Raw genomic sequence first — 144,179 nt, 5'->3', positions numbered from 1 at the left:
CTGTTGCCTTGTAAGAAAACAATCCTCCTTTACTCACTTTCTTAAACCCAAAGATGGAGATTGAGTTGGGCAAGCCCTGTGTTGGTTCCTTTTTGTGAATATGGACTAAATAATGTTACTTCTCTAAACATCACTGTTGCTCATCTCCTTAATTGGGACTATTGGCCACACCTAGGGTTTGGGACTTCCTGGGGCTTTGTCCCAAATGTGTACATTGTGTCTTTCAAAATAGTATGTTGGTCAGTGGAAGTTGCATGGAATGGTTAATTTAGTGCTGTCCCAACAGGGAAAATCCTTCCAATTATGAAGGCATGTTACTACAGTACCTTCATTCTCAGATAATCCTTAGAATGGATTGTGGAGTCTTATTTCCAAATGACTTGGCAAAGCTAAAACTTCGGTTGTCAACCTAAAACTATGTTTGAAATGTTTTTATTTATCCAGACTCTGAAGTTTTTCTGAAGCGAAATGAGAGATGTGTTTGCTGTATCCTTTTGTTGAGTCTTGAAAGCTTCTAATATATGAAGTGTCAAATGAAAAGTTTAATTTGCTTGGAATGATGCCACGAAATAAGCCTTCCTGAATGTATTGTGTAATATCTTTCTCTTATAATTATTTTCTAAAATTTTATGGATTGTGTAGTATTAAAGGCAAATTTTAACCCAGCCATATTAATTTATTCAATGTTCCCTTAAACTCATACTTAATCTGATATAATTAAAAATACTTCATCTTCATAAAATAAGTTTTATACTGTTCCAAACTTTAAAAAAAAAATCCCAGTTTGGACCAATTACCTTTGAAATGTCTTACCTAATTATATACTTCTGTTGAAAATGAAGCTGAGGATAGGGATACAGGCTTGAAGTCTCAGGACTTGGGACATTAAAATGAGAGAATTAATGTAAGTTCCATGCTAGCCTGGGCTACATAGTGAGACCTTGTATCAAAAATAATCAAAGAAGATAGGAAAGAAGAAAGAGAGAGAGAGAGAGAGAGAGAGAGAGAGAGAGAGAGAGAGAGGAAGGAAGGAAGGAAGGAAGGAAGGAGGGAGGGAAAGAAGGAGGGAAGAAAGGAAGAGGGAAAAAGGATGGAAGGAGAAGTCTAGATGGGTCACCTCTTTGACAATATTTTCATGTGCATTTATGACACGTTTCTCACACTTCCCCAATTAGGTCTAATGTACATCATGAAAACAAAGAAGGCTAACTGACCTGCTGTGAATAGTATGATAGGTTAAGTACCTTTTGTAGGCTGTTCCAGGCAACCACTTAATATTTAAGATCTATGATCTATGCATCTTGTCTGACTTACCAAATGCAGGGCACAAGCGCCAATCGGAAATGCTGCAATTTACCAGGAGTAAAGTCACTTCCTGCAGTCAGTGTCAATGCTGCTGGTTGATTCTTTTAGCTGTCTGGAGGGCTCTTTCCCTCTAAGGTTGGCCACTTTTAACATTCATGAGAATTCTCCTGTCATTTTTATACATGTTAATAATCCAGAGGACATATCATGTGGTAACACAGTAATTTCAATGTCCTGTATTACGTGAAGTCTTCCACTCTCCCCTTCATTAGTTCTGGGGATTTAATGCAGACAGAAAATGTTATTGTACCTTCTCCACTGAATTTGTGGACTCTGGACTAAAAACACCAGTTCAATTTACTTCTCCAAGTTGAAACTCAATTAACCTTCATAAACCTCATTTTTCTCATCCAGATGTAGAGGTCGTGTCAGTCTCTAGTATTAAATATGGTAATGTATACAAAATGGTCGACCCATGTGAACACATGTTTCTGGAGCTACACCTTCCATTGAACTCTATGCAAAGCTCATCACCTCATTAGAACTTCCATGAGGTAGAGAGGATAAAATATTGAGAGTCCAGAAACAAATTGTTTGGGCCATCTTTATCCATCCTAATGGTCAGTTATTGATTATGTGCTAAGAGTAAGCTCACAACTTTGTTTGTGACCATTGGTAAATTGTTTGGAATGTACAAACAGAATCCTGGTTTCCATCAACCGTAAGAATAAGAATACCGTCAGATGATATCTGAGCTCTGTAGTTACTATACACTATTCTGTATTCTGCCTACCTAATGTTGCCACCAATATATCTGAAAAGTGTTTTAACTTACAGCTTTCTTATTTTGGTGTTATTGTTGTCCTTGGTATAAAATTTTGAGGAACTGTAATGACATTGGAACATGGAATTTGGGGTAACCCAGGAAAACAGATTCACATCTCCTTGAGGTAAGAGTTGTGTCTTTCTTTTGAAAGATATGGTGCCCACCACAGGATGACAAGAATGATCTATATTTCACCAAAAAAGCCACATGACCTGGAGCCAGGTACCAGCAGCATAGTTTCCATTGTGTCCATGTGACATTATCTCCTAGAGTGGATTTTGATGAGTGTTTGGGACCTCAGATCTCTTGTATTTTGTTCAGAAGATCATTTGCTGTTAACTCTAAGCTAATTGTTTAGAATTTCATTTATCTATATATTTATATATCTTCTGGGGTTTTGGTTTGCTTTATATTTGTTTTGGTTTCCATTCAGTTTGTTGGTTTGCTTTGAAAGCATCTTGGCTTCAGATCATTTTGTTGTCTGTGTTTTCTGATGTCCTTGTCTTCTGCTTGCTTTTAGTCCTCTGAAGACACAGAAGGTAGTTTCTGACCATTTGGTTTGTTAATTCTTTAGCAGTCTGTTTCTCTAAACATGCCTCCCCCCCATCTTATCTAAGGAAAGAAAATGTGTTTGGAGAAAAGCAAATACATATTTGTTATTCCAGCTGACTTTATGTTTGATAAATATGTTCATTCACTCAACATACAAACGTTAAGGCAAACCTGAGGAGCTGGAAAGATGGCTCAGTAGATAAGAGCACTTGTCATTGTTTTGGAGGACCCAGGTTCAAGTCCCAGCATCCACACAGGGGCTAACAATCATTGACAAACTCCAGTTCTAGGAAATCAAATACCATCTTCTGACCTCCCTGGGTACCAGAAGTGCATGGAATGTCCAGATAAATATTCAAGAAAAAGACTAGTACACATAAAATAAGAATAAATAAATCAAATAAAAATGTTTAGAAATCTAAATAAAGTTAATCTCTTTGCATTTCCCTCAGTGGGAAACATTTATTATCTCTGAACTGGTTTGATTTATCTGGTTAACTAAATATCCTAGGGGGGTGGGGGAGCAATATATTTACTAATCCTTTGAGACAATCCTCAACTAATTTTGAACATATTTTCAATTTCTCCCTAACTCCTTTCATAACCATCTTCTCACCTTCCTTTTTCTAGTATTCAAACTTGGAGCTTTCTTTTTATTTTATTTTTTTTATTTTTAACCTCCATCAAGTTCAGTTTGTACTGAACAACTAGTCTTGGGAATAAAGACTTCCCTCTTGTGTATGGTCACATAGCACAGGTATAGGGCGTGACTGCAGGCCTCAGAGCCTCAAGAGATCTCCATATTAATGAGATACCTAAAGGCCAGAGGGCGTAGCCAATTAAGCATTTCTTCCCAGACCCTCCTTGCAAAAACTATTTAACCTCAGGTCTGCCCTGTGGACACAGGGTACAGCTTTATCTACTTTCAACCATGACAATAAACCTTTTAAAACCATGGACCTCCTTTCATACTCGGGGCCCACCATGGGGACTATGGAGAAGGTCTTCAACTACCTAGTCGCCGCCTAATCTCCCACCAGAGGACTTCTCCACGGAGTCCTGCCATCTCAAGCAAGCTAGCTGAGCCAGCTGTGACCCAGCCAAGTGAGTCACCTCAACCAAGAGTCTCATCCACCCCACAGGATGCTGTAGGAACTTCTCTCCCTCGTCCCTCTCATATGCCCCACCCCTCAGTCCTTCTACGTTCTCCCAGTGGTGAGAACCTGGGTGCTCCTGCCAGCCGCCTCAGCCTGGAGACCACAGACCCAAGTGCTCTGCCCCTGCCAGACCTTAGACTGAGATCTCCCATGCCTAGAGCAGAGTTCTGCTACTACTCACAGCCCAATATCCGCCTGCCCCCCATCCCCCTGAAGCGAACTCAGTCAAATTTCTGCAATTCTCCTCCCTGAGCCACGGTTCCAGCCGCCTGGGGGACAGACACTGCGGGATCCACAAGTCAGCCCAACAGGACCCATGCCCATGTGAGCCACAGCCCCACACTATCCAATTCCCTGGATCTTACAGTCTTTCTTTTCCTGCATCTAAGACTATCCCTGAGCGTGACCAAAAGGATGTAATGTATATACATATACATATATATACATATACATATGTATATATATTTTAAAAATCATATATAAATAGTATATTTCAGTTACATTTTTGTATCACCTAAAATGATAAAGTTGGTCATTTATAAGCATTACTAATAGCTCTAAGAACTACATCTCACTTCACAAAGGTTAAAAATAAATAGAGAATTATTTCTTTTAAGTTAGAGGATATGCAGAGCTAAAGATAAATTGGGAGAACAACTCTATGACCTATCTTCCTCTGAACTTTTTTCATTTTCCCTTTTTAACCTCCTTACAGGACAAAATTCTATATCAAAGAAAAATTAGTTTTATGTCCTGTTTTAAGATTAAAAGGGAGGTTTAAAAAAAATAAATAACATACTATACTTAAATTTTCTTCCTAGAAAGAATAGTGTCTCTTGAGAAGTCTGTGTATCCACACAGGCGTGTCTTAATTTCACCTTAGGTTGTTCACTTGCTCTTACCCTTCATGCTTAAACCTGTATTAAAATATCCTTAGTATACTAGTGACTTCTACAAACCTTTTCAGTGCCGAAGCCATGAATTCAGATTTTGCCCAAATTGAGGTCCCTAAACTTCTGGGGAAACATTTAGACTACTGATGACCATTGGGCAACTCTGGCTTTATTTCTTCGGTGCTAACATTTTGGGGACTGGTGCTATAATCCACCTTAAAACATTGTTGGGATATTTGTCTGACTGCCGCTTGACTTCTTGGTTTATCTACCTTGCTAAGCATGGCAGGTGTCACCCTGGGTCCTTTTGTTTCTATTTTTTTGGGTCCAAAAACCATGTATTCTTTGATTAATGCCATTACCATTAAAGATAAAAATTCCTTAGACTCATCCATGCACTGTTTCTTAGATACAATTCAAGACTTTTCCAGGAGACATCATCTTAAGTGCAGATACCTGACATGCTCTAATCTACTTTCTTGCCTGTCAGAGAATGGCCCAAAGCACATGGGAAAACCATTTCCTAAAAGCAATACATTCTGAATCAAAACACACATGAGGAGCGCCTGCTTACTTGAGTTCTCTCAACCTAAAATCTTTTTGCTGCTGCTGTTGTTTTTTATTTTCTGTTTGTTTGTTTGTTTTTCCAATTCAGAACTTCTCTATGTTGCTCTGGCTGTCCTAGAACTGGCTCTATAGATCAGCCTAACCCCAAACACAGAGACCTACTTCTCTATGCTTCCTGAGTACTGAGATTAAAAGCTGGTGCCATCATTCCTGTTTTAACACAAAATCTTAAAAGCACTCCCTTCTTCAAGGCTTTACAGCTATGAGTAGAGAACATTTCATCAATGTTTTCCTCTGCATGGTAAGCTAACTAAACTTTCTCCTTGTGAGACTAAACAGCACCTTAATCCTAGATCCTCACTGATGTTTGAGAAAGAGGCTTCCTATATCTTTTAAGTCAAAATAAATAATTTAAATTCCATGTGGTCTCATTTTGGGAAAAGTTGAAAATAAACCAGCTGACACAGATATCTCTATCTTCTGGCCTTATACTGGACAATGTTAACTCTATCCAGAAAGACAAGAGAAATGACAGTGTTATTCATAAATGAGTGAATTATCTTTAGTATCAAGTTGTTTGAATTTCACTATATATTGTTCATTTGTTTGTTTGTTTGTTCATTCGTTGTTATTTGATGATACAGAGGGTCTAGGAATCCCTAGAGAAAAAATAGCCACCTAAACATTGTGATGACCAAATTCTAGATAAATACTAGGTAGGAGAGCTGGCAACACATTTCGATTTTCTCACAGAAGCTAGACACAGTAGTGTGTGCCTATAATCCTGGCACTTAGAGTGACTCATTTGAGGCCAGCCTGGACTGCACAGATTGACATTCATTGAAAAAAAAATTTTAAATGAGGTCTAGGGATTTAGTTCATTGTTAGAATCTTTACATAGTTAGTGCCAGGTCCTGGTTTTGACCCTCTGTATTGTCAAATCACAGCAATAAATGAACAAACAAACAAGTAAATAATAAACAATAAATAGTAAAATTAAAACAATTTAATAAAAGATAATTCACTCATTTATGAATAACACTATCATTTTTCTCTTCTTTCTGATTCAAGAGAATTCTGCCAGGGACCTTTCAGGGTATTTTTTTTTTTTCCATCCTGACTAGCTAGTAAAAAACCAAAGTAACCAGACTGATTCTTCTGATCCTCAATAGTGTGAATTTAACTGGTAGCAGAGAATAATGGCGCATAGATTCAGGGTTTAAAAAAATAAGGTTAAGATAACTGCATTACACAAAACAAGAAAAGTAAGTGCTTTAAGAAGTAATACTCTGAATATGGGCCATTTTTGTGATATTCCAGAAATGGAAGTAAGGTATTTTAACTATTTTCAAATGGCCTTTTTGTTTTAGAGTTTTCCTTACTGTGCATTCTGAAACTGGACCTTGTGGTTCACAGCCTTCTAAACAGTATCTAACACATGACTAAGTGCATTATAAATTATAGTAAGAAAACTCAGGGACATGCTCAGTTGAAGTGTAATTTGAACAATTCCTATTGATTGACTGACTGACTTTAAGTTTGTTCTCCCTTAAGTAGCAATCAATGATAAGTCCATTCAACCGGCCCTATAAAGCTACATTCAGGAAGTTACATGATCTATTTGAATTTTTGCTAGAATTTTTTTTTTAATATCAAATTCTTTTGGCAGAGAATTTATGTTGCTGCCTTTGTACATTTGCATTTCTTTCTTCAGGACAAGCCATTAGATCTGCAAGCATTGTGTATAAGATAGTATTTTTCCACAGTAACCGTTAGGCTGGACCATAAAGTAATGTTTCATAAACACCCATCTGAGTTACCAGACATTGTACTAGATTCTTCTAGGATCACTCACAGTATTTCATGAGTTTTATAGTATCCTCTGAATTTTTAAAAATGTTTATTTATTACTATTAGGTGTATGACAATAATGGATGAATGGGTAGGAAGAATAGCGTGTGAAGGTCAGAGGGCAGCTTTATAAAGCTGGTTTTTCCTTCCATGTTTATACATGGGCTTTCACCTGTAGCCATAATGTTTTATGTGGTGTGTAAAGATCATCCTTGTGCTAATCAAATGCTGATTTTTTTCTGCCCTCATATCTTCTTGTAATCCAGACATGGCATTATAGTGTTTACTCCAAATATCTCCTGTTTCAAGTTTTTGCACACAATGCTTACCATTTACTCTCCTCCTTGTCAATAAAAGCTGACTATCCAATGGCTAGGCAGAAGAGAAAATAGGGCAGAACTTCATCCAGCCAGGTTGTGGATGGGTGGTGGCAAGAAGTAAGGGATTCAGCCTCTAGGAGGAGGAGGAGGAGACAATATGGAAAAACATCTGAATCCCAGAGAACCTGACCAACACTTAAATGCAAGTATCTTGGAGATTTTGGTTGAGAGGTAGCCAGCTTACCTTAGAGAATTAAAATAGATCAATGACTGGCAGGATATTGACAGCAAAGCTTGATTGAGTAAATATAGTAATCTCAGTATCATTCATTTGGTAGCTAGCCATAGGTAGAGAAAAACTAGACAGTTTTTTAAAATTCCCTTTACACTCACCATTGAGCTCAGATGGCCAGGCCTGTGCAACAAGCCATTTCCCACTGAGCCAACTTACCAGCTGAATAATCCTTGAATTTACATAAACTGTAATACCAAGTTTTTAAACTTGAACAAAAATAGGGTAAACCTAAACATTTAGAAATTAAATTTTTCCTGAAGGCTTACTGCAGAAACTGTTAAAGATACATCTCTCATATATTAATGAAGAAAATAATTAAAAAAAAACAGAAAACAAGCCATGGGAATCATCCTGAAATTAAACAATTCATTCTGTTTAGACAGGCATAAACCCGGAAATATCTGAATTTATTTTTGTACTTAGAGAGAGTTTGTTTTGCTTTGTGCTTTGTTTTTGGTCTTAGGTACTATTCTATTGCTATGAAGAGACTCCATGACCATGGCTACTTATAGAAGAAAGCATTTAATTTGGGATTTACTTACAGTTTCAAAGGGTTAGGCTGTAATCATCAGAGCAGGGAGCATAGCAGCAGGTAGGCATGGCACAAGAACAGTAGATGAGAGCTTACATCCTCAAGATGCAGGCAGAGAGAGAAACTGGGGCTTTGAAAACCCCAAAGTCCACCCTTAGTAACACACCTCTTCCCAAGAACACCACACCTCCTAATCCTTCCTAAACAGTTTGCTAACTAAGAACCAAAATTCAAATATATGTCCCAGAGAAAGAATTCATATCAATGGATTAGGTATCCCATTTTTTATACCCTATACACGCTCATATCCTAATTTTTTCCCACAGAGAAGCAAAGTATCTTAATGTTTCCATTTTACAAATATTGAAAATACTCAATATTGAGGATTGCATTTCCCACTGAGATTCTAGAAGCCTCGGTTGGACAAATTAGGACTGCCATATTTAGCAATCATAAAATTATTGAGGCTGACTAAATCCGTACATTACTTGATCCTTATGAAATTTTCTCCCTTTCCCAAATAGACTGATGTTTTTAGTTCAATGTAATTAGAACTGAAGAAAATCCACAGAGGAAATGTGTTTTCTTCTTTCATTTAATCATGTTTATGTCATAGCAGTCTGGCTAAGTGAAAGGTACATATTTAAATCACTGCAGGGCCAGATGACCAAATTGAATAGTTTTGGTGTGTTCAGAGAATAACTGATTAAACCATGGAACCTTGAGAGTGGCAGATTGCACTACCCAGGATTTTCACATGGCAAGATCTTCTGATCAACAGCCAGAACGGCACAGGGGTAAAAGCAGAGAGCAAGAAAACCTTTATATCTTAAATCTTTCTTTGTTCAAAAGAATCTGCCAAACCTCAATGATAGAAATAACTATTACATTGCCCTTTGTTATGGTTTAATATAATATTTTATATGATTTGGTGGTGCATAGTTGCATAAAATATATTTGATGCCTAAAGTATAGAATTCAACATGAAGTTTCACAGCTTCTGTTTTGAATATTAATTTTAACTATAAATTAGTTTGTTTAGTTGTACAGATTTGGTGTCTAGAAAATAAGTTCATTTAGTTGTACAGATTTGGTATGTGGTGTATTATTTCTTTACAAGTTTATTTTTTAAAATGAAGTTTATTTAAAATAATATGTGTAAATAAATAAAGTGGTATTTAAGAATAAAATTACATTAAGAATTTATTGTTTCTAGCCCTGGAGAGATAGCTCAGCAGTTAAGACCACTGGCTGCTTTTTCCCAAGATCTGGGTTCAACTTCATGCACCCACATGGCATATCATAACTGTCTGTAATTCCAGCTCTAGGGAATCTGACAACCTCACATGAAAATACATGTAAAAAAAAATGTGCAAAGCACCAAGGCACATAAAATAAAAATAAATAAATAAATAAATAAGTTTTTTAAAGTGACTGTTTTCAGTTTTTTAAAGATAAACAGTCCCTCAAAAGGAGTGGAACAAAATATGTGTGATTTGATTTTAAAAGGGGGGGATGGGGGAAGACATACATCTGTCTGTTGTTTTCTGTGCACTTGCATGAAGGAGAAAAAAATTCTCCCTCTGTTACTTACATCTAACAATTGAGTCTTTTATTCATAACATTAAATAGACAATAAATTTACACTTATCTAAGAAAAACCAGGAATCAAGAAAGAAAGCTCATGTTAGGAGTGTGGTAGAGTGTTTGCCTAGCATTGTCTAGGGCCTTGTGGATTCAATCCTTAACCATGAGAAAAGAAAGAAGGAAGGACCAGGAAAAGAGCAAAATAGAATAGGAGAGAGGAGAGGTCGGGGGACAGGAAGAGGGGGCAAGGAAGAGGAGAGGAGTGCTGGGCAGGGGAGAGGACAAGAGAACAGAGCAGGGACTAGAGGGGAAAATGGGGCAGAAGAGGCAAAAAAAGACAAAGCAAGACAAGGGTTAACAGGAAATAGTAGTGACCAGGACAAATGGTCTCAGAATGACAGAAGAAAGCTGTGATGGTTTGTATATGCTCAGGTGTGGCTTTGTTGAAGTAGCTGTGCCTTTGTTGGAGTAGGTGTGTCACTGTGGGTGTGGGCTTTAAGACCCTCATTGTAGCTGCCTTCAAGTGACTCTTCCACTAGCCTTTAGATGAAGATGTAGAACTCTCAGCTCCACATGCATCATGCCTGCCTGGATGCTGCCATGTTTCTGCCTTGATGACAAGGAACTGAAGCTCTGAACCTATAAGCCAGCCCCAATTAAATGTTGTCCTTTATAAGACTTGTTTTAGTCATGGTGTCTGTTCACAGCAGTAAAACCCTAACTAAGACACAAGGCAGGGATGGAATTCTAATTTCAAATTCAGGAGTATGTTGCCCACGTGAACAAAACACAAAAAGTACTCAAGAAACTGCTATGAATGAAAAAAAAGATTATATATATATATATATATATATATATATATATATATAAACTTTTAAGAGAAATGGAGATTTATATCAGAAGATCCAAAAGCTTCTACAGACACATTACTTGTGAAGAAATGACTTCACAATTAGGTGCAAGTTAAAAAAGCTATGTGTAGTCACCAAGAAAATCAGACATGTTTTCAGTGTAAAGGCAGATAAATATGTGATAGCATGTAATGGCATGATCAGACACATGATGGGCTGTCTACTCATCTTTGTCTATTAAAACCATACTGTGGATCCTTCATATGTTTCTGTCTCTCCAGTCTTTAAGGTTGAACCCAGAACCTCATACATGATAAGCCATAGATATAGTTTGAAACAAAAGCAACAAAAGGAAGCAAGTGAAGCCATGACTTTAAGAAATAATAGACACATTTAAAGCTATGATTACAGGAAGCCCTGAGGTTAGACTCCGTGGCATGTGAGAAGAAAGCTTGTCAGAACTGGCAAATGAGCATGGAAAGATCCTATCACAAAGTTTCTAGAAATGAATGGGTTAACTTCAGCATATGGTTACTGGATGAACATGGTGCTGAAATAAAGGGTGAAGGTTTTACTGCTCATAAAGGAAATGAAAATGGGAAACTCATGGAAGAACAAAGATCTGGGTATGAAAATCTGGGGTCCAGTATCACCAGGATGAAGGATTCTGAGTAATACATCCTTTGTTAGGAAAAAAAGTCCACTTGGCCTTTATTTATGAAATATTGACCAACAACAAATTAGGAGGACATCACTGTCCACAGTTCTGTGACAAGCATAATACTGAATGTGTTGCTTGCAACTGTATTTTTACATAAAGTCTAGAATTTCAATTTGTAGTCAACTGTACTAGGATAGATTTTAAATAATATAAATTTGATGAAAGTAAATAGTGGTACAACTGAAAGATCCAAACAGGTATGGAGAGCATAGATGGGAGGTTATTTATTTTCCTGTCTTCATAACATAAAATAATTAATGACAATTTTGCTGAACAAGAACAACAACAACAAAAATAATGCTTAATAGTAATGCAATCAAAGTTGGGGGAAATACAGTAAAAAAAAAATAGAATTAGAATCAGTCAATTCATACGCTTCTCTTTAAAAAAAAATAAGCTATTTCAAATTGTAAATTGGGAATTTACAATTGCAAATTATTTTGAAGTTGTAAATTTGAAGCAGAGTCATGAACGTACTGTCGAACCCAGTTGCGATGCTAATAGCCCATAAAATCATTCTGCAAGAGCCTTTTTGGTTGCAGTTTATGAGAAGTAAACTAAAGATTTCAGATTTCTGGCTTCTTTGGCTAAGTGTTGGGGATTGGTTCTAATCCTTTGAATTAATTTGGCCCCCAAAATTGGGAATCTGAGGGTGCAAACCCTGAATGTCCTTGTCCCCAATTGGTTTTTGATAAATCAAAAAAGAGCCAACAGTCAGTGACTGGGCAGGTAAATGGAGGTGGAATATTTGGATTTGCCCAGGCTAGGAACTGGAGGAGAGGAAGGAAAGATCACTATGACAGGGAAGAAGACCAGACCTAAAGGCCTGGCAACATGTGAGAATCAGGGCAAGTGGTCACATGGACCACTTCCTCAATTGTGTTTGGGGTAGCAGAGGTGAAATATAAATATTAACGATGTTAACTCAGGAGTACCTGAGAGGGAGTGTTTGCTGACAGTGGGAAGGATTAAAACTGTCCAACCTCTGAGCTAGTCAAGGCGTACTAAAATTAACTGAAGTGTGTGTGTGTGTGTGTGTGTGTGTGTGTGTGTGTGTGTGTGTGTGTGAATCCAGAGGGCTCGAGCAGAGGAGGTGCTGGGAGGGTGACCCACCCAGGGAGCAAAGTGGTTTAGCTAATTACTGCAACAATGCAGGGCGGGGCTGGTCAAAGAGAAAAGATCCAATACACCAATGCTGTATTGTAACCCGGGAGTATCTGGAAGGAGCTGACAAGCAGCTCTGTGCTATCCTTTTGTCCTTGTGTCCTCCTCTCTCAGCCCTGCTTGGTTTCTGTGACCTACCCAGCTTCTGTGAGATTATATCTGATGATTTCCCACAGAGAGTTAAAGAGTTAAAAAGCAGAAGTTCTCCTTTGTGGTTCAAGGTTGATACCCCTGGGGAAAAGGGAGCAAGGGTGAAGGATGTGGTTTGAGAGATTATAATCTTTTTTTTTTTTTTTTACCTGTCTGTGCAGTTTAAACGGACACTTTATGTCAATATCTGAATGTCTAACTCCAGCCTAGCTCACACACTAAACTAGTACAAAAGGAGTAAAAATATGCTATGATAGATGAAGGGTCAAAATCAAGCAGAAAGGTGACTTCAAGGTGACAGTTCAGTACCAGAGCTTTATAGCTGTTACAAAATACTTATTAATATGAATTAAGTTTTAAACTTTTTCTTTAAAGAAAAGATCTGCTTCTGTAGCACAGGGTAGCCTCCCATTCTCCGTATAGCTCAGTTTGGCCTCATTCTCAAGATCCTCCTGACTCAAGCTCCCAAGTACGGAGATTCTAGCTGCATGCTATGATACTCATGCATAGGTTACAAGATTTTAATTGATTCCAATTGGATCTAATTACTGGGTTCTGGTTAGGTGCTCCTAAACTCTTAACAAGCCATCCTTCCGATCTTGTTTTCCCTTTCTCAGTAACCCGAAGCCACCTGAAGTAACCCGTTCTCTAGTAGAGGGAGCGACTGAGACGTGCCCAGAGAGGAAGGCAAATGTGAAGCCATTGACATCTGGGAAATTGCCCTTGTTACTCACCTTACCAAATGATTTTCAAACGTAATATACACAAAGGCTCATTCCATTCAGATCTCTCTCTTGGGCAATTTATTAGTAAGAACCCCCACAAACAGCACAGAGGCAATATGTGCTTAACCGCAAGCTGACTTCACTGAGAGGAAGACCCAGGAAGAGAAGAAGGTGGTGCTGCCAGGCTTGCAAGAGAATGATGCGTGCATCTGAGTGGAGATGTCTGGAGGCTGTCTGGAAAATGATGACTCCAGGTTACCTGAAGCACAATTTCAGTTGCAGCCTGAGCCTAATCTTCTGGGAAACCAGAGGGCAGATGGATCAGCTTGCTGTGAAGTCATCCTTATGGAGTCAAAGTGTATATGGGTCAGAATGCACAAGGAAGTGCTGGAGAGAAGACAACAGCAAGCTTTGGAGACAATGGGTGATTGGTGCAATAGTAGGGGAGTCACAAATTGGATTAAAGTTCATCTCTGACACTTCCTTTGAGAGGTGCGAAAACATTGAGAATAAAATTTTCAATTCCCCAGGAAGCATACTGGGCTCCTAAGAAAGAGCCACTGACAATGGGCCTTTATTAAATGACTTTAGGCCCTGACTTAGGGAGGATAAGTCTGGAGCTGAATCAGCTCCTGGGACACCTATCTGGAAGAGATATCAAGGCCAAAACTGAGATGGCTTCTAAAGATCTTCAAGGTCTCACCAAATATAATAGAACTAACATAATAACCAATCGAAGTGGTACTAATGTCCCTGCTTTACCCCTACCAACAATATTAGAAGTTACCTAACCCTTCTGGAAAATTCCCCTAGCCCTTCATAAAAAAGGTCCTGCAAGCCCCTTGAGGCATGACTGTTCTGACAAACGGTTGGCCTCTGCACCTTGGTAATTTCTGCAGAATAAATGCTCTTTGTCTGTCCATACTGTCTGAGTCTGGGTTTTTCCTTCAGATATTCTTGGACCCTAACACTTTAATTCCCAACAGAAGCAACAGTAAGTTAAACACAAAGAAAAACATCTGCTACAATCTCACTATTTTCTGTCCAGAAAGCTGAGAGAAAATGGATTCCTTTCTAATGAAGTGAAAGTGACCGTTTCTGTCCTACAGGTTAAACGTGACAGTTAGTTAGATCACATGCAACTTGCCTCTTTTTACAGATAGGAACAAATGAGTGTTTATGGGGTGTGGGGGTGGGGCCTCCATGATGGCTTTGATCATATTCCCCAATGTGTTACAGCTCCATTTTTCAAAAGGTAGTTTCTCAATTTCTTTGAAGCCAGTCCAGCAATCCCAGTGTTTCCCTGGTATGTAGTTCACCAAGGGACCAGTTTTTGGCTCAGGGTGTTGCAGGCTTTGCTGCAGGACTAAGGCTTTAGTTCCAGAGGTACCAGAGTTAGACATAAAACCGAAGCTTTGGCTCCAGTAATAGCCAGTGAGTGCAGCAGCACTTCACCTTTGACTCCAGAGACCACAGAGTTCCCAGGCAGAAGGGTTTGGACCACAGCTTTCCCACAGTACCAGAACTTTGACATCCACTGTTCCAGCAATACTCCCAATCACAGTTTTAACCCTAGGGCTCGAAGAGTTCACCTGGAATCAGGTCTTTGGATCTAGGAATCACAGAATCCACCATGGAATGAATCCTAGCTTTTATCCAAGCAGGCCCACAGTTCACCCGGAAACTAGAGGTTTCAGAGTTTACAGTAGAATGTAAGCTGTTACTCTCTGGCTTCCGAGTTCTGTCTAGCACAATGAATTGGACCCAACGGCTGTAAAATGCCCCCAGATGACTGGCTTTGATCTCAGGGATTCTAGAGTTTATTCTAGAAATGGTGTTTCCAACCATAAGTGGCAGAATTCCTACTGGACCAGACTCCAGTGGTCATAGAGTGATCAAGAGACAACATTTTCAGTGGTCCTAGAGTTTACTCCTTTGACCCCAGTGCTCCCTGGGCAATGAGACGTTTGGCTCCAATGTCCCCAAGTGTAGAGATCAGGCTATGTACCACTCTAAGTTATTCCATATTGTATTAAAAAACAAATGGTTTTCCAGGCTCTTCATTGCACTAGAAGATTCCATTTCACCAATAGCTTCTTTCTCCATTTTGAGGGAGAAGGATAACTTTAGCTCCTGGATGGCCCCAGAAGCTATATTATCTGTACTGTACCAACCTCCAACACAGGCTTATAATATAAATCACTTGTTCCTGGAATTACACCCTATAAGTTTACTGGGGGTGAATTGAAACTAATTGGACACCTGGGTGTATTAAAATCATATCAGTGAAACCAGGCCCAAGTGCTTATCATATGTACCAGAACAAAAGATAGGGTGTAACTTCAACACCTGGATCCCATAAAGTGATAGACACCCAACCCTGTGATGGTATGGTCTCAAACTAGTCTATCACCTGATAGTCTCGTGAATAAAGGGCCAAAAGCATCAGGCCCCTCGAGCCTCACTGTTCCTGGGACTTGGACTCAGCATAGTCGCCATTGTTGATGTGGCCTCCTGGACTCTCTGTCCTTCCACCTGTTTGGTCATCTGGACCTAGACCTAAAGCCAGTGTTTCCTGCCCTTGAACCTCAGTTTTGTCTTTCACCTTGCTGTTGGTTGGTTGGTCCAGTAGGAAATGGCCTCTTTTCAGTCCATTTCCGACACCTTTTAAATTCTGCTTCTGCCTCTTTAACTTGCATTCCTGTTGTAAACACCACAGAGATATCATTCCTATGTGTTGTGTGATATGGGAGTTAATGGTACTAATTATAATTAGAGGAAAAGGATAAGAGTGCCACAGCTGGATTATCAGGGTAAGAGGCGTTGTACCACAGATTACTGTCATTGAAAATCTTGGGCCTTGTGAATTTATTGTTATTTTTAAAATTCTGAAACTGTGCCAATACGCAAACATGTTCAACTGAAACAACGTTCACCATGGGAGCAGACTTTTGGCTCTAGTGGTTCCAAAGTTTGTTGCAGAGATGGAAACTTGGCTACAGAACTCTGGGCGTTTGCTGTAGAGCAAGGGTTCATTCTCAGCAGCTCCATAATATCACAGTGATCAAGACTTTGATCTCAGACGTTCCTGAATTCACCCCAGTATTAGGTTTTTAATCGCAACTGTCCCAATGCTAATAAGAGACTCAGCCTTTGACTCCAGGCGTCGAGAGTTCCCTGAAGAACTAACTGTTTTCAAGGCTGCAAGAATTCATCCAGAACTGGAATTTTGAAGCTGGAGAGTCCAGAGTTTGTCAGAGATGAGCTGCAAACAATCAACTGGACTTATCAAAAACAGTAACTTAAAAGCCTAAATTGCTAAAAGTAATAGCAGACACAGGGAGAATCCATTTTATAGAACATGGTTAGGAACAAGCTGAAGACAGAATTCCAATAGCAAAGAGACTAGACCCAGCCAAGAATCAACGAAGGAGATTACGTGAAATTAAAATCTGCACAGCAAAGGAAACTATCAGCAGAGCCTACAGGTAGACCACAGGATGGGAAAAATATTGACTATCTATATTTCACATAGGGGGCTGTTCTTCAAAACTTTAAAATACTGTAAAACATTAAATACAAAACTAAAGCAAGAGAGAGTTCAGAGTACCTGGGGTCCTGATGGAGGACCCAAGTTCGATTCCCAGAACCCATGCTGAGTAGTTCTCAACTGCCTATAATCCATCTCCAAAGGGGTCCAATACCTTTGACCTCCACAGGTACCAGCACTTGAATGCACATACCCATATACAAGTACACACACACCATTAAAAATAAAATAAATACGTACCTGTACATTCCTAAATACATTAATATAACCCATTGAGTCTGTATAATGAATTTGAAGAACAAGGAAAGACTATAAGGAAGGTTTAGACCAGTAAACAGAAGGGGGAAGTGACGTAACTATAATCTCAAGGCAAGAGAAATGATAAGAGAAACGATTTAGTTGGGCAGGGGTGGTGCATGACTTTAATCCCAGCATTTGGGAGGCAAAGGCAGGTAGATTCCTGAGTTCAAGGCTAGCTTGTTCTACAGAGTGAGTTCTAGGACAGCCAGGGCTACAATGAGAAACTCTTGTCTCAGTGGGGAAAAAAATAATTAAAAAAAAAAGAAAAGAAATCTGACCCCCCCAGCCAAAAAAAACACAAAACAAAACAAACAAACAAAACAAAGAAAACAAAACCCCACAGTGGTGGCGATTTACCATTGGTTGGATTACAAACAAGCACAGCCATTTTAAAAATCAAAATGGAGGTTTCTCAAAAAATTAAAAATAGAACTACAATATCAGGCTTCAGACCACTCCTGCACATATGTTCCAAAGACTCCATACCCTTCCACAGAGATACTTACACAGTCGTGTTTAGTGCTGCTCTATTCTTAAGAGCAATGGAATGGAGCCAGCCTATGTGGTACATAGCAAACGAATAGATCTGAGGAAATTGATAGATTTGGAAAGTGTAATGTTAAACTAGGTGACTCAGACATAAAAACATTAAAAACTTTTCTTTCTCATATGTGAATGATTACCTGCAGTGTATATGTACAAACATGCATACATGTGTACATACATACATACATACATACATTCATATGGGAGGAGAAAGAGGAAAAGACACCTGGAGAGAGGATGCAAGTGAGATTAAGGATAGCAACGAGTAAAGGAGATGAAGAAGAAAGAGAATCTACTGAAGTACACTTTTAAAATAGCTGTCCCCTGGGAGGCTCTACCAGAGCCTGACCAGTACAGATGCGGATGATTACAGCCAACCATCAGACTGAGCATGAGGACCCCAATGGAAGAGTTAGGGAAGGACTAAAGGAGCTCAAGAGGATTTCAACCCCATAGGAAGAACAATATCAGCTAACTGGACCACCCAGAGTTTTCAGAGACTAAACCACCAACCAAAGAGTATATATGTGCCAGTCCATGGCTCCCGATACATATGTAGGAGAGGATGGATTTATCTGGCATCAATGGAAGGGGAGGCCCTTGGTCCTGTGGAGGCTCTATGCCCCAGTGTAGGGGAATGCTAGGGCAGTGATGTGAGAGTGGGTGATGGGGAGCATCCTCATAAAAGCAGGAGTTATGGGGGATGGGATTGGGGATTTGCGGAGGGAAAACTGGGAAGGGGGATACCACTTGCAATTTAAATAAATAAAATAACCAATTAAAACATCATGATATCTAATATGTTGTATACTAAATTTTAAGATTGTTATAAGAAAGATACTTCACAATATTGTTTGTGCTCTAAATAAAACATCCCAGAGTGCATCCAGAATGCTTCAAATTGAAGGAAGGGTACTCAGAAACAACGTTTACCTGACCCTTTCCCAGTTCTTCCTACCAAGCCTTTTTCTTCTGCAAGCCATACAATCTAGTCTCTCTCTTCCCCCTCCCTAAGGTAGAGGCTATCAACTAGCTTGCTCTTTCCCTAAAGATACCCACAAACCTAGAAATAAGATTCTAACCTCTTCTGGGTTTTCTGTGGTAGGTGACTATAAGCAAGTCTTTGACCTACCTTATCTGGTAGTAGGTCACAGGACCCTCCTTCAAAGGGACCCTCTTCTTCATCTGGGAGGAAGGAACACAGTGAAATGAGGCCAGATATGACATGGTTAGATGAGGCTTGCTGTGACTCCTCTCCGTCTGTTAGCTTTAGAGCATATTCTTTTGTCCAATCATGTGGCTTCTATACAGACAGAAGTTCGTTTGTCATTGAACATGATAGCAAAAAAAAAAAAAAAAAAAAAAAAAAAAAAAAAAAAAAAAAAAAAAAAAAAAGTCAGTTTTCCTTGACTCATTGTAACTTTATTTCTGTAGTTTCTTGTGTCACATGTAAACTTTGACCAGAAACATTTGTTTAGCTGTTCTCCTGCTCTGTCTTGGTAAGCTTTTATTTCAAACCTGGATTGGTAGTTTATAAAAGCCAGGCAAACCCTCCCTTCCATAAAATGTACCTTTCTTAAAACCCAACACAATAAGCCACACAAACAAAATTTTTTATATCTAAAGATGCGGCACTCATTTGTTCCTTGGGATTCGATTTTCTAGTATTTAATTTTGTAACTGTGTTATGCTAATAGGACACTAAGTTATCTTTGTTTTCCAGAAACTACTTTTTGTTCTGTGTTCTTCTCTTGGCTTCCTGGATAGAGCTGACTACTTAAGCAGCCTGCTTGTACATCATCGTCAATATTCCCGAGGAAACCTTCATTATTGAAACCTATTAATTAAAATCCTAATAAGAATAATTTGATTTCACTGATTTTTTTTTCGTCCTATTTACAATCTAATGGGATTTTTCACTCTTGATGTTATTAACTGTCACTTACATTGTAATCTTCATTGAGTAGTCTTCTACTAAAAAGTCCATAACTTTTTTAGTTTTCATTTCTGTCCTTCTTTTTTCAGAAATTTTGAGTAGAGAAAATGATGGAGGGAGGAAATGAATTTCACTAAATTTTGATATCTTAATATTTGAAATATTTCAAAATATTCAGAAGTGATAGCCTTTATTCTACTTCATTTATATAGTTGTAATAAATAATGATCGACTGTCCTAAAGTCTCATGCTACATAGCAGAGAGGATCCAGTCGCCACAAAATACAGTCTCGTCTATCTTTATAGGACTTAGAAGTAACACAGGCAGCTATGGTACTTCTGGTAGAGGCTGATGCCCTAAGAAAAGTCACTCTTAAAAGTTACAAATCTCACAACAGGTTATTTGTAAAAACAAATCTGTGGCAGCTACAGGTACCTATGAACCCATTCTTGAAGAATTATAGAATACCAACCAACTATAGACAAGCAGATGCAGATGGCAGGGAACATCCACACATAGAATATGTAGACTACATTGAGGAGGAGGAGGAAGAGGAGGAGGAGGAGGAGGAGGAGGAGGAGGAGGAGGAAGAGGAGGAAGAGGAGGAAGAGGAGGAAGAGGAGGAAGAGGAGGAATGAAGATGTAGAAAGCTTCTAGAAAACAGTAAATATCATAGTCACAAGGATGACATATGTAAGTTGGAGCCAGAGTTAAAATGTAACCTTCTTTAGTTCAAATTTTAGCCAGTGATCTCTGAGGGTATCGCTGGAGAAATGAGAGAGAGAGAGACAGACAGAGAGAGAGAGAGAGAGAGAGAGAGAGAGAGAGAGAGAGAGAGAGAGAGAGAGACAGAGACAGAGACAGAGACAGAGACAGAGAGACAGAGAGAGACAGAGACACAGAGAGAGACAGAGAGAGACAGAGGGAGAAAGAGAGAAACATAGAGAGAGAGATCTTAAGAAAAAGATAAAAGGAAATGAGACCCAGACTGGACACAGAGTGGATGAGATATATAGAGAAAATTGTGCATGTCAAAGCAAAGGGAAAAAAAAATCAAAGATGACTCAGAGGCTGTGAGCCTGTTACCTGACGAAATGACCAATTCCTACCCAGCACAATGGGAGTCAAAAAGGAGTGTTTGGGAGCAATGTCAGCAAGCTCAATGTAACAATCCCAGAGGCTAAAGCTGGGAAGGAGGGAGTGTTTGAATAGGAAAGGAAGAAACTTGGTCAGACAGAGCTAAACACCACTGTAAACTAGCATTAGTCAGTGCATCCCACTGCCCCTAATCTAAAGAGCTAATGAGGAGAACGACCGGTCTGTCCAACCAGGTAGGTCAGAGGCTTCTTGTTTGCCTTTGTGATCAAAGTCACAGGAGAGAGTCTTTATGAGTCGTCTTTGGTTTTGGCAGTTAGCTCAGTCATGGAACAAAGCTGGAAATTAAAGTGGGTAACAACTCCAAAGTCCAAAAGGGCTCTAAATTACACATTTGGATTTTCTGAATTGACCATATTGCTCATAACTCCCTTATCTTCTGGAAAAACTCCTGTAAGTTCCTTTAAGGGTAAGGCTTTGTCTTACAAGTCCTCAGTCCTTAAAAGAATATATTATACTTTACTACTTAATACTTTAATATATATTAAATATAATATGATATATGAAAACACACACACACACACACAGTAGGTAAAGGAAGTTGGCCTACTTGTCAACAGTTCACCACCAAGGATTGGTTCTAATGTGTACTCCGGGGCCAGTTGAATACTAAACAGAGGTAGTCTTGCAATTAGAGTTAAACTATAGTGGCTCTTAGATTTAACAGTGAGTCAGCCTTCTGGTTGCTACCATAGCAACGTGCTTTGTGGATTCATTAAATATTATTCTCAATTTACAAAAAAAAAAAAAAATGTTATGGAGCCAGACAGGCTAAGTCACTTCTAGAAGATCCTAATGAGTCAGCAGGAAATGAAAGCCTGAAGCAACAGGCTTATTACACAGATACCTGTGTCTGTGACCTCACACTGGATGCTCTTCCTCCCTGAGCCTGGACTTCATTTCTTAGCTAATGAACTCTTAGCTAGTAAACACATACCTCTAAATGACAATGAATTGGAACAATTGCAATTTTTTTTTTTAAAAAAGAAAATAAGTAGAAAAAAATCAAAGTGACTTAATTTATTCAGAACTAAGTAGGACCTGGTTTTGTTTGCTTGTTTGTTTGTTTGTCTGATTTTTGTTAGTGGGAAGATTCAACATTTCTCTGTACTTTCACTTTCAAAATAAACTCAGACTGCAGCATGCATAAACATGAAACAAGTGTATTTACTCGTGTGTTATCTAGCGCCTTTGAAATGATTGTGTGGACTGTTATTTCCACCTATAAAACTGAATTAGACATTGATGTAAAGGTTCGCTTCGTGAATAGTAAGCATGAATAAATTGAACTACCGGTTTCTGGTTCCGGCCTCACAGAAGTCTTGAAACAGGGCACAGAAGAGTTAACCTGAAGCCCAGACAGTTTCCTGCTGATCTGGTAATGGGAGAGAGCAGCAGTTGAATGTCAATAGCTCCTGGTGAACTTGGGTAACCCAGCTGAGCCCTGAGCTTGCCAGAGCTGGAGGAGGTAATCAGCTTGACCCTTGTGACCTTCCTGGGGCTATGCTCTGTCTTGCCTGGAGAAGCCTCTTTGCATATGATTCCCACATGCTGCTCAGTTGAAACCCTTTAAGGAGAACTGAACCTGAGTCAGGCTCAAGATGAAACCTAATGTAAATTAGTCACTGCTGACTATAGATTACACAATACAGTAGGTGAAAAAAAAAAAAGGATGCAAACACATCCTGGAAACTGTAGAAAGATTTCCAGCAACTGCTATGACATCTGCCCTTAGAGATTTAGTAAAGTGTGGGTTATGAAAGAGTTCTGTGGACCCTTCCCTATGGAGTTCTATTCTACCCCTTCTGTTTACCTTTTTGATTTTGGTCATTTAATTCCCGTTTCTTGGTTTGCTTACATATCACTGCGTTGATGGCAAACCAAGAAGTTATTTATATATGTGATGTGCCATATGTAGATTAAGAGGCAATTTTTTTTGGTTTGTTGCTAAACAGCCATCCGTATTCATTTCAAAACCTGAAACTTGAACAGTCACTTCAACTCCTATCAGTCTCCATCGGTCTAAAAGTATTGTTAGTAAAACAATATTATTCATAAGCTGTGAAAAAGCATCCACATTCTTAACTGTGTCACTTAACCATGTAGACAACTGATTTGCATAATGAACATTAACTGTCATAGACTGCAAATTTATAAGTAACTTCTACAACAATTGACAGAATTCAAATCCTGAAGACTCTTATCTGTTACAAAAAAAGAGGTAGTTGGCTCAACCACATAGAGGCATTATTACAAGCTTTAACTCAAAGACACAGTACTCTATCAAGGTGCTAGAAGGTTGACTTTTTTTTTTGTTACCCCAAAGCAAATTCATCACAACATCCATTTACTAAACACAAATACTCCTTTAGTGCGAGTAATCCTTGATTGCAACTAATACATTCTCCTGGAAATTTTTACATTCTGTATTTACTTATTGGGAAAAAAAATATGGTGGTAATTTCTCCAGACAAGCTGCCTTCTTTAGTTCAGCGTCACCAGCACCATTGTTACTTTGTGGGCTAAAAGGCAAGGAGGTCACATCTTATGGTAGGTTAAGGGAGCAAAGAAGACTGAAAAGTTTGTGTGATCAAATACTGTAAAACATGCTGTACTTTGTTCTTGGAACAAGCATGCATGGTTGGATAATGCAGAAGAGATAAGCATCTTATTTTCGATTCTCTGTTAAGTTGAACATTGTACCCACAGTTTGGACTGAAGGAAAACAACCCAGTTATAAACCCTACAAGGAGCTAAGGGGTAACTGGGAGTCAAAATTACTTGAAGGATAGGGCACCTATATTTGATCACAACTGTTAAACGCGTAAAGTCTACCTGACAAGTCTACATCAGCCCAATGTGGCTGTTTCTGCCTCAAGTACCTTGCAACTGAAGGCTCAAACACCTCTGAACAAATACCTTAAGAGTCTGAATCCCAAAGTAGGCTGGATTCTCGAAACACATGCCACGTGCCCACGTAACTATCTGCTAAGATTCTGTCCTGTAGAGCACACTAATAAACTATATCTCCCTGGTTGATTTTTAAAAGCCCGTAAAGATCAGACCACAAGAAACCTGGTTATTTTAGTAAAGTCTAAATTTGTATGTAGACTTTTCTTCTTAGATGGCATCAGATGTTCGCATTGCCCCCAAAACACTCCTTTTTACAAAGATCTGTAGAATTCCACATAGGCAAATATAGAGACAAGCTGTGCCTTGTCTCACCAGACTGAACTGGGGCAGCCAAGAAGGACCCACTGCTTCGTTTGACCTTTCTGCTTGTTCTTTGGTTTCTAGCACCATCACCACCACCCACACTTTCCCAAAAGGAGAAGATCTTTATCAAAGGTTTCCCCATAAATCACCGCTTTGTGGAGCGGAGAAGTGTGCGTTACACCATAGCGAGATATAGTTATATGGTACTCTCCAAAATGTGTTCCTGTTACCTATGACCTGAAATAAATGAGGAAGTCTCAGAAATTGCTATGGTAATGAGTCTAAGCTAAACACACATACACACACAATTTTTTTTTTTTTTTTGTCTATTTCTACAGTCTTAGAGTCAAAATATAATTTTCACTGATTGGTTGCCTGGATATACCTGAGGTTTCACAATGATCTTGGGAAAGGGTGTGGTGTCTTAAACCTATAATCCTAGCAATTGGGAATTACACACTCAGTTTCAGGCAAACCTGGACTACAGAGTACAACTTTGCTAAAAAAAAAAAAAATAAAAAAGCAAATAAAACCTATTTCTTTTCTTTCCTTTCCTTTTTTTTTTTTTTTTTTTTTTTTTTGTATAAACTTCTCTTAGGATTTTTGAGATCCCCCTCCAAAATGATGGCCTTAACCCTAAATAAAAGCTTGAGTTGCATGGAAGAGAGTTATAGGACTGGTTGATGGTGAGCAAACGTGTTAGGCCGGTACAGCTTTAACATAAAGAATGTCTATATTGTGGACATTGGAAATTCTGTCTTAACAAGCAAGTCCACACACTTAAGGATATTGGAATAGAGTGAGTACTATAAGGGTCAGAAGGGCCATGGGTCTCTAACAGAACGTTATAGAAAAGAATTCTTACATTATAGATTTGCTGTAATTGAAGCTCTGGGTTCTATAGAGTGAGTATTAAGAGATTAATACTCAAATAAGGTGATGGCAAGATAGGTCTTTCAAACTGGATAAAATGGCTCCTCTGGTTACTGAAGTATTTGTAAAAATATTGATATCAAAAATGTTCTAGGTTTTTGTGGAGGAGAAACCCTTGTATTTTCAGATTCTAACTCAGAGGGAGGCTGAAGTCAATAAACAAGGAAGTCCATTCTGAAAGAGTGGTGTTTAGCGCTTTTGCAAGGTTTGGTGTCCTTACAACTTCAGAAGCTCTTAATTCCATTATTTCTCTTACGACTCCTGACCACAGAAAAAGGGAATGGGGTAAATACTGCTCCATTTCCAAGATGATGAAACTGAGACCTTGTTTAAGAATCCAACTGTAGTCAAGTTTTCAAAGCCCGTCACCAGAGGAGGCAAGACTTAGAGGTTTCTGGGTACCAAGAGCAAGGGTGGAAGGTTTGGTTCTGGTTTGCTTTGTCCTGTTCCCTTTATTCTTATGACAGGGTTCTCTGGGGTGTGCCATTTGCTCCATGGAACAACATCTCCCATGTAGAAGGCACTGGAAAGTGATAAAGGTTCTGTATCTCGTAGTTGTGCAGAAAAAGATTAGCATCGAATTATCTGAAGCTGTGGCTAAAATGGACAGCCTCCTTTTGTGCTTTAAGTATTTATAGTTTTGGGGTTCATTATTACTTTTGAAAATTGTTGTCTGAGAAATAGTAAGAATGATATCCCATATAGCAAATCTATGTTTTTATTTATGTGTGTGTATACATACACATATAAACACACACACACAAACACACATATGGGAGCTGAGTCTCACTATGTAGACTTGCCTGGCTTCAAACCCATAGAGATAACACTGCCCCTGCCCCTGCCCCTGCCCCTGCCCCTGCCCCTGCCCCTGCCCCTGCCCCTGCCCCTGCCCCTGCCCCTGCCCCTGCCCCTGCCCCTGCCCCTGCCCCTGCCCCTGCCCCTGCCCCTGCCCCTGCCCCTGCCCCTGCCCCTGCCCCTGCCCCTGCCCCTGCCCCTGCCCTTGCCTCTGCCTCAAGTACTAAGATTAAATGCATGCACCGTCACCACACCTGACTGCATGAGACAAATGTGTAGCAATAATAGGTGACACAAAGTTATTTAATCTCTTTGTTTTATAATTCGTGTATACAAACCTTAATCAAGGGCAAAATATTAAGAAGTATATTAAGGCGAATTGTGTTCAAATGTGGTATCCCTATGTACACTTTGCACACCCGGGAGAAAACCCAGACATTAATGCTGTGCTAAAATTTGACAGCATAACATCTGAGTTTGAAGAGGGATAGTGCTAAAATAGAGAGCATAGAACAACAATTAGTTCTGGTTCAATTACTCCATGGCAAATTATCTTCAGCCAATTATTATGAATAAATGTATAGAGCTCTTGCATTATTAATATATATGAGCTTCAAATTGTTCATGTAACTTTCTGTTCGTATTCTTTGTGTGAGAGCCATTCCGTTCAGCCCATGTCTTCTTACATCTGTCTTATGTCTAATGCTAAGTGAATTTTTTTCCTCTTTTTTATACTTTCAAACTATTTTGCTATAAAAATGTCCTTAATTTTTTTTGAAAATGGCTCCCCCCCCCCTTTTTACATAAGTGCTCCTGGAAAAGATAGCATCCCCGTCAAGTGTCATAATTCCTGAAACCCAGAGAAATTGATACAAGCTATGAATGAAGATTATGGGATTTTCTTTTATCTGAAAGCCCCAAGAATTTAATTGTTGAATCGACTGTTGCCACTTAGGATTCGACTTCATCTTGCAGGCTATATTTGGTTCTGAACTCTCTTTGCAGTAGCTCCTGACTGAGATCACGCTCACGTGGTGATGTCTCAGGACTCTCCACTGAGAGGTGCTAATTTCTATCCTCTTTTATTCCCTACAAGTAGAATTAAAGAGAGACTGTGCAACCAGCTGTTTTTTTTTTTTTCCTTTTACATTAACTTTCAGTACTTTGAATGTTCTTGAAAATGAAGATACTATATCATCATAGGCCAGGGAATGGTGCAGATTTAAAAGGCTAAATTTTACTCTCAGTTTTGTTATACCTTGTATTGATCACTGGAACCATACAAGATGCTAATGACACTGAAATTATTTGTGGGCATGCTTGCACATGCGTGTGTGTGTGTGTGTGTGTGTGTGTGTGTGTGTGTGTGTGTGTTAGGTTAGGGTAGGGTAGGGTTGACATTGAGTGTGTTTCTCCATCACTCTCTGCTTTACTTATTGAAGCACGTTCTGTCACTGAACTAGGAACTCACCAGATTTGCTAAAGTAGCAGCTACCCAATGTGCCTCAAAAGGCAGGAGTAAGAGGTTGGAAGAATAGAAATCTCATTTCTGGTTTCTGAGCTTTGGAACTGACAGTCAGGTTGCCAAGACTGCCCTGCTTTTTATGTGGATAGCAGGGACCTGAACTTGGGTCCTCACATTTGCCCGTGAAAGAGGTTTATTTACTGAGTCATCTCCTTAGCCCATGCAATTATTCTTCAAAGGATCGTAAGGGCTGTTACTATTAATATATTGGTGCTGTTGCATTTCAAAACAAAAGCAAGAAAGTCTTGGAATAATAGAGCTTATACCGAGGTCCAAGAAAGTGAGCTTTCCTTCACGCTGACATTTTGGTATGCCAAGAATCTTGTGAGTGACTGCCTTACTGTATCCTTTCTTCTTAGCCCAGTACAGAGCAAGACATGATGCCTAAATAATACAGGTTAGAGGCATAAAGAATGCACCAGTCCAGGTTTATTCAAAGAAAAATATCTACTTCTAAAATGGCCCCTTATTTCAACTCTGCTATTTCTAGAACATGAAAGGTCGATCTTTTAAAATCCGGATGGTGCCATCCCTGTAACTGATCACCTTCAGTAGCTTCCATTTTTCCAGAGCAATCACCTGAAATTCCATAGCAGGACATGGGAAGCTCTCTTCACCCTGCCTCAGAATCTCACCTTGTCCTCCTCTTCCACCTTCTGCCCTTGCCCCCAATCAAAGATACACACCCTAACTACACTTTATCTGTGTCCTGGTGTGTTTCTATCTGCTCTGTCATGTGTTTTTTTTATTCTTCATGTTCTTGGATAATGGATGCTTTTCTTTTAGTCCTAACCAATTGAAAGCTCAAACACTGTACAGAGTCCTTCAGGAGCTTTCTCTCTGCAGCCCTGCTCTCTCCCTATCTTTAAGGTTCTCAGAACCTTCTGGTAGTGTGGGTGGAGTTTGTATCTTCGGTTTACCTCAAAATACTCTGAAAACTGAGGTCTTTTTCATATTGAATTCTGCTACACTCAACATGGTAGTCCAGAGTACATAGTAGGGACATAAATGTCCTAGAGGAGAAAGGGAGAGAGTTGAGGAAATGAAGAAGAGAGGGAAGGAGAGAGGCAGGAACAAGGGGGAGAAATCAGAGATTGAACAGGTCATTACACTAGGCCAGAGCTTCGAATAAATTTCCTTTCTTTTATGAATCTTCAATTCAATTCTTTGGTCTCAGTGATTGAAGGAAGTGTGGTGAAGAGCAAACTTAGGATTTTTTTCTTCTTCCTCCATAACCAGATGAACAAGGGACAAGTCACCATTCAGACGGAAGACCTTTAAAGGGGGTGAGGGGAAATAGCACTGATATTTTTTTCCAATGTACTGAAAATATTATTTAAATTTTAAAGAATCAACTTTGCTATCTTGTAACTGGCTCTTAAGGCTTAATAGTAATAACTCTGATACCACTTCTGCTGAGTGCCGACTTGATTTAAGAAGCCAAAAAACGGCCACATTCTTGTTAAAAGTTGCCCTTTGAAATCTAAAACAGTGCAATTCCTCTCAGGTTCATTTTATTTCAATGCTGACATGGAAATGCAAACCAGAAATAACCAAATTCCTACTGTATAAAGCTTTGCTTAAATGCCAGGTAAAAGTTAATTATTTTGCAGCTTTATGTGTGTTTTTAGGTCATGAGATTAGTCTGCTTTACTTCCTCTTTCCTGGGGAGGGGTGGATGCTGGAGGTTCTTAACTGTTTATGGAGTTCACTCCTTTGCAAGCTTAGCAAAACCAAGGCCTTCAGTGTTGTCAGGTCCTAACCGAGGCAGGCGAAGATGCTTCAGATAGGATTTTGTTTGCAGATAGGTTTGAATATCTTGTCCTCTAATGGGGTAGGCCTGATGTGAGCTTCAGAAGAAAATGCAAAATTGCAAAATACTTTTTTGGTCTTTTTGCAAAGTGTGGAATCCAGGTCCCATCGCAGCCAGGGGTGGCTCATGGAGAATGAGGCTACATTAATGACAGCGACTGACTGTCGCTACATGGTTCCATTTGCTAGTCACACCTCCTTCTCCTTGCTTTGCAAATCTCCCAGATTATCAGAGAGCTTAACAAAATACACACCGGAATAAATAAGTAAACAAAGAGCCAGATGGTGGGGAGCTGGGAGCCCTGGCTTCAGCTGCTCACTTCTGCTCCCTTCCTTCGGTAGCACCCACCTCCCTGCCTTGGCTAGTCAAGCCGGTAGCCTTGTTTATCCTAATGCGGCCCTTCACCCCTTGCAACCTTTCCTCTTATAAACTCAGAGCCTAGCAGGCAGGAAACCCGACTATCAGCCTAATCAGGAAACCCAGTCCAAGGCCGTTAAGGCCAGGACCTTTCAATCCAAGGTTAGTTGGTCCAGAACAGTGAGCCTGTGGCAAAACTTTAAAGCCAGTTCCTGGATTCCCAGAAGGTCTGAGCGCTGACTACACTGCGCTACCACAGTAAAGACAAAGGGGTTGTCCCGGGACAGCCTCCACTTGTTTACCCAATGGGCTTGCAGCCATTCAGAGGCCTGCTCTGTTCTAAGTTTATTTTCCTGTTTATAAACTAAGCATTTCTTTCTGCCTCACCCTTTACCAAGCCTGCTTCCAGGATCATTTTCTTTCTTTGGTTTGAAAAAGCTTCTTTGGACACCTGAAAAATACAAGAAGATAAGACAATCAAGAGCCAGGTGTGGAATCAGTCATCCTTTTAGCAGTACGCAGCACGCGTCTTACTATAAACACCAGGAAGGAAGCCTATCAGCAGAGACTAATCCAAAAAACACACAAAAAAGGGGAGACTTTTAGCTTTAGAACAGCCTTCAGATATTCTCGTACATTTTGAATGAAAGAATTTGGAGGGACTATTAAGGTGCCGGGAACAAGACAAATCAATCAGTGATAGCCTCTCAACCCAAGTTCCCTGTTAACGTAGCCCAAACTTACAATGCTGAAAATAGACTGTTACATCTTCAAACACAGAGGGTAAGTAAAAATGTCACATAGGACGGAGACCCCCAAACCAATTTTCATGAGGGAGAATATAAAATGTATAAAACAAATATAAAAATCACAATTGCTAACTTACAGGGAGAATGTAGAGACAAGTAAGAAGGTAGAGAAGCTGCTGTTGTGTTTCTACAGTGAGCCACCAAACGAGTAAGAGGATTTTCAGTTGAAGATGCTGGTTTCGCTTATGTCAAGTTTTCATTTAACATATGTCTTTATATGAGAACAATGGGTTTATTCTAACAGTATTATCAAAGGTGCTGTCAGTTCAATGCTTCTTTTACTAATGTAATCAATATCTCGTGTTTATTTTTTTTTTCTTTTGTAGAAGCAAAGTCACTTTTTCTAATCTGTAAACTTTTAATCATTCTTCGTCCATTCTTCCTTGGCTAAATTCTTTCTAGGATAAATCCCAATATTTCGGACGTGAACCTGGAAGTAAGTATGTGCAGGCAGTACTCAGCCTTCAGAATGTCCACCTGGTTACCTGTTTAACTAGTGCTTTGGCCAATAAGGACCAGAGTCTGGCTCTGACTAGTGGTGTCACCCTGGGCAGAATGGCAGTAGCCAACCATACTGACCTCTGTGTGAGTGACCTGGCCATGAGCCCTGACCCATGAGTGGGGCTGGCACATTGCAGTCTACGCCCATTGCCTAATCCCTCTGACTGCAGCAAAACTGCAAAGGAAGGGATAGGATGACTCTTACCTCCAGAAGGGGTGTAGAAGGAAGAAGAAGGAAGATGGCCAAATACCCTGGGGTGAGAGAAGTCCCTGGCCTCTGTTGATCCCCATTGGGAGAGTCATGGTATTTCTGCTCAGATGGTTAATAAGATCACTGGAATCAGAAGCCAATGTTCAGCCTGTCAATTTCTCTAAGCAAAAATAATTTAAGGAGGAGGTAAGTCATCCTAGAAAAGAGATAAAGGGGTCTCTCAGAAGACTGAAAATAGAGAAGAAAATGCAATTCCACTGTATGGAAGGGATTTGTTTTGAAATCACACCTTCTTATCATATAACCTCCTCCTCCTTCTTCCCCCTCCTCCCCTCCCTCTCCTCTTCCCTCCCTCCTCCTCCCTTCTTCATCTTTCTCCTTCTTCTCCTCCTCCTCTTCCTTCTTCTTGTTTTAAATCAGATTGCCATTCTATGTAACATAACAGGACTATTCTGTAAATGAGCTAGAAAGAAAAAAAACCGAGTAGCTGTCTGGTTTCATAATTTACACGCACGTCTGCTTTATCTAATTCTCTCTCAGACATTTGGCTTTTGGCTCAATATGTTCTCTGCTAAGGATCCAATAATCAATTGCGTATAAAAGAAATCACATGAAGGTTTGTAACTCCGGACTAGGATAGGAAACTTTATGTTCAGGTTCTGAACAACCAAGAAACTGCAAATAATCAGAAGCTAAAATACCCTTAGCAAAATCATTTCTGGTCTTCAGCACAACCTTTGAGAACAGATATTTATGAAGAAAAAAAAAAGCAGCTACTGAGGGTTGAGTCAGTAAGCAAAGCAAACGAACCAACCAACAAACAAAAGTTGGGGTTGGGGTGAGAACAGTACTGTCCCCAGAAAGACATTTGAATAATTTCCAACAGTCCTGGACAAAGTGTTAGAATAGGGTGTCAGCCTAGCTCCTCATTCTACCAGTCACTGCGTGGAGACGTAGTTAGTAGACACAAATACAACAAGAAGATATATTCATTCACTTGTCTTTTTAAGCCTAAAGGCTAAAAAGAGAGGGAGCTTTTTATGTGAACAACCTGTCCTTAGCTTCATGCACACACACACACCACACACACCACACACACACACACACACACACACACCACACCACACACACACACACACACCACACACACACACACCACACACACACCACACACACACACACACACACACACACACCACACATTGATTGGAGGCTATGCTGCTCTGCACGTCCTTCAGAGACTCTCAGTGAGTGAAGAGCCCTTAGCAGCTGGTTGAGTCCAGGGCTGATTGACTCATTCTTTGTCCATCCATTTAGCAGACATTTGTTTAGAAATACAGTGCAAGAAAAAGGAAGGCAAAGACATTGGGCTTTGTCCTGGAGAAGCTTGTGGTCCAGTGATGGAGACAGCCATGACCACCCATGCTCCAGTTATGAATCTTGACTCATGAGTTGAATTGAATATGTAGTGAATGCCGTGTGGCTTTATTTTTTTAGAAAGAAAGAAAGAAAGAAAGAAAGAAAGAAAGAAAGAAAGAAAGAAAGAAAGAAAGAAAGAAAGAAAGAGGAAAGGAAAAAAAGAATGAATTTTTCTCTAAGGACTTGCTTCTCTGAGCATCTGGACATTCAGTGATAGATAGTTGTTCCTGAGATTTGCCTACCTGCATTGTGCCTTATTCATGCAGAAGTCCTAAGGTCTTACACAGCCTACAGCATGTAAGGAGACACCTCCAGTTCTCGGCTACAAAAGCTGTTCCTGAATGCTCATGGTTCAAGACTAGATGGTTACTTAATATCTGGAAGCCCCACTACCTCCATGACATATCCCAGACACTGACTCTTTAAGTAATCGGGAACCTGGTGTTCAAGGTCACCCTTAGATACCTAAGTAGCCAACTGCGTCTGCTTCTGCATCTTTGCAGGACTCTGACAGGGAGTAGAGAGTATCTCTGGATCTTAACATTCACAGCATTAACCCATGTCTACTCTTCCGATTGCCTCCATCTTTCCCTTTTTAAAAAATGTGTAAACATTGTGTGTAAGCTAACATAATGAGCTAATGTCATCCTTTTGGCAAACAGATGCATATTTGAATTATTGAATTATTCTGGCCATTGACCCTAAGAATGGGTGTCTTTAAGCCTGTCATGCCTTACACACTTACCTCACCTCAGGCAGACCCACTTTCAGAGTTTAGGGCCTCTGAGATAACTCAGCTGGTAAGGGTGTTTGACACCAAGCCTGATGACCTGAGTTCGGTTCCCAGAGTCCCCCATGGTGGAAGGAAGAAAACAACTGCTAGTATCATTATTTTTAGAAGCTTCACTTGCGCTGTTGGTAGGAGAAGTATATCAGGGGTGGGATACAGGAACACAAGGAGGAGAGTGCAAAGGTAGGCTCCTGACATTAGTGGCTTCTTGTTCCTTGGAGAAATTTGAAGTGAAATGGCAAGAAGACACAGGAGTAGGGATCTTTTTGTTTTGTTTTGTTTTACTTTTTTTTTAATTGGATATTTCTTTTTATTTACATTTCAATTGTTTTCCCCTTTCCCCGGCCTCCCCTTCAGAAACCGCCTACACCATCCCCCCTCTCCCTGCCTCCATGAGGGCGCCCACTCACTCACTCACTCACTCACTCCTATCTTCCTGCCCTGGAATTTCCCTACACTGAGGCATCGAGCACCCAAGGGTCTCTCTTCCCACTGACGGCCAACAAGGCCATCCTCTGCAACACGTATGGCTAGAGCCATGGGTCCCTCCAAACATACTCTTTGGTTGTTGGTCCAGTCTCCGGGAGCTCTGCGGGTTCTGGCCCTTGACACTGTTGCTCCCCCACGGTGCTGCAAACCCCTTCAGTTCCTTCAGTCCCTTCTCCAAGTCAGGAGTGGGGATTTAAACAGGATCATTAGTCAGGGAAGGACCCAGGGACTTTATCTAATACCCAAGCCAGCTACTGGTCAGCAGACATTCAGCCTGAAGCTTCTGCCATGCCAAAAGAGATACAGCTACTGTTTTCCTTTTCTCCACAGCTTAGTCATCTCCTCTTTCCTTGTAGATCTCTATTTTTCCTATAGCCTTAGATGACCACCAGCCCCCATTTCCACACGTTTTCAGAATTTAACTATTTGGCTTTGTTCGGTTGGTTGGTTGGTTGGTTGGTTGGTTGGTTGGTTGGTTGGTTTTGTTGTTGTTGTTTTGATTTTTTGTTCTTATGTTCATTTTGGCTTGTTTGAAACAGGGTCTCTCTACTTTCTGGCAATCCTGGAACTTGGTATGTATACCAGGCTGGCCTTGAACTCACAGAGATTCGCCTGCCTCTGCCTCTCAAGTCCTGGGGTTAACGGCATGTGCCAGCATACTTGGTTGCTAAGAGTTCTTGACTAACCAAATTGCCGGACAGAAGTTTGGATGTGGCCCTGTCGATGATAATGGCGCCTTCAGAACCAGTCAGAAGGGCAGGGGCTGTGACACTAACCAAATAGAATGGTTGTCTGGAATCTAGATGCAATGGCAGTTACGTTGTTTCAAGATGTCCTGAAGAAACTCGATAAAAATAAACATGAACCATCAGAAGAGGTAAAATGGTATGTGTATCTTCTAGAATTTTCTTTAACTAGCTACTACAAGCCAGGAAAAGTAAAATAAGAATTTATTCTAGCTCCATTCTGGAGGAGAAATAACTGAATGTGAATTGCCAGGGACCACACTTCCATGGAGACTTTGGGTCCATCTATCTTCTCTTTTTCCCTCTCTCTAAAGAGACACCATCAATACTTGTGCTGCTTGACCTTCATCTCTTGTCATAGGGAGTTCACCGTCTGTGTCTGTCTCTGTATCTCTTTCCTCTTTTAAGAGCCTAGTCAGATTAAATTAAGAGTCTACACAACTCCACTATGACCTCATTGCAAAATATTTCTTCATTCTGTCTGCAAAGACCCTTTTTTTCCAAGTAAGGTCACATTAACAGATACTAGAAGTTAAGGCTTAACATATCTTTTGAGGCAGCATGATTCAGTCTACATGTGGGGACACAGAAAGACCATGGGGCTCATATTTGCAGTTAAGCTGCCTCTCAAGAGTCAGATATGTTATTTTACAAACAGGGAAGCCCCCAAATTGCTGTGATTATCTGAGCTTCCCTTGATTCTAAAAATGAAATACACCTCAAGGCAAAAAAACTGAAGTAACTAATTGAAACTGTGTGTTCAGATCAAAACTGCAGTTTGAGGAACCCGGGGTTACATAACTAATAACCTAAGCCCTTCCTGGCCCTGGCTGCATTAGGAAGTTGCTTATGAAACAATGCGCTGGGTTTAAACAGTTTCTTCATTCGGGCAGAGGATAGCTTGTCTTGTGTAACTGGTGTTCCCCACCCCTCTCTTTAAAAAAAAAAAAAATGTGCTTTGATAAACATATTTGGAAGAAACAACATGAAGCATAAGAAAAATTGGAAACTTAATTCACTCTCCAAATCTCATCTTCCCCTGCAATAGTTTGAATTTTGAGGGCTGTAGCAATTATTAAAGGTCCTTGCTTTAGGTTAATTGCAAAATAAAGATCACCGCTAGAGATTTTCAATTCACCCTCTTGGTCTCCATCCCTCTCCATTACTTCTTGCCCGTAATTGTACTATAACTGATGCACGAGTCATAGTTACAACTTGACTCTGTCCTCAGAATATGTCACTTTGTAGGGCCATTTTGTACATTGATAACTGGCCAATTACCCTCATCTTTTTTATCTCTCAGCTCTACTGGCATCGGTGGATTGAGTATGCATGTGAGTAAGAAACATCTTTCTGGGCTTCCACACTGATTGGTCCTAGGAAATCCAAATTTTGACTTCTTTTCTATATCCTTGAGAGACAGAGAGCGAGAAAGGATTTAGGAGGATCTTCACAGGAGACAGACGAATTGGGACGAACGGGAGGAAAATAACCTAGAGGTTGAAAGCACCGAGCATGTTTGAACACAATAGGCTCAGTTCATTATTGCTTATCTTCATTAAGGATAGTATGGCAAACTGTGTTAGCTGAGTAATTTATACACAGAGGAAATCTGTTCCTCATCATAGTTCTGAAGGCTGGGCGATCAAACATCAAGGAAAGAGCATTACTATCTAATGAACGCTCTCGGATTGTTCCGTTGCTCTAATTCCATCGTAGAAAGAGTAATGGAAGCTGTTTGATGAGGGCACTAATCCCATTTGTGAGGTCAGATCACTCTTGTCTTAATGCGTTCACAATACCACATCTCTAAATACTGTCCTATTAGACGGAGGGTTCCGATGTAAGGATCTGGGGACAATGTAAGCATTCAATGACCCATACCTAACAGAGGTAACTACATGACTGCAAAAATCAGTATAGAGACATGTAAGATGTCACCCTGATATCACCCGTTCAGAACCACAACCTAATTGGCACTGGACTAAAAATGAGATTCCTGGTGCTAGGACACAGGGAATTGAATGCTATGACCCTCTGAATGTGTGAGGAAGGCTGTTCTATTTTGGATGTGTTGAGTTTGAGGTGACTTCAGGACAACTGAGTGAAGACTGCCTGGGAAGCATGAGGTCACTATCTCTGCTCTGGCATGTTTATAACGAAGACTCCCAAGGGCACAGACTGACGCTCTGTGTCCTTTGCTGAAGTCAGTTGTCCTGCCCACATTTACTGAAGCCACAGTGATTACTCGGTAAATTCCAGTTAAGATTTGTACACAGCACCTTTGAGGAAAGAGTCGACAAAGCCATCAGCATATCTCCTTAGTGAGAGATATTGAGAAAGTCACAGATTTAACATGTTTAATGTAGTAACTTCTAATTAGTATATTCATCTGAAATCAGTTTTTCACTGTGGGATGCAAAAACGGTGTCTGAATATCTATGAAATGGAAGGAGATTTCAGAAGTCTGCCCTTCCAGAGGTTTCAAGGACCCTCAGCAAAAGAAAAAAAAAATGGTCAGGAAAAAACCTTTAATCCATAAAATGGGTGAGGAGAAGTGGGGTGGAAGGTCAGATGCCAAAGGCAATCATGTGGTTTTGCTATGCCCCTGGTCGGTATGCTCATAAATAAAAAACTGTTTACAGGGGGAAAGTTGGGCTTGAGTCACACTATGCTCTTACAGCCAGAAGTCTCAATTTCTGACTTTAGTTGACAGGGGGAAAACGATGAATCGGTCAGAGGTAAAAGAGCAGCACGCCTCACTAACATGTGGCAGTGCCGTGCCTAAAACAGCTGCCTAACCCCAGAAAGGAAGGACACTGCCGAGGCTCTACCAGCCTCAGGGTGCAGGAGGGAGGAGGGATGCAACCCTGGTTTCCAGTTCTGACTGTGTAGGGAGCAGAAGTCCTGTTGCCGACCTTGAGGAAATCACTTGGCCGGATACGTGGTAGCAGTTTCATTTATATTTCTGGACTCCTTTTGCACATCATCTTGTCTTTTGATCGTCTCCCCTGCAGCCCTCATTGAACAATCACACTCCAGATATATAAAATACCTGCAGTTTTTTTTTTTTTTTTTTTTTTTTTTTTTCCTTTTGGATGGTGTGTCTTTTCCTACTGAGAGGCACTCCTTTTCTTGTAGCTAATAATGAAACTTACCAGTGTAGAGCGTGGCGCGCTTGTGTCAAGATGATAAGAGTTAACGGAGGGTCACTTTGAACATACTTTACGCTGCCTCCCAGGCACTGCTGATAAAGAAAAAGACAAAATTAACTTTTAATTTCCCATGGAAGCCACAGAGAGAAACAGAGCGATGGGGGCAGTGGGCGGGGGAAATCTCTTCAAACACACAATGGAGAATTGCATACTAAGCAACTCATCCTAATTGACCTATCAGATATAACCAAGCATGCTATGAGTTTAAACTTACAGATAGCGCTCCAGCGATGAGTACTGATAAATGTCCGTGATGCCTTTTTCATATCCAATATCAGTAAAACAGTTTTTCCTTCCTATATTTGGTGAATAAATAAACAATGGGATGTATGAAGTTTCCGTCTGCAATAGTTTTCCTTCTAAGCAATTCCCAATTATATACTTCTATATTACGTAACATAGTAAGTACCAACTTTACTGTTCTTTGAATGTACTAGCCACTATGTTTTCAAATTTTATTTTTGTAATTCTAGAGCATCATGAAAATATTAATAAAGAATCGGAGTCTTCACCTAATCAGGGCTCATAGGGGCTCACAGAGCAGAGAGTGACAGTCAGAGAGCCTGCTTAGGTCTGGGCTAAGCCCTCTGCAAATATATTATGGTTGTTAGGTTGGTGTTTTTGTGGGATGGCTAACAATGGGAGAAGGTGGGGCTATCTCTGACTCTTTTACTTGCTCTTGGGACCCTTTTTTTCCTACTGGGCTGCTTTCCCCAGCCCTGATACAAGGATTTATGCCTAGTCTGATTGTTATGCCCTGTTTGCTTGCTATCCCTGGCTGGCCCAGTCTTTTCTGAAGGGAAATGAAGGAGGAGTGGATCTGGGTAGTGATGGTGAGGGAGAGGACAGGGAGAAATGGAGACAGAAAAACTACAGTCAGGATGTATTCTATAAGAGAAGAATTAAACAACAACAGCAATAAACTGATTCTTCTTGCATCTAACTTATTCCATGAAAGTACATCAATAATTACATTGGGAAAGCATTAGCTCCATAAGCTAATAAAACACATGAATTATACATACTAACCAAGGACAGCAAATTCACTTTACTAAGCACCCCACCCATGAATGAGCTGTGACACTTATGGCCAAATGACTAGAACTCTCAGACTATATATTTGGAAAGCGTTTTCAAGTGTACATTTTCCTTGTGTGGACTTTTAATCTTAGTGTAGCAGACCCCAAGCTCCTCAAGTTTATCATTACAAGGAAGGCAAAATCTGGGCCTCAAAGAGTTTCAGTTCAGAAAGGAAGTTTAGAAAAATATACGAATCATCACTTTGTTCATTGACACATTTTTTTTCTTTATTTTACAGGTGTAAAGGATACAATACTATGCTTGGACGCAATTTGATTTCTACAATTATTATTAGTTTTGCAAAAACCAAGTCATCTGTGTTAACACATGATCTAAAAAAATTCCTACTTGAAAGTGACGTAGTATTCAAAACACATACACAAATATGTAGTATTGACTTTAGACTTGACAAGCTCAGAAGCTGGCAAGACTCTTAGCATCCTTCCAAAGTGAGTGTTTGAAAGCTATATAAACACTGTTTTACTAGAAAGGAATTTACAAAGAAAAACATTTGAAATACTATTAATCACCCACCGTGTGTGTGTGTGTGTGTGTGTGTGTGTGTGTGTGTGTGTATGTGTCTGTGTGTGTGTTTGTACTGAATATTCAGAGTTTCAGACTTCAAACTTCCAATTTGCATAAAGAATATTAGACTAAAATCCTGTGGTCCTGTACTTACCCTTAAATAAGACACCTGGAAGTAATATTAAAATGGGCAGAAAAAGCTGACCAGGGCCCTGAATGCCTCTAATCTCTGCCACTGGGTGAAAGGGGCAGGAGGACCAGAGATTTGAGGTTATTCTCAGCTACACAGCAAGTTTGAGGTCAACTCGGGCTAAATAAGACCTTGCTTCAGCAAAACAGACTAAAACAAAACACAACCAAAGGGGAAGGCACAAAGACACACACAAAAATAAAAGTATTTTCATTTAAGTTTTCTGAATCATAGAAAAATCATCTTCATAGTCACAGAAACTAACAGATAAACAATAAATGAATGTATTAAATGAACTACCAATACATGAGCTAACTGCTCTAGGTTGAATTGTATTATACCCAAAGTCAAAGTCTTTTTAGGTATGAATTTATTTGGAAATAAAAACCTTCAAAGGACAAGGAGTTAAAGAGAAGCCATCAGAGTAGGCCTTTATCTAACAGGGCTGGTGTCCATAACATGTATACAGGAATACACACACTAGACATGAGAAGATATTGAGAAAAAAAAAAAAAAACTGCTGCCAGCCAGGGCCAGTGCCTGGGACAAAACCCTTCCTCATGCTCTCAAAGAAATCAGGCACACTGACATTTCAATCTGGGACTTCTAGCCTTCAGATCTTCAAGACAGTGTTTTAAGCCATCTCGCTGGCTGCCATTTTGCATTTAAATAAATTACTCTGTCATAAACATACGTGAATCATAGTCTAGGTTCACATATACTGCCTTCATCTCTAGTTGAAGGTCTATGGTGCTCTGATTTGAAAATTATCTTTATATTACATATAAACATAATATATTTAATGAATAAGCTTTTATATTCCATATGGTATATTATACAATAATATCTCATGAATGCTTAACACACACACACACACTCACACACTTAAAGACATTCAAAGACAGAGGAAAAAGAAGAAATGACTTCCACAACGGTCATACAGTTTCAGTTTATGACATTAGTAAATTGAAGTGTCTATTTCCCTTCATCTTCTTCCTTTTCTAAAACCAATCAATTTTTAGACACGCAATTATATCTGTCTTAATTTAAGTGACACTGATGTCTCATGAATCTGAACCCTGAAAATGTGTCCTTTATTCCTTGTCCTATTTTCATGAATATTTGATTAACATTTATATTGGAGTTGCTTTCATGCCATTTATAGGAGAGATGTAGACATTTCCTCCCTCCGCTCTGCCTAAGGTCCCAATGACAAACCAAAGTCTACTCTTGAGAACCGCTGAATGTATTGGCTACCTGAGAGGTCTTCACCCAGGATGAATGATGACTACTCATGGCTGCATAGATTGAGTCTCTCTACTCTTATCTTCATAGCCCATAGTCTAGACCTTCACCAAACTCCAAGTTCATGTTTATTTGGGGCAGAATTGTATGCGACTGGTTGGGAGAGGTGGCTAGATACTCAGAAGAGGGTCCTCTGACTCATCCCATATTCTCCTTCCAAAGCCCAATTGCAGGTATTTTTCAATCAGGCCGAGCTAAACTACTAAAGATGATGGCTGTATGGCTCAGGGGATAGATCTGTACTGAGGTCACACTAAAAGCCTTTTCTTCGTTATTCTTAGAATTTTGTGATTTCCCAAAGTCCCTCCTAGTGTCAGAATTGCTACCACCAGTTCCTCATTTGCTCACCCACAGTGCCTCTTTTCGGCACTAAGGTTTTATTTGTGACCATCAATAAAAGAGACCTCAAACGCAAATCAGAGAGTAGAGTCTGAAAGAGCCCCTGAGAAGGAAGGAAAAGGTAAGTTCATGCATATGGCTTCAAGGAAGATTCTCCCCCACCCCCAAGAATCTGTTTATAACTATTTGACCTACAGTAGACAGAAAACTGGAAGATTCAGAAGTAAAGAAGGGCTGCACCCAGAAACCAATTCTCAGTTAATCAAGTGGTGCCCCTTCCTGCCTGAAGTGTTTCCAGTGCACAGACTCCTTCCTTCCCCCATCCATCTTCCTTGCTGCCTTCCATAGGCCACAAATGTTACTACAGAGATCTAACTTCAATGTGTTTTCTGCACTGTCTCTCCATCTCCTAAGTGGCTCCCTTTCATATACTAATATTTCACTATACATAAATCTCCCAAACGGCACTTGTAATATCTCTTAATTACTTGTTCATATATCTGTTTCCCACACTGGCTGTGAAAGTCATTTGTCACTGTAGTTTCGGTGCCTGGGCACAGACAAAGGCTGCCATGCAATAACCACATGATCACTGCTGCCCCACATGCTGAGGGCACATTTGAACTGAAAGTATTTATTTTACTCTTGTATCTATGGGGACATCTTAAGAAACCTTGGGGTGTTCACAGTCAGCTATGTGTAAAGAAACTAATGTACCGGTATAAGCATAATAGAACGGTTCATCCTTATATACAATCTCCAGTGGGCTTAGCTATAAACACACGCATGCAAATATGACAATTATAAATATCACAACACTTCACATCTCCACCAGCTGGAGGCTTTTCCTTTAATCTGAAAAAGCCATGGGGGAAGGGCACTTCCGATGTGATCTCTCAGGTGCTTTAATATCTGCTTTTACTTGGGCAAAGCTGGATGCAAAGCATCTTTTTTGCTATTTTGAGGGCAGGTTGAGCCTGGTGCTGCTTCTGTCACTGTGTCAGCGTCTCAGAGATAGCATGCTGTTTACACACAACAGTGCTGCCCTGCCTCTGATAGTTGATCCTATCAGACACGGTTATTTCCAGCTGTCTTCAGGAGCAGACAGCTGGCGTGTCCAAATTTGCCTGCTCTACCACTGGAGAGGGTACTGAATGAAGTCGAACTTGTAAGGATCATGGAATCCTGAGCAAATGCTTGGGAATTTGCAGCCTCATGAGGTCAGCTGCATGTATGTGCTAACTTGGAAGCAGGGCTCTTTCACCTTTCCATAGGTTTGCAAATTTATCCACTAGCCAGCTCCAGCCAGAATGAGAGAAGATGGTCCAAGACAGGTAGAAAGATGCTCACAGTATAGGCGAACGAATAGAAATGAAGGAAGCGCACCAATTTATAATCTGATGATAATATTTTGTGGGTAAATTCTTGAATAGGCAGAGATCAATAGCTAATGTAAGTGTGTAAAGTATAGATAGTGCAAACGATGAGTTTGAAGATGAAAACCATGAGGAACTGAAAACATCCAATAATTTAAGAAGGATGAAGGAGCAATGTCCTGTGCCGTGCTGGGTACTTATTTTTTAAGGTCAAGCTTGGGCAGGAAATTAACAACTTAGAAATGACGAGAAGATGAGAGCAATGGGGACGGCCGAGAGTGGCAGTGAGCCTTGGCCACACCATCAAAAGGAAACCTGATGACCAAACGCTCTAGAAAGCTTATTCAAAATTTGGTACTGATGATGAAAAAGAAAGATAAAGCTGCATGGCAGATAAATGCTTTAGGGACAGAAGTTCTTCAATCAGACCCTGAGTGCCAAGGACCAAAGAGAGACTGTTGTCCATTTCTTCTCTCATTCATGCACCAGAACAGCTTCTTTCTCATGCCATACTGGAGAATAAGTCCTTTGCAAAGAGATTGACAGGGTCTGAAGACATGACCTCATTTCCAATGAGATATCAGCAAGTCCTCAAGAATCCTGAATCTGCTGATTTAAATTGAATGCAGAAGCTTCAGTGTATTTACTTAACCTCTTCTACCTGGTTTTTCTCTATCTATCTATCTATCTATCTATCTATCTATCTATCTATCTATCTATCTATCTATCTACCCACCTATTCATCTATCTATCTACCTATCATCTATATATCATTTTTCATCCATTTGTCATCTATTATCTATCTTTCAATCTATCTTCAATCTATTGATCTATCTATCTATCTATCTATCTATCTATCTACCTACCTATCTATCTATCTATGCTCTCAAGTATTTCAGGATGGCTTGGGACTCTAGTGTAGACAAGAACGACCTTAAACTAAAGATCCTGAGTTTCTACTCCTTCTACCCTTCCTCCTGGATGTAAAGATCACAGGCACAGACAACAATTCTATTCATGTGTTCTAGAGACAGAATCACACAAGCTAAGTAAGCATTCTCCCAAAGGCACTGCCAGCCCTGTTGGCTCCTCCTCCATGAGGGGGTCTGCAGAATTGGTTTACATACCTGGCTTCTTACAGTGACTTTGATGCACTTTAATGCCTTCTGCTTTCAGTCTTGGAAACACAAAAATTTCACTTCTACAAAAGTTTTAAGTGGATCTTTGCGATGTGCAAAGAAAAAAATGTTTGGCCCAACAGAGAATGTCCATTACCCACAAGTCACTTTTCGCCAAGTAGAAAAAAACCAAAAAAACAAAAAAACAAAAAAACCAAACAAACAAAAAACAAACAAAAAAAAAAACAGGGCCCTTGAAACTTCAAAAGAGACATAATTCACTGTTTTTGTTTTGTTTTGTTGGTTTTTTTTTTTCCAGTTGAAAGAATTACATGCTATGGGTGGGGTAGGAATCATTATTTAAAAAACACTGAGCAAAGATGAAAGTCAAGAAACTCAAGTCTCAGTAAGAGTCCCTCTAGAGTTTTTATTTTTAAAATTATTTTTAAAAGATTTTTTTTTGTGGTAGTGGGTACTAAACCCAGGACAACATACATGTTATATAAGTAGTCTGCAACTCCTCCATGTTCACTGGCCATTTAAAAGTAGCCGAGTGGTAGTGGCGCACACCTTTAATCCCAGCACTTGGGAGGCAGAGGCAGGCGGATTTCTGAGTTCGAGGCCAGCCTGGTCTACAGAGTGAGTTCCAGGACAGCCCGGGCTATACAGAGAAACCCTGTCTCGAACCCCCCCCCCCCAAAAAAAAAAGATAAATTCAAACATCCCTGAATTTTCATAAAAATATCCAGTAAGGATAGAGGAGAGTTACTAGCAATTGCATTCAAAATAATTTCCCTGCCCTCTTTTATGTTTATTCCATTTAAGTTTACAAATTCAGGAATAATTGCAAATTAATGTATCACAAAGAGATCAAGCCCTTCAATTTTAACCAGTACATCCAATGGGTTCATAAGCTACAGAATTAGTCTTATTTGGTTATAAATGATTGCAGAACATTTTGAAATAACAGCCACACCATGTTAAGACGCCTGCCAACTGCAATGAAATATCTAACAAATAGATTCTTCTGCCTAAATTTGTTGAGAAAAATGTAGTTATTTTTAGAGAGTCTTGAGAAATTTCTTTCTCAGATACCAGTTTTCTAGCATTCTGAGAAACCTGGGTAAAGCAGCCTGGTTAAGGAAGTCACTATGGTGGGAGAGACTCCACAAGACCAGGCTTCCCTCATCCTTCCTTAGGTTTTCTTGGTCTCTGTGCTTTTCACACTAAGGCAAATGCTTCCCTTTAAGGAAATCTCCTCATCTGAAATGCGGAAGTATTTATCCCCTGATCAGTGACTTAAGCTCTATCAGGCTTTCCTACAGGAAAATATATAAATAGTAATTAGCACCAAGTGTTAGAAGCTATGCTGAGAGCCGAGACTCCTGATCTACAAAAGACCTCCTCCTCTGTGTGCCAACATCCCTCCCCGTTTTATAGGGGAAACACGGAAATGCAGTCTGCATCTCACTCAAGTTCACAAACATTTGAGTGTTGCAGTAAGCAGGATGGAAGCCCAGCTAATGGAGTCAGACAACAGAACCATGGGTATCCCTCAGCCTTAGCTGGCTTCTGAAAACCAGTAAAAGTCCCGAAGGATCCAGGAACCCCTGGTGCCAAGGTAGGGGAGACAAGCTTAGTATCAGGGGTTGCAATCAAGGTTATTGTGAAATGGGCTGTCACTTCTCTGCTTTATAATTTACTTCCTGTATCTAACATTGTAATCCACATGCCATATTTTTAGGAGACTTGATGACTGTTTAAGTGCTATTTCACTTGGGGAAACTAAAAATTGGAACTTTATTTGAAATAAAGATATATGGAAGGTACAACAGGAAAGTGGACAGGATGATTTTCTCCACATTTGAGGTTTGGAGGGCACACTACAGAAGACCTGAGGTCATTGTTGGTGTAGTAGTAGCAGCAGACATGTCAATGAGGCTTAGTATTGTTAATATTGTGTTAGTTTACATTTATATATGATTGTGTTGTACTCACATATTATAGGGTGAATTACATGTATGTTGTATAATCCTCAATATTTAAATATATGTCTCTAAAAACATTTAAAAAATCCATTCTTTCTTATAGTCTACAGTGATGTAATTTACTGAAGTCATACCTAAGGAGACAGTAAGAATATTAATATCACTAGATTGACAAGATGAATTCAAATTCCAGTAAACAAGTATGCTGAATACTTGATGATTTTCTTTGCAAAATAGTATCTCCTGGGCCTTTGTTTTTAATTTCATTTTAAGTTGCTCTGTTGAACTTCCATAAAATCCTCTCACATACTCTTTAAAATTAAACCTAATTTTAAAAAACTCAAAACCAAAAATGGGGCCCCTGAGATGACTCCGCAGGCAAGAGCTCTTTCTGTCAAGTGTGAGGTCCTGAGTTTAATGTCTGGGTCTGACATGGTGGAAAGCAAGAAGCTATTGCCACAGTTTGTCCTTTGACAACCCCACATGTAAGGACAATTTTTTTTCCCAGATGTGTCCTATGGAGACTGACTCCCCATACCCCCCACACCCTACCCACCTACACACACCTTGGTTTGCTCTTCCTAGTCTATGCTTCAAATGAATATCAGGGAATATCAGAGACACAGGAGATAATTGGTCTAACTGCCTCACATAACACATACCAAACACAAGTCTAAAAGGCTTGGACTTACAGCTTTGGATTAGCAGAAAAGAAAGCCTCATCAAACCCCCAGTTTTCCAGTAATCCCACAGGAGAAAAATCACCCTTGTTCTTCCAGAAGATTCCAGAACAGATGACTCCAGATCCTCTCCTCTGACACAAAAGCCAACAGGGCTAGTTCTCAAATTCCAATGTGCATCTGTAACAGCATGTTTTATGAACCGCATCTGCAGGTGAGTCCCATAGTCTAGTATGTGGACATGATGTCAGAGCTTTGCTGGGAATCTATCTCCCCTCCTTTATCTGATTAAGGCTGTGTGCAGAACTGGACTGACTGCCTAAACTCAGCTACTCAGTTTTCAGAGACATCATACAGTCTTCTTCCAGATCTCTTTTGTGTATTTGTTCGGTTGTTTTTTGAGACAGAGTCTCACTAGATAGCCCAGAGTAATCTCAAACATACCACACAGCTCAAGTCAGACTCAAATTCACGGCAATCCTTCTGTCTTGAACTGTGTCCTGGAATTCTGGTATGCACCACTGTGTCAGACTCCTAATCTGTCCTTAAATCTACTTTTCTTCTTGTCGTGGGGAAACCTGATGAGACTGCCAGTCAGGCTGTCCACACCTGAAGGGGAGCCCCGAGAAGACAACTTGACTACGGAAGTGGCTTAAAGGGTGTCTGAGCAACATAGGAAGAATGGGGCACTTGCTTAAAAGACATGCTGTCTTGATTGCATAACTGAGGGCTGTTCTCTGAGTTCATGGGAAGAGATGAATTCTCCTCCTGGGGAAAGGTCACTGAACACTAAGATATGTGGTCTAGGACCTTGGAGTTTATATACACTAGGATCAGAACTCCTCCAGCTCCTGTGTGCCAGCTTCCAGCTCATACATTGGCTATTTTTAACGGTAATCATCATCGGGGCTCCAAATCTGAATTGCCTTAGGAGGGGAATGGCTGCAGAATTCTGTAACAATAATCACCATTCCCATAGAGTAGGGCTCACCTTTGAGAAGCCATGGCTCAGCACACTCTGGTCTGCCTTCATTTCTTGTGGGGACTTAGTACTTGGTGATAGACAGGATTTCCTTTCATTGGGTTTGAGACACCAGCGACAAGACGAGAACAGTTGAGTAGAAGAATACATATGTCTTCCAGCAATTACCTGAAGTGAAAACAACTCATCTCTACTCCAGATCCCATTGTATGTTCATCTAGGCCAGAGGCACTCCCTAACTATGGCTATGTCAGTAAAACTATTATTCCCATAAGCCCATAGGATTTACACATCTTTCATAACCAGGAAAGGACAGGGTAGTACACTCTCCAAATGATCTTATTTTTTTTTCTCCCATGCCTCTTCTCAGATATTTCATGGGTCAGTGATGTCGTTTTCAAGAATGTATGGCCTCAGTTCTTTTTTGCCTAATTTTGGTCACTCCACTTGCTATATGTTTAATGGAGGTATTTACATATATATTTATGCATAAACATATATTTATACATAAATATATACATAAATATATATTTATGCATAAATATATATGTATAAATATATAAATATATGTGTATAAATATATATACATATAAATATATATATATTTACATTCCCAAAGACATCAATGAAGGTCTGGTCTTTTTTTGTGTGTGTCTTGTGTTTGTTTGTGACAGACTCTTTCCATGTGTCTCCAGCTGACCGGGAACTCAATATGTAGACCAGGCTGGCCTTGAACTCAGAGATCTGCTTGCCTCTGTCTCTGTCTCTGCCTCCCAAGTGCTCAATGTAAATTTTAAGCCAGAAGTAGAAAGCATTGAATCATAGGAATGAACCCAGGAACGTCTATGAGGAGAAGACAGCACACTGCTCTGGCATTCTGACTTCAAAAGTTGCTCTTATTTAGAGACCACAATGTAGATTTCTCTAGGCAATTGCTTTGCATTTGTCTTTCTATTTTACTTAACTCACTGCCTGGAAACCTATGTTGTGAATTCTTTGGTGTCTTTCTCAGTCTAGAACAAATCTCCATTGTCCAACCTTACTTTTTCTATCCTATCTATTTATCTGCTGGAAATGTTTACCAGCCTTTCCCAGTCAGCTCCACCTTCCTTTACCCACCACTGGCATCTCCCCAACAGAGATTTCTCCTGATATCCACCAGGGTCTTGCTTCACTCTCTCATCTGAGTGTTCTGGAAACACTTTTAAAAATTTTTTTACTTATTTATTATTTTTGGTTGGTTTCAACATAAGCAATTAATCATGCACATTTATGACCTGCAATCTCCAAGAACATTTCAGGATGTACTCAGTGGGAGAGGTCATGGACTAGTAGGCAAAATGCCAGTGCAGGCTTGGGAATACTGGATGCTTCAATATTCATGGCCCTCCTAACCACTGCCTGATTACCTCTTCATAAATATAAAGAGATGCTCTAGTTTAGGGGCAAGGCAGAAATTGGACAGGATCACAACAGGAGCTTCTGCCTTCTTGCCAATATTTCAATATTTGTAATATTTTCAATATTAGCAATATCTCAAATATCTTTGTTGTTTTGTAACCTATTCTAACCAACTTTATTATCTGCTGATATCTGTCCACACGCAGCTTAGAACAGACTACATCAGACCAAATGGTTCCAAGTGGGGTTTATTCAGGAGCTAGGGCAAAGATATGGGGCAGGGGGGGAGAAGAAGAGGAAGAAGATGGAAGAAAAGAACGAGGTCAGGTGGTTCTGCATGTTTTATATGGGTGGTGATGTAACCTCTCCCAGGTGAAGGTGGGAGGTAGCCAAGTGGATTCTGGGAATATATGGCGGTTGTCTTGGCTACGATGTGGGGGTCACCTAGATGTGATATCACTGGGTTCGTAGCCTAATACCAACATCTGCTATGAATTGAAAGTTGACTTAGACCAGAAATACTATTTGGCAGAAAAACCTTAGGGTTCATGGTCATAGCTAGAAATGTGGCTATAACTTGTTTGGTGGGATGAGTGGGGATAGCAGCTAAAACTTGAGGAATTTTATTACTGTGTTAACAGAAATGCAGAATGAGAGATAAAATACATTTATCATTCATTACAAATTTACATTCTAACGTTGTGACTCCAGCATAGACAACATGACTGCTTATGAAGTATGAAAACGTGATGCTTAATAATAACTCTACCAGTTATTTACAAGTGACAATAGCTTCCTCAGTAAGCGGTGCATAAGAAGAATTATATGAGTTCATATGGACCTTCAATTCAATAGCACAACCAACTAAAATTTAAGAATATATCAGATAATAACTGCTAATCAAATAATAAAAACTTGTGTCTGAATGGCCATGTTAGATATTTAGTGCATCCTTTGAAAGTCTTATCTTCCAAAAATGTGGGTTTTATTTCATAGTTTCTATACAGCTAAAGTTTCAGGATACAAAAGCATGTTGCAAATGCTGACATAGCAAATAGAGCTATAAGCTGTACCAAACTTCAGACAAGTGTATCCTGTGAGGCTGGCTCTGTTTTTAAAGCTAGCACTATGGGTCTGTTTACTTTGGCAGAATTCCACTGTCGTATTTTTTTCTGTGGTTGAACTATTATAGAGTAATTTCTACAATAGACTTTCCTCTACCCCAAGCATGTATGGTCCACCTTCTCTTTTAATCTTCTCCCTCTTTCTTGTCATATGTGTGTATGTATGTGTGTGCATGTATGTGTGTGTAGGCATGATCAAGCATGTCATCATGTATAAAGGTATGAAGACAACACGAGGGATTCCATTCTCTCCTTTCATTGAGTGGGAACAAAAGACCCATCTCATGTCATTGAGGGTAGTAGAGGCAAGTGTCCTTACCCACTGAGCCCTGGTTGTCTTTTTTTTTTTTTTCTTTCTGTTTTGGGTTTAGAATTGCTTCCTCCTATATTATAGTTGAAGCTATCTACTAAGACGTGTGACCAATTTTTAAGATGGATTTTATCTCTGAGCTTATCTGGCCATTTTGTAGTTCTAATATTGGGAAGAATAACCTGTTTTCATTTTCATTTGAAGACAAGAGCTAGGGAAAATATCTGTTTCTCTGAGAATTCCACTAGGGAAAATGACATTTTTTTTTTTCTGAACTCTTCCACAAAGAAATTACAATGTCTTCACCAAAAAGACTGAGATTTACAGTCAATTCTTAACTATCAAAAGATTTCCAAGAAAGCATAACTTTGAATAATATAGTAAAACCTATTTCGAAAAAAGCAATTCTTCCTTTCTGTCCATTCCAACCCAGCAACATAGGAGAACAGATACTCAGCTGTTCTCCTATGTAATCACAGCAATGTCCCAGGTGACACATTCAACCAGGATGATTGAGAGGATCTTTAAGGTGAGGTAATTGATGGATAAAGGTCTAGATTCAACAGAAGTGGTATTCCTTCTGTGCTGGTGTAACAATGCTACAGGCCACACAACTTATAATCAATTGAAGTTTATGTGGCTCACATAAACTTCTGTAGGGGTAGAGAATTCAAAATGGAAAAAACAAAAACCACCAACTGGCCCGGCCTTATTATTGTATCACCGCAGGACAGAAGGCACCAGAATGTGTATGAGGCAAGAGCAGGAGAGGGATAACTTCATCCTTTCATCAAGGACTCAGTCTTTCTAGCTGTCTCTCAAGATAACAGCTCTAATCCATTCATAGCATCTCTGCCTACAATCTCTCATTAAGGCTTTATCTTTGAAAACTGTTGAATTGGATTTTAAACGTCTAACACATGAACTTGGGGCATATGTTAAACCAGGAGTACGGAGTAAAATAAAGGCAGTTAGGGATGGTGAAATACCCGGCAGCTGGCTTTGCTACCTTTGCAGTTGAAAGGCAGGAGAAGGTAGGGTTAGTAAAGATTCCCATGTAGAAAGGGCTCCAATGAAAGGTGTGGGAGGGTGCATGCATCCACAGGGGTACCCTGATATCTCACAGCTTAGTAGAGCAGGAGCTGAAGGAATGAATACCCCAGATTCACTGTCCAACATGTTGGCTTTTCCTCTTGGAATTAGTAGAAACCAGAGGCACGCAGAAGAGGGAGAAAGCCTGTGATGTAGGACACCGGTTCCCTCCCTGAGGAAAGTACCCAAGAAGAGTAAAAGGAGCATTGCACAGATGAAGATCCTAGGGCACTGGCCTTTGTCTTCTTTTGGAGTAGGGCATAAGGAGGGGCAGAGAAAACTCCAACCTCTTAGTTCCTGTAGCTCTTCCATTAATTCCAAACTTTCGGTTTTAACAGAAGACTTGAAAATAAATCTAAAAAGGTTTTTCAAACTCCAATCTTTCTATTTTTCACTGATTGATTTCTTGAATGATCATTTTTTTCCCCATAGTTAAAATTCTGAAAAAGATTTGAGGATGCGGTGGAGTGCTTGCCTAACGTACACAGGTCTGAGTTCCAGTCACACCCAGTGCTATACACAACAGGTGAGGTAGCCCAGAACTATAGTCCCAGCCCTTGCAAGGTGTAGACAGAAAGCTCAAGAGTTCAATGTCATCCTAAACACATAGGAAGTTTAAGACTTGCCTGGGCTACATAAAACAATGTCTCATAAAACAACAACAACAAAAACAACAACAACAACAACAGCCTACAAGTTTTACAATGAATTAAAATGTTTTATAGTATGGAGGTATATTCAGTGGTACAGCCCTTTCCTGGAAGGTATATTTCTGTGATCAAAAATATAACTTTTAAAAATTAGAATATTAATGTACTCTATGGATATAATCTAGGTGTACCATATTAGAAAAAGATTTAACTTTTATATGATACTATATACAGTGTTAAAATGGAAAAAAAAATGCATGTTAAACTGGAAACAATGCATGTAATGTTTCCATTCTTTTTCTAGGTATGATGTTGGGGTAAATCTCTAACCCAAATAGGACCAATCAAAGAAAACACAATTCAGTAATTATGAACACAAACTGCATGCCTAAATTGGGCAGATTTACCACTACCCTATTTGATTCCCCATCTATGAGTTCCATTATAACCTGCGGTTTTTCACGCCACATCCTTCTCCTCCATTATTCTTCCACCTCTCTCTCCTCCCATTACCTCCTCTCCAGTCATCTCCTCCCCTTCCTCTGTTTCTCCCCTCCTCTTCCTTTCTTCTTCTCCCAGATCCACCTCCTCTTCTACTGCCCAATCACCAAGCTCCACTGTGAATACAATGTAGCAGAATAAGTATCCTGCTACAGTATGGCAGTGATATTTATCATCATTAAATAACATTGACAGACTCCTGAGGGGCTTCCCATGCGTGTTTATGTCTCTCTTGCATCTATGTCTTAGATTTACTGATTTCATTGAGACCATTAGTGCCTTTTAAGTAATAATCTTCTTTCCTTCATCTAAAGAACTATAAGAGTTTAAAAATAAGAACATTTAAGTTCAGAGAAGCTAATAAGTTACCTCGAGTTACTCAGACAATATACAGCAGTCAGGAGCTAGTCTGATACTTTACCCTTTTACACATGCAATTGCCTAATGAATGTGCATAAGCCATGATCATCTGCAAAAGGTTTTCGATGAGATCTGGTTAAAAAGCACCAAAGACATTCAATGTGCTATTGTCATCAGTATCAGCATGATTAAGTTGAAGAATATAAAGTCTCTACCTTGACCTACATTATGCAAGATACAGAAGAATAGGATCATTAGACAAATATAAAAATACTCTATGGGGGTGGTGTCCCACTAAACAATGGACAGAATTGCAATGCCAAGAGTCAAAAGCATGCCACTGCAGGTGGAGAGAACACAGTGAAGGAAAGCAGTGTGGTTGGAGTACACAGGGGTTTACAAGGATCAACAAGATATTTAATGAATGGAACACAGTGAGGTTCAGGGAGCCAGAGAAGAAAAGACTGGCAAGGTAAGTTGAGCCCTAGTGATTAATCTCCATAATTATACATGCAGTACATATTTTCAGAACTTGTTGACAAGAGAGCTCATCAAGTGTCATGATGAAATTAAAAACATTGTCTACTGGATTTCCCTGATCTAGCAGTCTCATAACTTCACAGAGGACAAAATGAAGTCAGTGCTACTGACTGGCCCAGTCCTGTTAATTCTGGTATATTTTCCACAATAGTGTCAGTGTGACCCCTTGAAGTTCACCTCTGCTTGGGTTACATTTTTTTTTTAAGCCCTTCAGTCACTATCTCAAAATCAGTATGTTGATCTCTCTAGGTCTGTCTCCCTCCTCAGGAATCCAGTCACAATAAACACTCTTTACACATTTAGCCTTGGCTGGACCTTCTTCCATCCTCTGCCCTGTCCCCATTCTTCTGTGAAATTACTCCCATAGTCTTCATCTACTCTGCCTGAGTGTCAGAGAGAGTCAATAAGTGAAAGAAAGAGCTGTATGGTGGCATGTTTCCTGGAGAAGATGTAGCTTGACAAATCATAGCACCAAGAGTTTTCCTGCATCTGTGTTCTGAGGTGCTGATCAGTATAAGCAGCCTAGACGTCACTGGCTCCTCTCTCCAACAAGTGAGACATTTACAGAGAAAAATTCCATATTCTTGGTCTGTCCATGGGCTTAGTCTGTCTGTAGTGGTATCACACAGCTATAGCCTCTCTGTTCTGTTTACAATAAGTATTTTCAGATGGTTTTGGTTCACCTTGTGGATTTCTTAAGGTTTTGAAAGGTGAACTCTCTATCCCCTTTCAGGAATCTTGCGTTTACCTCATAGATGTTAAGAGTACAGTCTTTATTCTTTAACTCCCAGGATTTAATAAAAATTGCCCTTGCCACTCCTCTTCAGAATCATAGCTACAGCTCTGTATTAATAACAATGTTGTAGTTTTTACTTAAAATTTTAATGTAGACAAGGGTGGCTTTGAACTTCTGATGGTCTTGCTTTCACCCTCCTGGTACTGAAATTGCAAATATAAACCTTCATATCCAAATATGTGGTAATGGATCAAACCCAGGGCTTTGCCTATCAAAGCACTCTATCAACTGAGCGGCATTCCCGTACTGAGAGTTGGTATTTCTTTCAATACTTTCTTCCATCCTGTTACTTTCAGAACCCACTGCTAAACTTTTTTTTTTTTGTTTTTGCCAGAGCCCATATCCATCTTTACTCACGCTTTTCAAACTGCATATTATAGATGATCATATTGTACATGCTATCCACTGCTACTCTCTGATCAAAGAAAAATATTGAGGTAACTAATTTCCCTGTTTCACTGTCTAAAGAGTAACTCAATTCTCTCCATCACTCTCACCTCTGGCTACCTCCTGCATTCAGAAAAGCTACCCAGAGGATCATGAGCTTAGCTCAGGAGAGCTAGTCCTCCCCCTCACCAGGAGCAGCACAATTGAGCAGGCCTTCATGGTGAAGAATAGATAAGCGAGTCCTAAGGTTGGGAGAGCGGGAGAGTTGGCCCAGCCCCTTGAACGCTATAGAGCACTTGGGAGAGTGGGACTAAACATTGACTGGGGCAGCACAGTGGAGTTGGCTTTGGAGACAAGGGGTATTGGTGAGCCAACCCCAAGAGTAGGATAGCTGGATAGCTGAGAGCCTGTGTGCTGACCAGATCAACTACCAAATAGGCCCAGATCCAGGGATCTTAGAATTGGCCTACCCTAAAATCTCTATCATCTGTGAGTAGTTAAGATGCAAAGCTGCAGGACCTTCATGATGGAAGGCAACAACAGGATAACTGGGAGGAGTCCCAGTGGGTATCCAATATTGATGGTGTCACAGAAGCCAGAGATCTTGAACCAGACCAATGACTCATTGCAATGAACATTGTTGCAAGTGAAGATGTGTGGAAAGAGGGATATACTGTGGAAAAAACTGTCATGTACTACAGCTTCCACTGAGAATTTCCTATGTTTTGTTGTTGTTGTTGTTGGTTTATTGTTGGTTTCTTTACTTGTTTGTGTGTTTTTTAATTTGGGGGAAGAGGTTACAAGGGTAAATGGCAGATATAACGGGACAGGGAGATGACCAGGATTGGGGAAAATGATATGGAACACACAAAGAATCAATAAAAGAAGTTTTAAAAGGAATAACTTAATTTAGTTAGCTAAGAAGAGAATTTTATATCATTTCTTTTCAAGATAATTTCCCAAATAATTAAAATCATATCTAAAAACAACAAATCCTCTCATGGTGTTTTGCTCTGGCATCCAACAAGTTAACTTGAACTTGAGGTCATCTTAATGGAGATCTAATCAGGAGAAACAAGCTGCAGATCCATGTTTCTCTTATGAACCAGGAAAGGGAGGGGTAGGGGAATCAGATGAATGACCAGCTACATACTTATGCAAATGAAGAGAATGTTTGCGCATTCAGGTATTCCCACTCACTTGGACCTTATTTTGCATAATTTCAATCACAAAATCTACTAATATCTGAGATTAGAGCTCAGCAAAGTTATGGCAACCAGTTGGAACACAGAGTTCATAAGGCAACTGGAGAACAGGTCACTACAGGGAGTAAGGGTTGTTTAAGAGGAGTGTTCTGTGACACAGATAAAGTTCTCTGAGTCCAGCTGTCGTCTTGTAGCATGAGGGTCATGTGAAAGCACAGGAAGGAGAGAGAAAGAGAGTCAAAGTCAAACAGACTTGTGTCAGAGACCTGACCTGGTTGCCATAACAACCTGTGAATTGTTCAGCAACATTCAGAGTGACTCATCAAGGCATCATCCTCTTGGGTCACCTGTTTGTTCTCATTGCCTGTTTTTACTGTTCTGAACAAAGGAAAGATTATCATCTTAAGAATCTCATGCTAGACACACAAGGTAGACGGAGTTCAGAGAAATTCTCTCCCTCTGTATTCATAGAAGATGTAATATGAGTGAAATATAGAATGTCAGATTCACAGAAGCAGTGAACTCATTCTTATATTGAATTTTCACAGGTATCTTCATTAATTGAGAATGCTGTAATGAACTATAGATTGGCTGGCTTATAAACAAATAAGTGTATTTTTATAAGTTCTGGAGGCCAAAAATATGAGACCAAGGTATGAACATGTATATTGTATTAATTTATTTGACATTGCTTTTCCAAAATGCCTGACCATTTTTCCAAAATTTATAGAGACAAATGATTTGTTTAGTACATAGTTCTAGAAGTACTGAACACATGATGCAGGTCTGAGCTGGACTCAGGTCATGGTGGCCCAAGATCCTGTACAGAAGAGATTCCATGATGTGACAAGAAGCCAGAGATGGCGGCACGGGGGTTGGGGGGCGGTGGGCACAGTCAAGCTCTTTTAGAACAATCCATTCTCACAGGAAATCACCAAAATGATGAGAGGATTATATTAACCCCTTTTGACAGCAATTCCCACAGTGACCTAGTTAGTTTCCACTAGACAGCATCGCCCAAGGGCTCTACCACCTCTTAATGCTGCTGCCTTGTAGACTACACTTTCATTGCATAAATGCTTTGGAGAGATAACACAACATCTAACCATAGGCATTTTGTTCTGTTGGAGCTCTCTGTAGTCTGCAGACATGTTAGAATGAGAACAATACCCCCAGCCCCCAGTGAGGTTTCATTCTCATAGTTTTACCTAAAAGACCCAACCTCTTAAAGTCATCACATTAGATTTTAAGACATACATTTGATTGTGTATTAAGTGGCTCTTTCTACTATATATCAAGTGCAGCTTTTTCTTTGGACTCCGTGAAGCTCTGTCCTCCAGGTAAAAACTTATCCACAACTGCTCCATTTTATTTGTGATTTTTCATTATATATTCATAGTCCTTCTTCACACGGCATTTTGCCTGAGTGGGCACAAAATTACTTTTGGATTTTCTCAAACAGAACTTCACTTCTTTTTCATCAGTTAGCCCAAATGGACCAAACAATAGTGGCAAGTAATATCAATATCAAATTTAATGAAATAAGATGCATTAACATAGTTTAAAATAGCATTATGTATAAGCATGATCATTATAAATAAAATATTTTTCACCATCTGTCTGTGCCAGACACTTTATATCAGCACTTTAGTTTTTTTCACAACCTAATCACTGAAAGATATGATATCATGATTTTTCAGTTTACTCATGTATAGTGAGGTAGTCTGTGAAACTAAGCAATTTGTTCAAAATCACACACTTAATTAGACTTGGCTAGATTATAGTTGGTTTCTCAATGTGTCTGATTTCAAAGCTCCTTTTCTATGCCATCCTTATTTACACACACGGGAGAATTCTAGAGAACTCTAGAGCAATGATGTCCTTTATTCTCCTTATTCAAGGAGGACAGCTGGTCTCCAGGATCCCAGGTTAAAAGAGAGGATACTGCTTCCCCCATTACCACCAAGAAGCATGAACATCAAATAACTGTCATTCAGCAACACATCCCTCTTTTTCTCCTCAAATTGATCCAACTGGGGAAGCAAGGTGGTGAATTGGTTCTAGCTCAGGAGCACCAGGGCTAACCAAGCAAAATAGCTTATATGTGAATTCAATTTTACTTAGTTTCTCCATCTATTTATCGATCCAATCATCTATGAATGTTTAATCAACAGAAGATTTTGCCAGGCACTATGATGTGTGATAGGGACTCAAAGAAGTAGAGCTTGCTTTCAAAGAGGGAAGGAACTGTTGCATAGAGAAAGGAAAGGAAACAATCACATCCATTTGGATGTACAAAAGGGCTAGTGAGACGCCATGAGAGTGAGAGATCAACTTTTCTTGATGGCCGGGAGGAGAATTCACAGAAGACATGTTGAGTGGCTTGGCTGCCACTCTAGTGTTGAAGGCTCAGGAAATTTCTGATAGCTAGGCCAGCTTTGCACAAAGCATGCTGTTCTCACAGGAACTCATATACTGAAGTACCAAGGAGCTTCCTTTCAGTATATCATGGGACTGAGATTTGACGGGTGGCACTTCTCATCTCTGCAATATTGTGGAGAATCTTGGCTATGTGATGGTGCACATCTTCTTAGGATTTATCATCGTTCTGAGACATGGTGTTAACTCTTCAAAGTCATCTATAATCTTTCACATGACATCCTCCATGTGTGATCCCAGAACACAGTCATCACATTTCAGAAGATTTTAGATGACTTGCCCACAAACTTGTGATGACATGCCGAAGCTCAAATTAAAATCCGACCGGAGAATGATGGCCTGGCAGGACAGAGTGGAGACAGGCAAGCATCCTGATGCTTTTTAAAGCACCAGAGCAGAGAAGAATGTGAATGTAGCTGGAGTGGTTGAAAATAGCAGTGTGTTGCCATTAGCAGCTGTGGCTGCAATTCAAGGGTCAATCTCATCTAGGCAGTGTGGACAGGCCTCTCCAACACATGTCATTCTTATCGGCGCTGCATACACACATGGTGATAGAATAATTAGCACTGTTTCCCAACAGAGAATCAAGTTATGTGTGTAAGTTTACAGGGAATGTCCATACAACAGCTGGAAAAGGTGCACATGGCAAAACCTACCCATCCCTTGGAGCACTTGATCATTCACACTATATATGCTGCCTATGACATAAGAAAGGTTAAACATTTTAGCATCATATTTCACACATTATATTGACAATTCAATATAACTCAATTCTGGTGAAGGCTTGATGCCCCAAGGTAGGGGAATTTGAGGGTGGGGAGACAGGAGTGGGTGTGTGGGAGAATACCATCACAGAATCAGGGGAGGGAGAATGGGATGAAGGGTTTGGGGGGGGATCAGGAAAGGGTGTAACTTTTCAAATGTAAATAAAGAAAATATCCAATAAAATAATCAATGAATAAAATAAAATACACAAGTGAACATATCCCAGCAGTAACTGATATCCAGCAAAAGGCTCCTCAAATGTTTGTAGTCTCCTCCATGCCCACTTCAAGACAATCTTTAGTCAACGTGGTGTTTACTTGTTTTAAAGATTCTTTACAGAAAATATATTTTTACAAAACATCAGACTTAGCCCATGGATGCACATCGATCCTCTAACCTCTGGGCTTTGGTTTTTTTTTTTTGTTTTTTTTCTGTCAAATGAGAAAACCAGCATCTTTCTCCAGATCCCAGCTATTGCTAGACCTGAAATTTGAAGTCTCCTAGCTTCATTTGAGAGCCAAGAATTTATAATCATCTCTGTCGTGAAATACTACACAAAGGCACCTGTTTCAAGTTTCCAAGATTTGTGACTTTTCGTCGAGATTGTTTTATTATCATTCATGTTTAGGACAAAGTCTGTCAACATGTTTAAGATGATATGGGCATTCTGTTTTCTAAAACAACACAGTCGGCTGAGCCAATTGGAGCAGTTTACCTGGGACCTAATTAGTCTCCTGGCGTTTCAGAAGATAACTTAGAATCATTTTCAAGCCATTGCCTCCGTTTTATAGTTGCTGTTCAATATTAGTCAATAACATTCTTAAAAGTCCAGAAAATGGATAGGTGGAGCATTTACATTTTGGTTAATGGTTTTTAACCATTAAAGTTCTGGATACTTTAGAAAGATCATTGTAGCATAATGCACATTGTAACTGCATGGCAAAGCAAAAAGAAGTCAGATTATTAGAACCCCTAGATCTTTTTGTCTTTAAAGGCTGCTTGCCTTTGACTATTTATAAAAAAAATTAATTTCTTCACTAACAGTGATTGTGGTTTTTGTTTGTTTGTTTTGTTTTGTTTAAGAGCAGCTCTCAAAGGCAGGCAGTGCTGGAGAGCCTTGACAGTCTTACAGTTAAATCTGAACTACTGGGATTTGCCCAGTCATTAGAAAGGGGACATCCCATTATTAATGCCCCTGCAATGAGAGACCAGCTCCTCCTCATGCACTGTCTTTCAATAGTGATGCTGCTTTATTCCTATGGCAACGTGTGCTACATTTTATGACAATGATTGCTACACAATCTTAAGTGTATAAAACAGTCTTAAAAAGAAAAGCCATCATTTGTAGGGTCCAGTTTTTCTGTTTACACAGCTGCAAAGTTGGACCCTACCATATTTAAGCATCTCCTATTATTCCCAATGGGATCTTGATCTTGTTTTTTAGATTGTCCTAGATGGTCCAGCCTCTTCAGTAACTGGGATCGCCCACATGTAACAACATGCTCAGTTTTTATGTATTTTTAACCCGAGTTATAAATAAAAAACAATGATAAATATAAGTCATATTGATTAAAGCACTGAGTGCAATCCATGTATTTTCAATGAAATAACCCTCAACTTACAAAAACTGACTATTTGCTTTAATTTTATGTGTACCATAGTGACTTGCCTACATATGTGTGTGTGTACCACGTGTGTGCCCAATGCCTACAGAGGCCAGGACAGGAGCCAGATCTCCTAAAGCTTGTTGACAGGCAGTAGTGGGCTGTCATGTGGGTCTTCTACAAGAGTAATACCTGCTCTTAAACACTGAGCCATCACTCCTATACAGAATACAAGCATGATGGTTTGACTGCAAAGATATCTGACCGCCGAGACACCAATTCCAAAGCTCACATCTTCTGTTTAGTTCACTTACCACATATTTCTTAGCATCTAATAAGCATAGAGGTTCATCTAAAATCAATATTACAGAGAAAAAAGAAAAACAGCCTTAAGCAGTTCCTTCTGCATGTTCCATTCCATGAAGTTTGTTTTGCATTTCAAATGGAATGGAATGGCACGTGTGCCCTGTAGTCAAGCACAGAGATCCATGCTACCCAGAGCTGTGGGCAAAGTCACAGTTGCAGGGCCTCCTGTAAGTACTTTTATCTTATTGCTTTCTACAGTCAGTTACCTGACCCATAGTTGATGTGGAGAAGAAAAGCCAGGCCTTTGTTCAATCTCAGTTTTTCTACTTGAGTGGTAGTAGTTGACGATGATACAGAAGTAAGTAGTCAAGTAGAGGCTGCAGAGGTGTCTCAGAGGTTAAGAGCACTTGTTGCTCTTGCAGAGGACCGAGGTTCAATTATTAATACCCAAGTAGTCAAGTAGAGGCTGCAGAGGTGTCTCAGAGGTTAAGAGCACTTGTTGCTCTTGCAGAGGACCGAGGTTCAATTATTAATACCCACATGGTGGTTTGCAACCATCCATAATTCCAGTTCTAGGGGATCCAACACGCTCTTCTGACTTTCCTGGGATAGGCACAGTGCGGTGGACACAGACATAGAAAGATGCAGACACATGAAATAAGACAAATATATCTTTAAAAAACAAGATAGGCAAGTGTCAGGTGCTTTGGCAGCACACAGAAGTGACACAGAAGTCAACATTTCTCTTCTTCCATATGCGTTTAAAGGAGACTTGAACAGACATTCGCTAAGTCGGTTTGTAAATGTTTAATTTCACCCTTTCAATGAAAATGTGTTCCAGTTCATAATTGATTATCTTTTCTAAAATTCTGATTTACTTCACAAAGTTACAGACTCTGAGGAATTTGAACACAGAAGAATGATTGTAGTATTTCTGTGGTGGTTTAGAATTCTGAAGCCTGTCCTTCTTTTTTCTCCTTCCACTTACCCGCACCTCTTCTCCTTTCCCTTTCTCCTTCCTGCCCCCTTTACCTCCTTTAATCAGTTGATTCAATTGTTTATCATGTCTCAGAGAAAGCACAGTTGCATACATCCTCATTGAAATCCACCATCTTCATTTATTGCATGCTAACTTCCATTTTATTCTGTATCCTTATATCAGTGACTTTAGATTTAGAGAGAAATAAAAACACTACCCCAACACTAAAAAGAAAAAAAAAAAGTTATTCTCATTACTCAGAGAAGATTTGGGGCACAGAGTGTTATAATGAGAGCTAAAAGTATTACCCAGTCAGAGTCTACTCAAATGGTCACTTATTATTGCAAATTTTTAGGATACCAAGGAGATTGCTCAGCGAACAAAGTCTTTGCTATGCAAGCATGAAGACTTGACTTCAACCCTAGAATCCTTGTGAAGGAGAAGAGAAAAAGGAAGAGTAGGAAGGGGACGGAGAGGAGGAAGAAGAGGAGGAGGAGGAAGAGGAGACGGAGAAGGAGGAGGAGCGGCAGCATCTGAGGCAGTGGCAGCAGCAGGAGCAACTGGATGTGGTGGCTTGGGGAGACAAGTTGAGCCTCGGTGCTCACCGGCCAGCCATCTGAGTTTATTCAGCTAGCACCAGCTCATAAGAGACTCTGTCTCAAAAACAAGACATACAGCTTCTGAGGAAGAACATGTGTACCTGATTTCTGGCTCACACATAAATGAGCATGCGCACCTTCACAGATGTGTATATCCTCCTGCCAAACGCAAGCACTAAAATACTACATTTTTGAAAAGGAGACATAGTAAAATCAAGAACTCACATATGACCTATAAAATCTTGCTTTCCAATTATCTGTGGGGACGCATAAGAGTCTCACAATCTATGTTGCACTGCATACAACTCATCGACTGCCCAGTAAATTATAATAATCCATCATAATCAGAACATATTTTTTTCTTTGTTTCATTCTGTCACAGTTTTGCACGTGTATATAATAAAGTTTAGTCCTTTTCATGCACATTTACTTTGTCTTAACCCCTACCTCCCTCTCTTACTGAAAGCCTTCTCTCCAAGAATTCCCTTCCCGTGTGTGTGTGTGTGTGTGTGCGCGCGCGCGCACGCGCGCGCTTGTGTGCACATGTGCATGCAAACATGTGTCTGTGTCCTACTAAGTTTAATTAGGGTTACCTGCACTGGCAGGAACTATTTACAGAAGCACGGTCACCTTACCAGTGACTACATCAGTGAAGAACATGACATGCTTCCTATAACCACCACTGATTGACAGTAGTATCTTAGGGAGGGGTGGGATCTCATAAACCCTTGAAATATCCATTCTGTCAGAAATTATGAAGACCTCAAATTTGCTGTTTATATACCATGTTTTCTTTTTAAGCCTAGAGAAAACCACAGGGGTATTAACTGCCTCTCTACTGGCTGCCATTTTTAAAAGTAAGGAGAAAGCACATGTTTAAAAAGGTAACGGGAGGGCACCTGCCCAAATCAAATAGCTAATACGTGGCAGAACTAGAAAACAGCTCGGTTTCCATGCTCAGGACGACTTTATTAGTACGTATGAAGAGAGCATGATTCAGAATGGCTGTTGGAGACCAGAAGGTGGATTTTCGAAAACAACGAAAACAAAACTCTATGATCACCAACTCAGATCCCCCCTTGCTCCTGGCTCTAACACCTTCCTCCAGCCCATCCTGGCATTCTCCCTTTATGGATGACTCAGTCCTGTTCTGACCAATAGAAAATAAAAGGCTGTTTTGCTTTAGCCACTTTGTCATCCACGTCGACAAAAGAACTGCTACAAAAAGATCCATAGTCTCAAAAAGTGTGGGAAGAAACTTTCAAGAAGTCCCTTGTGGGAAGAGTATGGATTTTTCTCAGCCTCAAGCAGAGACATCTAGTTTGGTATCTTCTGATCAAAGGAAATCTTTTATCTGAGCAACTCCCCAAAGTTGTAAAAATTAGATACATTTCACTGAACAGTGTTACTGCAAATAATAAAATGCTCATATATTGAGGCTCTGAGTTTGCAGGCAGGCGTCAGGAGCATGGGAACTTTACCCAGGTGAGTGCCACCCCAAGGAAGCAGAGGATAAGCAACAGTGCCGGGCAGTTTGTGGCAAATGCAGAATCTTGTGCTCTGCTCCAGACCGGAAAATGCATGGTGCAGAAGTGATTTACACGCATTAAAATCTCACATGCACCAGCTTTGGACATGGAGAGAAAAACTGGTTAAAGAGCAACATCTAGACTTCACAAAGATTCTGTCTCCATTTCAGTCGTTCTTTGTATGATTCTCTAGTCTTCAAAACACAAAGCCTTACAATGCTGGTCTGGTGATTCATGACAGTATTATGTTTTTCAGGATGAGGCCCTTCACTCCATTTTAAACATTTTAAATGGTTCTTTTATTGAAAGTGCCTTTACAACAAAGCCAAGAAGAAAAATCACATACCACAAACATGAATACAGATACTCATTTTGTTTAAATATCACAGAAGTACATGTGTGTGCGGTAGGGACTGAATTCAGGGCCTCACACATATTAGACAGTACTCCATTACTAAGATGTACCCCTGACCCTGTTTTTATATTTTATTTTATTTTATTTTATTTTATTTTATTTTATTTTATTTTTGAGACAAGGTCCTTCTAAGTCAACCAGGGAGGCTTTTGAACTCACGATCTTCCTTCTTTTGTAAAATAATATTTTTTATGTGCATGTGTGTACTTGAGTGTGTGTATGTACGTATGTGTGTGTGTCTGTGTGTGTGTGAGAGAGAGACAGAGAGAGAGAGAGAGAGAGACAGAGACAGAGACAGAGACAGACAGAGAGTGTTTATGTATACTACATGCGTTCAGGTGCCCACGGAGAAAAGAAGTGGGTGTCAGATCCCCTATAAGTGGAATTATAAGAGGTTGTGTAGTTAAGTGAACCACACTGCTTCACGTCAACATGAGTCTGTGCTCTTGGCCACTAAACTGCCTCTTCAGTCCATGATGCTCCTCTTTAAAAGTTTTTCAATTACGTTTTTCTTTAAAATGTGTGGATGTCAGAGGGCAATTTGTAAGAATTGATCTTCTTTCAACCATGTGGTTCCTGAGGATGAAGCTTGGTGCTTCTGGTTTGACAGCAAGCACCTTCAGCCACTAAAGCATCTTCCATCATCCATCACCCTGACTGCCTGAGATCATAGGACTGTCCCCCAAGGCCCAGAACTTCTTGACAATTTGTTGTACGCTCAGAAATCTAGTGCAACCAGTGTATGACTGCACAAGGCAAGGAAGGGAAAAATGGCATTGACAGACTCATCAAAAAGAGTTTCCAGGCGAGATTTTAACAATTAGGATCACTCTCAACCCTTTCCATCTCTCATAAGAACCTAGAAATAATTAAATTTATAGTTTAGTCTTCTCTGCCTTCTAATTAAATTCCTAGTCCATTTATAGATGCTGAAATTATTAAGGATTAGATATGTAATCTAAGAGTTCAGGGTACAATCACCATGAGTTGGTTGGGAAAAGTTACTGAGTCACCATGACTATCATTTGTAACATCTCTCAGTCAGTCAATGCTGAATATTAATTTGACTTATTCAGCTGGCCTATGACTCGTTCTGACACCACACTCAGGAATCAGCCCAGGGTATCAATCAACAGATAGACTCTTGGAAAATACAAAGTTTCCTGTCACCTTAATCACTAATGCTTGGGTGATTTATTTCTTAGCACTCATGTAGTCGTTCACATCTTCAAAAGCACGTCCATTTCATGTCATTATTGAACGAACAGTTTGGTAGCTTTAGCTAATCCTTTGAACGTAATTTTTAGATTTGGTACAAATAACCGCTGCATTGCAAAAACATATCATTTTCTCGTTGTCATGTACAAAAGCAATTTAATACCATGCATAGGAAAAGCTTAATATTGATTTTGAAAAATATAAATAAACCTGTAATTAATGCTATATATTTTGATTACATATATATGTGTAAAATGTAGCTAATCTTCTAGAAGTAAAAATATTCGTTGAAAAAGTCAGATATTTTGATTCACCATTTTATTCACATTTTAAAAAGCTATAAGTGTTTGAAACATAAGAGATATTAATACAAAACATATGAAGTAAAAACATTGGAAACTATTTAATTATAAGAAATAACCTGAATGCTTCAAAGTAAACAATTTACCATTTATCTGTTTAATTTATTCATTATGATTATATTTTAGAGTTTCACTCATGAGCTAGCCACTTCCTAAAAATAATGAAATTAGACAAAAAAAAAATGTTCTAAATAGAATATATTTTCATTAGTGATTTTTTCATGTGATTAGCTGTAAATCTGGATATTCTGAAACCAACTAATATGTAGTATTAAATATAATCCATTGTCATACGTATTATTTGTGGTGTATCACAGCCTCCTAAAGTCATACTTTTCCTTCTTCTTTGCCTAAGGTTAAGGGTCGAGGACCATCTCAGGTTTAGAACTAAAAACCCCAAATCCTAGAAAGTTCTTAGCTTGGGGAAAAAAAATGATTTGTCATCTAAAGCATCAACTCATCATATATGAGTCATGCCTGGATCTTTCCTACTGTGGTGGTTTGAATGAGCATGGCCCCTATATGCTCATATGTTTGAATGCTTTGTCCTCGGTTGCTGGAATTGTTTGGGAAGGATCAGGAGGTGTAACCTTGTAGAAGGAGGTGTGGCCTTGTTGGAGGAGGCGTGTCACTGGAGGTGGGTTTTGAAGTTTCAAAAGCCCATGGTATTCCAGTTGGCTTTCTCTCTTCTTCCTGATTATTGTCTCAAAATATAAGCACTCAACTACCATTCTACTGCCATACCTGTCTGCCTGCTTGCTGCCATGCCCCCTACCATGATGGTAATGGACTAATCCTCTGAAATTGTAAGTCCCTAAAAAATACTTGCATAAGTTGCCTTCATTGTGGTGTCTCTTCCAAGCAATGGAAAAGTAACTAAGACATTCACTCTTCTTCATTTTCTCTAACCATCTTTACCCAGTGAGCATGCCCTGACTGTGCTCATCACAGTGAGCTCTCATTACATGTCCATAAGAGGCTTCCTGTTACTGGCCATTTGCTCTCATCTGACTTTGTTTTTCTACCTAACACAATAAGCTACTTCCATCCCATCAATAGCTATTCTCCACCGCCACTACCTCATATTTTTCCTTCCTTCTTTCCAGTGAGATCAACAAATATTCCTGTTGTTTCATTACTATAAACTACCACATGGAATTGTTCTACCAAAGTGGTAATGAGTCAAGATTAGAAACGGTTTCCTCTTCTATTCAAAAATGTTTTCCTACTTCATAATATAAAGTAATAAAATATGGTTTTTATGTAAAAAGAAATTTTCTTACTCCATCATTTTTCAGGACCACATGCACCTATATAAAGAAACACAAATATGCGTTATTTAAACTGAGTATAGCCATATAGGACAGTGTTGTCTTTTCAAAGCCTAAGTATCCTTTCACAAGTGTATGAAAATGGTAACCACCATTTATTTGGTGTCTGTTATGTCTTTGTCATGGCACCAGGTTTGTGACATCTATTGACACACTTGGTCTTACATGATGTTAGTGAGTACCTGTTATATCACTCATTCTTAGATGAGGAAAATGAGACTCAAACATTACAACGTGAGTATATTTATACAATAGGTATAATATTGAATTCCTTTCGCTCTTAATGGGGAGAAAATCATCTCTAACCTTGATTCATCACTACTTTGGAAAAAACAATTCGATCTGGTAGGTAGCAGTTGTGAAACTCTAGGTGTGCCAGAACTCAAAGACAGGCCAGTAAAGACTCCTGAAAGCATATGACCCTGATGGGAAAAGAGGAAAGGGGGCAATTTATGTAACATGTGCACTTTGGCCGATGGTGCAGTTAAGTAGTCTGGAGAGCAGCTTAAAGCCACTGATTGACCTATTGGAAAGCATTATACCTGGGGAGAACAATCAGACAAGAAAACAAGATCTTGAGATGAGCAATCGCTCTCCCATGTAATGACGGCTCGTTTTGAAAGGCAGGTGATGGTAACTCTGTAAGAAACCTCATCGCCGTTTATTTTGAATTAACCTCCTCCTGTTTTCTATTTGGAAAATGATATCCTTATTTATCATTCAGAAACTGTTTGCAGGCCTTTTCTTCTAATGTTTATTACCAAGAATTGTTTGTGATGGCTGATTGCGGCAAACCAGGGATGACAAGATAACCTTGCCTTCGGTGAAAAACCACTTCAGGGATTGGCAAAAGTCAACAAGATAAACCAAAAAGCAAACATGTCCTGTGTAAATAGTAGCTTCCGATAGAATTTCAGTCTGTCTTATTTTAAAAAGAATCACAATGTGCTTACTTATAAATATTTAATTAGTGAGAAAGCAGGAAGCAGAGGTATCTTTATTCCAAGTCACTGTTAAAGCGTGGGTAAATCGGAGAACTTCTCTGAGTAGTCCACATTCAGTTAAATCAGGGGTAACGTTGTTGGTAATTCACTAATCGATCTGTTAGCTATGATGCAAATCACTATAAAAGCATAGCACATACTTTAAAGGTATCATAAAATGGAAATGATCTAGCCTAACCTTCTTATGGTTGGAGATAGTGAAAGCAGAGAAATGAAGTAGCACTTACACATAAGTGTTTGGGTATGTACTAGAGAGTAGGAATCTAAGCCCAGAGCCCATTTTAGGAAGCCATACAGCTTCTGGGAAGTCACCTATTTTTTTCAATTAGCTAAAACTCTATCTTTGGGCATAATATTTCATGTAGTTCTTACTGATCTTATATTCACATTGTTATTTTACTGATCATTCTGATCAGGAAGCTCTTTGAACACACAAACTACTGAGCTGTGCTTCTCCACGGTTCACTTTTCTTCATATCTTGTTGATTTTTGCATTTCCTCACACTTCTGTGCAAACACAAACGAGTGAACTTCTAAATCCAACCAAAACACAGGAAATCTGGTGCTTGGAGGTTGTTGTCTTAGCTGTGAAACAGTGTTTTATGATTCCTTACTGAAGACACAAGATAAACACTCACCTATACCATAGACACAGAAACCTTGTAGGCTGACACCATCTTTCCACTTGCCTGAACATGAGGATGATAGATACTCTGGAACATTGTGGCAAGATAAACAGACCAATGACCATTAAAAAAAAAAAATCACTTAAAAAGGTGATACTTAGTAAGAGGTTTTTTTTCCCCCCTCCTAAGTAGATCACGTAGCTGAAGAGAAATCTGTACCATCTACTAATATTTCTTCTTGGGTGACTTTCAAGTTAGCACATCTCCACAATAAATGGAATTGGGGAAGGGATGGCTTGACACCTTAACTGCTACCAGTGTCCAGTCTGTCAGCTGTCACAGCAGCCTGCAGCGTCCCTGCGAGCTTGAGCCACTGCTTCCTAGCGTCAAGTCCCTGCCAGCCTGGGTGAAGAGGGGAGGGAAAAGATTGTATTACTAAGTCACAGCTGAATCTATCCAAGAGAATGGCTTACCTAATCCCCTTAATGAAAATGCACCTTTTATAGAAAACTGGAAGGGGAGTAAAACTGGAAACAGAATTGCTGCTTTTACCAAGACTCAACGGGCTTTTGGAATCCAATGTGAAAGTAATTTTTCAAAAGAGCTCTAGCCTACTCTCATACACAGAATTAGCAACTAGGGCTGAACGTTCACAACTTCGCATGCACGTATTAGCGAGAGACATAATTAAATTTATGGAAAGTTTAACTGATAGTACACAGCGTGTTTCTCAAAAATCAACTTCTCATCTTATACCTTCCTTCTTTTGTTATTTAGAACCTCGTGGTGACCTTCATAGGGAGTCTTACAACGGGGAACCAGAATAAACTATAAACTAGACCATGTGTCACTGTGAGGTGTCATTCCCCTCTCTATTTACAGCACTTGACAGGAAGGACACAACTTTTAAAGTCTTTCTTATCTGATGCCCTGTGAAAAGAACTTTCATAATAAATATCAACTTTGGCTCTTAAAATTCAAATACCCTCTCTGCTTGTTCTCTAACACAGTTTGAATCATTGATTTCTGATAATGGTGAAAGGTGAAGTTATGTCCAGCTCCTTATGATAGAACCTACAGTTATTTAAATTATATAAAATCAGTTATATAAATTATATAAGTTATATAAAATCTCTTAAAATTACATTCATCTGGTGTGTGTGTGTGTGTGTGTGTGTGTACATACAGATGGCACTGCTCAGTGATGGGGATTTGAGGACACCTTGTTAGAATCACTTCTTTCTTTCTACGGAGTGGGGGCCTAAGATTGGTTACACGTTGTCAGGACTAGTAGCAGGCATCTTTACCCACAGGGCAGACTCACTGACTTACACAGAATTATCTCGGTGATAAAATCCTTACTACCCTACAGACTGATCGCTTTTCTTTAAGCATTGTTATTAAACCCCAAGTAGAATTTCGACAGCGGATTATTTTTCTTGATGGCAATGCCTCATTGTGTTTCTGATCTAGGGAAATGTGGCTGCTGTTCAACATCTTTTCTTTCCCATCTCGCTTTCATGTTGCTCTACAGTCTAAGTAATTTTCATACCTTGGACTCAGTAAAAATTTCTAATTTCTAAAAATAATGTATATCTCTCAGATTAAAATTACTTAAGTAAGGAGTTAGTTGCCATTGTTTCATGTCTTCAAGCTTGAGATTTTTTATGTTTTTAAAGAATTTTAAAGAATTCTTTAATTTTAATTTAATTTTAAAGAATTTTAAAGAATGGGATTGAGTCACTAATGAGGTATTTTCTTTTCTCTTAAAGGCACCCTAGTGGGCCATTTTTGCAGTAGTAGAGATCACTTATTAAAATTAGCTGCAGTTTCCATCCACAGAAGGCAACGGTTACAGGATTAAGATTCCCAATCATGTTCCTGTCTACCTCACAGACTGGATATATATTGTTTTATTTACTTTGTTAACATCAAACTGGGGACTTCTATCAGCTGTGAGCTGGGAGTATTGACCTGGGAGTGGGGAATCAACTCTAATTACCACCTTCTTGGAACAAGAATTGCAGATAATCACTTCTCTTGTTTTCAATTTAAAAACTCAGCTCTCTTTGGTTCTGTAATACTTTGCATAGACCTTGCATGGGGCTCAAGAAATCCTCTTTCCCCCTCCTTACTACATTTGTAGTAAATGCTGTGCTTTGGAAAACAGAGAAAACTGTAGTCTTTTGTTCTTTTATTATTTGATGTTCGAGTGTGCGTTGCCTTTGGTAATTAATGGAACAGCAGGCCCTAAACGCTTTTGTTTATCTTGGAAGATAGACATCCTAGGCTTTTGGGGGTTTTGCTGTTGTTCTTTTTCTCTTTGAATTGCCTTTTCTTAATATGTGCTAAAGACTAGGTGTTCTTTTAGAGCAGAGACATCACCTTCATGATATCATGTCTAAACTACGGATTAGATATCGCCATGATGCACCCCCTCAACATTTTTCTATTAAAATTTTTTGCCACCAACGTGACTGTTTTAGGAGGTAGGACAGGATTTAAGAGGTGTTTTAAGAGGCTAGAACCTTTAACAAAGAAACAACAGATAACTGTGTAACGCTGTCCACCATGTAACATCAAATGAAGAAGGTATCTTTGAATCAGGAAATGGTTTCTCACCAGACACTGATTTTGCCATAGCCTTGGACTAGAAGATGAAATAAAACTCTACTTTTCAGAAGTTCCACTGGTGCTTTTTTATCAAGACCCACCAACATGGGCCGCATTCGCACCAAGACTGTGAAGAAGGCGGCCAGGGTCGTCATCGAGAAGTACTACACGCTGGGCCAGAGAGATGACTCAGCCGTTAAAGGCTAAGCTCTCAACCAAAAAATATAAGAGAAATACTACACGCGCCTGGGTAATGACTTGCACACCAACAAGTGCATGTGTGAGGAGATCGCCTTTATCCACAGCAAGAAACTTCAGAACAAGATAGCCGGCTACGACATGCATCTGATAAAGCGGATTCAGAGAGATCCTGTGAGAGGTATCTCTATCAAGTTGCAGGAAGAAGAGAGGAAGAGGAGAGATAATTATGTTCCTGAGGTCTCAGCCCTAGATCTAGAGATCATTGAGGTAGATCCTGACACCAAGGACAGGCTGAAGCCCTGAACTTTGGCAGTCTTGCTAACACTCAGGTCACTCAGCCTACAGTTGGGGTGAGTTTCAAAACACCACATAGAGCTGTTTAATCCGTGATACCATATTTTCAATAAACCTGAAAACAAAACAAACAAAAAGAAGTCCCAGAAGTATTTTGTTGTAGAAAGCAAATGCACGATGGCACGTCTCAAGTCCTAGGATAGTACTAATAATACTGAGAATAAAGGAGTCAGCATAATGCAGATGGATTGAGAACTATTAAACACACCGCAGAAACATTGAGAAAACACCATTGTCTTCTATTCGGCACCCATTCACTGCCCCACTTCCCACCACACCAACTCTTTCGGTCCTCATCTGGCTATAGTTCTTGTCAGTCATGGTTGAAGAAAATCGATAACTCTACCAGAGTCAAGGGTGGCCATTAACTGGCATAAACTAGATGCAGTCTCAATATTGTGATTAAGCCTTGGCTTAAGCATAGGATTTGGTAAAGATATAGCCAACTAACTACACAAGGACGTTGTTAGGAACGTTTTCTTCACATCTGAAAGTAGTAACGTGAAACACGTGACCATTTATTTTTTTCTGGTCCTTGTCTTTATTTTATTTAGACTTGGCATTCAGACTTGTTGCCACCATCTTGAACCTGGACAGGAGCCAGTCGTCAAATAACCTATGGCAAGGAGATTTTACCAGTCAGAGCGTAACTATGCCATGCCTCAGAGCTGTCCAGCCTCAGCATCTCTTGTCAAGAGGATAATTAATGTCGTCATTGTTTAAGCAGGTGGAATCTGCGGTTCCTGGTCTGGCTGCTGTAATTATTCTGAAAGGCGATGGTCCTGCTTTTCTTTCTCTGGGGTGACTCAAAACAAGACTTTACATGGCACAGTTGGTCTTCTTTAGGGAGATTAGGTCTTCTAAAAAGTTCTAATTAAACTAGTGAGGAGATTAAATTAGATTATATTTGCATAAATGTAACAAAATCAGGAACGATAGAATATTTAGTTTTTAATGTTCCATGACACTTAAACAGTGACTTTAGAAAGTGCTGATCACTTAATTCTTTCTTGAGGTCTATAACTTCTGGTGGGTGACCATAAGAACATAGAATAATGGAGCATTCCAGTCCCCATTGCACAATTACAAATGCCTTTGTTTGCTACATTGTACACTGTGGAGAATCACGAAGTGCTGTTCTGTACACCAAAAGAGTAGCCCAGTGGCCAAAGGTGCTGTTTTTACTTTTTCTTAGAGCAACCAAAAACCAATATTGAACTCCCATAGGAGAAAAAAAAAAAAAAAAAAAAAAAAAAAAAAAAAAAAAAAAAAAAAAAAAAAAAAAAAAAAAGGAGATTCTCTTGCTTTACTTTAAAATATAGAGCAGAAAGAACTCCTGAGGATTTCACATTTTCCCCCAGAGTTTTGGCACGAGAAGCCTTAATAATGGATTTGGATGAGTCTCGAAGTTGATTGTGCCAACATCAATTGAATTAAGCCCTCAGACATTTTCAGGGAACTTCCCATCCTTCATTTCACATAAATACGCAGAAAGCTTTTATCTCTGGCAGTGCTTGCCCCTAGATGAAAGATGACTACGTCCCCAACTAAGGTGTGGAACAGAAACCCTAGGCTCTGACAAAGATCCAAAATTGATTTTTTTTTTTTTTTTTGTATAAACAATTACCTCTGCTCTTTCCAGAATTTTGCAGTGGGTTCTAGTGAAAGAGCCCTGTTGAAAAGTTAGGAATCCTCGGCTCAGGAGTTCTGGATTGTACCCATCACCTTCTTAAATCACTAATAAGATGATTATTTTACCTTCTTGAAGATTGGGTTCTTAATCCTCAAAGCAACAACAAGATTTGCCAAATAGTTTCAAAATAAGTGTCTTAAATATAAGTGGAGTAAATTCAAAAGTACCTTTAAAATTATCATTATTTCTTCCCTTGCTCAGTAGGAGATTTGAGTACAAGTCTAAGTTAATTTCATTATCAAGCGCTGAGATATAAAACCTAAATATAAATATAACTGGGCCTCTGTATGGATCCCCCAGGCGGTTACTTTCCAAACCTCATTAGATTTATGGCCCCTATACTTTTTTTTTTCATTTAAAGTTAAACTATTAGTAATTTATTGAAAAATCTACTAAGATTTTATTTATTCTACCCTTTCCTAGGACTGGGGTGCCAAAGACACATCCAGTGTCTAGTCACTAGAGCCTAGTGGGCATAAAAATCTAGAAAATATGTGATACTATGTAGGCTGTTAGAGAGAAGAGCAAAGGACTGTGGGAAATTAGAGGCAGACTAACAAAATCTAAGGTACTTGATACAAGATACTTGGGAATTGCATTTTCTTGTGGATTTGCTAAGACTTCTTGGGGAAGCAGTCATCCATCTTACCTGTGTTGTTTTGGACTTAGCATCCCCTCAGACACTGAACTCCCTGATTCTCAAGTCTTTGTGTAAGGTGATACAGCAGTGATATCCTACTGGTTCATATTGGTTCAGGCCTTAACTCGTCTCTAGAATCTTTATAATAGCCAAAGCACTGAAAATGCTAAGTAAATAGTTTACTGTAGAAAAATAGTCTGTACACATTCAGTACAGATATCCAATCTTTAGCCAGACTGAAGTCCAGCACAGACTTTTAAGCTTCTCCACGTTCATCTCACGCTCAGAACGTTTTCTGTTACCAGATGGAAGAAGAGGCTTATGAAATGATTTATTTTCACCTCAACTTTCATTATGTTGATAGCACTTTTGAGGGCAAGGGGTACCAGCATCCTCTGAGTGCCAAAGAGAGAATGAGCTGCTGGCTGAGGGTGTGCTGAGTGGGTTAGGAGGTTATGGCTAAGATCAGTCTTCTCTTTCCTCCTGAGAATTCTACAGATGGCATGCTTTATGAGAGTATTTATTTGGAAGAGAAGTTGAGGCAGGAGACCTTGCATCGTTTGCAAAAATTCTAATCATGAGAAGAGGAGAAAGGGACAGGTCCTAGAATCCAGGATGCCTGATTTACAGCTTGCTGAATAACCAATAATTTTGGTTTGCAAACCAATAGAGTTTCCAAACAATTACTGTAAATATGTCTTTTTATATTTAGCCTTATGAGAAAGGCAGAAGGAATATAAGGATTCTTTTAACCATCCATCCCTGTCATTTCCAACTGTCCAGCTAAGAAGCCAGGCACAGACCCCAGTATCCCTTCTGACGTTCTGACTACTTGCCACTATGGAAAATTCCATGCTCCTCTCTTGGAGAATATCTACCTTCTAGAACTGAAAAGCAAAGTGAAGACTTCTTCACACACACACACACACACACACACACACACACACACACACAACCTTGAGAAACTTATAAAAAATAAGTTTTTTTTTTTAAAAGCTCACGTGTCTAATGTATGGCCTAAGTAGTGAAGAAGTTTTTATGAGGAGATCACTCATTGTGACTCAAAGCTAAGTATCTCTGGGACTCTACATGCTTTCTCCATACTGGTGACTCCTTCTCTCCCAGCCCTGACAGTCATTCTTGAGGTACAATGAGAAGAGCAGAACCTAAGCATTATCGCTCCTCTGAGGTTTCCAGGTTGCCTCTGTGGTTTGCTCTATAATTATTCTATTCAAACAGAAGTATTCATTCCTGGGGAGAGAAAGGAAACTCCATGAGTAAATAAAACTTACTGGATTCCCAAGGTCATATAAGCATGACAATGGCTAGAGGAACCTTTCCCATCTATAGAACTTTCTGAGAGTCTTGTAGAGAGCTCCAGGGACTTATTGTTTGTGACTTTTCTCTCATACTGAGGTGATGATGCACTCATCTCTGCATAACCCATGCACCCGTAGGTAAGCTAACAAACTCATGGGCTCACCATATTAGACATGGGAAGAGTCATTTCTCAAGTCTATCACTGGTTCTCTATATTGGCTGACTAGATATTTGCTTGCATCTCTCCAGAAGACACACAACAGTACAAGTCATCCAAGATTTCAGCAGCATAAAAGGATCATTTTGTTCTAGTCAGTTTTGAGAGTCAGGAACACACAAAATCTTTTTTCTTTTTTTTCTGGAGGTCTCTTAGGAAGTTGTAGATGGGTGTTGACTGTTGTTCTTGGCATCTGAAGGTGGCATTAGGACTAGATGCCCAAGGTGGTGAATTCATAGGGCAGAAGTTGAAGAAGACTATTGTCTGAGAGGCCACCAGTTGACTAACCAGACTTTCCAGATGTTACAACATCAGTACATGTCTTCAGACACAGTATCACAGGACACTAAAATGTTCATTTTCCAGCTGGGGAGATGATTCAGTGGTTAACATATTTCCAGAACAAAATAGGAACTGATGATCAGCCCCCTAGAACCAATGTAAATGTTTGTTAGGAGACAGAGGATTCTTCAGAGCAAGCTTGTTAGCAAGACAAGCCACATCAGCAAGCTCTCTGACTGACTTAGAGAATTTGCCTCAAGGAGATGGCAGAGCAATTGAAGGACATTCCCAGCATCAACTTGAGGCCTCTGTATATGTACAATCATACCATTCTCACACATTTGAACATGCACATGTGAACTCACACATGCATGTGCACATTATACACATATACACACAAAAATAACAAAAGACATTAAACTAGGCAATTCACATCTTCAGATCCTATGTGCATACAGAAAGACTGCAGTTCAGAGTGACTTGTGATCCTCTCCACTGCCAGGGACTCCTTACATTTTTAAAGAACTAGACTGTGTACTATGCTCCTGGGAAATCATTTGGAAAACTATGATTCATCTGCTACCCCTTGCCTTAATAACATCCTCTGACTTGACCTCTGGTTTCTGTCTCAGTCTTGTGAAACTCTGCTTGCTGATCCTGGATGACCCTGGATGAATCATCTCCAGCAGGGAAGTTCAGGAAGCCTAGCCACGGTTCTTTTGAAGATGGAATGTCTCCCCACGTTATTTTGTGATAACTAAACATAGTACTTTGTGTTCAGTTCGGTGGTAAGTTCTGTTAGAATTTGAGTCCCATAGATGATGTAACATCCTGATTAGTATCAACAACAGAATTATGCAGACTGAAAAGATAATAATACCCTAGAAATTACAAGAAAGGTCTCAGAAGGTAGCATGCCAAGTGAAATAAGCCAGACACAGAAAAGATCTCATGATTGCATATAAGTACTAGATTTTTAAAAATGAGGATATATATTTGTACATATGTATGTGCTTATACACACATATATAATATATATAACATATAACACATAACACATAATACATAACACATAACATAAGACATATGACATATGATATATCTCATATATATACATATATATATATATGAGAGAGAGAGAAAGAGAGAGAGAGAGAGAGAAGAATGTGAGGAAGGGAAATGGTACAGCCAAAGGATACAAAATAACAACATTTAAGATGAATAAACCTGTAGATTTAAGGTATAACTTGAGAAGTACAGAAGAAATTTGTATTATATACATACAAATGATAATGTAAAATAAGTGAATATATTATTAGAGCATAATACAGGGCTAATGTGGATATACAGGAACTAAGGGCACTGTATCCATTAGCCCATGACTATACTTATGATTTGTAGTCTCCAACCATTTCTTTGTAGCTTCGTATTTCCAGAATTGTGAGTGTACTTTTCATGTAGCAGGCACTCAATCTTATATTAAATATACATTTTTCATTTTCTAAAAAATGATTGAGTTGAATAAGAACCATACTTTTAAAAAATCAGAACTTAAATTATTTTTCACGATACTAAGAGTTATAAAAATATTAGGATTGGTATCAACAACGTGGCCTAGAAGCTCATGAGTCTAGACGGGAGCACTGAAGGAGTTGAGCAGAAGATAGGACCAATAATGGAGGAAAGAAATCCTACCAGACTCACAAGGCAACGTTCTGATAGTTACAGATAGCCAGAATAACTTTGCATCAAGTGCATGGCATGACCAAGGATCAATCATGCCAAGATATAAAACGATAAGAGTTAGATATGGGTCTCCATCTAGAAAGTCTGAGCAGGACCCAACACAGCCAAAGACCAAATCCTTACAATGGTGGATATGTTCTTAGAATATTGAACTAGAGTTGAATAAATATCTTATGTCACCATCAAGATTAATCTCAGTTCCTGGAGCAGGACCGAATCTGTACATAGAGGATACATGACTCCAGATATGAAGAAGGGAACATTTAGAGACCATATTGGTTTCAAATAAGATTTTTGCTTCATTTATCATCTTTAACACATCTCCCTAAGAGAATCACTTTAACGTTCTCTAGGTGGGAGGATGGACTCCAGATAAGGCAGGGAATGTTGATTTTGTTTTATTAGTGTATCCTGTGGGCTCCCACAATCCCCTGAAGGTAGTACCTTCTCTCTTTTTGCTTGTTTTCATTTGTCTCTAGTTAATATTTCACATAGTGTGCAATTCATTTATTTGAAACACACACCTAAGTGGCTGTGGTATATTCACAGAACACGGCTATTACCAAAGTAAATTCCACTATCCCCGAGAAAACCCACTCGTTACATGTCTACCAGCATCACTCCCTATTTTGAGGACCTTCCTTTAGTTGCTGGTACCATTTATAGGCGTCTTATCTTCATGTTTGCCTATTCTAGGCATTCCCCATAGATCTATGGGGCAGCCTATCCCGGCACACAGTGTATAGAAACTTTTCTCCTCCTCTGATGATTGCTTATGGCTTTACCTGTATGTACTTAGACTCTTTCACACAGTGAATACCTCCCCAAACATACCATTGTCAGATCCCTTTTGCAGAGTGCCTAGACAGCTGCCAAAGGTTCAAATCATCAGGCCAAGCAACTGATATATTTTGTTTTGTCTCAGCTGCAACCAACCCCATGTACTACAAGATCTGATTCAATAGAATCGTGTTCAATGGCTCTCTTCTGACTCCCCATACATGAGTCTTTTGATTATGGCTTTGAATTTATGATCTTGGAAATAGATTTAGGAGCAAGCCAACAACAGTTCACCTCATTTCAGGGTGACCTGGAAGCACTCTCGAGGTAGTGATTTAAGGTGTTACTTGTAGAAGTCACTAAAACACTCTGAAATTCAAGCCCTTTCCTGTGAGAAAAGGATCACTTACCACCTAGAGTGCTAACAGTAATAGCAACTGTTTACTGAGTACCGATGGGCACCTAGAGCAGATTCTTATGCTCAGTGTCCATTAGCTCTGTGGGTCCTTCACACACCATGCAGAGGAAGCAGCATGTCAAATGGTATGGAGCCCATTCTATGGATATTATCATATTCTCTCTTTGGTCTGTGTGGTGAGACTTCTGGAAATGGCCAGGGCCTTTAATTTCTTTTTCATAGAGCTACTTGTATTTGCTACTTCATAGCAAAAAAGAATCCTTTGGTTACCTGTCAATGCCTCGTCTACCTGACTGAATGCTTTGCACGTGGCTCAGAGACATTTAGTGGAGAATTCAGTTTTGATTAACAAATTCTGTTATATGGTTGAAGAAAATATTAACTAATTTGTTAAGAATTATAAGCAGACTATTGGGGGGACTTAGGGGTGGAAGGGTAGAATTGTGAATAATCAAAAAAATTTGCATGAAAATTTCAGTTCATTAAGTAATCAGCATGGGGGTGTCTGATTGGCTGATTAGATGCAGAAGCAGATCATTTGTCGCCTTTTAGGTACATTTCCATCAAAGTAGTTCCACCTGGCAAATTTAAATTAATGTATTATTTTAAAATCCATGTATATTTATTTCACATTGAGTTATCCTTCAGAACAAAGGAGTCATTTTTTATCCAGAACATCCAGAGCTTCCAGGCTGGTGGCTAAAGAGTGTCTGTCTTCCAGGAGTTGGATCAACACCAGTCATGGGTTCCTTTCCTATAGCTGTGCCTGAGAGTGTCAATCTCTCTCTGTGTCACACACACACACATACACACACACACACACACACCACCACCACCACCACCACCACCACCAACAACAACAACAACCCAAATTCCACACACTAAGATTTCCAGGGCTGAACATTCTCTTGTATATAGAACATTTTATTCTTTGAATTTAGTTAATGTGGCAGTCAGTCATCATTCAACCGAGTAGGCTGTATTTTAGCTGAATGTCAAGATTGTTAAGGGGTGACTATATTGTTAGAGACTGCTTAGAAGAAAGGGTCTAGATAACAGGGTGTAGCAGTTAGGAAGCCAGTCTCCAAAGGAGGCTGGGAAAATAGGTTAACTTCTTCTCTGGCAGGATTCCTTCAAAAGTCTACTGAGTCAGAACACAGCAAGGTTTCTGAGAGAATTGGACCCTACCCATTTCTGGGTGACCTCATTCTTTATCAGATGTCTTGAGGATCTCTTCAGGGGCATCTTCAAACCCTCCCCACAAAGATTCTGTTTGGAAAACTGAGAAAAATCACAATTTAGTAATGCCGTGAAGTCTCTGGCAACATCCCCTAAAGCCTGAGCCAACCCTGGTGCAGAAACTGCATTGCATCTCTGCTCCATTTGGAAGCTGGCAAGCTGTAATCTTCCCAGACCTCAGACCTCTCGCCCGTGTTTATTCTCGAACTCTGCTCAACATTCAAGACCTTTGACCATCTACCCTCTCCTCTACTCTCAGACCCAAACTTTGCTCTGCCTCTCCATCTCTCTGTCTCTCCAGAATGGCTTCTGCAATTCCCATTCTATGCTGAGGTTACTTTGCTGTATACTAAAGAGGGTATCCCTACTCTTGTCTCAACTGAAGGCTGATTTCTCATGCAACACTTTAAGCTAAAAATAAAAAAATAAACAAATCTCTTTATCTCTTGTTAGATCAGTTGCACTAAATCATCATTTCTCTACCTGTCAAGTCTTTAAGACTGATGCCAACCAGCTCCGTGCTTGGTGAGAACCCTTCTTTAACCTCCACTTTGGGCTCCTTCATTGCATTCTCTTTCAACATGTCAACTTCTGTCAAGCATCATGGCAATAACTCAATACATTCCCATCACATCTTCTATTTCTATCTACTATCAAGGCAGACCTGTTGCTCTATACAATGTCTGATGCTATGCATCTACCTAGGGAGGCCCTGACATGAGCTCTCATGCTCACTCCATCTCTACACCCAAGCACCAATTGAAAACCACAGCAATATAGGAAATGGTGCCATGATGTGGTAGCAGTAACTTGTCCTCACTGGGTTCTCCATGATATTGATGCTACTACCACTATGGTGGGATATTACATCAGGGAATGGGTGGCTACACATAAGATGCATGAGTTCTTACAACTTTCCAGGCCTATTCTTGCCATACCTTTATGCCTATTCTTGCCATAATTCTCCAACTAAAAATGAAGTGGTTGCAGCAAGCATACCATTCTCCAAAACCAGAGCCTGATGTAAGGTGATCTAACTCATATTCTGGCCAGCTAAAAGAGAGGAAGTCTCATTCCCAATAGAATTAGTGTGTGTGTGTGTGTGTGAGCATCACACACAAGGAAAATGCAGTGTTGAACAGAGATCAACTATAGTTGTCAGATCCCTGAAAACCGAGTTGTCTATTCCTCCAAACGTATTCTCCAGTTTTAGTTACTTGTATGTGTGCAGAATATGTGTGAGGGAAAGTATGTGGAGATAAGAGAGCAACTTTGTAAAGTTGGTTCTCTCTTCTATATGTGTATGTTCCAGGAATGAACCTTAGGCAGCCAGGCGGCACAGCAAATGCCTTTATCTGCTGAGCCACCTCACTGGCCTTTCCTGCGTGGTTTTGATGTCTGGTTAGATGCAATACAAGGATATACAGTGTGTATTTTGTGCATCTAGCAAACACATTCAAAATTTTTATAGAGCCTTTCTGGTATGCCATTTCCACCAAAGACTGGAAACCCAGGAGTATAGGCACTTTGTTTTGTTCTTTGCTGCTGTTTTAATGGATTTTCCTAGGACTGGAAGAGATGGATGGCTTCAAAAGCAGTTTCAACCATGAGTTGTTTTTGTAGCACTGTAAGACCAAGTGATAATCCAACTCTTACTATCTTTGGTCACCTCATAAAAAAAAAAAAAAACACAAACAAAGTAGTGATACCTTCAGGTTGCCTCTTCCATTCCTCTGATGTCTACATCCTACGTGTTGGTGGTAAAACAGTTCTATATAGTTGGGTGTGAAGGCAAGATTCCTTTCAATTGGGATTTCAGCTTCTAGAAGGAACTGTTTTGTTTCCTGGCTTTTTGTTTGTTTGTTTGTTTTTGTTTTGTTTTTCTACCTAGAACTGTTAGGATTTTAGGACATTCTTTGGCTTGCAATGGGTTTTCAGAGAATATTTTTTTAAAGGCCCTACAGTTCGGGCCTTTAATACAGTTAAAACTCATTCATAGAATGTTTTTCAAAAGTATCCATATCTTTTAACCTTACTCTACTAGGGCGAGTATTCCAAACTTCATGAGCTTCAAAATAGTGCTGTGTCTACCTGTAATTACTGAAACATTGAGTTAGACTTTAGATATAAGTTTGGATATAAGAGGAGATTAGCTAGCAAAATAAAACATCTTGTAATTACTATCATATCACACTGTGACAGGGACCCTGGAAGGAAGTTTCCTTAAAAAGTTATTCCAGGACTGAGAGAGAGAGATACTCTCTGGATAATTCAGATCTCCGGAACTCTTGCAAATGGTAAGCAACCATAGCCAGCTGCCTGTAATCTCAGGAGACAGGGACAGAGCATTCCAACAAGAAGCAGCCTAGCTGGACAGGCAGATATGGGTGAGTTCTGAACTCAGCCACAGTGCCTCAACAAGGTGGAGGGCAATTGAAGAACATGCCTGACAGCAAGTTCAGGCCTCCACATGCATGGGTTCATATGTGAGCATGCACCTTCAAACACGTATAAATCTACGCCTATGCAGACATGCATATATACAAGTACACACATCAATCACATATACATACAAAGATGGAGTTTCTTTTAAAAAGAAAGTTATCCACAAGTCTACATTTAGTAGCATTATCAACTACAAAAATTAGTCATCTGTGCAGAGATGCAATCATGCTGCTTTTCTTAGCTGGCCTCTCTGCTTACTTCCTCCTGTAGCTATGACTAGTCTTTCTCGACTGTCACACACAAACTACTCCGCACAAGGTGTCTGAAGAGTGTCTTACAATGAAACATGTCCTCTAAGGAGTTTCCCAGAGGAAAACGGGTGACACTTCTAAGTCTGAATAGAGTCACCAAGTCTTCCCAATGTTGGCTGGAAATGCTGTTGAGAAGTCATAGGTGAGATGAGAAGGCAGACATCTGAAACCTTGATTTCACTGTTGTGGAGTTGAGAGGTGGGGAAGGAGCTGCAGGGTCAGAGCTTCAGAGAGTTAGGAGAAGGCAGGAGCCTGAGAACCAAGGAAGCCTGAAAGTCCCAGACAGAAGCATGGTATCTCATTCTTAGGAGCCAAACCTCCAGATCCAGGACATTCTAGGCAAAATTGACAGAATTAAAGAAGAAAGGTGGTTCTGAAAGATTTATAAAGGGGAGAAAGAGCCTGTATGGAATTCTGGAAATGGAAGGCATAGCAAAAACCAGAGGGGTAGGTTATTGCTTTGAGTGTGTTCGGAGAGACAAGAAAGAAAAAAAGGAGAAGAGAGGAGAGAAGAGAAGGGGGCAGTGAGAGAGAGAGAGAGAGAGAGAGAGAGAGAGAGAGAGAGAGAAGAGCTTGGATAGTAGAGTGGGAGGTGACGTTGAATAGAAGCTGCCAATAGACAACAGAGTATTGAAAATGGAAAGAAAATGAGATACTGAGACACAAGAGGTCCTTCACAGAGGTTGATGGGTTCCTTGTGGAAGGCAGGGCTGTTGCACTACAAGTGCTAATAAAAAAAGAATGTGAAAAGAAATGCAAAAGTAATCACAACATATGAAAGGAAATAAGAACATAGAGAAGAGACAAAGGTACTTGAAGATATAAGAAAAATATTTTAAAAAGAGAAGTAGAGGAGAGTAAAAGAGAAAATACATTAAGATTATTTAGAAATTCTTATCAATTTTCTGTTTAGAGAATAATTATTTTTATTTGTGTGCACGCGTGCATGCATGTGTGTGCACGCACCTGTGGTGTGAGTTCACCTTTCAACATATACATGAACGTGGTGCCTATGGAGGTCAGAACAGTACATGGGATCCCCTGCAGCTGCAATTACAGTGGTGGTAAGCTGCCCAACATAGAAGCTCAGAACTGAATTCTAATCCTGTGCCAAGAACCACCATCAGCAAAGGTAACTCACCAAATGAATATTTAAAATTCAAGTATATTACGCATGTCACCAAAAAGGTAAAAATTCATTAATGCAGAGCCATTTCTCCAGCCCCTTCCCCATCAATTTTCATACTTTGAAATCAGAAAGGTTGACTCTTGCCAAGAGTAAGTAAGTAGGTCAAGGGGAGTGAAACTTAGGGGAAAAAATTTAAGTTATAGAAAATTTATGGTGAATAATTTATACTGGAAATCAATAGAAGTCATAACCTAGAAGTGGAAATCTTTTTCCATGGGAGTTTCATGCTAACCCCCTTTGTATAGGTCCCAGAGAGCCACCCAAATGCCATAGGCAGTCAAACCAAACTTGATTCCTCCTACAGAGGCCCAGGTACATTCTCCAGTTTTCTTTTCTTCTATAAAGATTTGAATTTCCCCTTGCTTCGAATGGTTATATGCTGCTTTTGAGGTTCAGATTTGTCTTGGTTTACACAAGCATTCCCAAGGTACTTTCATGTCCCTAAGAGTCAATTGCAGAGAAGAAGGAAGATGTGATGGGTATAGATGACTGGGTGGAAACACGTATATGTTGCTGATGCAGTGGTCTTACTCAAACATGAAAGAAAGGAAGAAGAGGAACTGGGTCTAGAATTATAGTTGTTAATTGGGAGCAACTTTGCCCCTTGCTCCAGGGATATTTGGCGATGTGTGATGATACATTTTAGAGTCTCAGCTTGGGACTACTGCTGTGGGTTTCCAGTGGGCAGAGACTAAATACCCTGAAGTGCAGGAGGCAACTCTCCTCACAAAGAATGTTCTGGCTCTAACTCTGACATGTGCCAGCATTGAGCAACCACGACAGAGGGACCCTGGTGAAAAGGAAAACTTTGGCAGGCAACGAATCCTTTTCATCTGAGGCCAAACAACTGACAATGATGGCTGAGAACATTGATTTTAATTCTAATGTAACACAAAGCATTCTCATTATTTTTCTGGACGACATGATAAAGTAATCTTTCGGTGTTTAGTGGTCTAATTCAGACAAATGATATATTCTGAGGTGGTAAAAGCCAATTTTGGTACTCTGCTTACACTGTAATCTCTTTGGTATAGCCCATAGCAGGCTGTAATTAGTAAGTCTACTGTTCGAGCTGACAATAGATATCAGCATTATTATGAAGCCGTGTTCCACACGACGTGGCTACATCCTCTTCCTGTATTACTTTCTGTGTGTTCATTTTGCAAGGCAAGATCGAGATTCAGATAGAGTGTTCCTTTTGTCTGCCCTGCCTTCTATGGCCTGGTCACCACCATCATCAGCCAAAGTAACCAACTAAATGAATATTTACAATCCAAGGGTATTATACATCTAACTGAAAAGCTAAAAAGTATGTTTGCCGTGGTCTGTGATTCTGAAGAATTCCTCGCAAGTGAAAAGAGATGTTGGATAAAAAGGAAAGGGGTAAAAGAGTAGGGGGATAGAACGCAGAGAGATGAGTTTTCATACGGGATGCATCACAAGAGAAAAGGGACTAAGGATTGAATAGCCAGAAGGCCATGGTGATTTAATAACCTTTCCAGCAAGGGATTTATGGAAGTTAGTGATGCTTCAGGAGGTAAAGCAGTGTGCCTGATGCCTTTTGAAACAGGAGTCTGTTCTTGGCTTTTCATCTCCTGTGCTATGCTGTATGTAAATTGGGTTTCATGGTATATTAGAACTGTGAAGATGATTTACTATGCCAGAATGTGTTATGGATCATTTGTGCACCAGCTCTGCAGTTTAAACAGCAGCACTGACTTGAAGCTCCACCCATCCCTGCCAAATTACATAGAACTGTAAGGCTCACTCCGCCGGAGGAAAGCCATCCATGGCGTTCTTCTACCTGTTCATATTGTGAGGGATCAGTGGGTTTGTCTGTGCATCTTATTAAGACAATAGGAACAAGGCTGGAACATGAGTTCTCCCCATTCTCTGATGGAGCCTTCCCCTGCTGTGTCAACTTTGCCTGGGAAACAAAACGGAAGTGAAAAGAAAATCTAGCGACTGGACCTCACCCACTTTTCTGACGCAACCTACTGAGACAGAGTTATTCCTAAAGAGCAGGGGTGCATCCAGAGGGCTCCCGAGTATCCTCAGCATCAGGTCATCAGTCGGCTTTAATTGATGGATACTGAACAAGAAGGGTGATAGGAGTCATCACAAGTGCATACGTTAAGATGCATTCTTTACTCTTTCTTTGTGAAGAAATAACTGGATTCAGTTAGAGAAAACACTGCGCGGCATCATTCGTGTTTAGCAATGATTTTGTAAATAGAAAGCATAGCCTCTTTGGCCATCACTAGCTGAAGGTATATGAAAAGGTTAGATCAGAAACTTCAACTAAAAGAGATAGTTCAAAAGAAGAATCCCCCCAAAATGCCTGACTTCAAGTTGTACGTGTGTATTGTGTGGCGGGGTAGGGGTACAGACCCTTTAATGCCTTCTCACTTGCGCAGAAAACAGGTCACATTCCACTGCAAGATTGAAGTTTGGCACCCCCACATCTGATAAGCCAATGAAACTCTTTGGTAAAGCTGTTCAGCCTTCTTATTCCTTGACCTAACATCTATACCTATCATTGCCCATTAATGAAATGGTTTATGAATCCTTGCTCTGAAGCTGTGGATGGATGCTTCAGCTCCCAGTCAGCCAATGTGCTTTTGCAGTCACTGTGGTCATAAATACTGATGCACATCAATAGATCTGGCGCCTTTCTGTAGGGAGTGAACACAGTGAGGTCTTGGCTTCCAGATGCAAAGCAAGGGTGCAATTGTTACTCTAATAGAGAGTGAAAAACTTGCTTTGATTAAATTATTCTTTCTATATATCAAGCGTTATACTATCAGTACTACGGACAGAAGAAAACACAAATTTGACCCCTTACATTAATTCAGTTGACAAGGACTTTGGTCAGAATAAGTCATTCTCCTCAGTCAGCATTGGTGTGTGTAGAGCAGATCATCTTGACAGGGAAAGATGGGGAGAGTCAAGCACAGCTCTCTCCTACCTTGTTCATCAGTATTTAGGCTGGTGACATGGGCTCAGTTCGTCTATTTATACAGTCTCATGGCTTGCTCAATAGAAACTTGCCTTATCTCCACTTAACAATTACTGCCCCCAACTATAGAATCCATACTCTTGACCAATTATCATAAGGGATCTAGATCTTTCCCAACTTCAGGTAGCAATAGTTCTTCCTCCACACATCCCTCAGTTCTACTTGCTTTAAGATGGATATGGTTATTGATCATCCATCAGATGGAAGATATGTTGGTTGATGAGAAGTGGCTGATGAGACCTTGGTTACCTAAACATAATTCAAATGTGATCTCCGTGGTGCAGGCACTACTATGAATTCTGTGGTGTGAATGCAGTCAGCTCATAAACATAAAAGGGAAGATGCCATGAAGGAGAAAGTCAAGAGTCTTCTGCTCCAGTGACATCCAGATAGTTTACCTGTCTTTGGAAATCAACCCATTTGTAGTAAGTTTCTCCACAGTCAAGGCTTTCCTACTTTTAAGCTAGCACTACTAAGAAAAAAGATAGCAGTACCATAGGACCATGGTAGGTTAATGTGGTGCAGAACATTAAATTTCTGGATGCAGAGTCACATGATGTTTTGCTGAAGCAGACTCATGTAAAGGTTTATGAGAGGACACGTGACCTTTGGATAGCGTGTAAATTGAATACTCAATGGATATTACTGACAAGGGTACTTCCAAAGATTGCTGTGCAATCTTTGTTGGTCTTGCATCTTCATTGATCTTTACTTTGGTGAGAGAGTCAGGGCAGAGAACTCCTGGCGTTCCAGCTAGTCCTGGCCCCTCCCACTGACTCATGCTGACTGGGTGGAGGCCTGGATGTTTCTGTTGGATCATGCCACTGCTGTTGATTCATGTTTGGTGTCCTGACACTACTGAACTGGACTGCTGATATCTTGACAAGACAGATTGGAATTGCCCCAAGAACTACTTCTAAACAGGTCTACAACCTCCTTGTCTTATTTACCATATTTTCTCCCCTACCTTTGGACAGTGGGCTAGAAGGAGGGAGAAGTCAAAGCATTTGAGAACCCTTATTAAAGCAGATTTATTAAAGTAGGTTTCGAAAAATCTAAGCTTACACTGGTTTCATATACAAATAGGGTTGTCTGCTTCCATATGAACACAAACTTGGCCTTGACCAAGCAGCACAAGCATTGGACCCAGCTTGCTCAGCTTGCTAAGTCAGATGCAGCTGCCTTAACTTTGCTCCCAGAGCTTAACAAAAGCTCTAGTACTACCAAGCACCTTTTTATTGTCTCTACCCAATGGACATTAGAGCATTCATATTCACAGACCGCTAGAGAAATACCCCAGAATAGGCATGGACTCATTTTGTGCCATTTGCTTCCCCATGCTCTTGTTAGGGTACCCATCTCTCTTAGAGAACAGACAAGAACATCCCTGAGCTCCCAAAATTCCTATCTCATTTTTTATAAGCAGCAATCTAATTTGCTGTCTTCTGAACACCCTGCATTCCTGAGCTATCTTACTGTGTCTGGTGAATTTATCTCCATCTTTTCTGCAGATTTGATTCGTTTGTGTTTCCCCTAAAGGTATTTAATTATGTTATCTCCTTATTTAGAGCTTCTTTGGATTGAGAGGCAAGGAGATGAGGATAGTGATACTTAGTGACATTAACTGGAGTCTAATTTTTATTCTATTAATGAATCCCTGGGTAACCTCTGGAAAGTCAGCGAGCCTCTCTCAAGCCAAAATTTCTTCACCTTGAAAAACTGGGAAAAGAACAATGTACCCCAGAAGGTGACTGTGGGGAATAATTAGCAAAATGAAATTAATAAAGGGAAAGTAACGTGTAAATCAGAGCATTTGGAAGAATCACAGGCACAGCCTTTATCCTACACAGATTAATTGCAGCCTCGTTCTTTTAGAAGCTCAGTGGTTTTTAGACTTAGGAAGGAAACCTTTGGATTTGTTAATGAATGTAGAGAACTCATAGGAAAGTGATGTTAACAACTCCAAAATCAGCTGTTTCCATGGTTTATTTGTTTGTTTGTTTGTTTGTTTTTCCTTCCTAGTTATGTTTTGACAACAGGTCAGGTTGGTTTGAATTTTTGGTTCTTCAGTCATGCCCAAGCACACTTTATAACTGACCTGGTGATCTCACATATAACAGTATCTCTCATGGATGTACAGGAATCTACTTACAGTATCTGAGAAAAGTTATCTATTTAGTAAAGGATATTCATCCATCTATGTAAATACATGGCTTTATGCATTATTCTCGAAGCACTAAAATATACCAATATGAGGGAAATTGAAGAATTAGAAAAGATTGCAGGCAACAAATCATTTTCTTACATACTGGTTCTGTCGTGTGTTCACTCTGTTCTTTTAAATCACTTAAATTGGAAATAGGACTAGACTTGTAAGACCATTGTGAGTGTACTATAGGTGGATTCCATGGATCCGGTTTATCTTAACATCTTACACTGTTGCACGTGCTCTATTCTGTCACAATTAATAAGACGGCTGTGGCTCATTACTAAGAAAGCCATCGCTTAGGCCCAGTTAGGCTTTACCTCATGTTCTTTGTCTGTTTTGTGTTTCTGTGAAGGAAACTACATTTCTTGTCTTCATCTGCCTTTGACAGGCCTTCATCTATTACTTCTTTTCTGATGACATGCTCAATTTTAAAGAGCACTGGTCAGTATTTTGCAGAAAGCCCCTTAACTGACATTTCTGTTTTTCTCAAGGTTTGCCCCATGCTCTGTACTCATGAGAGAAAGATTACAGACATGAAGTGTCATGCTTAGCATAACAAGAGCACATAGTCTCAATATGACCTATGCCTGTGCCTGTGAATACCACAAACTGAAATGGCAGGTCCCCTATAATGGGTAGCTGTGATGGCTGCCCCATGGGACTCTGGTCTACTGTTGCCTGATTCTGGCTTTTTTCAAAACAGTCTTCAAAGCCTAATACCTAACTCAAATGCAGGCCAAAATAGTTTGATGTGTGAACCAAATAATAAGATACGTCAGTGACTGGTAAGGTGGCTCATTAGATCAAGGCACTTAGCAGGAAAACCTATGACCAGACTTAGAGCCAAAAAACTCACAGTAGAAGGTAAGAACTGACTTCCAAAATTGTGCTATGGCGTCAACATGTACACAGTAACATGTATACCTACATATTAGTAGTAGTATACCTATTCTCACATATTGTGCTCTCTCAAACCTTCTCTCTCTCTCTCTCTCTCTCTCTCTCTCTCTCTCACACACACACACACACATATACACACACACACACACATTCACAGTGTCAGTTGGTCAGTAATAACATGCAGTCACTTATTTGTAAACTCTTACACATATATGGAAAATATTAACATTTTTAGGGTAAGAAATGCATTAACAGATTTTTCTCCATTTGCTCTGTATTTCAGAAATCATTGATAGTAGTAACCTTAGGGAAAGATAACACTGGAGAATAAGGATCTGATTAGCCATGATTTTGTCACAGCAAGAGATAATAGAGATACCAGCTCAAGTGTGAGATGAAGAGTCATCTTGATACTCTGACTCTGATTTTAGACTATAAGAAATATTTCAGCAATCTCTCTAGGAAAGGGAACTGAAGAGACAATATGGATCTGGAGACAAACTTCTGAGAGCTGATGATGTTTTGGGTTTACATCATGTGAGTGAAGAAGTTATTAGAGATAACGTGAGCATTTCTATCATGGGAGAACAAGGCATATGGCATTATGTCTGGCGGGGGGGGGGGGGGGAGGAAAGGAAAGAGCAGGTTTCCAGGAGCAGACAATGTGTCTTGGTTATAAAATTGGACACCATGAAGAGAAGATCAATATCTGGAAAAGAAAAATGAAAGAAAAAAGAGAGAAAGAAAGAAAGAGAGAAAGAAGAAGGGAAGGAGGGAAGGAGGGAGGGAAGAAGGGAAGGAGGGAGGAAGGGAGGGAGGGAGGGAGGGAGGGAGGGAGGGAGGGAGGGAGGGAGGGATGAAAGGAGGTTGCAGCCAAATGTCCAGATTAGGGCATTCCTTTTTTCGAAGTACAGGCAAGAGCTGCCCTCACACTCCAACATGCATTTCAGGTATGAGAAAATGCACACTCTTGTGTCGGTGATTCAGAGAAAAGAAATCGGTGCAAGATAATACTAAACATACATCTTGTTCAGGCCTTCCTCTCCATCACCCTGGGATAAAGGACTAGTAGTTCATACAACCCACAGCTCCCCATTTACTTCTCACATCACCTTATCAGCTATGTACAGTCTCTGGTCTTGGTTTCCTGCCTCCATGGCCCTGGTCTGAGAGATCAGCCCTCTCTCAGAGACTCCATTCCTTCTATCCATTAAAACTCTGAAAAGCAAAAACAAACAAACAAACAAAATCCAGTTGCCTGCTTTTCTAAAAATATGGTTCTTTCCTGGCCGTAGTATTCTAACCTCTGTGTGAATTTCAGATGGAGACTAAGTTGATGTCCCTGTTTTCTTCACAGGCTGTGTGGCTTCAGACAAGTGTCTTAACCGCCCTGAGTCTGAATGCAGTTATCTGTAAAATGGAGATAGCATTAACTCCTCCTGACATGATTGTGTGGATTAAAGGTTCTCATGTAGCTCTCTGACACTCAGTCATTACTCTTGCTCTTTCCTACCTATTTGCACATTACATGCGACTCTGCTGTCACTACCTAGGCATTTTCCCCTTTTCTTTCTACCATAGTTCAAGCATTATGAGGACAAAAACTGGGGTGTGGGTAAATTTGTATATGTGCCTTCTTGATGGCACTGATGGCACGCAGGGTGGTCCCAGTAAATAACTGGGACCTGACATTTAACACGCCGTGTGTGTGTGTGTGTGTGTGTGTGTGTGTGTGTGTGTGTATCATGAATTAAAAACTCAGTAATGAAATATGTGTTTCTCATTTATAAATATACACATATATATACTTGCCATAGGAATGAAATCTTTTGATGATTTTCAAACCATACCCAATAAAAACAAAAATATGGACTGTAAAAAATCTTTTCCCAAATTGAAAGCAAGTAGAATTTTAGATTCTAGGCCTGTGTGGGACTGGCGTATCAACTCACCATAGGTCCAACTTTTTTTTTTTTTTTTTGAGGTAAAATATTAATCCAGGCTATCACTGAAAAGAGCAGCGCCCTCTCCGACCCACTGGGCAGCTAAGCTGAACTCCTGCCCTCCCTGCACCTGTGGCCTGGAGATGGAGCATGAATCATAAGGGCCTGGCGAGAGGCCAGTGTGGAGTCACGCCGGTTCCCTGAACTCTTACCTGTCATGCTCTCTCCGGTCACATTTCCCCAGTAGCCTGGCTCCCGTGTTTTATTTTAACTCAGTCCACTGCCATAAAATTGAACCGTGACTAAGAACTGCATCAATTTAAAGAAAATTGGTGTCAAGACATCAAAGGTAGCAGTGGGCTAAGAAAGACCAAAGGAGAAGACGGATAAAGAAGTCGGTCGGGTGGTCTCTGCTTCCCCCATGCTAACCCCGCTCCCTGGCTGGTTGCTCAGTTCTCTGTTTCCTCACCTGCAAAATGGGACTAGTGATTAATGTTTCACCAACTTTCTGAACCCCTTCCAAGGATCAGAGCAAAGCATGGGAACTATGTTTCAGAGTGTTTCTCTGTAGTTCTGAGAATGGCCAACAAGGAGATGGAAGACAGTTCTAATAAGTGAGGATTCAGCTACTGTCATTTATGGAAAAGTTAGCTTAGTTTTGCTAAATGTTTTGATTTTTTGCAATGTTCATATATCTTGATTTTTCTTTCTTTCTTTTTTTAATTTTCTTTTCTTTTTTCCAATGTTTCCCATCTCTTCTCCCATCTCTCTGTCCACCCACCTTCATGTTCTTTCTAAATATAGAGCCCTGCCCTGGAGTGTGGTTGATATGCCCAGCATCATTGCGCTGAAAGAAACTGGTTTTCCCTCTCCAGGCAGTTAGTTAACAGTTGCAAGTAGCTTTTTTGGTTGGGGGCGGGACTTCCTGCCCACTTCTCATTCTCTGTGTTGGGATTCTGTCGGGTTTGAATTTGTGCATGCTGTCAGTCTCCATGAGTTCATATCTTCGTTCAATTTTAAATGACTAATCTAGCGTTTATTGGACTGTACGTAGTTAAAGAGTGAATGATTTGAGCCATTTTAAAATAATTCAGGCAAGTCCTTAACTATAACGACCTCCAATTCCTACATCTACTTGAAACATAGTTCGTCTTTAGCAATAGGTTTCCTTACCCTTTCACGTGTCCTCATATCCTCAAGCGACTACAGTTAGAGACCACTTAAGCTTCCTTCTTAAGAACAAACATGAGGATCCAGGGGAAATAATCTGTCCGTTGCTTGTAATAATCGTCTTAAATAAGCAGCATGTAGCCTCTGGAAAAGCTGGCCTGAGCTAGACAAAGAAGGCAGCCAGCCGAGCCACAGACGCTGAACTCTGACCCCTGGCTGGACCTTGCACTGGGCAGCCTGGTAACAGAAAGGCAGCAAGACACACTTTGAACCAGAGGTTCTAAGGCTGCTGAGGGGGTTAGAGTCAGGGTGACAGCTGCACTTTGCAGTCTGAACTTTGTACCTAGACACAGGGGCATTTAATCTCCATAACAGCTACTTTGTTTCATTACTTATTAACAGATCCTCCTTGAGTGAAGCTCTCTGTTAATGGAGCTTTAAAAACCGATCCCTCTCTCTCCTCCCTCTTACTGCTGGGGCGGCGGGGGTGGGGGGGAGTGGGGGGGTAGGGAGGGGGGAGTGGGCATCTGTGGCGATTTGCGCCTATTTGAATCCCTTCCTTACATGATGAGCTTGCCCTTCTGTAGGGAAGGCCTTCTCTTCAAAACTGGCCCTTATAGAGGCAGCGTGCTGCCTATGTTTGCACTCAGACAAGGTAATGTAAGGCTGGACTACATGTCAGTAAATGTCACATAAGGAAATGCCTGCTGCCACCCCACCTCTCCCCACCAAGCCAGCTCCTCTGTTTTTTTGTTCCTCTTGCTAATTCTCTTTCCCATCCCCCTCTTCCCCTCCTCTTTCTTTGCATCCAGCCTTTCAGTGACATCAGAGTTAACTCCCTGGTCCCCTCTATCCCTCTCCAAGTAGCCAAGATGGGTCAAAGCAACTTAAGGACACATCCAAGCAGTCTCCTTCCCAAATAAACACACTGTCCTTAGGTGTCCAGTAACTGATACTCAGTGAGTCTGAAAGTTTAGTTATTTAAAGAAAGCGGTAAGACTCTAGAAAAGGAAACCTGTTCATAGCCACCTATAAAATAAGTATTAGTTAGTCTTCATGAAAATTCCAAGTTCAACTCCTAATCCAGTGCCAATTGAACCACTATCTGAGTTGCTACATCATGTTCAATATCGATCAGTAAATATGCTTTGTCTTTGGGGCCTCCATGAAGTTGTGCGTGTAGAACATGCATTTAGTAATTAACAAAGACCAAATGAGCTCTCTCTGAAGCTTCCCTTGAAGGTCTGGGGCCACCGAGGATTTAACCTTTCAACACTCAAAACTGTGTGTTTGAAGAGTAGTTGAAATTAGTTCAGACGCTAATTCATTCTCTTCTCTTTTCCTTTCATGTTTCAAAAATGCCCACGTGTCTAGCTCTCATTCAACAAGGGGTCAGCCCGGGAGTCGCCCTCTGTCTGGGTACCATGCAACAAAATCCTTTGATTCTCCCTTAGCCTTCTGTAATCCCAGTCACACCAAAACCTCCGGAGAAGCTCTCCGCCACCGAATGGCCTCAATGCTAAGGATGCTAACGCTGTTTCTCCTGCTTTTCTTCCTTTTATCCTTTACTTAACTTTCTAAATGACATAGTTTCCAAACTCATTCTTGGTGCACAAATATAATAGCACAGGGAGGGGCAAGGCTGTAGCTCAGTGCTAGACAACTTGGCTAGCATGTGTGAAGACCTGGGTTCCAGGCAGAAAGGACAAGAAAATAAAATAAGACGTAGAATGTTTCTGCTCACTGCTTTCTCCCATCCCTGCTATACAGAGTTTTGCTAGCTTTCATGACACAAGAGCATTCAACCTGACCTTTATCTAAGCATTATGAATTGAGTAGGAGATATTTCCTAGGGCTGTGGGGTTAGGGTCTTGGTTGCTACCTAATAGTATTGTTGTAAGGTGGTAAACCTGCGGAACGTGGAACCTGCCTATAGCAAGTAGGTAAGTACAGGAAAGATGGGAAGGAGATAGATAGTATCTGTATCCTTCCTTCCGTCTCTATCATGGCTTCCTTGCCTCTGTGAAATCAGGAGCCTCTCTTGCCATGCCCTCTCATTACTGACATCCTGCCTCACTTTGAACCCAGTGAGGCTAGCTGGCCATGTATCAATATCTCCAAAACCGTGAGCCAAAATGAATCTTAATGTAAGAAATTTAGTCTCCATAATGGAAAGCTGGCCATAAGAAGAGAAATTAAAACCAATTATAAATCTTTCAGAAACTTGTATTCTCCCCACCCCCAGGTTTTCCTGTCAGCATCACGTGTGAGTGGTCCATGCTTCCCTGTCTCTTTGTGCTCCTCTTTCCAGGTATCACCTCATTTCCTGGCAGAATGGCCAGGAGGCACAAAGGACCACTATAACAGCATTTCACTGTTTCCATGCCAACAGTGTTTGAGGTGCTGCAAGACTGTACTTTGGGTCCTGGAATACTCTCCTTCCCTTGGCAGACTCTGCTTACGATTTACTTTTTGAGTTTCAGCGCTCACAGCTGTCTCTTCAGCGATGCTTTCCAAAGCCTTGAATTAAGGCTGCACCTGTTTGGGATTTGCTCAATCTGAAAAATAGTGGGACTCCTCTGGAATGCCTAATTACCTTTGCCCTGACAGCAATGCAGTCAGATGCTTTGGCAGCACACCCAGGACACCTAGACTTACAGGCATGGCCTCCGTACTTAGTCTCAATTATTCCAGACAGAATACAGCAATTGAACCTTGATTTACACCACTTCTTAACGCCACTTGCCTCTCAACCCCAGACGCTGCCACCTGCTCCAGGTAGACTGAACAAAGTGCAGACATAGGTTACTGTAGCTTGCATAGCTGCTGGTATTAAGACAAAAGAACAAAGCGGATGGATTTTATATATCCTACAACAATTCTAAGCTTAAAGATCAGAAATGCAAGCAAGGTTTATTCAATTTATGCTTTGGGTTAATATGAATTCAATGAAACAAATGCCGCTCCTGGTCAGCTTGCCGGGGTATACAAGGATGTTGCTCTTGAAGGAAGGGAAGCTTAGCCATGGGTGGGTGGGTCAGACAGGATCTCAGCTGGTGTGTGTGTGTGTGTGTGTGTGTGTGTAGAAAAAACAGCCTTCTCCTGAGACAATTTTCACTGAAATAGAAACGTGGTATAGTGGTATAGAGTGATCTAACAAAGAAAGCCTTCAAAGCACAATTTTGATTTTTTTTCATCCCTTCTTTGCCTTTTAGGGAGGAACAAGGCTTATATAAACCTTGAGGAGTGGGTAGGGGTTTTTGGAGTGAGTGCATGTTATTGACTGAGGCCCAGGTGCTGGGAGTGCTTCATTTGCATGAAGAGAAATTCCAGGTGCTTGTTGGACATGTTTTAAGGAGAGACAATGTTTAACCTATAACCTGTCCACCAAGCTACATGACCATCTCAAGGGTGGCAGACCTGGGGGTTGTAAGACTTATATACTGGACATGCAAGCCCAGAGCAGGGGGAAAGCAGTCCTATTCTTGCCAGGCTCAGGATGAGATTTTTCAGAATCTGGACATGTCTGGACCTCACTCTTGCTCCAGACCAGCTTCCCCAGTCACATGATCTTCTAGTCCCACAAACAAACATAGTTTTTCTTTTGGATTCTTAGTTCTTGAGTAAGTTCAATGAGTAAGAACTTAAAAGTAATACTAGCTCAGCAATTCTGAAAACTCTGTGTTTGCAATCATCCACATTCTTTGGCTTCCCTTAGGAGACGTTTACGTATAACATCCATGAAAAAGAGGAGAAAGGACAGGGAAGACAGACAGCAAAGTGGCAGTCAATTAAAAATCGCTAACCAAGGTCAGTGACTTAGTAAGTGTCCGTGTGGAGAACTGAACCAATGATTGGAACATCCAGGGACCAGAAAGTAAGACGGTATTGAGGAGATTATAGTTACTGCTGTACAGACTGAAAAGTTTCAGGAAATAAATGAAGAAAAAGAAAGTAGCCAGACAGAGATATTGCAATTCTAATGGACAAAATGGAAAAAAAAAAGTGTTGTTTCTAAGACTTTCTCTGTTAGTAGTCTCTAAACCATAAGATCAATCTCCCTTACAATTCTAGACAAATTCTTTTTGCTTCACAACATTCAACTGTTCTCTTTAGAGAAAATACCTGAAAGGTATTTACCCAAAAGAAATTACCTCAAAGGAAGAGTAGAAGATAGTGGTACACTTTTCCTGATCTTGAACTATTAAGATAAGTACCAAGTTCAATCAAATAATTATTCTTCAACGTAATTATCCAACCCCATAGCCACTAATTTTCTCTTGTTGTTTCTTCTTGGTACTAATTCTGCACTTATCTTTGGCATGAATTAAAACTGACTCCTGTCTTCGTCCGTGTTCTCTTGCTGTGAAGAGACACAATGACCATGGCAACTCTTAGGAAAGACGGCATTAACTGGGGCTGGCTTACAGTTTCAGAGGGTTAGTGCATTATCACCATGGCAGAGAGCATGGCAGCATGTAAACAGACATGGTATTGGAGAAGTAGCTCAGAATTCTACATCCAGATTTTCAGAGTGAAGGGACACTGGGCCTGGCTTGGGCTTTTTGTAAGTCTCAAAGTCCACCCCTAGTGACATACTGCATTCAGCTTGGCCTATCCTAATCCTTCTCAGGAAGTGCCACTCTTTCATGACTAAACATTCAAATGCATGAGCCTATGAGAGAGAATAAGCCATTCTTATTCAAACCACAACTATCTGAGGTGACTTTCTCTACAATAGAGTTGTTTGATACAAGACATTGACACTTTGTGTCAATTTATTTATCCCTTTACTGATACATCTTCTATCATGTTTCCCATTCTTGCTTTCTCTCCCCAGTTGATTCTTCTGTTTCTAAAGTCTACAAACATAGTAAATAATCATACTCCTTCTAGTCCAAACTTACCTCACCTTGTGTCTCAGAAACACAAACCTGGTTCTTTGAACAATTTTTGCCACTTCAAAATGTAGTGTTTGTTTTCTATTCACTGCTGATAGACATGGCTTGAAGCACATCCATCCTTCAGTTCAAGCTTCAACTGGTGCTCTCAAATACAGATGTGAGGCTTGGCACAGGAGTAGACTCTTTACAGATATGTATATGTATACAGGTACAAAGTCTTGGATTCTTTCATCTGCACCACAGAAAATAAATAAATGCATAAATAAATAAATAAATAAATAAGAAACATACATAAAGGAGACGAAGTGAAAAATCAGAATTTGAAAGGATCTGGAAGAAGGAACAATAAAGAAATATTTATATCATTGACTTGTCTTCTCTAAAGGAAGAGATGAAGGAAGGGCTTTAGATTTCTCCCCTTAGTGAGGATCAGATACTTGTGAAGCACACCCTATCTACCAAGTCTTGTAGTAGCGTAAGAGAGTTTGTGTTCTATGCTAGAAAGGTACACCATAAATCTGCACAGACATACAAACCATTTCACATTTGTCAAAATCGGAGGTTGAGCCAAAGATCTTGAGTTGTTGCCTACTGTATCCTAGAGCCTGAGATTTCTATTCTACTAGTTGAATCCTTCCAGGATTTAGCACCACCCAATATACTGCCTTTATTATGCAAACTTCTCATAACCTCCTTACAAAATATTTATCCCTTCGCTTATGATTTTTTCTCATTAAAACATTTTATTCTATTCATTATACATGGAAAAATATATATGGAAAAAGAAAAAGAGAGAGAAGTAATAGATCATAATTTATAATTTCTCCTTTCAAGCCCACTCATATCTCTCTCAGATCTCCTTCAAATCTATTCCCTCCTTCTTCACTGATTGTTATTGTATGTATACATGTATGTGAATATACATACATATTACCAAATCTAATCAGTTCAGCCCATATAATAGTATCTGCACGTATGTTTTCAGGGCTGAACACTTAGCACTGGACAACCTGTTCAAACTGGCCTCTTTAGGTCCCAACTTTTTTCTCGTCCTGTAGTCATTTGTGTGGAGTTGAGGCCCTGTAGATATTTCTCTGTTTGGTGTGTCCGTTGGTGTCATTCTTGTCCAGCTCATGTTTGGACACTCATTTTGGAGAGACTTTATGGCGGCAACATCTGGCTTTATTAGGAGACACAATCTCGCAGCAAGCTGCCTGATTCTCTGGCTCTTGCAATCATTCTGGCTCCTCTCCTTCAGTTTTTCCAAAGCCTTAGCTCAGGCATAGTTTGGAGATCTATCCTTGTGCCCTTTTCTAGTGATGAGGATAGCCTTCACAGAGAGCCAGGTCTGTGTTTGAATCCTGGCTGTATCACTTGCCGGCTGTAACATTTTTCAGACACAGTGACTTTTCTTCTTTCTTCTTCTTCTTCTTCTTCTTCTTCTTCTTCTTCTTCTTCTTCTTCTTCTTCTTCTTCTTCTTCTTCTTCTTCTTCTTTTTGATGGAACTAATGATTCTTTAGTTTAGATCGAAATTTGGAAAAAATGTCATGCCGAGATCCTGGCCTTGTACCTGGAATCCAGGATGTACCCAGTAACTATTGATTGCGGCATCATTATTATTGGTAGCATTTTCTTTATGCCTATCCTCTACTTAATCTTACTTTCCCTTCAAGTTTGATTTCAAGGTTTCTTTGAAATGTTTTTCACCCCATTTCAAATCTACATTTACTTTCTTATGGTTTTATTATCTCCTATGCTCCCCCCTCTCTTTCCCTCTCCCTCCCCCCTTTCCGTCTCTCTCTCTCTCTGTGTTACATCCTTGTTTTTAAGTTCTTTGAGAACAAAGACCAAGCCTGACAATGTCACTGCTGAATCTCAGCTCCGAGTCTTCAGTAAATGAGCAGAAAATAGTTGCTGAATTTTAACCTGTTCAGAGTGTTTGTACTTACTGGCCATCCTAGCATCTAGGATCATAGTTTTGCAATGTCAAGTTATAATCAGCATACTGCACATTCTTAAAGAAGCTAAAATTATATAATACAGTTACTATGCAACAGTTAACATTCCAGTATAGCAACTTTAATATACCATTTTTAAAAGAATGTGATATATATTCTAATTTTTCCCAAGGCTGCAATTAAAATATGGAAAATATACTTTTTTTTTCCTGTTAACAGTTCAAAAAAGCCTTTTGATGAGCTTGAAAATGATCCCTTTTGGTGTTTTCCTCTTAACTACTAACTGGAGTGAAATCAATCTACCGAATGTTCTCGGAGCTGTCCCTCTATATAAATAACCAGAGCCTTGTATTTGGTCCAATGTCCTGATTTACATAGTACATGGAAGATTATAAATTACACTAATCGTAAAAAGTGATGCCTACCTAACACAGTCTAAGAAAGGGCCTAGAAATATTTTCCTTTCTCGCAACAGGCACCAGGAGAAGGGTTGAACCTCAATGACTCAGAAAATCCTGAGTGTAGCTCAGTGTTCACCCACCTGCTCGGAGATTAGCAATCCTTTTTCCCTGAACTTTACAGGCTGGGTCCCCACCCAGAAGACACACCCAGCTCTGCCTCTGGGACCTGCTCTAACCAGCTCTTTTACCAGGACAGCTGTCAGAAACTCCTTTGTTCCTCTGTCCGTAGATCAATTTGTCTTGCCATTTCCGGTGTTTCTCAGAGGTTACTTCAATAGATTATTTTTAGGAGCACGTTGGAAGCTGCTGGTAGTTGTTACGTTATCTACAAAGCACAGAGTAAGACCCAAAGGTAAAGTATTTCAGCCGGTGTCAATCTCGTTTCTAATCTACGTAGCCAAATTTCTATTAATCATCAGGGTTATTTCCTTTCTTTCATAACATGTTGAGCTTTCTCTGCTCCTTATCCACGTATCCTTTCCCACAGGTCAGATTGTGGGGGAGGGTTGTTTGCTGGGCAGGATTAGTAATTTTCAGACTTCTTTGGGAAACACAGACACATCTTTAAAAAACAATATTGTATGTATTGTACGTGATGTGTGACTCGGTAGAGCTAACACAAACCTCCAAAAAAACTAAACTGGATTACTAATGGATTCCAATAAACTGAGCACAAGGTTTAAGATAGGAACCTCACCAGAGTGTTTTTAGGAAAGCATCAGATCTGACTAAAGTTGAAGGATTTGTCTTTTCCAATTGGCATGGTAGCCATTCAGCATAGCTTGCAAACGAGAAAAATGCTAGATGCCTTTGGGCACGCTCTAAATCAAGACACTCCTGTTTCACCATAGCTGTTCTAGGAACAAAAGAGGGCAATGGACTGAGTCAGCCCTTCAGTGAACAAATATTATTTACCACCTACTCTTCTGTGCAAGCAGAGCAGAGCCTGCTTGCTCACAGGAACATCAAGCCAACCTATTGCCCTATGCCCACACAGAAGCAGCTGCAATTAGAAAATAGAGCACACATCTAAAACATAACAGAATGAACATATTTAAAAGGTAATGGCTCAACAGAATTCAAGATGACAGTGCAGTAAGTCTTGGTTCTGGGTTCAGTTTCTCGGGAAAAACATTTATCTTTTTTTTTGTTTCGGTGTCTTTTTTTTTTTTTTTTTTTTTAAATAATTAAAAAGCCTACTTAAGTAATTGTCTACTTTTCTTTTGGTATAAAATTCATTCTCTCTCTCTCTCTCTCTCTCTCTCTCTCTCTCTCTCTCTTTCTCTCTTTCTTCCCCCCTCAACTCCACAGAAAGAGAATCATTGTCTACCAAGATGTCTCCACATCTAGCATTTAGAATTCTGTTTGTCCTGCAAGAAGAGGTATTGAACGGAAAATTTAAGCATTTAGTAAAGATGGAGCGGGTCTCCATCTTACCCCAAGGGTCTGAGACATGAGAAAGGGATTACAACATGTGGCAGGATCATTTAGTCATTACAAAAGTTCCTATCTTGTCTGTTCCTGGTTCCTACAACAGAATATTTGACATTGGTAAGACTAGTAATTTACCAACATGTTTATTTCTTATAAAAGTGAATGGATGTCAAAAGGGCCAAAATCAAGGGTTGAATCTGGTGAGGCCATTCTAGCTGATCAAGGATTTCGAGTTGTAGAATCACAAATAGGCTCGGCAAGAGGGAACCAACCAGTTATGTCTTAAGATATCCCACTGACTATTGCTAGTCTGTCCATCTCTGAGTGAACTAATCCATCCAGAGGAGACTCTTCATGAACTTATCACTTCTGAAGGTTCCCCTCTATTTCTACCTTTTAATATCTCACAGAGAGACTCAATGTCGGCATGAGTTTTGCTTGGAATATTTAGCAGACAGACCTTGGCCCCAATATTTCCATCCAATTTGATCATCTTTCAGTGTCTCTGCCTGTCTCACAGGGGAAATCCAAAAATTCTAAAAGTGATTTGGATATCCCCCAAAATGGGACTGTGGGATAAGAACAGTATCGAACACGCATAAAGGCCTTTGGGTTCTTGAGAACTGTATTCTATAGAGGTGGAAATGTTAGCATTTCCTCCCATTGCAAACCCCACGTCGTTTTTATCTGTGTGATTACTAAAGAACATTTTCCACTCTAACAAAATTCCACTGCAGCAAAAGCACGAGTACACTTCCTTCTCCCTTGAAATTTGTTAAAATGGCATTTCTCTTGTGCTGCATTTCAGTAGACCTGTGCAAAAAAAAAAAAAAAAAAAAAAAAAAAAAAAAAAAAAACCATATCCTCCCAAGATAGCAAGCAACACACAGCTGTAGCCCTGGGAAGAATAATGCTGTGCTTGGAATCTCAGATTCTTTTAAATCTACCAAAGCTGGGAAAGAGATTAAGAGTTAAGACTGGAAGTCTGCCTTTAATGTGCTCTCTTCTGTACTAGGCATTACAGTTAATATGTCCCCCCAGATTTTGATGACCTACTTTGCTTGGCTTACAAATGTGCCTGTACACATTAAGGACAGCAGTTCAGCAAGGATCGTGATTTTCCTTGCTTACAAGGATTGACCTCACACTTGAATGTAATTATGCTGTTTTGTATATGAGGAGCAAAGGCCAGGGGATGATTAGGGAAAAGGAGAGAGACCGTAACTTTGTCCTTATGTAATCACTAGAAGTATTTAAAAAAAAATCAAAAGAGGGAACACCAGCTCTGTTTTAAAAGAATTCTCACTATGCCAACCATTCCTCTGTGTGTGTGTGTGTGTGTGTGTATTTAAAATGTAATCTTAAGACCCTTGATTTTATTATTAGCTTTTCTTAACCAGATTTAGAAATGGCCACTATTGGGCGAGTGGGCAGACAATCCTTATAGGTAGGTCTTATTTGGTCTCCCCTCCACCCCCCACAAGCAGTTTTCTTAGTTGTTGGGGCGTTTTTTAACAGGGTCACATCTGGTATGTTTGGTGGTAGATTCCACTCTTTTCTCTTCTCTTGGTCTAGTTGCTTTACATGCATAGCTTTGCCTAGCTTCTAGGTCCCTGATTGCTAGAGCTTGTTATAGCCTGTGCCTAGCTCCCTGAGACTCTTGAGACAGCCGTGAGTCTAGGTGGTTCCACAAATCAGTGATGCAAGACTATTTACCCCAGTTCAACCCTGGAGTAGACTATGATGTGTAAATCCAGCTTCTTCATTTCTCATTCCCAGGTAGAACTTTTTTCCTGATATCTGCACTGAAATTAAGCACTGGAAAAACAATTTACAAATCTACAATCCATATGACAATTAGATTTATTTATTTGTACCAAGCCCCCCCCTTTTTTTGTCTAGAAAGTACTTGGGGTTATGTGATATAGATATGAAAATCTATGAGAAACTACTTTTATTAAAAGTGTCAAAGGTACTAATCATTTTGGAAATGCCCTGGCATCTTGCCACCAAGTACATCGCAGGCAGCAGGCATAGGGAAGTGCTCATTTTTCCAGAACTTGTTGGAAACACAGTTTCAAAGGAGACAGATGTTTCATTTTTCAAAGCCTTTGACATGGTAGTCAGACACAAAACTTCACACGGGAAGGGGGAAGGGTCCTGAGGATTTTTGGAACAGTTGTTCAGCAAGTTGAGTCTAGCTGAGGAGAGAGCTCACAAGAGTGGGGTTCTCAGTAGGAGCTCAGAGTTGGAGCAGGGAAAGCTGGGAGGACACTGGAGCAGGTATTGGAGCAGGTATTGCAGCCTGTTTGGTAACTACCAAACGCAGCAGGGGAGTGAGTGGTGACTGAAACAGGAAGGAGAAGAGGAAAGGCTTAACCACTGGAACAAAACCCGTGTACCTATAAATCCCAATTTCATTTCTTGGGAATTCATTTATTTCCCTTGCTTCCTAGTCCTATCCAGGTAAACTCATGCTCAAAGTTAAGGAAATATTGGGTTTTACATCCTGAGAAGAGCTGGGTGCAGGCCACCATCGTTTCTCACTTTACTTTTGCAAAGGCCTGCCAGCTGTTCGTCCCCGACAGAAGCTAGAGGAGGTTTTAAAGGAAGTAAATATAGTCACACCACACCTGCTCTTACAAGCCCTCCAGCGCTTCCCTCTTACTTTGAAGAGAAAACACCACCCGTGTGTGCTCATCCACTCGGCAGCGCTTCTGAATCCTGTGTGGTCTGGCTACCCCAGGGTTTCTTAGTCTTGGCTCTACTAACATTTTCACCCTGATCATTCATTTTTAAGGGGGCTCTTTTCTGCGTTCTAGGATAGCTAGCGGCATTTCTGGCTTCTACCCACGAGACCCCAGTCAAGACAACTGAAAAGTATCACCCAGTATTTCCAAGCGTCTGCTTTCTCACAGAGAAATGTTGAGCTGTCTTGATTCTTCACTGTAAACATTGCCACTCTGTACCCCTCCCCCACACTCCTAGCCACCACCACCACCACCACCACCACCATTTTCCCAATTCTTTAGGCCACTCTGCCTGCCTTCTGTCTCTTCAAGCCCACTCCTCTCTCATTCTCACGTTCACTTCTTTCCTACTGCACCACACAAAACTCTGGGCTTCCTAGTTTTCTCCTCTTCCCTAAAGATGAACGAACCCTTTCCTAATCCAGGTCCTTAGACTCTTTGCTGGTCAAATCTTCCATGTCTCCATAATACCTGCTTTTGGCAGAGGGCTTACTTATCATTATAGAATTTTTTTTTTTAGAGACAGGTTCTCCCTTTGCTCCCTTTTGTGTGAAAGCTTCTAGATAGGAGCCTTGTTTATGGCGCGTATTGAAGTTCTCAGGTCCTGTCATAGAGTGTGATGCAGAGAATTTGCATGTAAAAGACAGAAGTTCGTGTCCCTACCAAATGGCAGGATTTTCTTCGAGAGATGTGACAAAGAAGCCCTAAAGATGCCCACTTTGGGCCACTTTGGTAGACCATGTCATGCTATGCATTCATGTCTATGTGTGTCTTATTAAGGCTAACACTACGTGCTTTGTGCCTCATACTGTACTGTATAGAGAAATATATTATTTTCAAAAGGACTATCAAGTCATAAGAAGGTTAAGTAAATTGTTTAGGGTCACACATCTCATAAGCGGTAGAGTGAAAATTTCTATCCTTAAACTTGAATTTGGTAGCCCATCCTCCAAATTCCTTCACAGTAGGAAGTTGGGTTCTGGGTGCTTCCTGTAGCTAGATGACAGGGCTTGTTGAAAGAATATCTGAGGTTCTTGGAAACCCGGTCTCATCCTGTGCTTTTTCAAGAGCAGGGACAAGAAAATGATCAGGAGCAGACAGCTGACTGACAGCAGACAGATGCTTCTCAGTGTTGGAAGGTGGAAGTTCTGCATGGGTACTCAGGCCCAGACAGAGATAAGAAGGTTTCAGATATCTTCCTTGTAGAAATCAACGATTCATTGCTTCCTGTCAATCAAAAGCAGGATGGTGTGTGTGTGTGTGTGTGTGTGTGTGTGTGTGTACATACATGCAAGAGCCAACATCTTTTTCTTTTTTATTTGAGACAAGCTCTCTCACTGCCTTGCTACTCGTGCACTAGGCTAGACTGACGGCCTTCAAACCCCAAGGATGCTTGTGTCTCTACCAAGTCAACACTAAACTACAAGCATATGCCTCCAGATCTGGTTGTTTTTTGCATGTATTCTGAGGGATAAGCTCTGATCCTCCTCATGCTTGTAAAGACAGTGCTTTACCAACTCAACTATTTCTCTAGAACGTTGAAAGGTCATTGAACTTCTCTTTTAAACAACATTTGTATTGATTCCTTTAGCATTTCCTATAACATAGTTTGAATACATTGGCCTCCCGTCACCCAACCCCTGTCTTAATCATCCCTTCCCTCTTCCCACTCAACTATATGAGTTTCTTTTTTCCTTTTTTCTTCCTTCCTTCTGTCCTTCATCCTTTTTTCTTTTCTTTCTTTTTTCTTTCTCTCCTTTTTTCTTTCTCTCTTGAGTACACGTTGTGTTGTCTAACAAGTCTTGGGAATGTGACCCTTTCCTGGCCTGTGATTGACCTCTAATCGTCTTATCATTATGGATAACTGACTCGAGCTCTGCCTTCTACACACACCAGCCATTCTTACACTTTGGCATAAAAGCTGTAAGTCCTACACAAACAGTTCTACATGAAGAGAACCTTCCATCAATATTGTGTGTACATGCATATGTGGTTTGAGTGTTTGTGTCTGTGTGTCTCTCTGTGTGTGCATGTGTGTGCATGTGTGTGTGTGTGTGTGTGTGTGTGTGTGTGTGTGTACTCATGCATATGACTATAACAGCAGTAAGAGGAATCTGGGGCTCTTCCATGCAAGGAAGTAAACGATTCACAGAAGAGTTTGAAAATCCCCGAGACTGGTAAAACAACTGAATATTTTATTCTATAAAAGTAGATGGACGAAGAATACTGGATTTGAAGTAGAAAAATGCCAAAAGTAATTGCTACCCACTTTCCAATTACTCCTGGGCCAGAGGCTGAGAAAAATCATCCTGAGGGCTACCTTTGGCACTGTAAGCCAGCTGAAGCACTCTCATGAATAATGCACTTTGCCAAAGTAGAAGTGACCACGGTTTGGAGTTCACTCTCCTTCCAACAACTTAATGTATGACTTTCATTTGGTTTATCTGTAAAAACAAAAGGGATATGAATATTCATTGTGAGCCAGGGCTTTGATTTATTAAGCAGCATTTATAAATCATTATTTATATCATAGTTGTGCAACTGTCTTTAAAATAACATTTTTTACTGGGTAAAAGATTCACAAGAATACTAAGCATTCTATATACATAGTTGACTGAATTTTATCTCTTCTGCTATTGAAACTTCATCTACTCGATGGTAATGCATGTACCTAAGTGCCAGACAAGTCTCAAAGTATAAAGTCCATCTGTCTAATGGACATTTTGCCCATCAATCAAGTTTGTCACTACTTGGATTAAGTAGTTGTGATGGTCAGCTTCTTGGAAATAAAAATGGTAGATATGCCATAGTAAATTATCATGAAGTATAGAAATTTGAGGCAAATGATGCTATGTCAGTAAGTATCTAAGTCTTGTTACTAAGATTCTCTTCACAACCAATAGAAAATAAAATATTCCTTTAGATGTGAGATTTTATCCCTTTGGCTTCCTCCTCAGCTCTGGTCATCATGATACTATCTCAGTACCTTGGCTACCACTATCCTTATGACTAATTAAAAACTTGCACAACAGCAATGTTAAAGACTGAGAGTACTTTCTCTCTGAAAGCAGGACTTCTGGCACCGGGCTTTGGCCTTGGTGATATCAGGCTGAGTCCACAGCATGGACACGGGCTATTTTTGAGCCAAGCCAGCTCCAGTGTCTCATTCCCTATAGTGGGAACAGAAGCTGACCTTGCTTGACTCTGAGTGAGTGGATTAGGTAGACATCGTGTCTTCTCTGAGGGAAGTTATAGAAGAGACAGGATGCTTAAGCCACGATGAGGAGCACCAGGTATTTTCACATCCTAGCAGGAGGCTAAATCTTGACGTTTCCCTCTCCCTTTCTGAGTGGTAGGACGTGGGGAGAAAAGTGAGATGGTTAGCTTTCTCCAGAACATATATGCGACAGAAAGATCCAGTTGTAAATAAGCTTAGCCGTTTTTTTCTTGCTCTCTGCCAAAGTCCTGTATCCCCACCCCTGACCCACCAAGACTGAGAGCATCTTAAGATGAAGAGAACTGCTTACTTATTTGAACTGGTCAGTATTCAATAAGTAAAGAGAAAGTATTTTGAGCCCAATGAATGAAAAGAGGAGTCAATTTAATTTAGCGACATTCAGAATAGTCACATGATCTCAGATACACAGGGAAACTATATCCACTTTTTACATGAAAGAAGGTAGTGGTAGAGGACCTTTCATTTCTCCTCCTTGGCTACAATGGACAGGCTGCTCTGTAAGTCTTCCCTAGACCATGCCTCCTGTCTGACCCTAGTCTTTCTCCAGGGACACACAGGTAGCTGACCTTCGTGCTTATGCTTGAGAATGACTTTAGTAGGGTCCTATTTGTCTTTCCAAGTACATTCTGGATCCCTAAAATCCTCTGTCCTCTTTCCCCCTCTTCTCTTACTATGCAGCAACGGGCGCCATTCTAGGACATGTCATGACACTGCTAGAAAGGAATCCTTCATTTCCTCTATCCCTGGGGTCTCTGAGGAAGGCTCCAGCAAATGTCGAGGAGGCTGTGAAGATGACAAATAAGGATGTCCTGGCAACTGGGTCCTAATGCAAGCTCTTTGATTTTTTTTTTTTTTTTTTTTTTTTTTTTTTTTTTACTTTTTATACCATCTGTTTAATTGAAGAAAAGCTTGGTGCTGTTCAGAAATTTTTGATAAATTGGAAAAATACATCTAAAGGAACTTTTCGGTTGTTAACTGGTTTCTAAAGGCTACTAGGGCACTCCGACTATAAGGGTTGCAATGCTTATTCCCTAATTATTTCCACTAATGGATTTTAATTATCAGAGGAAACACACTCAGCAATTTTATTATGCATATTGTCCTTGTGATATACTTAATTGTCTACATTTTAAAATTATTAGATCAGTTTGTCATTCAACAAATGGTGTTAAGCCCTTCCTTTGTGTCTAGGACACTGCGAAGCGCTAAACGAAATATCAGACAAAACAAAGCATTGTGCCTGCCTTTGATCCACCTAAACTCTGGGGTCAGAGAGAAAATATAACACAGTATGTGCTTCTTTCAAGTGCTAGAAGAGTCATGAGTACTTGGAGAATGCCTTTTGAATAAACTGCTTTCCATTACTGCAATTATGGAAGATAATATTTAATACTATTAATAAACACAAATTGGGTGTTTGTGGGTGCGCATGTGTCTCATCTTCCCAAGTATAGCATAAGCTTCCTGCAGCTGTAGGTTACATGTTACACTGTCATTCCTTTCCCACATCCATATTCTCTTAGCAGCAATCTCATGACTATGAGACTCTTTCTACGTATTGTTTACTTCTTGCTACATGGTAAGAACAAAACTGAAAATAAAAAAAAAAAAAAAATATGAAAAAAAAAATGTCACCTGCATCCTTTAGCTGACCAGACTCCAATGAGAATGTGATAGTTACTAGGAGCTGACACATCTTCCAATTTCTTTCTTCCCTGTTGAAAACTGAACAGTGGACTCTAATTCTCACCTTTGCATGATGTGGGGGCAAAACAGCCTTCAATTATGACATCTAAAAGTAACACTGGTAACCTCTGAACATTGTAGCAGGGACCGTTGGATGTCACAAAAGTTTCGTACAGTTACTGGGGAAAGATGGCTACCAATGCAAGACATCACTATTAGCAAAACAACTTCTGAGAGCTGTTGGGCACTCTCATGATAAATAAAGAATGTCGGCTGGATGTTCCTTAGAAGCACGCCATCACTTTAAAATTTCATTTCACGCTTACATTTCATCTGGCTCATATTTTTGAAGTCATTTTCTATAGTGCCTTTCTTCTCTAACTGGTTTTATTTTGACGGACTCCGCTTCCCTGGAGGAAGGCACATATGGAAAAACCTGGGCACCACTGAGCTACTGATAATAATTATCGTCTGCCCTTTCCCAGTTCCCTTCATCTGAGGGTATCAAAGCACTTTTCAAAGCGGTGTCTATAATGACCTCAGTCGTACTAAAGGAAAACGACAAAGGGTTTACAGGTTGGCGATGGAAAGAAAAGAAAAAAAAGCACACAACCCCATTTCCTTCTTCTGTCTTCTCTTCCTCTGGACTCTGGGACTTTTAAGACAAGGGGATTTGTGCTAGACTAGGGGATGCAGGAAAAAGAGGATCAAGTCTTCAGGACGGGCTCTTAGCTGTAGTGGAGACCGGTGTCAGAGAACATTTTGAAGACAAATGGCCAAGGCGCTAAGCAGCCCTTCCCCAGGACGGCATGCTTGCATTCTGTTAATGATACTAATTAAAGCCTTTGAGTGGAATTTCTAGTGAACCTACTAGCGTGGGTGGCAGGTTCTCCACATTATTGAGCCTATGCTATCTTCTTTCTCACCTGAGTAAAACAGTTTGTAATTGGAGAAGCACAGGATTCTACATTTCCCACGAGAAGCTGAGCTGAGGTCTAACAGGCTGCCTTTCAGGTTTTCCTGAAGGCTACAAGGGTGCAGGGATTTGAAGTGCATTAGCTGCTTGCCTTGTGTTTCTTAGGACATTATTTATTCTCAGAACGCCTAGACTTCTCTTTCTCCATTCTATTTGAAGATTCAATGGTACATCTCAAACTGGTTAAGTTTTCCTTAAGAATGGATACAATTAAAGAAGTAGACGGGAATTGTTTAACTGCTACTAGCTGTGGGGCCTAAGAACTGGGCAAGAGTGCTCTTCCTGACAGAAGCTATGGCCTGAGGGCCTCCAGATCAAATGAAAAACTAGGGGTCATTAAAGCTGTAATGTAGAGAAGTGCTCAGGCCACCAAGTTATTCAGAGAACATCTGGAAGGCGGAGAGGACACAGGTTATTATATAAATGCTACGAATACACCCCATAGAAAATACTTAGGAATATTTCATTGCTATTCATTTATACAAGAACACCGAGACTCTTTATACATATAATAAAGCTAGTTTTACATTTAATAGGCACAATTTTATTTCATGTTAATAAAATCAGAATCATATTAAATTTTAGAAGTGAGTAAAACTTTTATAACATTGGGATTATCTTTCCGGCTTCTAGTTGCCAATTAAAATGGTCTTACTTCAGTCTCTTCAGATTAAATTAAATTTTATGATGCTCTATCTTTCTCTTAGGAGTATCATCATTGTTTAAAACAGAGGCCACGTTAGGTTGTCTTGTCGAGGTGGTTCAGAAGGTAAAGGTTCAAGCTTGACAACTTGAGTTTGATCTCTAGAAGCTAGTAGTAGGAACATACCAACTTCACAAAGTTGTTCTCTGACCTCTACAGGCATGCTGGCTATGACAAATGTGTCCCCCAGTCCCACACTCAGAATATATAACATACAGATTTTAAAAAGTAGGATTTCCACAGCAAGCTGTTTCTTATATTTATTTTTACATCCTCTGTCATACTTATCTCTTATCTGTTTGATTTTTGAGACAAGGTCTCACCGTGTAGCTCAAGATGGCTCTCACTTCAATCATCCTGCTTCAGCCTTTCAAGTTCTAAGCACGTGCCATGATGTGCTTGCTTACTGTCATACTTTTAGCTGAATGATAATGGTTTTGTTTTGCGTTTTTCTGATCAATAAGGGATTGAAGATGCTTAAGTCTGGGAAATTTTAGCCATTACTTATGAAGTATCTACAGAAGTTCTCCCTGTCTAGTTCCGAGTTAAGATGTATCTTCCGTTATTTCATCCTTAAAATAGCATTAACCTAAACACTTGCATTATTTGCATTTTATAGGCTAGGAGGCTGCAGCTTAGAACTTAAGTCTTCTGACTCTGTCTTGTAGGTAAAAACAAACAAACAAACAAAAAAAAACGACACAGCTATCATTAGAACCCAGGTCACACGGACTCTCTCGCCGACTGCAACTTTAACCTGTTACATAACTGATTCTTAAGTTTCTAGTTCTGCAACCTCGACCTTCGCTGTGTCTAGCTAAGTCATCACAGACCACGAGCTGTTGCTCTCTGCTCCAACATCCTCAGCCAGTTTGGCATACATGCTTGATCAGGCTGGAAATGTCGACGTTTCTAACCCTTACACGTAACCTGCCATGCTTTATTTAAGCCTGGGAAAACCCCGATGCCTTGATCCACTTTAATGGCTAAAATGCCCTCTCCCAGAGATGACCTTGCTGAGTGTCGTTTCTTGGTAAGTGGATCTCTACTGCCGATGACTTTTGATTCATCGTCACGCTGCTATTTGGTGTCAGTGAAGAGTACGCTGGAAGAGGCAGCCCATCTTGAGCTCTTATAAAGGGAAACAGGTGGCCGGTCAGGTTGGACAGGATCCCTTTGGCAGCGGTGGGAAAACAGCCATTTGTATTTAGCATTTTAATTGAGGCTGGCATTTGCAGAGCGAGTTTTCTCTTTGTAAGTCTTTTCAGAAGAGAGGAAACCAAAATAGAAAGTATTATAACTTCTCCCCGTGTCGTGAACAGTTAGCTCCTGAAGACGAAACTTCCCTGGACTTTGCTCAGATGTAGCATTTGCCTGCTTGGAGGCTAACAGTCAGTAGGCAAAAAGAAAAAAGAAAAAAAAAAAGAAGAGTACACACAGGTGTTCAGTGAACAGGGAGAGTAAATGTTTTTGTCAACATTTTCGTCAGCTTTCCCCACGATCACCAAGACTCTCCAAATAGAATCTGCTGACTTCAGTGAGGGGTCAGTGTTCCAGTGACTCATGGCCAGGTAGCAGAGAGCAAACAAGCTCAACAAAAGGGAAATAGATGGAAAGAGTTGTTTCTTATTGTTAATGAAACTAGGTTTTTCACAAAAGAGTAGAACTGGCCAGGGGTGGGAAGGGATCGGCTACTGTGGTTCCTACTCTGTCTCACAGTGGAGCTGGAGCCTCAACAAATACACACACACACACACACACACACACACACACACACACACACACACAGCCTCTAACAACTGCTTCCCTCCCCTTCCTCTCCCAACTCCTAGAGTGCACCAGAGGCATTCAGTTCCTCAGTGAAAATACTCCTGAACCAGATCCAGTGCAGCTCCTACCCACGCCACTTCCCAGAAGCCAGCCTTGCCAAGGTCTCCAGTAACACGCTCACTGCCAAAACCAAATGGCAAGTCTCCATCATGATGCTCCTTGACCTACGTACAGAATTTGACACTGCTGATAACCAATTACACAACTCTCCCTTCTTGGCTTCTGAGCCTCTTTCCTCATTTAGCCGGCATCTCACTCCATCTGATTTAGACACCCCTCAGCCTGTATCATCTCCCTCCTCCCACCCTCACCTCCCAAGGGCTTTCTCCTTGCTGTTTTGCTATTCGTATGTTTCATCTGTGGCTGCCTCAGAGGTAGCACAGGTCACTATCTGTTTACTATATTAGAATCCCAGTGCCTAGACAGTGGTTGCAAAATAGTAAATGCTCAAAAGATGTCTGTGGAATTTACGCATGTAAATAGTAGATTAATTACTGTATTTACTTCAGTCCTGTATATTTACCTGGCTGAAATACAAGACACAGGACCCATCATCCAACATACTGTTTTGTTTTGTTTTGAACAAGTTCTCATTATTGCAGCCTGGCTTGAAACTTACTATGTCTCAGAAGATGACCTTGAACTTCTAATCCTTCTGATTTCTGGGATTCTATGCATGTGCCACCATGTCCAGTCTACTCAGTGTTGGGGATTGATCTCAGGGCTTCAAGCATGACTGACAAATACTCCAGTGACTAAGCTTTATTTTGCACCCCCTCTCCAATGATGTTAAACAGAAAGTATTCATGTTCGTCTTCCTTCAACTTTTCCCACATTCAACATCGGTGCATGAATAAACAACACTGGTAAATAACAATGCTCCCGAATAAAACTCCTCAGTTACTTGGTTGTTTTTCAATTTATTTTTCCAGTTCCCAATTAAATCTGCTTTTTCAGTCATGACATTTTCTGAATCGGATTTGTCTTCATTTTAAAACTTCCAGTAGATTTTTATGATATTTGTGCAAGATAAATTGTAAAAAGCACTCTATGTTCAATCGGCATTTTGTATTGTAAGTACTTGCCCTGATACTTTACGGTGTGGCCAATTAATATGTGTTGAGTGACGGCTGCATGAACAAATGGATTTTGTGTATTGTTCCTCAATTTGATCGTTAAGGTCATCCTACATGTGAACTAGCTATTCTATTATCTGATTACTTTTGTCATTTTAATTACCAAGTCATATAATCCCAGAGGTGATATAATCAAAGGCATAGCAATCTATTATTTCAATGAAAAATAGCAACGTAATTCTGTCTAAAGGTTTATATGAAATCTCTCGTCTCCTACTTTCATTTGGCTATGAATCTCCCTAGAATTTTAGGTCACAGTATTTCATCCCCATAATTATTCAGTTTGTTGATGACCGCCCCCCTCTCCTTGTATAGGGCTGTCCACACATGTGTGTCCATGTGGACAGGAACAGGTTTTTACCATGTCAACCAGGCTGGCTTATCATCCTTCTGTCCTTCTGCTTGAGCCTCAACTGCTAAGATTACAATTGCTCCATCACGCTGGCCCAAAGTTGACTTTCCCGTTTATCATTTACTGTATGCTAGCACTTTCTTAAGAGCATTTAAAAAATTTTTTTCTGTATAAATTATCTTAGAGTCTCGTTATTTTTGAATGCATTGCTGTCTTAGTTACTGTTTATTGCTGTGAAGAGACAGCATGAACCAGGAAATGTATAAAAGAAAACATTTAATTGGTAGCAGGTTACAATTTCAGAGGGTTAAGAAAGCCCATGACCATCATGATGGGAGCATGGCAGCAGCAGGTAGGAAGGCGTAGGCGTAGTGCCAGAGCAGTAACTGAGGGTTTACTGCTGATCAACATGGGGGGTGGGGGGAGGAAGAGAAAGCTAACTAAGATGGGATGGGCTTTTGAAATCTGAAACTGCTACCCCTCGTAAAAACACCTCCCCCAACAAGGCCACACCTCCTGATTCTTTCTAAACAGTTCCAGCAAATTCAGAAGCATTCAACTGAGCCCACAGAGCCCTTCTCATTTAAACCAGCACAGAAATGCCTTTCTTCCTGTTTCTGTTGAGCCTCTGAATGTATCACAGTGACATATGTGTCTGCTAACTCCTCCAGCAATCTTTTTCTCTTTATATCTCCCATTAAATGAATGGACGGATGGATAAGCAGACAGGCAAATTAACTTCCAATATGTTTTATTTTTAAATTGCTTAATACATTCTTCTAGAACTAAAGTCTTGCTTCAGAGAAATATTTTATTTTGTCTTTGCATAGTAAGCACATCTTTCCCACATTCCATTGGACTGAAATTGCTTATGTTCCACTGCCATTATATTTGTGGCCCTTTTATGTACTTCTGATTATAAACTCCTAAAAGCAAGACCTGTTATTTACTACACTCAATCTAAAACCTTTTAGCACTGTTCTGTGGGGATAAAGACAATTAAAACATTATTTATAAGTCAGCTAAAAATTAATAGATACATACTTGAAACTACACGGATATCTGAAACCCTGAAAATCAATTTATTCTCCCCCCCTCTGACCAGTATATTTATTGAACATTGCTAGAGGGTGTGGATAATCAAAAATGGATCCCTTCCATTCTTCAATGATTCTTGCTGGATCAATAGTATTTCCCATTTAGTAAAATGTGATGTCTCATGACTTTTCATGGCAATCTGTATAATTGGAACAGATTCATTTGATTAGCATGAAGAGTGGTGAATCACAAGAAGCCTCACAATGAACTAAAAGAGAAGCCTGTGTTGATACTTTTAATCCTAATGAGAACACCTTTTCAACCTGTCCATGCTTTTGCTCCTCCCAGTTATTTTTCTTATGAAACGCATATATTCCAAATTCCTGTTTGTGCTAGCTATAGTCAGACTCCTGCACCCAACATTTTAGGTCTTTGATAAAATATAAATGAGCAACAGCTTCCTGCTAACCACAAATTCCCCTTCTGGCTTTGCTTTGTCTAAATGTTCCTCTTGAATGCCCAGAGGACTTTCCCTTCCTGCTTGGCAAAGTCCTAAATTAGTTTGAATCACATTATTCTTACATCCATTGCATGTACCTGCATTATGATTCCAAGGGTAATTTGTGTCCTTTAACCATACTGTGCTTATCATCAATGCTTCAAGGGATTACAGTCTGGCCTTGATCTCTCTCAGTTCATCAAGGTTGTTTGGAAGGGGGTAGGGTTGGCACTACTCTTTGGCACAGTATTGGTTTCATGCCTATAAAACTCAGAACTCTATTTCTCAACCAAAGCAGTGATTTTCTAACAGCACTATGCTTTGTTTTTCTTCAGTCACACTTGCAAGTTTCTGCCCATACAAAAGTTACAACCCTTTTTACCCCTTTAAACTCAAAACAAGCCATTTGTTCTAGCATATTTCTGTTCTAAATTTCATTTTATGAGAATCAGTTAAAAATCTTACTTCACTGCAGTACATGTATGTCTTTTCTTTCTTACTTGTTACAGGTGTGGTTTTGATTTTCATTAAAAGTGTAAAAAGTAATATTGGAAACCACATTAAAATTGAATAAAATATGGAGGAAGCATACGTTTAGTTGAATTAAGTAAGTAGGCTTGGTCAACACTTTGCTCTTTCTTTCTTGAATAGATTGCACTAAAGTTGGATCAGTTGTTGTGCCAGAACTCATGGATTCTGAGACCTTTGCTTTTTGAACAACCTGCTTCCTCTATAAGGTGTGCTACAGAAGCAGCTGACCAACTCTTGAGTATGGCTGCATGTTTTTGTGACCATACCGCTCTCCTTTAAGACACTGTGATCTAGAACTTTACTTTTGTAAATGCTTTCCCAACATTTCCTGTCTTTTATTTGTGAGCATTAACTTGATCCTATCCTTTCCGATCCAAGTTACTGTGGCAAAGGCAGCTGCATCACCAGAGAACAACCTAACCGTTCATTCTTCAATGACCTCTGAAACTCACAGTGCACAGCACTCTCAAACAACTAATGACAATGAGGAAAAATTGTCAGAGCCTTAATTTTGCACAGTGTGTGGAAAAGTATCTCTTTATGAATCTTATGGTTTATGTCTAAGTTGCACAAGTTTGGGGCTGAATACCAAATCTCTGATACAAGCTGTCCTCCAAGAATATATTAATAATCACATTGTAAACACATACATGTTAGAAGTGAGGGACTTTACAAGATACCAATTATGGTTCCCACTGCCTCATCTAAATACTTAGGTATCGAAAGACATGAATCCAAGGTTGAACTTTGCCACTTTTGAACTGGAATGATGGCAGAAGGACAAGGTAGATGCTTCTTAGTTTCTCAGTTCCCATTCCATCAAACTTGTAAATTGGACCAAAACAGCCACAGTTCATCTGGTATACCTAAATATGAAGTTCAGTGGCAAGCTCAAGATACAGGGCCAAATGTCCAGACTGCATTATTCTTTATGCCTGTGGCAGCTAGAGGGAATGTGTGGCACAAAAGTATGAGCGCTCAGGTATGCTACAGGAGATAGAGAAGCTGAGCATCCCCTGAGAAGATTTCTAAGATATTAGATATCTATGAGAGAAAATGAAGATATTTAAGAATAACAATCTCTGCTCCTTTAAATCCATTTGGATTGCTAATGTATAAACACTACTCTTCACTTTTATTCTCAAATTTCCAACTCTCTTAAACATGCATTTATGCTATTCTGTATTTTAATGTTTGGGAAACTCACTAGGTGGGCTGAGTTGCTGGAACATGACACACATAATAAGGAACAAGGATTCCAGAGGCAAAAGTAACTAAAATTTGCATTTTCTGAGCTTGTGTGAAATTCTCAGAGAGGTCTCTGGTCATTAACAGGCCAGAGAATTAGGTGAGAAGATGAATATTTACCCACTTTATCCAAAACTCAAGGATGTTTATGTAGGGGAAGACCTACCTAAATACTACTTATTCAAGACCTTTTATCAACTACAGGCATTCTAGAATTCACTTGTAAGACTGCTTTAGTAGTAGCATGTTGATTGAAGTAGTGAAATAGGGTATCCTGAAGTTGTCTTAACATTCAAATGTAGAAAGCAGAATGTAAGGCAAAAGTGGGTGTCAGTAAATGTACCCTCTTAGTAAATGTACTTAGCCTGATAGATCTAAGAGAAGTCATTTAAAATGGTGACTATCAAGAAGGAAGAGGGTATTGGGAGGTGATGGAGGTGGGTTGGACCATGTTTGAATTCAAAGTGATTATGATCCTAGTAACAGGAAATGCCCACTAGGAGATTGTTTACATAACTGAAGAGGATTTCTTATCAGCACTATTTGATTTAGCAATATTAAAATATAGGCATTGTGTCTATTCCTACTGTTAGAGTCATATAGTTTTCTTGTCCCTTTTCATTCCTTCCTTCCTCCCTCCCTTCCTTTGTTCCTTCCCTCCTTCATTCTTCCCTCTTTCCTCTCTTCCTTTCTTTCCTCTCTTCTTCCTATCTTCCTGCTTTCCCCCTCCCAACAAAGTCATCTTTGAGATAACACAATTGTGGAGAAAATAAAAGTTGTGTATTATTTGCAACATTTTCTTTCTTTTTGCAGTGTTGGATGTAGAACCCAGGTTCTCATGGGTGTTAAATAAATGTTCTATGCCTTGGTTGAGGTTGTATCTCAGCATTTGATTTAAAATGTTTTCACATCCACTAATTTGTGTCTGGGGGGAGGGGAGTTCAGTTGCATGAGGAAGTCAGAGCACAACCTGGTAGAGTTGGAGTTGATTCTCTCCTTCTACCATGTGGAGTCTGGGGATGCAATTCAGGTCATCAGGATTTATCTGCTAAGCTATCTCAGTCTCATTGGCCCTATAAAAATTGTTTGAAACACTAATTTTTTTGTATGTGGCTTTATAGAAACTTTTGCTAACATATGTACTCTAAGAGTTAATTGTCATGAAAGAACATATCTTTTGGGTTCAGACTCTACCTTAGAGAACCTGACCTAAGGTTGAACTGGAGTTAACTAACAGGCCAGTACCTAGTATCACTTTCCAGGCTATCCTCCAACAAGACCTGCATCTATCACTACTTTCTAGGTTATTCCCCAACAAATCTTCACCTCCAGGTTACAAGCTTATCCCTGACACTTCAGTTTCTAATAACCACCAATCAGGAGGAAAACAGAAGTTAAGTTTATGGTTTGGCTCCCAGCACGAGCCAATTATGTTAAAGGCCGTCATGGCCCCCCAGTCAGATGTGTAACAGGCTAGATACCCTCTTCTTGCCTCTATAAATGCTTATCTAAAACTAGGCTCAGGGCTCCACCTTCCTGCTCTGTCAGGGTTGGCGAGGAGCCCAAGCTTGAGGTTGAATAAAGAGACCCTAATGTGTTTGCATCAGATTTGGCTCTTTGATGGTCTTTTTGGGGGATGCACATCTCCTGGCACGCAACTCATCTTTCATATCTCTTGTCCTTACAGTCATCATGCTTTTATATTTACTAATGAAAGAAAATTATTCCTGTCCTAAGTATTTCCAAAACATCATATTTCTCATACATCTTCTGTCTGAAGCAGGGAATTAGTCTCGTCTGCACTCCACTGTCAGTATGTACTAACATTATCTTCTGTCCCCAATCTGTTTGCTCGTCCCTTCTTCCTGCCCTCCTCAGATGAAGAAGGGCTTTTCCAGGTTCTTTCCTTGTAAATAGCTGATTGAAGTGTGTTACTGTGTATTTATGAAGTTTTCATTACTGTTTGGCTCGGCTCTAGTCATTTTAAAGTTACATAAACGTTCCATTAGGATCATTTAAAATTCAATTTATTAAGCCAGTCATTTTCCTCCAGTGAGAGAAAAACAGAAATGCATGTGAGAACCATTGTCAGAAGCCGGAGCGTTCTATGGAATGGTTTGTTTCTTCTTTAGATTAGACAAGAATAAAGACTTTCATTAGCATACTTTAATTACAATTTTCACTGGAAACATTTGGACTTGTGAAAGCAATTAGAAATCATTTGAATTATTTTTACAAATGAGACAATTTTTAAAGATTGTTATTTTCGTATTATACATATTTACTGGTAAGATAATAAAACTACAATAATTACTAGCAACTAATGCTTATGAAAACATTAATGTTTAATGAAAAGATATGAAAGGAAGAGCTTGTGAGATGGCTCAGTGGGTCAAGGTGCCTCGCTCAAAGCCTACCAACGTTCTGTGTGCTGGATCCTCATGGTGGCAGCTTCTGAAAGTTTTCCTCTGACCTCCACAGGGACACCACTGTGTCATGTCCCCACACCAGCCTCACCTCCATCATGATACACAAATAAACAAATAAATTAATATAAAACAAATAGCTAAAATGCAGAAATTGCAGATAGGCAATGAGAAAAATATTTTATTAAATACCATTAATAATAGCATGGATATTAATAATATCTCCACAGAAAGTCAACTCTTAAATACCATGTTTCCTCTTTACCCCTAAGAACTCCATTGCCAGAGGTGTTCTCCAATTCCTTACAATATTGACAGCTAATGTTGATTAATTTTTTAAACCAGGAAGATATAGTTGTAAATCTTTTAATTATTCAAAACTCTAATCTAGGCTTTTAACTGTTTCATTGAACAAAAAAAGAAAACAAGAAGGAGTACTGAGATGATTTTCTTATCATGTAGATTTTGAGTTTCATTTCTTGATTAGAAATTGCCTAGTCATAGCTTAAAAATGACTAAAATTCAATATCACTTATTGGCATAACGTTTTCTGAGGAACTTTTATACATGGTATAGTATAAACCACTATGGTTTATTGAAGCGAAAGGTACTCAAAGAATGGACAAATAAAATAATGGAAGTGGATATCCTTAGGAAATATTCTCGAAGTCTCTCAGGTTACAGAGAGGAAACTTCATAGTGTCCAAGAGTGGTCCACACACAACACCACCCAGCTTTAAGTGTCACGGTTTATACATAATGATATCGAGCATTTTTCCCGTTAGGGGTGTGTATGGGGAGCTCTCTCCTTAGCTTAGTGGTGAATACACTTTTCAGAATGAAAGCTAAGGTTGTTCCACTTAAGCCTCTTCCATTAACGACCCACGAACCCTCCACGGCCCCTGGGGCTAACTCTTTCTTGCTTCTCCCGTATATATTTATATGTGTCACTTAGCACCCTTCTTTTTGCTTGCAAAGCCATCAGGAACGTTCATCTTAGGCATCAGTTGCAGCCCTGTTTAATGAGCCAGTCAGCAGCATTCTAGACAAGCATGACTGGGAGCCTGTCTGTGCTTTTTGTTCTCCCCACCTCACCTCACACACACACCCCCCCCTCCGACTAAGAAAGCTATTACCTCAAAATCCAGTCTTTGGGAAATGGATTTGGATATGCTCCATAGACATTATACAACCGCGGAGCTCACCTAAAAAGAAAGCCTGCACTCTGTACGCAGACGGAGACGTTCTGTTTTAACTATTGAAGCCTCTCGGTGTTCATGTAGGTTCATCAATGCAAGAGAAACCACCGAAAATGCTCACCTTTTGGGTTTATTTTCCTTGGTTCTGGGAGATGCTGCAGGCATTGAAATGTTTTGTTTAGCCTCGCAAGTGAACAACTTCTAACTTCTATTGATGCCTTCCCCACCCCACCCCACCCCCGCCTCCCTCCCCCAGGGTATTATCATATTTGGCAAGATGGGGTTCAGTTCCACTTAAAATGATGGGATTAAACGGCCCGTCTAATGTGTGGAGTCTGTGCACTCTTAGAAGCACAGTGCAATTTAATCAGATATTAGGCCATAAAATTAATCGTTCTACATTTGGAATTCAACAGATTTTTGAATTTCACTTGACATTTTAAGAGTGAGTTACCATAAATATATAGTAAAGTACTAGGCCCATTAAGCCAAAATATTTAGTGGTAATAATTCATATTTTATGGCCTTACAATAATGCAAATTGGTAGAATGTCTTTCAACTTTTGAATATTTGTATAGTATGTGCAAAACAATAAAACATAGTAAAGAAAGCATTGAGAATGCATAAAGTAATTATGCCATCAATAAAATTTATTACTAATACATTTTAAAATTACATGCAGTGTGTAGTTGATAGTGTAGTGAATTTTTGGCAAGTCAATCATCACTAAAATTATAACAAGAAATTTTGGATTTTTCTCAGGGAGTCTGTGCTGTGTATTAAGTCTAGAGCATTTGACATAATGTATTTTTCTGCATTATTTGGGGAAACATTTGGATAGGCAATATATTTGTGTCTATTAAAGCAACGTTAAGAAAATAGAGCAAAAGACAGGCTATCGGTTACAGGAGGATATACAATAGAGCAGGCTATGAAATAAATGCCATAAAATAACAGAGTTTATTGTAACCAGAAGTTGTTTGGGGTGATATGACTCAAATCTCTTCTCTGTTCTTTAAAACATATGAGCTCATACACATACATACACAGACATTACCCTCAGAGGACGGCACATTGTTTAGTTCCATTTCACAGATAAAGAAGCTGAGTCAAAACTATGAAGACTTCAGGGTCATGTGATCATGCCCCCCAAAACCAAGAGCCATCACACCTGCTCGGGGGTTATTATTTACAAGGCCTTGTGCAAGAATAGTGTGACTTTATGTACAACCAAGTAGGGAGGGACCCTCATAGAACTTGTTAGTTTATCACTGGAAGTCTTTTCTAATAAGAACAACTACTGATTTTTAATGAACTGGCTAACTTATGTTCTTTCCGTTTTTTTTTTTTTTTTTTTTTTTTTTTTTTGGTTTGCATGTGCTTATATTCACCATATTTAATTGTAATGACTTGTCATCAAGCATAGGTGTTAGACTCAGAAATCTCTAATCAACCACCTGCATTCCTAGACGTAAATAGTTTATTGTAAAACTGTTGAGGACAGAAACGGACAGGTGCCCAATGGGTTTGAAGAAGACAGGTGTGGATATGGTTCCTCTCATTCCCATTTCTTACTGTAGCACAAGAATTTTCTCCTGTCATTAAATGGTGTACTTTCAATATTTGATGACTGTAAAAAGCATTACTGGCTTTAAAGTCTTTATTTTGGTTTTGTTGTTGTTGTTGTTTTGGTGTTTTGTTTTGTTTTGTTTTTTTGAGACAGGGTTTCTCTGTGTAGCCCTGGCTGTCCTGGAACTCACTCTGTAGATCAGGCTGGCCTCGAACTCAGAAATCCACCTGCCTCTGCCTCCCAAGTGCTGGGATTAAAGGCATGTGCTACCACTGCCTGGCTAAATTTTTTCTGAAGGTATTTCTATATTTTTATTTTTTTCTATATAATAAATGATCCTGCAGTGCATAACCTTATGCTACAGATATCTATACACCTAACAATTATTTGAACAGAAATTCTTAAAAGTAGCTTGATTTGACCTGTGGAGGTGATAAACTAGTAAGATCCCAAATTGATTGGAAAACAACAACAACAAACTAGTCCCAAATCAAACCCCTGTGACAACACACCTGCCCTGTTTTTCTCCCAGCTCTCCAAGCATTGAACATGAGTGCCAACACACTGAAGGCTTTCTGAGAGACTGTGTGTGCCACGGTATTATGTTTTCTCATATTTACCTGCCTCACCCTGTTTTCCAAATATTAGACTTTGTTGTTTTACTCTTACATTGAAATTATTGAATTTCATTTAGCATATATCATTAACATGCTTAACAAAATTGTCATCCATGAAGTTTTAGGCTGCTCAATCTTAGTCCCCTAATAAGACAGCAGGGAAGGAGGGCAACAGTATGGTAGTGGGTTTCATAGTAGGAGAAGACCTCAGCTCTCTGCTGAAAGGTTAGGAAGACTCAAGCCAGAGAGGGGATATTCATGGATCAAAAGTGTAGACAAAGTTCCACAAGGTTCAAAAGAGCAATAGACATTCTAAAATCAACTACATTGTTACATTGGGTTAAAAATGGGTGACATGACTTGATTCTAAAATACCCTCAGTGGTTTTACCCTCTTCTTGTGTTTGGTGGTAGACCTTTGACCTGGTCACCATTTTCATAACCAATTAAGAGATACTGTTGATAGACATACACCACACACACACACACACACACACAAACAAACACACACAAACACACACACATACACACACATACATACAACGCACACACACACACACAACACACACACAAACACATACACACACAAACACATACACACCCACACATACACACACACATACACACACACATACACACACACATACACACACACAAACACAACACACACACAAACACATACACACACACAAACACATACACACATACACACACCACACACAAACACATACACACACACAAACACACATACACACACCACACACATACACATACACACACACAAACACATACACACACACACATACACACACACATACACATATCACACACAGAAACACATACATACACACAAACACATACACACACAAACACACACAAACACACACACAAACACATACACACACACAAACATACACATACACACACACACACCACACCACACACACACCACACACCACACACACACGCACGCACACACACACACACACACATACACACAAACACATACACACACACCACACACACACACGCACACACACGCACACTTTCTCAGTTTGCTTTTCTGCATACTTCAGCATCTTAGGCAATGCTGTCCTTTGCTTTCAGTGGCTGAGCTGATAGCTTTCATTTTGACGATTTCCGAAAATTTCATATGCTAAATGTAAGTTTTTTTCCCCAAAGTGAACAGAGGGAAGAAAAGTTTTTGTAAGCCTGTTTTTAGAACTGTTTTAATGAGCGATCTCAAGTAAAAAGTACCGCCAATCCATCTGTAAACTAGTCTTCATATCTGACCATCACATTATGTGCAAACAGTGAGATTAAAAAATTGAAAATAAAAAAGTATCCATCTGGATTTTTGATATAACGCCAAAAAGTCAGAGTCCTTAAAACACTCTGTGTTTATAGTCAATTTCCTCCCAGTTATTCTGTCTCTTTTGTACCTCTGTGTTCAACATCCAAAAAAGGATGTGTAGGTTTGTATAATTAGGACTCCAATAGGAACCATATCTCTGAGCTAGAATTGCCTTTTGTCTCAGTCCTTAAAATACATTGTGTAGGGACAGGACCATCTCACCGTCATTTCTAACAGATCGAAATGGAAACTGACTGGATATTCTTCAGTGGATGACTGACTCTTCTCTGTGTCTACAGGGTAAAACATATGTTGAATATAGTTGATGTATCTAAAGGATAGAATATTACTTGATAGTAAGGAACAAAGCATTGATAAGATACAGTACCTTAGATGAACTTTATGTGCCTTATGCTTTATAAAAACTATGATTCTCTACCCGGGCAGTGGTGGCACACACCTTTAATCCCAGCACTTGGGAGGAAGAGGCAGGTGGATTTCTGAGTTCTAGGCCAGCCTGGTCTACAGAGTGAGTTCCAGGACAGCCAGGGCTACACAAAGAAACCTTGTATCTAAAAACAAAAAACAAAACAAAACAAAAACAAACAAACAAAAAAACTAACTATGATTCTCAGAAGGTCATACACTATATGATTCCACTTATATAATATTCTAGAAACTATAAAACTGGTGTGGGGGTGGGTAAAAAACACATTAGTGGTTACCTGGGGATAGGAGCAGGAATGTTTGTTAGTGTGACACTACCGTAATCATGAAGGAAATATTTTTTGATGTTCATGTAGTTCCTGATTGCAGTGGTGGTCCCATGAATAGTTACATGAAGATTAATTGCATAGAATTGTGAAATACACACACATACACACACATGCAGACCCACAGACACCACACCATGCCCCACACACTCACATATACACACACCACTATACCACATACATACCACACACACAACACTATACCATATGCATACACACATACTCCCACAGACACCACTATACCACACACACACATATCACATACACAATATTATACCACATACACACACACACACACACATACACACACCACAATACCACATACACATTATACCACATACACACACACACACACACACATACAAACACACACACTGAAAACATATTTTAAAAAAAGGCAATGGAAGTAAAATAAAAACCCTAGTGCAATCACTGGTGTTGTAATATCTGTTTTCTTGGTTTGACATTGCACTATAGCCATCATTCAGGGAGAGTGACAGGCAGTTCTATGTCATGGCCACTCTCTGTGAGCTTATAGCCACTTCAAAATCGAAAGGATGAAAAGATGCATCAAGGTTTTCCTTTTTGCTGGGGCCCTGAGCTCCTTGTTCTGCCTTTTGACCCTTCACATCAGAGTTGTCTTTGGATCCCCAGACTTTGGTTCTTACTGTTCCATCTTTTCACAGCACTTCCGGCTGTTCTTTGAGCCTATCAGGTTTGCTCTTACGCATTATCATGCCGTAAAGTGTACTAAATGTCGTTCTCATACAGTATATTTTTAAAGACGCCATTCTGAGATCAACAACCCTGCATTTTTAGCACTTGACCTATTTTCTAAAGCACCTAAAAGCCTAGGCCATATTTGGTGAAGTAATGGCTGAGAAGGACCCGGCACTGGGGACACATTTCTCCAAGTCACAGCTATCAAATTTTAGTGAGAATAAGAAAACGAGCTCAGGAGAAGAGCGAGTCTGTAACTAATGAATCCATCATAAGCTTACAAGTGTGAAGAGTGGCCACAGGTTAAATACGAATTCCCACAGTGCACAGCAGTTCACTTACAACTAGTCACATGTGTCTGCATGGTTATCTTCATCTTTGCAACACTTCAACAAACATATCTAGCTTGCATTGGTAAAATGAATCCTCTGTGTTGTCTATTCTCTGAGGTGTTTCCTCAACCAATCTTGATAGAGCAAATTCTGGTCAAAAGGAGATTACAGGGAGAAAGTGCTAGCACGTTTGGTTTTCAGTGGTTTTTATGGATCTTACTACCACAAGATCTAGCGAGAATATCAAAGAGACAACTGATCATTCACATTCTTCACACCAGTTTTTGTTTTCAATTCTTGTCCTATCTCATGAAAGCTATGTTATCATTACTCTCGCTGTTTCCCCTTCATACTGTAAAACACCTCCACTGTGGTATGCATTACATTCTCTCTCTCTCTCTCTCTCTCTCTCTCTCTCTCTCTCTCTCTCTCTCTCTCTCTCTCACTCTCTCTCCCTCTCTCCCTCTTTCTTTCCTCACCTTTTCTGAGTTCAAAGGATGTATAGGTATATCCACAGGGAGGAAGTATCTCTTTCACTGGTTAAAGTATCATGCAACCATGAGACAATAAAGTAGAGCAGAGACTATATTTCTGAACAGAGGTGGTGGCTATCTAATCTAGATCAGCATCCTACCGCTCCACCACGTGCCAGAAAAGCAGAGATTGAGACAAGAGCCTGACAACTCGTTTCTGAAAACGTTCCAGTCCTGAACGTGTAAGTCAGATGAGAAGCACAGGAGACATCTGGACTTGCAAAACTTTGCAATGCTAATGTGTGTGTTCTGGAAGCGACTGTGCTAAAAGACAAGCGTAAGATCCCGGCTTCTTTCACAGAATTAGTTCAGAGGAACATAGTGAGGATACAGCGCATAGCAGAAACCAGATGCCAAGAAGCTCTAGTCGAGGATGCTCTAGAAAGCCAAGGGCAGCATGCAATATTTCTAAAGTAACTTTTTTATTTAAGAAAAGTTGATTTTATTTTACTCGTGGTTTAGTCTCAAGAAGTCAGATAACAGTGGATGCCATCTGCTTGCTCAGCAGACATTAATAACGTAGATTGATCGTTTTGTAAAAGGTTGGATTTGTATGTGAAAAATCACACAATATTTTTATTTTCTATTACTTGAAGCATCTTTCTAGACAGCAGTAGATGCGGAGGAATGCTGACTTTGGAGAACAACACTGTGAATTCATGTGAAAAAGAAAACAATTAAAAATGTTCTGATCACATTCTGCTACACCTCATTTTCCCCCTTCTGGAATAACAAATAACATCATGAGTTTCACTTCTCACTTGACACTTTTTGTTTGAAAGACTCAAGGGTTGTGTTTTAATTCATTGTCATACATTGGCCCAAGATAGAGCAAATTGTATAGAAAAGAATAGACCATGTTCTTCTCCTTCATTCTCCATCTTAGATGATGTGCAAACAATTGGTTGAGTAAATGAATTTATTTCAAGTATAAGATTTCCATTTATCCTTTGGGATATATTGGAAGTCGTTGTTGAAAACACAAGCCTTAAGTTTTACCTTTGTAATAACTATCTGGGAAACAGTGAGGGTAGAACACGTAAAGAAAGTGGAAAGTTCCATCTCTCATCCACTATACTCACATCGCTCTTTATCACAGGTAGAAAATGATCATAACAATAACAAGCATACAGACTACAAGAGGAAATGGACTGGTCCCCAAATGGTATCTGCAAACAGTTTATTTGTAACTGACATGCTTAGATGAGACATAATGTCCTACAGCATAGTTCAGATCTTCAGGTGTCCTGTGAGTGTGTATTCAAACCACCTAGCCAAGAACCATAGGAACCAACTGACAATGAAGCTTACATACATCCTTGTCCTCTGCCTGCATTTCTTGCTGACATATGCATCTTTAGTGTTTAATGTTTAAGCAACTGTATCTTCATGCTTACCTATCAGAGAAGTCAGAAGTCTACCTTGCTGTGTTCTCATGGACCATCTGCTCCATGGTAAGAGGTTAGCCATCACTTACAGAAATCCCCATTCCTTCAGATGAGCTTTATTTACTATGATAACCCTTGCATCTAGAACCATCCTTGGCAGGCACTAAGTGAACATAAATACTTGTGAAGTAGAAACGTGAGCCCTAACTGATCCCAACTACATGTGGAAGACAAATCCTAAATTAGAGGGAACGTACATTTGCAAGTTCATAGATTTGCTGGGATTCATCCATTATCAACTTCATCCGAATTGCATTGCAGATAACAAACCCAAAAGTTACTCCATTATCCACATTTTAAAGTGAGAAACTAGTGGGTTTCTCAAACTACTTCAAATTACTATAGAACTAACAGCAATATATATTATCACTCACTTTGTGCTAGATGTTTCCTGTGTTTTTCCTCATTGGATTTATTTAATCTTCTTGTTAACTCTGCAAACATGTTTTAACAATATTCTCATTTTACGTTGAACAGGCAAGAGAATAGAATCTTAACTTTCACAGAACCACACAGCTGCTATGCTGGCTGCTAAGCTCAGAACCCAGTTCTAAACTCCTTTGGCATCTTTAAAGGGATCTGGACCCTCTTCCATTTATCATTAGTCATTCTTGATACAAGTTTCTCAATAAAAGGGATCTCTTCTGAGCACATAACCCTGTCAAGGGCAGCCATGTTATTGCCATGGTACAATGAATATGAAAAAAGGAGAGCCATGGTGCACACAAAGGGGTGCTGCTGTGTTTCTTGGATTTCCAGCATTTTGGGTTTTCCAACACTAGACAGAATTAGCAATTTCTTGCCTTTAATTAACAGTTGATACAGGTACTTTTTTTCTAATCATACCTTTCATATTACTCATGTCTATGTCAAACTAGGCAGAAACCAGGCTTTTTAGGGAAGTAGTTTGGTCTCAGCAACATAAGCAGTAGAGGCAGAATCAGGAGCTCAGGGCCAGGTTTGGCTCCATAATGAATTCAAGCCAGATTGGGATACATGAGATCCTGCTTGTCAAAAAGGAACAAACAAGCAAACAAAAACAACAGAAAATAAAGCTAAACCAGAAGTAAATGTGTGGCTGTATTCCAGACAGAGTAGCCATGTCGCTGGACACAAACTCCTCTACACAAACATATATGTAAAATTACTATGTTTTTAGTAGAGGTTTCTCTTTCATTTAAATATCTGGTCACTTTTGCTATACATATTTAAAAGAAGAAGAAAAAGATAATGGATTATTTCTTGAAAACATGTCTTGTCTTCAAAATGAAAGTTGTATTTGGCCGGGCGGTGGTGGCGCATGCCTTTAATCCCAGCACCTGGGAGGCAGAAGCAGGTGGATTTCTGAGTTCGAGGCCAGCCTGATCTACAGAGTGAGTTCCAGGACAGCCAGGGCTACACAGAGAAACCCTGTCTAGAAAAACAAAACAAAACAAAGCAAAACAAAACAAAAAAGAAAGTTGTATTTGTTCTTGGTGATCCATTCTATTATGTTATTAAATTTACACATATTATCTGAGTCGATAATTTTGTTAGCATTTATTATCCTTTTACTGTGAGTAATCTCTCTAGTCTGGATTTCACTATAATCCCTATGAATGAAAATAGGTATCTATTTAATCTCCCTTTTCTATTAAACATATATTTCTTATTTGAAAATATCTTTCTATGGATTTTGAAACATGGTGTTCAATAATTAGCTTCAGTGCCTTATTACTTGATAACTTTCTAAGTTATCAGTCACAGTTCAATATCACACATTCCCCCCCCCGACGTTCATATCAGTTCACTGATTTTATTTCTGTAATACATTTACATTTTATGTCATGAAAGAAACATATATCTTTTCCCAGCGATTCTGAAAGTTACCTGTAAGACCCTAGACAACCTTGTATGATGCTTCATGAACCCAAGTTCACAGAACTAAAGAATAAAGAAGTTGTGTGATAGTTTACATTATCAATGGATTCAGAACCATAGGACTTCTCCTATCAGCTCTTGACTTATCAAGGTTCTAGTAGTGCATTACAGCTGGGCTGCCTAGTCCCATTTCTCATTTACCATTTTGTGGCCTACCAGTCCAATCCAAACCAAAACCTACCCCAAACACCTCTGGCATATAAGCAAAGCAAAAACAAAGCAAAACAAAAACCAAAAAACACTCCAAGCCAAGATGAGGAAAATGAAAATTCTATCATGGTGTCTTCCCACTGCCTTCCACTCTTAAAATCTCAGCTTTAAAAATTAAATAACGCATATTGGATACCAAATACTAAGTACAGATAGTATACAGCGTACATTTTCCATTTGATTGAGTCGGTTCTGGTGCCTGATCCAGATGACTTCAGTAGTTTTTGATTAGGACATGTGTCTGGTACACATTCACAAACTCTAATTGAAAAATGAAAACCTCTTATTCGAAGGGAATGTTGGTAGAAGAAATGGTTCTACTTCATTTCCTCCTGTGAACCAAGGGTCTGCGAGACTTCCCTGGGTGGCAGTTGGCCAGCAATGCTTTTGCAGCAATCTTCTGAGAAACAGTCTTTGTTGGGTACCTACCTCACCTGAAGAAACGTAAGACCTTAATCTAACCAGGGGCTGCTCATCAGTTGTGATCTCCATGGCTTTGGGTGGGTTAACAATGTAGAGCATTAGAAATAGGCTCTTGCTAGTCAAGTGCAAGGTGCAAGTCTTTCTCAAGTAGAATTTTACAAGCAATCAACTTTGTCATTTTAACCATGGGATGATGTGTTGTATGTCTTCTGTTTGAGGGACTATATATTTAGCATTGTTGAAGTGTTGGATATGGTTCCTATTTGGGTTGTCATGTAGAGGGTGTCATCTGTGAAGGGTACTGTGGCATTTAAAAGGTTCAATAAAGACTAATGAACTCCTTGCTTCTAAAGAGCAATTATAAAATAAATAGACATTTAAAATCAAATTGGAAATGCTTGCGTCACTGAAAGGTTATTTTGGAAAGCGTTTTACCTCAAATAAAGATATCAGGCCTTTAAATAGGTGTAAGCACTGGATGTTATGACAAGGCATTGAGCATTTATTGCTGCCTTGTGGATAGCACTACCAATCTGTTAGCCCGTACTTTGACCCGGGACCCTAGAGACTCATATTGTAAATGTCGGAGTCTTGGAGTGAAGTTAAGATTAGAAGCAAACACTGTACACGAAGTCACAAACTGTGAGTGTTAAAGACAAGAGACGCCTTTTCTGAGGCAAGGCCCTTTTAAAGTTGGCTTTTTCTCCTTGCTGTCTCATGCTTTAAAAGTGAGAACAAGGGCTGTTTTCTCTCAAGACAATGAACAATTTAGCCTCTTGCTTTGAAAGTTCTGACCTTAATATGCTGCATTAAAACAAATGTTCAGTGCTCAAATGGGCGCTAAGTGAAACATAAATGGTTTATAGGAATTCATAAATTCCACATTAAATGTTACAAATCAGCCAGCTTTTGGATGGCGGCATTTACGATGCTTAACTCGTCCACACAGTGAATTGTTATCCTCTCTTTGGGGTTTTGGCTCTTAGATCTGGTCATAAAATGTAAACAGGCTAATTTAGAAATAACCAAAAGATGATTGTTCTGATGCAACTCCCTGACGTATCTGTGTTTCTATACTTAAAATATAAGACAGAAAAAGTTAATATATAGTCTAATCAAAGACATAGTATAGCCATCTCCCTAAATTGGTAGCTATTGGATTAATTTTTAGCAACAGTGCATTTCTCAAATTTTTTTGGTTGGAATCTTGAACCAGTCCCCTCAGTATTTGATCTAATGGGAGTGATTTTGAAGATATTTCTTCCTACAGCAGCCAGCAATTTAGGCCCAAATCAAAAGATTACATTGTGTATGACAGATTTGAAAATGACTGTGGCTTGAAAGGTGGGGCTTTGAGAATGTTGGGAGCTCAAATGGGTCCCAGCCTCTGGCCGGCAGTTGTCACAGGCATGGGGCAGCCTGCCAAGGGTGTGAGACGTAGTGTAAGGATGGCCACATTTTGCTACCGAAGCTTCAAAAGGCAAGACCTTTCTGCTAATTCATCCGTTCAAAGCCCCGAGTACTCTTTCATTCAAGGCTCTGCTCCGAGACTTAAAACAGGAGACTTTTAATAACACACACACACACACACACACACACACACACACACACAGTCTATAGACATTTGTGGCTCTGGTGGGGGTAAAGGTAACTGTATTTACTAGAAGCATAGTTGAAAAATCTACCTCATGAAAATGACAACAGCTGCTCCTTTACATTAAAATTGCGGCAGGTTTTACTTATTCTGGAAAAACCACAGTATATTTAAAACCTTCAGGAAATGAGGAAAGCCTATTTTATTCGTCCATATGAAATATTACTAAAGCTAATGACATGTGAATGTCAAGGAGATCACATTTCTGAAGTTCTGATGTCTCTAGGTAAGTTTAGTCTGATATCGTGGAGGCTTAGTTTTGATGAGTTGGGGGAATAATGATAAACTAGGGAGAAACCAAGAATGAAGCTTGCCTCCCCCCTGACACCACTGCTTCTACCCTTGTAACCTGTGACAGGGAAGTTAGTGGCTCTAAACTGCCTGAGTCCCTTTTCAAAAGTGACAACAGTACCCACCTCAAAGAGATACTGCCAATGCTAAATAAATAATCCACACGAGACATCTAGCAGAGTACCTGGAAGGCACTCACAAGCTCTGAATAAATGTTGGCCGGTGGGAACAGAAGTAAGCAGGTGGTAGGCAGAATTTCTAAAATAATCCCCCACATTTCCAAAATAGCCTTCAAAGATGTTCTGCCTTAAAAAGAAATAACTATAGATTATTTTACTGATATTTAACTAACAGATGAAATATCAACTGAAATCACTCTGTGTGTCCCGCCTTGATCCCGGAAAACTACCGGTTGGTAAAACAGCTCTTGCCAAGAAGATGCTAGGGTCACGTGGTAGAGCTGACCTTCGGCAGGGTAAGTTAATCTTGGTAATCCTCCTGTAATCGTGGCAGCATTTTCTGCAAGTCGTGGCATAAAAGTGGGTCAGAGAGATCTGTAGCATTGAAAAGGATTCATCAAACTATTGCTGGCCCTGTGATACAGAGAATCACATATTTTAAAAAAAAAAGAAGAAGAAGAATGTGGCACAGTCTCCGGACCCCAGAGCAACTCCTTGCTGAAGTCAGAAGAGAGAGAGAGAGAGAGAGAGAGAGAGAGAGAGAGAGAGAGAGAGAGAGAGAGAGATCAGTCCTATAACCACAAGGACTGAGGTTATCCAGCAATCTGCATGAGGTTGGTTGGCAGTGAATCCTTGCCCAGAGGCTTCACATAACAGACAAGTCAACACAGCCTCAGAGACTCAGGTCAGAGAACTTCAGCCCTCGTCTACCTGCTTGGTTGCTTGAGCCTCACGACCATGAGACAAACACAGGTTGTCTTAAATTGTTTAATTTGTGGTAATTTACTAGGAAGGGGTAGACAACTCATACAATCTGAAAGGTGACTCGAAATCCAAAAAAAAAAAAAAAAGATACCTATTCTAATTGTTAGGGTAAATTCACTAAAAGAAAGTCCACATTTGCATGGAGATATGTCCCTTAGAAGAATACTAACTAATAACTGAGTGTTAAAGGGAAACGTTCTCCTTATTCTCAAGATCATAAAACATGAGTGGTGCCTGTAAAAATAGTTGTCAACTCTTCTGAAAGTAAATGGATGTGCTATCCGTGGCCGACAACAGCAACAATACCCAAATTACGGTTGCCCCTCGTGGTGGTTTGAGTGAAATTGACCCTCAGAGGCTAGTATGTTTCTGTACTTTGTCCCCAGTGGGTGAAATTGTTTGGGAAAGATTAGGAGGTGTGGCCTTGGAGGAGCAAGTGTGTCACTCTGAGTGAGCTTTGAGTTTCAAAAGCCCAGGCCATCCCTAGGTAACTCTCCCTGCCTCCTGCTTGTGGCTTAAGATGGAAGCCTTCAGGCCCTGTTCAAGAGCCATGGCTGCCTGCCTATGCCATTCTCCTCAACATGACGGCCATGGACTCTAACCATAAGCAGTGCCAAACCAAATGCTATCTTTTTGAAGTTGCCTTGGTCATGTTGTTTTGCCACAGCAGTAGAAAAGTCACTATGACACCCATGGAAATTATTTTCAAACAAGAATAGGAAGCAAAATTCTTTAGATTCTCACAGGGGAAATCAATTCTTTTATATGTATGTGTTACTTACATTACTCATGTTTAACAAAATAAGTAGTTTAAAATTATTAGGGCGGCATCTAAAGAAAGCTTGAGGCTTGCACCGAGCCACCCTTATATTGTGTTTGCCTTGCATTGCTTTCTTTTAGGTGACTGCCTATCTTCCTGGTAGCTCAGTGGATTAGTTACTGTTTGTTAAACCACAGTGACCAGAAGCTGCCTATGGGAGAAGGAGTTTATTTGGTTTATGATGCTGGAAGGAGAATCGATAATGACAGGCATGACAAGACAATAGGTGCCTGGAGCAGGAAGCTGAGAGATGACATCTTCAAGTGCGAGCAGAAAGTAGAGAGAGTAAACTGGAAGTGTAGACAGGCTACCAGCTCTCGAAGCCATCTCTTAAAGCCATACTTTCTCCAATAAGGCTGTACATCTCAAAAATCCTCTAAACTCTAAAAATTGTACCGGCAACTGGCAACCAATTATTTAAATTCCTGTCTATGAGGGACACTTATTCAAGCCGCCATATTAGTTATATGACTCTGCCTCTTCCTCCAAAGGCTGCATGCTAGCCCGTCAAAGAACCACAGATTCCTGTCTGTGGCACTAAGGCTATGCCTAAGAGCTGTTTGCACATTTAACCACCCTCAGTAAGAAACACACATAGCCAAGGAGAGTGCTTTCCATTCCTGTGAGAAAAGATTGATTATATCATCTATTAAGTTGTATTGTGTATGTGTGTGGGTTTATAGACTATTTTATTTTGTTTTATTTTAATTTCTTCCTAAATTCTTTTGTTTTAGTTTTTTTGTTTGTTTGTTTTGCTTTGCTTTTATGGATTTCTATAATCAGCATTATTTTGCCTTCCCTTGAGACTGGCAGAAATGAAACCTCAAAATGTTTCTTTGTCTGCCTCTTCCTCCAAAGGCTGCATGCCATGTTCGGGATGGTGGTGTCCTGTGAGTGATAACTTGGAAATGATCTACGAATATCAAATACAAACATTATTCTAATCATACTGCCAGCATACTGGAAACACGAGGCTACCATTTTCCTTGTTTCCCGGAAAACCCCTCCGATGGATATATATTCCAAAAAAAAAAAGCAAACGCTTGGAGTTCTGCGTTTCTCTGTGGGGTGTGATTTGGTCACAAGTGAGGTGACGAGCTAATTTGGCGAATTGCTGTTTGAGCTTATTTTCCGTCGAACTTCTGCTGAGAGAAGAAAGAAGAAGCAGGCGAGCGGAGAGCACACTCTATGCACCACCGAAACTTATTGCTTATCTTTATTGCATTGGAGTAAATGCTCTTTCTCTGCTGCTGCCAAGTAAGTCATCATATTTTAGTTCTGCACTGAATCCCTCGGTAGGAGACGAGGTCTGAATAGATCAAAAGTGCAAGAAAGGAAAAGAATGCCCACCGCATCTAAAACACTAGGATGGCCAGACTCTCTCCCACCTCCTCCTCTGGAAATGTGTATACTTTCTGTTGCTGTATATGAATTGTTTTCTAGAAATGCTAACAGGCTTTTGTAATAAGGTTTTCAGCTACTGGAAAACATCGACCGTTGTTCTTCTGATAAAAATAATGCTTGCTCACTATGTAACAAAAGAATGTAAAGGAAAGAAGAATATTTACCTGAAGTTCCACCTCTCAGAAAGCCACTCACATTACAGTGGTCAACTGTCACTTCTCTCTATGTAAACCTATACCACAGTGTTAGGATACCACTACTGCAACATTATTTTCATTTGAGAAACTATTTTTGAACATTGATGGCCCTTTCTCCCTTCCTCTGATTGTGTCCATTGACATGATCTCTTAATCAAGAATTGGCCTTACATGCCCTCATTTAAAAAGTTTGCTACCATCCTCTCCAAATGGACTTCTTATTTTTCTAATACTCGGTTGAGCCATCTCCACAATGTTAAAGTAATCCAAGGGAGAAATGTAACACATTGTTTTGGGTGATGTAAGTAAGAGATCCAAATTTGACTGTCAATAGTTATTTAATAAATCCCTCATGTTTAGAATCAGACTGTTTCCATTTTTCTTATCACAAAACGATGAAGTAGGCATTTGTATGTTTTGCTTGTAAATAAATAAGTGGATGGTGGTTTGCATGATAAATGTCCTCCATTGACTCAGATATTCGAATACTTGGTCCCTGATAGAGGCTTTCGAGGTGTGACTTTGCCGGAGGAGATATGTCAGTGGGAGCTTGTTTGAGGAGGTCCTGGCTTCATCTTACTTCCAGTTTGCCCTCTGTGATTTGCACTTGTGATTGAGGATGGGAATCCCTCAGCTCTCTGATCCTGCCATCATGCCTACCTCTTGGTCCATCCCCTCCACTAGACTTGCCTCCTCCCTTTGGAACTATAAGCTTAAATAAGTGCCTTATTCCATAAGTTATCTTTGCTTTGGGTCATAGGGTTTTGTTTTGTTTTGTTTTTTTCTTCTGCTTTTTGTTTTTTAACCACAGCAAATAAAACAACTGAAACAAAGTGTCTCCAAGTAGGACTGTTGAGTCAGAAGTGCAGGTGTGTGTGTGTGTGTGTGTGTGTGTGTGTGTGTGTGTGTGTGTGTATGAGAGAGAGAGAGAGAGAGAGAGAGAGAGAGAGAGAGAGAGAGAGAGAGAGAGAGAATAGGACTGTTGAGTCAGAAGTGTGTATGTGTGAGAATAGGATCATTGAGTCAGGTGTGTGTGTGTGTGTGTGTGTGTGTGTGTGTGTGGGGGTGAATATTCAATGTAGCAAACATTGCTAGGTTTTTCACAGCACAGCTTCCACACTGCTGTTGTCTATAGAGATGTATGCAGGTATCCCGACCCACCACCCAGACCAACAAGTAAAAGCAAAACACTTGCTTGTGTAATTTGATAACTAGGGAAATTTGATCTTTATTTTTCTTTTCCTTCCCTTTACTCCTAACACAGGTGTTTCTGAGTATCCAGGTGCACTGATGTGTAAATTGACTATTCCCTTCTCCTGCCCACCTTACTCTGCTATGTGCTTATTTTATATTTTCATTAGAAATCACTGTTGTTGATTATTTAGAGAGCCTGAAGGAAACTGTGGTCCCCAAAAAAAAAAACACGTTTTGTTTTGTTTTGGTTTGGTTTTTGGTTTTTGGGTTTTGGGTTTTGGGTTTTGGGTTTTGGGTTTTGGGTTTTGGGTTTTGGGTTTTGGGTTTGTTTGTTTGTTTTTTGACAATGCCCGGTGTTTTCGTCTCTCATTATATATGAAGCCACTGTACAGCTGGTGTCTCTGCAGCCAGACTTTCAGTGTTGGATAAGTACATTTATTAAGTATATTGTGAGTCAAAGTAAAGGAATAATTAACAAGAGATAGATACATAGCTAGCTAGACCAACAGACAGATAACAAACATCCTTGAATTGATTGAGTCAAAGGAAAAGAATAATTAACAAGAGGTAGATACATAGTTAGATAGACTGACAGACAGATAACGAAACGTCATTGAACTGAGTACTCAAACATCAACTGTGAAGCCCTGTTGGAACAGTCAGCTGATGTTCTCCGAGAGAGTTCTGGGTAGGGCAAAGAGTGTTCTCAACAGTGAGGCTTCCAATAAAAAAAAAAGAAAAAAGAAAGAAAGAAAGAAAGAAAGAAAGAAAGAAAGAAAGAAAGAAAGAAAGAAAGAGAGAAAGAAAGAAGTAGCCACACCATGGTCAGCAAAAACTGACTAGAGAGGTTGAGGCAGTCAGCAGGGGGGTCCCAGATGAGCCATTTTTCCATGGCTGGGAGTCCCATGGCTGAATTGCTGCCCTCTCCTTCCCACTACAGCCCATCACATTATGGGATGAACAACAGTAATCTCTTTTGGAAGTGGTTCATCATTTAGCTGCTCTCAAGGACACAGTGTTTTTCCCATGGGCTGTTTTGCCTGTCCTGCTCCCCCTTCCTTGCCACAGAATTAGGCAAGGCAGTCCATCCTCAGACAAGGCTGTTGGAGGACACTTGGCACAGACAGGACCGAGTCTGAAGTCAAGGGCTCAACTTCACTTCCAGAATCAGCTTCTCGGTGAGTTCAAACAACCCATGGCAATGTTCATGCAATGCCTCTTTCCATGTGTTTATTGTAGGCAGCCGTCTTATTATTTGTATTGAAATAGCTTGTTTGGATGAAAACAATTTATGTTCTCTATGACCTTGGCCAATACTGTATATTATTATTCTGAATAAATTATAAGTGTTTAGAGGAAAAAAAGGGTTATTTGATGTTTTTAATATTTTTATTACCTTCTTACTTGTATGTTGTAGTATAGCATTAAAAAAAACACCAAAATCCAAAACAAACGTTTTGTTCTTTCCTGAAAGTGCTAGACTTGGGTAAGTGTGCCTGCTTCTGTGGTCTGTCCTCAGCCTAAGGTGGTGCTATTCAAAGCTGTCACTTGCAAACTAGCTGTGAGATGTCCTCAGCTTTGTTAAGTTTCATTTATTCCAGGCCACGGCTAACCAGACACATCTGAGTCTGTAGGTTTAGTTTTTATGTGGATATAGGTTTGTAGCTTTGTGTGAAAGAGAGCGTTACATTTCTCAGCAAAGGAAGTAGAGGTCGAAGGGCCTACGGGCAACTGAAGTATGTGTATATTTAGTTCTGTTTGTTCTGGCAAACTTCAGAGCACAGACCCAGAGTACAGCAATGTGTGTCTAGACTTGACCTATGCCTCTGATTAGAACTCAGTTTTCGGCAGATGCCTGGATCTCAGCACTTTAGTTTGGGTGAAATCTTGTGTCGTCCCCCAGTTCCTTCCTGATGGGACTCACAATGTGGCTGATAAATCTTCAGTGTAAATGGCAGATTCCACACTGTATAGCCAAAGCCAGTACGTCAGAGAGAGAAATACAATCTGCCCTCCCGTTCTCAGAGCACGCTCGGAAATGGTGGTACGCACATCTACTGACCTGACTGGCAGCTGGAGAAACTTAAAGTCAGGCACCAGAGAGAAGAGAAGAGAAGGCTCTGGGTTTTCTCCAGGCACTCGGGAATGCGCCCCTCAGCTCCAAGCAGCCTGTAGGACAGGGCTAGAGAGTTAGGGAATTCTTCTGATTTCTTGTGGATCTTTTGTTTTCTTTTCTCTCTTGTTTTTCTTCTCTTTTCTTGAAACAGTTCTCTTTCCCTTGAAGGGATCTTTTAATTACCATCCTCTGGACTAACCATCCAAGCTGCAAAACCCTTAAAGCAGCTCAAAGCATCCTGCTTCCACGACTGCCCTGCAACCTCAGCAGGTTTCCCTGCCGATGGAAGCAATTTCTCTCAGGCAGCCACTTCCTGCCAAGCAAGAGCTGAATGCGGCGTGTGTTGTTTAAGGGGCCACTTTATTATCCAGAGGAATAGAGAACTTTGAAAAGGAGCAGCATCAGAAGCTACAAAGCGGCAAGACTCTGAAGAAACAAAAAAGAACAGAGACGACACCACCCCTACCCCCACCCCCACCCCACCCCCTGCCTTGGCGTTACTAATACTCTATCTCTGAGAGAGTTTGTTTTCCTTTTATGGGGTGGTGTAATACCGCATAGGAAAGAATTAACAAGATTTGTTATGCAAAAGTTTTCCCGAATTTTCCAACTTCTGTAGCTCTCAGCTGTGTGCCCCTACATAAAGGAGAAACCGTCCTAAGTGGAGATGTGCTGAAGGAGTATTGCCTACATTGTCTGATATTACATCCTTTTCGTTAGCACCAAATTCTAATCATCTGAACAACAACCGTATTGCTACTGAATAGAGATTTAAAAAAATAAAGTGGACTTCGATCATTAAACACTGTTAATACCAAGCCGGATTGGCTATCAATGAGGTACAGTCATCTGGACTCAAGCCTTGTCGCCATTAATGAAGTTCTACCAGTCACTCGCAGGTCGACCTTGGTGAAAGGCCGTGATTAGCGTGTAGTAGGATGAGTCACCGTACCCAACTTAGTAGTGAAACAGAGCTGGAAAAGGCTTGCAAACAAGATCCAGTGTTCTCTCTGTCAACATGTTAGGTTGTGGGTTAATGAAGCCAACTAAGGTTATATTCATGAAACCTGGGCCAGGCAAATCCACTCTGCTAGACGAGGAAACCCAGTATTTCTCAAAAGAATTTGACCACAGAACCATTTTTGCTCCCTGTGATGTTCTAGCAGGCCGTGGGGCCAGTTTCACGGAAAGACATGGAGCTTTTGTTGGTTTAGTGACTACAAGTCTCAGGTGATCTCCAAGGAAAATTTTAAACTGCCCTAGAGAGCTCTGTCATCTCTCAGGAATACTCAGAATTGTTCTTCGTTTCAAGGAAAATCTTCCTTTTGGCAAACTGACTGGTTTATGTACTGAGAGACAGGAGTCTTCTGGTGCCTCATGTTGAGCGGGGAGGGAAGTGTTTGCTTGCCATTCAGCAACCTGTAACTTTTTCAGACAGTCAAAATCTCTGGAAAAAATGTTCTCTCTCTCTCTCTCTCTCTCTCTCTCTCTCTCTCTCTCTCTCTCTCTTTCTCTCTTTCTCTCTCTGTGTGTATTGTGTTCATCTTTCTCCCCGAGTTTCTTTTCTCTTTACTTTTCCTAGTGTTCTTCCCCCATTTCCACTCCCACCCCCACCCCACCCCGACCCCATCCCCAACCCACACCCGGATAACAAAGCAGCAAAAGTCAACCTTGCCCCACCCACTCTCTTGCTTTTCTACCTTTCAATCCCTTGAACTGTACATAGGTAAAGCAGATTGAAGACTTTCCCTGGCCCTGTGGCGGCCTCTCCCTGTGGGCACTATGTTAAGTGAGATCAAAGAGTAGCATGCTTTTGTACTCAGGCTGTTTGTACCCTTTGATAAAGGTAAAATAAAGTCAAAAAGGGAAACAAACAAACAAAAACATGTTTTTAAAAGTACTAAGGTTACTTCTGTCTCTGCTCCGATCCGTTCTGTTCCATCCTGGAATTTGGAAACCGGAAGTGAGGAGGAAAATAATTAATTGGTGTTCTCATTCCCCAGCACCTATTATCCTTATGAGACCACTTCATCAGTCGGAAATGATTATGAGGTCACCCTGCAGGCAGTTTCTTCTCCAGCTCCAGTAATTCCAAGTTCTTTTCACTTCTGTTCCCCATAGGTCCGTTTGCCAGCACTCATTATTTTTGTTGCTCTTCCCTGGTTCGTTTCCAACTTTCCAAATCACTTAAAAAATATAGAACCTCAAATGGGACAAAGCCTTCCGTGGAACTGGCTTGATTTGAGCTTCTAGACGGTGCTCTGGCCACTGCAGCATTTTCTGCTTAGTGGAGATGTGAGACCAACCTCGTGTTATATGAGTTTTCATAACCAGAAACTGGCACCGGTGACCCCACTCTGCAGCTTGCTGTCATTTGCATTTCTGGTTCTCGAAGATGCTTAACAACCATGATGTCGTCGTCATGGTGGAACAAGCTAGGCTTTTCTCAGCAAGTGTTGGTTGATACTGCTCTACTTTTTTTTCTAAGTATTTCACATCGTAGCCTTTTTTACTGAAGTCTAGTGAGTTTCTCTTTCAATGTTTTAAGTTTTCCTGGTGGTTTAGGCTAAGAAATTTTGTTCGTTCTAAAACCTCCAGGAAGTAGGAGTACTTGCAGTGCAAACTTGACAACATTAGTTCATGCCTAGCATCCATGTAGAGGTAAGAGGAAAAAGAATCTACACATAAAATTGTCTTTGACTATCACATGGGTACATGGCACTCGAGTATACCCCATACACATGAAACCCACACAATAACAATAATTTAATAATAATATAGATAATATTAATAATAAAAATGATAAATGATATGTAAGTTGTCTGTAAAATCTTTTATTCAATTCCGACACATTACATTGATTGGTTAATACGAGATAACTATAAGAGCTTTGTATATATGGAGAGTTCATATTTTCCAGTGCTTTGCTTTCACAGTACACTCCAGCCATCCACTGAGCTATGTTCACTGACAGTGTTTCAGATATTGCGCTGGACATTAATGGGACAAAGTAAAACAACACATAGCCAGCCTCAAGAGGTGCTCAAACCGTGGGGGCAGGGGCAGGCATTGGAGCAAAAAGTTGCATTACCATGTGGTAAGTGCCATAAAATGGTGAGCGATGCTTTTTACCAGAGTCAAGAGCAGGGTTTGCAGAAACAGGAGCAGATGGATGGGATTCACACAAAGGACCCAGCTCAGTGGGTCGCAGTATGCAAGGAGTGGAAGCAGAAAATTCTTAAAAACCAAAAGGTGGGCGCAGAGTTTACAGATCTCCACACACTGAATATTAATCCAGAACACTCATTCACCAGTTAGAGTGCTTGTCACTCATAGATGGCAAATCTTTGAGATGGAAGAAACAAAATGTCAAGTCTGAAGGAAGACAGTTTCCAGCCTTCACCTTCCTGCATGGCTTTCTGTCTACATGAAGCGTCTGCTACAAAAGTGAACGGATGCCTGTTCTCGATTTTAGCATCCAATTTTTCCCTATATTTTATTTTTTTATTATGGAAATTAAAACATGTTTATAACGGGACATTTCCAAAATAGAAATGCATGAATAACTAATAAAATCAAAGGTAGTAACATTTAAAGATATTTTCTCTCTCATTTGTATATATAATCTTGCATGTATATTTTATAAGATTGACAGCATTATGTTTCTA

The 144,179-nt window shown here is 39.9% G+C and overlaps 2 long non-coding RNA genes and 1 pseudogene across 3 annotated transcripts; 2 read left to right on the top strand and 1 right to left on the bottom strand.

The window, feature by feature from the left end:
• Positions 1–27,078: 27,078 nt before the first annotated feature.
• LOC143434020 (uncharacterized) lies at positions 27,079–93,795 on the bottom strand. 2 transcript variants are annotated; one of them, XR_013103162.1, is made up of 7 exons: positions 93,625–93,795; positions 91,621–91,726; positions 38,021–38,102; positions 37,750–37,838; positions 31,142–31,343; positions 30,014–30,077; positions 27,079–28,731 (listed from the first exon to the last, which is right to left on the bottom strand). It is a non-coding gene; the product is annotated as an uncharacterized LOC143434020 (long non-coding RNA). The 2 variants fall into 2 exon arrangements; XR_013103163.1 differs by having other exon boundaries at positions 31,142–31,307.
• On the top strand, positions 71,651–72,129 carry LOC117718130 (small ribosomal subunit protein eS17 pseudogene; annotated as a pseudogene).
• An 18,771-nt stretch (positions 93,796–112,566) lies between the features above and the next one.
• Positions 112,567–138,123, top strand: LOC143434019 (uncharacterized). The gene is made up of 3 exons (XR_013103161.1): positions 112,567–112,765; positions 134,191–134,311; positions 136,459–138,123. It is a non-coding gene; the product is annotated as an uncharacterized LOC143434019 (long non-coding RNA).
• The last annotated feature ends 6,056 nt before the right edge of the window (positions 138,124–144,179 follow it).

The sequence above is a fragment of the Arvicanthis niloticus genome, chromosome 12, assembly GCF_011762505.2.
Source record: "Arvicanthis niloticus isolate mArvNil1 chromosome 12, mArvNil1.pat.X, whole genome shotgun sequence".
In the NCBI taxonomy this organism is placed as follows: Eukaryota; Metazoa; Chordata; class Mammalia; order Rodentia; family Muridae; genus Arvicanthis; species Arvicanthis niloticus.
The sequence above is the reverse complement of the archived record's forward strand: the minus strand, read 5'-3'. Positions and strand labels throughout refer to the sequence as shown.